General features: G+C 40.1%; 4 protein-coding genes and 1 non-coding gene across 6 annotated transcripts; 3 read left to right on the top strand and 2 right to left on the bottom strand.

The window, feature by feature from the left end:
- The first annotated feature begins 1428 nt into the window (after positions 1–1428).
- On the top strand, positions 1429–11599 carry ARL13A (ARF like GTPase 13A). Its single transcript, XM_087813360.1, has 8 exons — positions 1429–1484; positions 1861–1931; positions 6743–6992; positions 7891–7996; positions 8732–8919; positions 9764–9854; positions 9950–10163; positions 11508–11599. Exons 1-8 carry the CDS (start codon positions 1429–1431, stop codon positions 11597–11599), a joined length of 1068 nt encoding a protein of 355 aa, XP_087669486.1.
- Positions 11600–21334: 9735 nt separating this feature from the next.
- Positions 21335–21441, bottom strand: LOC148090446 (U6 spliceosomal RNA). The gene has a single exon (XR_015713762.1). It is a non-coding gene; the product is annotated as a U6 spliceosomal RNA (small nuclear RNA).
- A 12282-nt stretch (positions 21442–33723) lies between these two features.
- On the bottom strand, positions 33724–53493 carry TRMT2B (tRNA methyltransferase 2B). 2 transcript variants are annotated; one of them, XM_016195696.2, is made up of 12 exons: positions 53252–53493; positions 52208–52262; positions 50807–50941; positions 49960–50059; positions 48281–48351; positions 42183–42329; positions 40558–40652; positions 40009–40223; positions 39749–39850; positions 38867–38986; positions 38539–38638; positions 33724–34566 (listed from the first exon to the last, which is right to left on the bottom strand). In XM_016195696.2, the coding sequence occupies exons 1-12, from the start codon at positions 53470–53472 to the stop codon at positions 34440–34442; spliced, it is 1488 nt and encodes a 495-aa protein (XP_016051182.2). In that variant the 5' UTR covers positions 53473–53493; the 3' UTR covers positions 33724–34439. The 2 variants fall into 2 exon arrangements, with proteins under 2 accessions (XP_016051182.2, XP_087669716.1); XM_087813590.1 differs by lacking the exon at positions 50807–50941.
- Positions 53494–73757: 20264 nt separating this feature from the next.
- On the top strand, positions 73758–87420 carry TMEM35A (transmembrane protein 35A). The gene is made up of 2 exons (XM_016195698.2): positions 73758–74005; positions 85241–87420. The coding sequence occupies exons 1-2, from the start codon at positions 73886–73888 to the stop codon at positions 85643–85645; spliced, it is 525 nt and encodes a 174-aa protein (XP_016051184.1). The 5' UTR covers positions 73758–73885; the 3' UTR covers positions 85646–87420.
- A 1291-nt stretch (positions 87421–88711) lies between these two features.
- On the top strand, positions 88712–135703 carry CENPI (centromere protein I). The gene is made up of 21 exons (XM_016195699.2): positions 88712–88786; positions 90488–90729; positions 91350–91487; positions 94987–95105; positions 95407–95514; positions 102343–102391; positions 102678–102724; positions 106464–106550; positions 107322–107450; positions 107687–107854; positions 108003–108123; positions 110620–110711; positions 112140–112257; positions 112343–112407; positions 117367–117461; positions 120306–120441; positions 121345–121469; positions 122433–122481; positions 122608–122826; positions 131759–131800; positions 132478–135703. The coding sequence occupies exons 2-21, from the start codon at positions 90501–90503 to the stop codon at positions 132577–132579; spliced, it is 2238 nt and encodes a 745-aa protein (XP_016051185.2). The 5' UTR covers positions 88712–88786; positions 90488–90500; the 3' UTR covers positions 132580–135703.
- The last annotated feature ends 8476 nt before the right edge of the window (positions 135704–144179 follow it).

Here is a 144179-nt window from a genome sequence, read left to right as displayed (position 1 = left end):
CTGGAGGAAAGCTGGTTTTAATCGCATGCCATATAAAAGGTTTCCCTTTTGTCTAGCATAAACCAGAGCCATTCTCCAGGAGGTCCTTATGGGAAGCCAAATGATCTCCTAGGGAACAAATTGTGCTTTAAGAAATGTTATGAAGTGTGAGTCCCTATTTGGGAATGGCAATTCTCTAAAACAGTGGATGACTCTGCAGAACATTGCTGTTATCCATTGATAAGCTGGCACATATATTGTGCTGATCAGAGAGCTAAGCAAAGCCCATCTGAGTATCAGCTGAAATACTTTGCTAGCCCAACCAGAGCTTCCTCCAGCTCTGGGCTCCAATATATTAGTCATTAGGAAAATGTAAACCAAAACCACAATTAGATACCACTTCACACCCACTAGGATGGCTATAAACAAAAGACAAGTGTTGGCAAGGATGTGGAGAAATTAGAACCCTCCTGCAATGCTAGTGGGAATGTGAAGTGTTGCAGCCACTTGGGGAAACAGTCTGGCACTTCCTCAAAAGGTTAAACATAGAGTTATATGACCCAGCAGCTACACTCCTAAGAATATATATCCAAGAGAACTGAAAACATATGTCCACAAAGAAATGTGCACAAAAATGTCTGTAGCAGCATTATTCACAAGAGTCGGATGTCCACAAATTAATGAATGAACAAACAAAAAGCGGTATATCCACACAATGTGATATTATTCAGCCATAAAAAGGAACAAAATACTAATACATGCTACAACATGGATTAACCTTGAAGTGATTGTCTAAATTATTCTTTTTACTTAGGCAATCACTTCTAAATATGGCTGCACTTTGAAGTCTCCTGGGGAGCTTATGCAGCTCCCTGGGAATCTTTGAGAGTGGGGCACCTGGACCAATGTTTGAAATCTATTAAACTAGATGACCTCTAAGGTTGCTTACAGCTCTAGGAATTGTATGAAATCTATGACAATGGATCACGGACAACATTTTTGAAGCCGAGGCTATAAGAGAACCAAGCACAGTAGATAGTTGTCACTTAGAATGGGTCTCCCAATAGGTCCTTTTTGAAATCTAAGCTGGTTCTTCTCCAAGGCTTCATTCACGCCACCATACCCTACCCAAGGTTGAATGAAGATATTCCTAACAGGGATGGTCTATGGCTGAAGGGACAGACCCCACCTGATGCCATCATGCCTGTATAGGTTGCTTTAACAAGAAATCACTCCATTTTGCAGAAATCTGCCACTGGAATTGAGGATTACCCATCCCTTGCTCTATGACATTTATAGACAAGGGTGGCTAGAATGAAGTGATGGACTCCTGTCAGTCCTAGGCCTTCTATTTATTAGCACCTGTGTTGTCACACAAGTTCAGTGTTAATAATGGGGCTGATTTCTTGTTTACTTGTTTCCCTTAACATTATAGAACTAAGCTGAATCATGTTCAAGCTCCTAACATCCTGCTGGCCTGGACTAAATACTGAAGAGACACGAAGGTAATATCGTAATTATTTCCCCAGACCTATTCAATCATTTCCTCCAATGTGTCTGCCCACAGTCCCTCATGGGACAAATCTTCATGATATATATTGTTAGGGGAAGTGATTAGGCAGTGTCTGCAATATTGAGGACAAGGTTTGAGGAAAATGGCCAATTCTACAAGGCAAGTGACTCAAGGAAGAAAATCATCCTTGGAAACCTTGGGGAGGAGTTCCTAAAACACCTTCTACCACTTGGCTGTGCCTTTTATGGTACATATGTTGGGACTACTGTAGGCAGAACTCCAAACAGCAAGGAAGAGTAAAATTCTTTGTTTAGCCTAAGAACTAACTGCTTTTAAGGCTTTGGCTCATTTTTCTTTTCCATTGACAGGAATGTGACTATCATCATTATCGGTCTGGAGAATTCAGGAAAAACTGTTTTTATGGAAGCCTTCCACAGACGTAAGGAACTAAGAGCATTAGATAGTGGTTTAGGTCTCTCATGGGACCCAGGGACCAATGGAAATAATCATTCCTTCCTAGCCTTACTTCATGGCCCTTGGGTTCCCTCTTTTGAAGATAAGCACTTCCCAACACACATACACAATCCTCTCCTGGGCTATTATCAGCTTATTCATGTAATGTCTGTCATCTTCTCCCTTTACAAGATATCCTAATTGAAGGTCCTCACATAGTGTCAGTATGAATGAACTCAATCTATGGGAAGCACTGCAGTCAATTATGAAGGATAGCATGTTTTAAAAAGTGTCTAGTTTCAGAGCTTAATTAAAGTGGAATTTGGTCTAGATAAGAGACAAGTGTGGGATGATAAAGAAATTTAATAACATGAAACACTTTGTGACAGTTAGTATAGAGGGTTGGAACTTGAGAAATGTTGTCAGTTCAGAGATGTGCAAGTTTAATACCAAATCTCCAGTTTAATACCTTGACATTTCAAGAAGTAGTTACACAAAATTGCAGAGAGCTGCTATTCTAGTTGTGAAGACACAGCTAACTGCCGGCCAATCAAAGAGCCCGGCACACAGGCTGGCATAGGATGCCCTCCATTGATATTTATTAAATAAAAGTAAGGGTATGATGATGTGGCTGAGTTTTACATAACTTGGAAGCCCTCAGCAAAGTACAGGAAAGGGCTAACCTGACGCCTCTGCCACTGGCATACTGGAAGCCTGCATCAATTTCCTTGAACTCTAGTAACAGCCTGCTGGCTGATCTTGCCATGTCCAGTTGTCCCCCAGCATTCAGTCAACACAGTTGCCTGAAGGACTTAGTGCAAAAATCTGATCATGGCACTTTTCTGCTCAAAACCATTCAGTGCCTCCCCATTGTATTCAAAATAAATCTTAAGTTCTGTAAAGGCACACAGATTTGGTCTCTGACTTCTCTTCCAGCTTCATTTCTCATGCTCTCTGCACAAATGACTTGCCATCTTCTGCCAACATGCCTGTGCTTTCTGTAATGCTGTCCCACTACCTAGCATTTCATCCTCTCCATTATCTACCTGCTTAATCAAATGCCTTTAGACACAGTCTAAGTTGACCTTAGGAAAGCCATCCCTAACACCTAGTGCCTCCTTCCTCGGCCCCCAGTCTATTCCATGCCTCCCTCTATCGTGCACTTATCACAACATCATTGTGCAACTGCAAGTCCATTCTCCTCAGGCTACATGTTGCTTCTTTACGTCCCTCCCCCCACCCCCACCCCATCCCCCGCCACTGTCAGAGAGGCAACCCCAAGCACCACATTTTATCCAGTGGTTCAACCTAGTGTGCCACCCTATAGGCAGCAAACCTGACTCCTTGCCTCTCCCAATTACTGATAACCAGACATGATAAAAAGGTAAACAGCACCAGGAAAAACAAGGAGCCAGGATAAAGCACAAGATTACTGACAAAAGTGGGGATAATTTTTAGAGCCCCCACTCAGCCCTGCCCCTAGATTCCCAGGCAGTCTGGGTGGGACCTGGGAATCTATATTTTAAGAACTCCCTAGGTGTTTCTGATGGGCAGCCGGCTTTGGAAAGCACTCATCTGCAATTAGCCATATGCTATTTTGTCTGTGAGAATATTATATTCTTTCCATTCTAATTCCTAGAGGATAGAGCCTGGAGTTGTGACTTCATTCACAGAGAAGTTTCTAATGGCCAAGAAGCAAAGTGCCACTGATGTCATATTCTAAGGAATGTCTCAGTCCACACTGTCCATACAGGACTACCAGAGTCAATCTATTAGGCTGTTGTGTACCCAATATGCAATAGCTCACCTTTCCTGATCCTGCAAATGTTTATGATTGCCAAGAACAGATTATAGCCTAGGAAGGAAATTCCAATCTACAGGTTCACTTGTGTGAACATTTGAAGGTGCCAGCTATAAAATATCTGGGGACAGAAGACATTATTCTCGATGACACCATTCACTATAACTTTTGTCTGGCATGGTCATGTGGGGTGAAAAACCCAAGATGAGCACAAGCAGGTGCCCTAAATGAGGGCATTTAGAGCAGTGCTTCTCAAACCTGGCTATACATTTCAATCACCAGGGGAGCTTTAACATAAAACATGATGCTTGAGTCCCAGCCCAGATCCATGGCATCAAACCCTCAGAGAAGGAGGCCTAGTGTCATAGTTTTTAAAAACTCCATAGTGATCCTTTAGCATAATAAGCACTGAAAGCCCCAAATCAGAGTCACCTGGGGCACTTTCACACTTACTTACCGGGACCTGGAGGCTCAGATACTTTGGACTAGGGAGGGCCCATGGAATCAAAATGTTAACAAGCAGCACCAGATGATGCTGAGACACAACAGGCATTAGTTTCTTTGCTCTCTAGGGCAGTGGGTCTCAAGCTTTAAAATGCAGAAGGATCACCTGGAGATTTTGTTAAATATAGGAGTTTGTTAAACATGCAAATACCTGGGTCCAGCATACAGATTCTGATTCAATTGGTGTACGGTAGGACTTTATAGCTACCATGTAATTCGGAAGCTGAGAGTCCCCTGACCATTGTGCTTTACGAAATATGCCACCAGGGATATAGAGATGAATTAGACTCATTACCTGTCCCCAGGGAGTTTATGAATTAATAGAGGAAATAAAAGAAATGTAAAGTGTCAGGGAACAACTTCTCATGGCTTCTAGGGTTCACCAACAATGGATTGCATTATTGAAGAAATTAGTAAGGTTTCAAGTAAAAAGAAAAAAATAACTAGGGAAAATATTTTGATTAGACAGGGAAAAATAACATAAAGCTTGCCTTGATGCAGGAAACAAATTTAAAATTACCTTTAGAGTTTTAACACATTCACTTATTATTTTTAAGTAGTCTAATGCAGACATAGCAAATATCACATCAAAGTTTTGGCTGAAAATTGTATGTTATCTGAAAGTTATAATTAAAAAGATAATTGACTAACATGAGAACAGAAGAGAAGTTATAAGATCATATTAAAATGTAATAATGGCCCAGCCGGGTGTGGCTCAGCGGTTGAGCATCGACCTAGGATCCAGGCTATCGGGGTTCGATTCCCGGTCAGGGCACACGCCCGGGTTGTGGGCTCAATCCCAAGTCGGGGGCGTGCAGGAGGCAGCCAATCAATGACTCTCATCATTGATGTTTCTATCTCTCTCTCTCCCTCTCCTTTCCTCTCTCTGAAATCAATAAAGATATATTTTAAAAAATAAAAATAAAAAAATGTAATAATAATATATGCATGCATATGTAAATATATATACACATGTAAATATCTATATAATCATACATTTCCAAAGATCTAAAAGCATCTACTAACTTCACAGCTAAATTATTCATTCTGGCAATTCTATGGATAATGTCATAGGTAGATCTGAGACTAGAAATAAAAAGCTACTGATTCTGGCCTTAGAACTCCCAAGTTTGAGCATAGAGAATCTATAAAATCATTTTACTACTTATGTGGGAAGAAAGCTAGGTCAGAACTGTCAGTTCAACAGACTGGAATGTATATAATGACTGCCCTTTTGAACTGCATTTCTATGGGAGCAGAATGAGGTATGGAATGCCCTATGGGACTGTATGCTCTGGCCATGGCCTTGAAAAGGCAAATGTATCTGAATTCGGTGTGGTTTCTTGGAGGAGGTATGAAAAGGACTTCATACTCATTCACAATAACAGGCACCATAAACATTTATTGAACACCTACTGTGTGTAACCTAATGCAGAGCCCCTCCATCACTATTTTAGTTGGGGAAACATGGCATGCACAGAATGAGGTGAAGGACCAGTTTAACAGACCATGTGCTGAACAAGGGAGAGAAAGTGCGAACTGGGCAGGCCAGAGAGGCTTTCCTAAAGAGGCCTTCCTGAGCCTTAAAAAAGGGGTGGGAGAGAAGGGCCTCCTGTTCATTCATTCATTCATCAAATTCATTCAACAAATATTTATTGAGCATCTGTGTGCCAGCTTCTGCACTTGGCATCGTGAATATAACGGTGAATAAAATTGAAAGGGTTCCAGTCCTGTTGCAGTTTATAACCCAATAAGTAAATTGTTGAATTTATAACATTGTCATATGTGCTGTGATAGTGGTAAGCCCAGAAGAAAGGCACCTTATCCAGACTGGCGGATGGTGGTTTGAGTCAGGGAAAACTTTCTAGAGGAAACAAGATCTAAATAGATTTTTTTTAAATTTATCTTTATTATTGAAAGTATTACAGATGTCCCCTTTTTCCCCCATTGATCCCCTTGACCCCGCATCCACCCTACCCCCAGGCCTTCCCCATACCATTGTCTGTGTCTATAGGTTATGCATTTATGCATATAAGTTCTAAATAGATTTTTTTAAAAATAGGCATTAACCAAGGAAAGAGCAGTGGAAGAAAATGTTCTAAGCTGCAGAAATAGCATCTTGTGAATGCCCAGGGCACAAAAGAGCATGGCATTCTTGCGGAGTGAGGGGAGTATTAGCCAAGGAGCAGACTGGGTGTGTACCAGGGACACTGTGGACACCAGAGAGGGTACAGATAGGTCTGGCAGGTTACGAGGCAAAGGAGTCTGTATTCTCTCCTGGGACCGGTGGCCACTCACTGAAGATTACTGAGCCAGAAGAGAGTAGCCTGAGTAAAGTGCTGGTTTAGGAAGATGAACCCATGAGTGAGCAGAATGGCAGGATGCCTCAGTAGGATTCCTCAGGGCAGGCTCTAGTCAAAGTTTGTTTAACGAATTTTTATCTAACTATATCACTCTGCTTTGTGGTTGCTTCTCTCTTCCCTTATGCATAGTACTTCCTAGCAAGACAGACAGTTGTATGAAATCGAAACTGACTACAGTCCTGCTAGATGACTATGAAGTTTCCATCTATGACCTGAATGGAGATATGAAGGGACGAGAAATCTGGCCCAACTACTACGCACAGGCACATGGGCTTGTTTTTGTCCTGGATTCCAGCGACTTGGGACGCATGCAGGAAGTGAAGACCACCTTATCACATCTGCTGTCTGATGCGAGAGTGGCAGGAAAACCCATTCTATTGTAAGCCTCTGCCTTTGTGCTCAATTTCCCCTTGTGCCCAGTTTCCCCTTCCCATTTCATGCCTTCAGAAGACAAGTAGACAAAGGAACAGCTGGGTATTCCCTTTGTCACATCCAGCTAGATCTCCTCTTCCCTTTAGCTCAGTGAGGGGGGGAGTGACCCAGTCCTCTGGGGTCTGTTTTTAAGAGCTACTTTCTACCATACACTGCCATGGGTGAAAATGCTACCTACTTGTGCAAAGGTAATTTGAAAGCAAGCATCAAAGGAAAATGGAGAGTAATATCTGGATTTCCCACCCCCATCCCTTGACTCTTCCTGAAGAGTGTCTTCCTGAATTTGTTTCTCTTTTTTGGCTTTAGTCTCTGACCCTGAAATGGTGGCAGAAAACCACCTCTATTTTGTATAATTGATTCCAATGGCCTCCTCCCTTTTCAGACTGCCCACGAGTCACGTAGCTAGCACTGATTCCAGGGTGATACTTCAGATGTCCCGTCAATCCTCACTCCCATTCCCCTTTTCCATTTTTTTGTTCCTCATTAGTACCCTCAACTCAAGCGCAAACAGAGTTTGGGAGAGGGTGTTAAAAACTCCAAATCTGTTCATATCCCAGTTAGCAATTCTAATTAAAGTTTGATAGTGTAGAGAGGAAGCAAGAAATGAGGTCTGGGGATGATCTTGGATTCAAATCATTTGTGCTATTCTTTCCTCCATTGAGAATTGGCTAGAAAAATGTCTGGCTCATCTCATTGTGTAGGTTTTTAAAGCTAGTTCTTGGATATGCAGCAGTTGTAGCATAATTGGTTCTCCCCCTATTTCCCTTCTTTTCTTGCCCTTGGCTTCTATTTCTGTTTCACTCTTCCTCTCTTCTTCCCACCCTCTCTCCTGTGCCCTGCTCTAGATTGGCAAATAAACAAGACAAGAAGAATGCCCTCTTACCTTGTGATATTATTAAATATCTATTCCTGGAAAGGATAGTGAATGACGACAAGTTCATGTGCCGATTGGTAAGTGTCAACCCCTCCCCTCCCCCACCCTCTCAAGCCCAGCTGATGCATACCTTGCGCCATTCCTTAATCAGCCCCGTATGCTAGGTCTTAGGCAAAGCCTCTCCCTGCCAGGCAACATCTACAGTGATATCTGACTCGATAGTGATAACATCACAGTTATTTTTATTTTCTTTTTAATTTTTTAAAAAAATATATCTTTATTGATTTGAGAGAGAGGAAGGGAGAGAGATAGAAACATCAATGATAGAGAGTCACTGATCAGCTGCCTCCTGCACGCCCCCGACTGGGGGATCGAGCCCGCAACCCGGGCATGTGCCCTGACCGAGAATCGAACCCCGATTGCCTGGATCCTAGATCAACGCTCAACCGCTGAGCCACGGCCGGCCGGGCAACATCACACTTATAACACTCTCACATCTGTTTTCTCATTAGACCTTCAAAATTGCTCTGTAAAGTTGGAAGCTTCAATATCCTCATTTTATAGATGAGGCTCAAAAACTGAATCCCTTGCCCAAGGTCACACATCCAAGACATTACACCACAACCACTTTATTAAACAACTTTAGCTTTTGTAGCTAAGGTGTGAATGCTGAGTGTCTCCTAGGAAGTCTTAAAACCTATCTAGGCACAGCAGAGCTTATGTGTACCTCTGCTCCTTGACTGAGAGTGATGGGGACTGTGGTCCCCAGTGGTCCCAGGTTCCTGAGCTGGAATCTTCTCTTTTGGTCATAGGAACCCTATTCAGCTATCCAAAACCTCCAAAGAAGCAACCATAAGCCCCTAATTGATGGGCTGCGCTGGCTGTTAACTGCCATTCAGAATAAACAGGAAGAACTGTGTGCTCGCCAACAGTCACTCACCTCGAGCATCCCAACCTCCACGGACACCACAGGCATCAAGGAAGAATGTGCACCAATCAGGTACTGAGCTGCCTCTATTAGGCTGATAAGAACAGATGTAGGAGTCAGTCTTCAACATAAGCAGGGAGTTCTGGGAGGTGCTTGGATTCTGTGTGGTTCTTCTTTTTTTTTTTTTTAATATGTCTTTATTAATTTCAGAGAGAGGGAGAGGGAGAGAGAGATAGAAACATCAACAATGAGAGAGTCATTGATTGGCTGCCTCCTGCACGCACCTGATAGGGATCAAGCCCACAACCCGGGCATGTGCCCTGACTGGGAATTGAACCGCGATCTCCTGGATGATAGGTTGATGCCCAACCACTGAGCCACGCTGGGCCTGTGTGGTTCTGAGCAATTCTCTCAAGATCAGTTGGCTCAAATGGAGCTAGGTCAGTGACCACAAACTTTCTAGCATTGTTAGGTACACTCTCCCTATGGCACAACTTGAGTGGTCACATTAGTGGGATGAGTTGCAGAAAGGTAAAGGCAACCTATCAACATTAGAGCTTCTCCAAAACAGGAATTTTATTCCCTAGCTTGCCATGCAGAGGAGAAAAGGAACACAGGTCCCTTAAGGAGCTTATAGGCAATATTCTCTACATGAATGTCCTGGAGCCACCCCACATTCTCTTCTTGCAGTTTTCTGATCCAATAAGGAAATATGGGAGAGAACAGGAATATGAAAAAGAATAAAACAAGTGGTGATCAAGGTTTTGAGGAGTAAAAGGCCTAAATGTCCTCTTGCTCTATTGTCCCTTTCACTGTTCAAATGCATACGACAGGAATGGAGTAACAGCTGCATTTAATTATAGAGCTTGAAGTATGTCTATTTTCACTATTGCTTTGTTCTTTCCATCTTCCCCAGCTTCCCAACCAACATAGAAATGCTAGAAGAAAAAGAAGAGCTTCTAGGACAACATTCAATGGAAGCTAGGCCCCTAAAGCCAATTCTACAGGTAAATGGCTCTTTAAATGTTACTGCCCCATGGACCAACCTCTAAACTATTAGGTACCAACTGACTTTTCCCCCCTTCATTTTCTTGCTGTATAGAAAGACGACTTCAGATTAAGACCTAAAAAGAATGTATCAGTGACATTCGCTTTAGATGAACCCATGGAGGAAGGTGAATATTTTGATGTAAATGGAGCTCAAAACAGTACTGACCTTCACTACAACCAGAGAGCTGACTTTCAGACCCCAGCAACTTATACTAATGATGATGATGAGTATGACGACTACGATGATGATGATGATCTTTTTGAAGGTAATGCTGGATCAGTGGTTAGTCTGAGAAGAAAAAATACAAGGTGTCCCAAAAAACTGTGTACACACTTTGAATAATTATTAGTTCCAATGGGTTAAATCTGAAAAGAAAGAAACATCAATTGAGCTATCAGCTCAATTGGGGGACACCCTATATATAGACCTTTTCTCACAATTTATAAAACAGTATTCCTATTTTGAGTCTGAAATTCTTTTCTCATACTATGGTTGGTGGTCAGGAGAAGTGGATGAAGGGCAGGGAAAGTCCTTGGGGACCACCCGGTACTCCAGGATGATCGCTCAGCACTGGCTGACACAAGATCTTTGTTTGAATGGGTATAGGGTTATCTTAAACGTTACAATTTCCAGTGGTAGAAGTACAAATTGGTACAACCTTTATGGAGAGTACTTTGTTTGTCTTTCTCCCTCTTGTTCTCCCTCTCTCAATATATATATTAAGAACTTTAAAAATGTGGAAACCCTATGAACCAATCATCTCATTTCTTGAACTATATCCAAAGATAATTACACAAGTACCAAAAAAAAAAAAAAAAAAAAGGATGCTTGTGATTGTTCAATTACAGCATTGTGTACAATAACTAAAACTTGGAAACAGGTTAAATGTTTAACAATGTGAAATAACTAAATAAGTTATGGTGCATCTACACAATGGAATACTATGCAGATGTTAAAAGGGTTATTGTCGACTTATATTTACTGACATGGAAAGTTTTCCACAACCCAATGTTTTGTTAGAGAAAATGGCAAGTCAGAGCATAGCATGTACAGCATGATGTGTACACATACATAGAATATCTGGAGAAAAATTACTAAAACATTGGCAGTGGTTTTCTCTAGGTGTGATATACTAGGAGAGAAGTAAAAGGCTTAGGTGCCTTTTTTTGGATTTTTGTTTTATTGGAAAATTTTTTTACAATAAGCATATATGATTTTTCCAAGTATAATAAAGGCATTTAAAAAAAAATAGCTGTGAGGACTTGAAGGCCCACTGTTGTTAAATGCCCCTCATTCTCAGTGTTTGTTGGGACCCCAGTCACCGTGATGGTCAACTATCAATATTATAATGTCATCTCTGCTCTCCAAGGGATCTGGCCCTCAGGCTACCCCAGAGTCTTGGATTGTTACACCTATGTGGAGGGGCCTGGACTTGTTCAGGGGCACTGAAGAGGAAAGAGGCACTGATCTGGAGATGAGGGGTGAAGATAAGAATTGTCTAAAAGAAATATGGTGGAAGAATAGAGGAAGTGCTTTTCTAGATATCAGAAATTACCCCTAAATCTTTGTCCAAAATTGAAATCCACTTTTTTTTTTTCTATAACCTCAGAACCCAGCCCAAAAAAGAGAATGGCTACTTGGCCTGCAGAAGAGATGATGCTGGAAGATGCCTATGAAGACATCTTTGAAACCTGTGGTTAGTATTCCTTAAATGAGAGGGAGAAGGGAGAGATCAAGAGTGAAAGAAAGTATGAGACCAGGGCAGAGGGCGGGTGACTGGTGAGGTGCAGTCTACACTCCCTTAGAAAGTGGTCAGCACCCTCCCAACCTGGAGTAGTCTGGGAAGGACAGGAAACCTGGAGCTTACTTTCACTTGCAATGACTGGCTGTTTTCTTTCTCTTTTTTGACTTTTAACAGACTTCTAAAGAGAAAAATGGAGGGACATAAAAAGAGACATCTAATATCCCCCATCCCCCCAGTAAATACACTCATCTCTAGAACCATTAGGATTACTTCAGTTTTTCAGTTTCTAGTTCTCAACTAATACCCTTACAGTCCCCTACAACTCCACCTATTCTAACATCACATTCCTGAGAAATCTCATCGTTCCTGTACATCTGCATTCTAGCCATCAAATGAATCTTACATACATCAAGAGGCTCAAGAAAAGTTAGGTAGCATCCATTTGAGAATGAAGACAACCTTGGCAAAAATAGAGACAGTACATCTTTGCACCCAGATGCTCCTGAGGAAGCCTGTGAACATGTCCTCGCTGGCCAACTGAAATTGAGCCTTAGATGTACAGGACTAGTTTAGAATTACATTTTTCCCCTACAGTTTTTGGGTATAAGGGAACTGGCAGAAATAAACAGAACTTTTCTCCTGAGAATTATGGTCTGCTGAATCATTTTCCATTGTACCTCCAAAAACAACTCAGTTTTAAATTCCCAGCCACTGGCAACAATTCCTTCAGGAACAGCAACTGCTGCCTCTACAAAACTCTGGTTAGGTATGCAAAAACTGTACAAATTTGAACACATTCGACCCTCCACGCCAACAAGAGTAGTGGTAGTGGAGGTAATCATTTATTCTTACAGTGGTGATTATTTTCACCACCACTATCACAGCCACCATTTACTGAGTGGCTTCTAAATGTCAGGCACAGCACTAAGTTCTTCACATTCATTATCACATTCATCACAGCCCTTGGGGGTAGGCACTATACCTGCCTGCATTTTACAGATGAGGGCAGAGAAGTTAAATAATTTGCCCAAGGTCCCAGCGCATGTAAGAAGCAGATTAGGGAACCAAACCCAGATCCAATTCTAGAGCTGCTTTAGGCTAGAAAGATCTATTTATGCATTTCTCAAACTCTATCCAGAAAGAGAAAGCTATATTCAGGAAAAAGTGCTGAAGCTTAGCTATGGCCAGGTCAGGAGAATTACATTGATAGCAATGAGTACACCAATAGTAGTCGTAGACGCGGTTGACTGGGCACTTCCATTTTCCCAGGTGCTGAGCTAAGGGCTTTACATACGTTATTGCCTTTCATCTTCACGAGCCTATGAGGTTGTTCTATTATCATCATCTTACAGAAGCAGAAACTGATGTTCAGAGAAATCAAATCATTTGTCCCAGGGCACCCACTAGGAAGCAGCAGAACTGGTTTTCAAACTAAGGTCCAACTCCATAACTCATGCTCTTAACTCCTACCCTATACAGTCTCACTAGGCAGTATAAACCAACTAGCCCATAACTGTTTCTGAAAGATAAAAACCTTGTGCAGAACAATCAGTCATACAACCCCATCTGGAGGGTCTGACATTCTGTCATTTCCTATTACGCATTGCAATATGGCCTCATCTCCAAGGGAACAACTCCAGGCACCTTATGGGTCTGACTGATTCTGACTGAGATTGTTTATTAGTCATAGAGCTGGAAGGAATGTTATGGAGCCTCTAGTCCAACCCAATTGTTAAACAGATGAGGAACTTGGGGTACAGAGAGGTTAAGTGACTTGCCCAAGACTTTACAGTTGATCACTGACAGAGCTGCTCCTAAAATCTAGATCTTCTGTGTGCCCGAGCAAGGGCTCTATCTTCTCTGTCCAAATACAGTCATGAATCACTTAATGATGGGGATACATTCTGAGAAATGCATGGTTAGGCAATATTGTCACTGTGCAAACATCATAGAGTATACTTAAACAAATCTAGGTGGTATAGCCCACTATATACCTATGATGTAGCCTATTGCTCCTAGGCTACAAACCTGTATAACATGTTACTGTACTGAACACTTTAAGCAATTACAACATAGTGATAACTATTTGTGTATCTAAACACAGCTAAACATAGAAAAGGTATAATAAAAATATTTCATAAAAAATAAAGTATGTGTGTGCACATGCATGTGCACACACATTGTGGGGACCTGGTGGAGGGCTGTGGAGGAAGGCACTGTCTGAGGGAGAAAAGACATCAGGAGGAGGGAGGGAGGAAGGGGAAAAAGAGGAGAGAGAAAGGGAGAACAGATATCAAAAGAGACCCAGAGAAATAAAGCTTGAGATGAGAAATAATAAAAGGAAGAAATGAAAGAGAGGGAGGGAAACAGAGGATTGGACGGGTGGGGGGTGGCGATCTCCCAGGCTCCATTCCTCCCCCTGGCCAACTCCAGGCCCAAGCCTGGGGCAGGAACATGGTGGGTAGAAAGCATGCTGAGCCTCCTCGTCTACTTAAACCTCACAGAACTACCAGTAAATTCAGCATCTTAGTAAGGTCCAGCCTTTCCTTTAAACATTGCAAACAAACTTTTTGCTTATAATCCATTATAATCTTCTGGGACCACGGTCATATATGCAATGTATCATTGACCCAAACGTGGTTACATGGCATATGATCTACATCTTCCCTGGGTCTTCTCTAGCCACTCTTTGCCCACTAACATTCCTCCAATTTGTCCAATAATATCACTGACAATGCTGACAATCATTCTCACCCAGCAAATATCTACTAAAGAAGAGTTTTATCAGGCAGGTGACTGTAATTCAACAAACCAAGATTCTCAAGAAAATTGGACCATCCACATTTCTTTATGGCATGGGTGTTTATGAGGCCGGCATATTTTCTCGACCCAGAGGGAAGGGGAAGTGTAACTAAAAGGGGGTGGGAGTGCCACCTATAAATGTGGGCAGGATGAATTTAGTTTGAAAAAACCTCTGACAAAATTGAATTTCAGTATATTGAGACACTTCCCTTTGTACAATATATGTGTTCCTGGGTGTCAACCAAATTTTTCTACATAGAATCCATCAATCACAAGAAGTTTCTTAAAGACTATCCCCCAAATACAACCAGCACACTCTTATTTATTTTTGAATGAATCTTAATTTTGTTACTATAGGCCATTACTGTACTTTCCAGACCCTTATCAAGCTAGCTGACCTGGGAATTTCTCCGAGTGAAGACAGGAATAAGAGTACCCTACCCAGCTTACAGGCTTGTGAGAATCAAAAGGGACAATCCATATCAAAACACTAAGCATAGTGCCTGACACACAGTGAGTAGCTCATTACATGTTAGCTTGTTATTTTGATTAGGGGAGGAGATTAGAGCATTAGATATACCTCTTTGCTGGGAGAGGTACCCTCTTTTCTACAAAGAACAACCCAGAGAGATGTCTTAGATTCTAAGGTACAAAGAGCACAGAGAATCTAGAGTAACTATAATCACAGCTAACCACTGGCTCCCATCCTTGTCCTTGAGATTCCTAAATATGCCAAAGAGGTCTTACAGATTTGTCTTAGCACAGCAGCTCAGTGACCAAGATCAACAATAATTTTTTTGAGGGCATATTTTCTTTCAGGTAAGTCGTTGCCTTGGAGTTTCTCTCTTTTCATTGTCAAGGTCTTGGCTTCCCTCCTTTAGGACTTTTTAGAGACTAGCTCCTGTCAGAGACACGTCAAGTGTATGACCCTGGCCCATCATTCAATAAGCCCTACATGACTCTGGGTACTTGTCCATTTTGTCTTGCAAGACATGCCTGGGCTTTCTGACTAGAGAAGTCAATATGCATAGGTAGAGGGGTCTCTCTGCTCTGAATGGTTTTCAACTCCTCAACTCCAGTCACTATTCTACATTCACACGTTGTCTCTACCCATCCTGTAGAACCTTATTAGCAGGGTTGGTATCCACTGTGATCTTCAGGACAAGGGTCATATAGTTAGTACACAGTAAGGGGTAAGGAAGAATTGTGATAATTTAGGGTTGGAACATGCAAAGCAGTAGTAACTAACTTAGCTATAAATTCCCTGGAGATTTGAGTGTTTGGTACTTGGGCCTACCAGTTGTTTTGAATATCACTCTTCCCTCCCAGTAACCTATTAGAATCACTCATTTTCAATGCAGTTGCTACTGGCAAGACTTAATCAAATGTACCAAACACACCACCACTCTTCTCAAGCGAATCATGCCAACTAGCATTCTTAACTATAAAATATCATTGGCCATGGGTGGGGTAAATATCAAGCCTGGACTCACTTTGTCACTCACCCCTATAAATATTTTTTGGTGGAGGGGCTTCAGGGGTCTTTATTAAGTGATGCTTTAGTCTCAGTCTGCCAGGGACCGGGAATGGGGGTGATCCCATTCCCCCCAAGTTGTCCCAGACTTGCTATCTTGGGGGAAGGAAGCGGAAGCCTGTTCTCTTCTGAGAACAGACTGGGATGCTAGGCTATCGATGGAGTGGGGGTCAGCAGAGCTGAGATCCCCACCCACCACCCCCAGGGGGAGGGGCTGAGGTAATCCTGGCCAAAGCCACCTACACAACAGCCCTACTCTTGCTGCTCCATTCACTGCTCTAAGCTATTCATGAACTCTGCTCCTATAGTCACCTCTATACTCCAAAAGCTAGCCCCATGCTCAGCCCCACTAGGCCTTCAGTCCTGGGAAAGGGCAAAGTGGAAGGCCCATCAGGACGAGGGCCCCTGATTGGGCAGCTTTAAGAGGCCTTTCCTTTTTCTAGATAGTCAGGAGGGCGGTGGCCTCAGACTGCATCCCCTCTTCTCTTACTGGCATCCCACTCTGTCCCAGCACAGAAGCCAAGAGCACAAAGCATGGTGACTATGGGGCTGGTGGGCACAGTAATCCTCCTCGCTAGCATACAGGCCAGACTGCTGGCAGCCATTGATGGGGCCTGCTCCCTGCCCTGGAAGCTAGACAGAGGGAGACAGAAAGCAGAAGTGGGGCAACTGGGTGTGCAGCCCCAGCAGCATGAGGAGGGGATGCAAGCCCAGGACCTGCTATCAGTGCAGCCAGGTCCAGACCATTCCCAGGCCCTCTTCTTTGAGTCCCCAAAGCTCAAAAGCTGTTCAACCCCCACAAAGGGAAATGAGAGGAGAATTGGTGGTCCTTGAGGAGGGGAAGGGTCTTCAGAAAACCATCCAGATATCTGGTGTTACCCACTCTTCCCCCAGGACTGGAAGAACCACTCCAATGAAACGCAGACACCCACCCCTGCCACCTGCCTCTGGGGACAGCAGGAGGGTTGAAGCGGAAAGGCTGACCAGGGGCCCACAGGACTCTCCTGTTCTGAGTCCTTTCCTTGCTTTCCTGATCACCTTGGTAAATCTTTATTGATGGTCAAAACTGGAATTTCTGGCAGGAAGGGTTGTAGAGAATGAGAGCTATTGTCCAGCTTTCCAGGCCTTGAAATCATCCCCTCATCCCACTTCATTTTCACAGGTGCGCCTAAAAGAACTGTAGCCATGGCACTCTTGACCTGTTCCTTATTACTTTAGCTATAATAATCCATCATCATGGATTATTATAACCCTAACCTTTTCTTTTGAATCAGTCTCTGTGGGAAAGACAGGTGAAGTTGTTAGAAAGAAAGCAGCAGGAACTTCTTGCTGTTGGCACAAAGATAGTATCAGCTGAGAGTCACGGGAGTCAGAGGGCTTGTAGTATTTCCACGCCTGGGTCCATGAAGTGCCGGCTCCAGTCCAGGGAGCCCAGGAGGCTCTGCTGTCAGATGTTGGGCAGAGCCATGTTAACAAAGCACTCAAACTGTGCCGTGAGATGATGACTCATGGAATCCCACACAATCCCACACTCTTGCTAGCTGCCACTTCCAGGAACTAAAATAGACCTCTGGCGCTAAGAGACAGCAGGCCTTTTATATCTGCTCAGAAAAAAATGAGCCCAGTCCTAAGAACTATCATGCTATTCGATACAAAGGAATGTCACACCCATCGCCATTAAAGATGACAATTATGTGCACTGTGCTGGTGGGAACCAGAATGTGAAATAATGTTAAGTGAAAACAGAAAAATAGAAAGTAGGTACACATGCTAATCACGGCTATGGAAAGTGTACGTAGAAGAGTTCATCTCGAAAGAATTTAAGAGAATGACGAATGCCAGAGTCCTCTCTTAGATTCCACCACTCTGCCAACACCTTTTATAATCACATATCTTAAAAAATTGTCATGCTGGTCACACTAAGTTACTGAGACACCTGCCGCTTAAATGACATAGGAGTTACCTCTGCAGATCATCTGATTCAGGGAATAGAGGAGAACTGAATGCTAAGGAGGCTGGCACTTTAAAATGGGCTGGATCCTTCTTCCCACGCCCCCTCTCACATTCAGGGCATAGCTACCATTTCGGGTTTAGTGCTACTATGAGAAATTCCTTCCAAACACCTACTTGACCAAACTCTAAGATGGCAGCTAGGAAAACATCTATTTGGACCTCTTTTAAGTCAGGCTGCTTGCTGTGTTTTCAAGCAGGCTAGCTTATACAGAGAGAAAGGAATTGTTTTTGATAGACTGCCAAAAATTCCTTAATGTAAAAGAACTGCCACATGCTACTCCCTCCTCCTCGTCACCTTATCAGGATAGTGTTTGTGGTCAAACATCTAGCATATATCTGGGTATGTGGGTGAGCACTATTCTGTCCCTGGAGCCCTGGCCTCAACACCTGCCCAGACTTGGTTTTTATAGAATTAGCTTTCAATAAATATGTTTAGTTTTGTTTTTTTTAATTTTAGATTTTGAAACAATTTTAGATTTACAGAAGAGTTGTAAGTATAGCACAGAGTTCTTGTATACTTGTCACCTGGCTTCCCCTAACATTAACACTGCACATAACTTTAGTATGTTGATCAAAACTATGACATTAATATTAGCACAATACTATTTACTAAAGGGCAGACTTTATTCAGATGTTACTAGTTTTCCCCCCTACTGTCCTTTTTCTAACCAGGAACTAATCCAATATCCCATGTAGCATTTATAGTATGTTTAGTTTTATAAAAACCCATCCCTAGAAACAAGTTTCCTTTTAGGAGATGGAGAGGGTAAGGCAATAGATGTTCTGGGCAATTTATGATCCTGAGCTATGCTACTCAGAAGGAACTCCATCACTTCTGTACCAAAGCCCTTAATTCATGACACTTCATCACAGTTATTTTCAGAAAACATGTCTTACATTAGCACTTCTCAGAGTAGTACAAAGGGATTTGACAAGTGAGCTATTTTAGCAGCCAATATTATGAGGGTGAAAAAATGAGAGGGATGGCCTTATCTGTTTTCTATGCTTCAGTTTTCTTCAAACTGTATTTAAACTTTTTACTAGAAGCTGTAATATTTGACTATAACATAAATGCTGAGAAACACCCACACCAACAGGGAAGACACTCTTTCCAATGTGTGTTTGGTTTTGTTTGCCTGAAATTAAGTATTAAAATCGTACAGAAACCGACTTGATTAGGTTCTCTTTGCTTGATAATCTCAAGAGAGGGAAGGAAAAGCAGGCTATGACATCCATTTATTCCTTCAACAAATAATCAGATTGTTAAGAATAACTCCCACTTAATGGATGCCAACTATGTACCAGGCAATTTGCAAAGTGCTTTAGATATATTTTTTCCCTGAATGGGTCACAACAATTCCATGAGGTAAGCACTATTATTGCTCTTCCTTTATAGGGAGAGGGGCAGGAAACACAAGGTTGGAGAGGTTAAGTAACTTGCTCAAGGTCACATAGCATGTAAGTGAAGGAGCCACGATTCAAGGCCAGGTCAGCCTGATTCCAAAGCTAGTCTTCCTGGCCAGTATGCTATACTGGCACTCTGAACACCTGCTACATTTCAGACAGTGGGCTGGATGAACAGGATACAGCCCTCATCCTCTCAAGCCTTACATACATACCTCTCTTCAAACATTCCTTGAATTGGTTACAAGTAAAGATGATCAGTAATTGAAAGCAGTGAATGTCAACACCTTCAAATATTTAAATTCCTTTTCATGTCCTCACAGCAAAGACCTCTCTCCTCCATGTACCCTGAAGTTCCCTAGCAGTTAAGAATGTACTTAAGGATATTGGCATGTTCCTCCACTGTGTGGCTCTGGCTAGATGTTGGCATTGCCACCATATTTACTATCCTTTGAGGAGAAATAATGAGAAACATAATATGGAAATACACGTAATGATGGAATCTGTCAATGTAAGAAACATCCAAACCTGTAAACTGTTGACAATTGCCAGGAAGCAAAACTTCAACATATCGAGATAATGCTCCAGGGAAGGGCAGTTTTGCACTTATTTTATACATTACAATCAAAAGACCTAAGTGGGTTACATGAAATTCATTGGCGATAGATTAGGGAGGCTGGAGAAAACAAAGTGGGGAAACCTCTGGGATTAGGTAGAAAATGATACAGCTAAGTACTACTGTACAGCCCTCTCTTCTTTTCAAACATTCCTTGAATTGGTTACATAGGTGGGTACAGGAATAGTTAATAGTCAACAAAATAACAGGATAAAAATAACAATGAGGATTTGTAGTCTCTGCTCTGGTGCATTGGTTGTGCCCCGAGGGGTCTGTAAAAAAGGAAGTTACCCTGACATTCCAAAGTTATGTTATAGTAGATGTAAAAGACAGTAGATAGGCTCAGTTCAGGTAAAGATTGATTTTTGTCAGGGAAGATTCTAGTCTAGGATATAACTACTTGCCATAAACTGCTTTTAGTTAAAAAGTTTTAATTTCAGACCATCCTTTGTGGTTACTTTAGGGCTCTGAGTTTGCAAAGCCATCATGCAGGCCTTCCCTGAGCTTGTCAGGTTAGCATGTGGCCCCTTTTCATCCACACATTCCCCCTTTGGTCATAAATCAATCCAAAGGATGCACTGGATTGGTTGGATAACAGGGTCCCACGGTGCTAGGAAGGCTCATTCCTAGGAAGTCTCAGTGTTAACATTTGTCTTGCTGAACAACGGACCACTGGGGATGGGGCAAGACCATAACCTTGGATGGAAGTCAAGGCTGAATTTTTTTTCCTCCAAAGTTAAAGTCAGGTAAATGGGAGGCAGTCAGGTCTTATGGGCCTGTATTAAGAAAAACACTCTATTATTTCTAATCTACAAGCTATTATGATCCAGGTTTTGTTGCCTGTCTCACTTTTTTTATATTTTGCATCTAGTATAACATTCATTTATAGATTGAGGGCATAATAGACATCTTTTCAGTTTTTATAATCTGGCCATGAGATGGGTTTCTATTTACTATGGCCCATTTACTTCCCATTGGAAACATTTAGGTGTTATTACTTTGATTACCGCTAGTTAAGCAATTGGAAGCTGTAACTGTTTTTTTTTTAAAATTGGAGCCAGGGCTGTAAGAACATAATGCTGTAAATTATGATTACCATTTAAAATTCCAGAGGCCACGAGGACAGTAAGAGTTTCATAAATAAATTTTCTATGCCTTAGCAGCAGTTATAGAGGGCCATGGTTTTATAGCCATTGCAGCTTCTATTGGAATAGGGGCACGTGCTAACCTGACAAACATGGGGAGGCCTACATGGTGGTCTTGCAAACTCAAGAGACCTAAAGTAACTGCAAAGGATGGTCTGAAATTAAAACTTTTTTTTTTTTAAATATGGAACGCTTCATGAATTTGCGTGTCATCCTTGCGCAGGGGTCATACTAATCTTCTCTGTATCATTCCAATTTTAGTATATGTGCTGCCGAAGCGAGCACTGAAATTAAAACTTTTTAACTAAAAGCAGTTTATGGCAGGTAATCATGTGCTAGGCTAGATTATTCCCTGACAAAGGTCAATCTTTACCTTAACTGAGCCTGTCTACTGTCTTTTGCATCTACTATAACATACTTTTGAATGTCAGGGGTACTCCTCTTTTTCCACACCCCTCAAGACACAACCAATGCACCAGCACAGAGACCATAAATCCTCTCATTGTTACTGTTATCATATTAATTGTTGACTGTTAACTACCCTGTATTCACCTATGTAAAAGATGTCTCATTTTACTTTTTATCCAATCCCAGAGGTTTCCTCGCTTTCCTTTTTCCCACCTCCCTAATCATCAATGAATTTCATGTAACCCACTTACATCTCTTGTGATTGTAATGTATAAAACAAGGGGCAAAATTGCCATTCTCTGGAGCATTATCTCAATGTGTTGAGATTTTGCTTCCTGGCAACTGTTGACAGCTTGGCTCAAATAAACTCACAAAAAATCTTTAACAAGTTTGAATGTTTCTTATGTTGACATTTACTTGGCGTGGAGTAGCAGGATTTGAAAGAAGTTCACCCAAGACCTCCTCACAGACCCAGGCCTGGTTCTAGGATCCAGCAAAGGGCTCATTGAAGCCGCCAGCTCCCAGTCACATTGGGTGAACTTGGGTGAGTTGTCTATTGGACCCAGGACCTACCCAAGTTTGTGGTAGAGGGTCTTTTATTTGAGCTGGGTTTTTAAAAAAATCCTTGATGTGGAACTAAGGTTAAGGGTTGACAGAACCCAGGCTAAGGCAAGGCAGGAAGAAAAATGGGTAGCTGGTTTTTAACTTTGGCTTTTCATTGAAATTGCTCTCTGAGAGTCTGAACATAAACCTTCACTGTATAAATGAGAGCCGAACTCATTCAGCTCCAAAGATATGGGGAACATCCTCTCTCCAGCCTGAATCTTGGGTATTCTTAGGTGACTCAGAATCTTTGTGAAGGTGTCATAGGTCATTCCTCATGATTTACAGAAGCCCCACAGGGAAATTCCAACTCAACTGTAATTTAACTGACTGGCTTGTCTAGGGAGCACCCATGGGGGTTGATCACCCAGCACTCCAAGGCCTTCCAGTTGTTTTAGACGGCCAGGAGAAAAACCTAGGCACATAAGAGGGTCAAATGCGACTGGAGGGATGAGAGCCTTGTGGAGATCAACCCATAAGCAGCACACTTCGACCCACTACATAACATCCCTAAAAAGTTGCTCAGACTCTGCAGATATCTAAAGCAAAACTAAAATTAACATGGAAAATTTGCCTCCAGGGCCAGGAACTCCCAGACCCCAGCCCTCATTAATACTCCTGATAGGAAGCCTTTACTTGCAAGTGCTTTACATAAATGGGAAGATTTAACTAAAGATGATATCCACTTCAAATGGCCAAACTGCAGTTGTCCTTGGGTGCCTAAATTAATTTTTTGCATGCAAAAAATTAGAAAAATGCCAGCTCTAAAATTAAATTGAATGAATGAAAGGGAAGTGTACCTTGATTTGGAAATTAAAAGCTTCTAGGAAAAGCACAGATAAATTCTTTAAAAAAAAAAAAAAAAAGAAATTAAGCCCGGCCAGCATGGCTCAGGAGTTGAGCATCGACCTATGATCCAGGAGATTGAGGTTAGATTCCTGGTCAGAGCACATACCCAGGTTGCAAGCTTGATCCCCAGTAGGGGGCGTGCAGGAGGCAGCTAATCAATGACTCTCATCACTGATGTTTCTATCTCCCTCTCTCCCCTTTCCTCTCTCTGAAATCAATAAAGACATATTTTAAAAGAAGAATTTAGTAAGAAATTTTAGAGACTATCTCTGAACTCTTCTGAAGCTCATAAATGCCTACACCCCAGATTTCTCCCCCTTCTATAGCTCCTCCACTATATCCTTTGCTCTCTGAGCTTCTCTGTTCTGACTTGCCCTTCCCCTCCCGTCTTCCTTCCCCTTCTGTCTCCTCCCCTACCACTCCCTACTGACTTAAGGGAAAATGAGAATAGGAATTCTAACAGCTCCCTTTGGAGAAAAGCTGGTCTTTGTGAGAGAGGAACCAGCAATTGTTTCTGATTTTCTCCGGGACCCTGATGGGTTCACAAAGAAATTGAACAGTTAGAACATGTAATCCTGGCAATTCTAATCTATTCCAATTAATATACCTACTGGTTTCTGGGAGCAAAACCAACAGAATTACTAAATAAGGTTCGAAGGAAAACTCCCGTAGAGAAGTCTGTCCACTTTAAGGATTATAGAAAACTGAAAATGGGATTTAGACAAACAAAAAACAAAAACAATCATAGGGCTGCTCTGAGGACTATGAGAAGGTATTTCCCCTTCTCCTTTTTAATAGTTTAGGAGAAATTAAAATAACACAAAAAGGGGAATCTTATAATTCCATGTATAAGCCCCAGTAATTCTCCTATCCCTACAGTAAAGAAACCAAATGAAAAAAGATGGAGATTTGTACAAAGTCTCAGAGCTATAAATAACCTAGTTATTCCCAGACATCCTGTGGTTCCGAATCCACATACCTTATTATCAGCTATTCCTGTGACTGTCAATATTTTTCAGCAATAGATTTATGTAGTGCCTTTTTCAGCATTCCAGTATAAAAAGACAGTCAAGACCTCTTTTCTTTCGCCAGAAAAGATTCCAAGTTTACTTGGACAGCAATGCCCCAAGGATATACAAAGAGCCCCACCTATCATCTTAGATACAAAAGGCTATTTTAAATGATGTTAAGTTTCCTAGAGATTCCACTCTAATCCTGCATGTAGGTGATTTAGCTTTAGGCTCTAGGAAATTACTAGACTCCCAAAAGGACACTATAGACCTATTACAACAGTTAGCTACAAAGGGACATGGATGTCAAAGAACTAGCTCTGATTCTGTTTACCCTCAGTAAAATACTTTGGTTATCTAATATCTAAAGATGGGCTACTAATTAATCCTGAAAGACTCAGAAGAATCCCATCTTTTCCTCTTCCAAAAAAACAAGAAAGCAGCTTAGAGGATTCCTGGGTTTGACTCAATACTGTCACAACTGGGTTCCAAATTTTCCATTACTGGCCCAGCCTCTATATGTCTTATTAAAATCAAACTGAAATAATCCAATTCAATGGAACCCAAAAGGGAAACAAGCTATAAAATCTCTAAAGAATTATCTAAAGCTTCCACTCTGGGACACCTTAATTATAGAAGACTCAAAAATACAGATCATCATAGACCTACAGGGGATTATAGTCACCAACTAGACTCAGTAACCAAAGGTGTCCCTCCCTGTATGACATGTTATACAAACAAGTAAAAGATAGTTATAGGCTTTCCTTTGTCTATGTTCCTCATTCTATTAAATCTCTACTGAATTCTCATTACATTCAACACTTCTGTCAGCTGACTCTTGCCTTCTGCACCTAATTACACTTAAACTGGATGTAATGCTCTTAACCCTGAAATTTTGCTACTTTCTTTGCAGAATAAAGACCTCCAGGATTGCATTTTGCTCACTGATCACCTTCTTATTCCTAGGAATGGTTTATAGGAAACTCTTTAATAATGCTGACTAATTTGGTTTACAGGGGGATCTTTAAAGGATAAACAAGAATGTTACTGAGCTGGCTGTGCAATAACTTCCATGGTAGACATAATTGAAGGTTCTTATTTACTTGAATAAAATCTGCCCAACAAGCCTAATTGTTCTAATTCGGACTTGTCAATTGGCCAAGATTAAATAGCCAATATTTACACTGACAGCAGCTATGCCTTTGGTGTAGCTCATAACTTTAGAATGTGGCAGAAGTTGCCGCCATGGAAGCAAAAGGAAATTATTTAGCTAATGCTACAGCTACACCTGCTTTACCATTACCAAGGGAAATGGACAGATTCCATATATCCACGCCTTCATGGCCCTCAGTGGTGACCCTAAGCCGTGTGCTGTCTGTAGACTAAAAAATGTACCTAAATGGGAAGAAACATTCCAAAAATGGGTGAATGGATTTGTCAGTCCATCATCAACATATGAGGTAAAAAACAAACAAAATAACCTTAGCGAAACATCAATAAATCAATTTAACTTCTTTCAACTATTCCTTTCTAAATTAGTAAATTTGATAAAAGTTATCAAATATCTAGATATTTTGAAATAACATGAAACACTAAAACATTGATTGCTAAACAAGTATTGGGTTCACATGCTTTTGACTTTTGTTGCAGAGGGGCTGTGGAGTAAAGCTGGAGCTGTTAATAAATGTCTAGTGCCTTGTTAGAGGTATGTTTCTTGAAAGTGTGTTTGCCAAGAGAGAAAACTGTTTCCAAAGGTTATGAAGTGCATTCATAAAAGTCAATCTAGGGAATATTGGTTGCTTACTTTTTTTATTATGATTGGAAATTGAGGTTTCTAAAAGTTAGAAATTCTAATTATGTTGACAAAAGTATATTGTTTTGGGAATAGAAGGCATGAGGTATAGAGATTGATTTTTGAGGGAACAGGAAGAAAGTGAGTTGTTCTAAGGATAGTTATTTCTGAATGGGTAAGAAAGTGTGAAAGTTGTAGAAAGGTGTAAAACGTTGTGAAGGCTATGAAAGTTTGTGAAAGTTTTAAGTTTATAAAGATTAAAAAAACACAGCCTGTCTCTCTCCTGTTGCTTAATTCCTTAGATTGGAGCCAAAACTTTGTTTCCACCGCTCATTCACAGCTTTTGAAGCTTTTATTGAGAATCTCAACAAATCTTTCTTTAGGACCTTCCCTCCCCTTTTCCAGTCTTCCTAAGAATTACCAAGGGCAAATAAATTTTAAAAATCTTGTGTTTTCTCTGCAAAGATTAGTAATTCAAATTTTATGTATGGTCTTTATATGTATGGTCTTCATATATATGGTCTTTATGTGATATGTGCTCATCTATATATTATGTGTGGTACATTTTCAGCCTCTGGATGGCATTACTAGAGTGTAATCCTTTATTGGCCTAAACAGATTAAATACTTATATAAATGAAGCAGAATTCTGTAGTTTGGACAAAATATTTAATATTAAAACTGTTCTGAAGTTCGATTGATGACTTTTAAAGTTATTACCATAAAAATGTGTTTATTTACCCAAGTTCACAAAATTTGTGTTATAATCTTTTGACTACATTTGTTTGACAACCTTCCCAAAGTTTAAATTTTAAGAGACATTCCAACGGGCCTCAGAATACCTCAAGAATTTATTCTCTCTTCTTATAAAAAAAAAAAAAAAAAAAAAAAGCTTTAAAACTAATTAGGCCTATCTAATATGCTTGAAATTAGATGGGAAGCTTTGCCAAATAAAAAATAATGACTGTTCTATTTGTATACATATATTTTTATTAAACTGGATGTTCTAAAGATTTCAGCCTGCCCTAGGGAGGAACTTACGAAGATTCAAAGCCAAGTTCAAACAGAAAGTTCCCAGGGGTAACAGCTGTCCTGCCAGTGACACCAGGCAAGTCAAGAGTGATGGTTCCCTGTGGGGGTATCTGGAAGTGGTACTCCAGATAGCTGTGGTCCACACATTGGGAGTTTATGAATTATTTCCAGTGGTCAATACACACTTCCAATAAGCCATGTGCAATGTTTTAAAATCTTGTATATTACTTGTTCTTTATATATTGATATTGTGTACTGAATCTAAATATATATATACTTTATATTATTCTCTATGTCATTTTATAGTAATTATTATTTACCAAGAAATTGTCGTCTTGGAATGTTATGTCTTACAGAAAAGCAAAGTTTTTTTGTTTTGTCTTTTGGGTTTTTAAAAAATATATCTTTATTGACTTCAGAGAAAGGAAAGAAGAGGTAGAGACACAAAAACACCAATGATGAGTCATTGATTGGCTGCCTCCTGCACGCCCCCTACTGGGGATCGAGCCCGAAACCTGGGCATGTGCCCTGACAGGGACTCAAACCTCGATCTCCTGGATCCTAGGTCAATGCTCAATCGCTGAGCCATGCCTGGCCAGGCGCAAAGTTTTTTAATTAATTGTATTATAATCAAATCTATAACCATGCCACTTTGTTTTGTCATTTATGGATGGTTATTGTTTTACTTTTAGAAAGATCCATGAAAAGGACTCTGAGTTACTCTAGATTACAGGTTTCTAAGCAGGTCATATCTTTGAACTAGATGACGACTTATGAAGCTCTAAGGAACAACTGAGTTCATGAAAATACTGGCAGTAATCAGGATAAACAAAAGAACTGAGGATAATTATGATTCTTATGACTGTTTTAAATATTGCTTTCTAAATCTTTTTTGTTTTTCAAATGTAAGGAAAACTAAAAGGAAACATTCTGCATTATTATCAATGGCTCATTAACCAGGTTATAGGGACTGATAAATTAGTAACATTCATTTCACAGTGTGCTCCTGGGAGATGAAGACTTCAAAGGCCACAGCTTACAACCAGGAGATTTTTTTCCATTGGGAAAGACATTAATTAAAGACGCTCTCCAACAGTGTTGGAAGGGACCTTACCTTATCAAGTGCCTAACCTTGAATGGAAATCTGCCCCTGTCTCTGACACTCACCTCCATCTACAGTGGAGATCAAAGATTTTTCAAAATCAAAAGCCCAAACATCAGAAATAGCCATCCTGAGACACTGACATCTACAAATTAATATCATTGCTAATATTAATAACAACAATTACATTTGTTCTTTAGGCTTTTTTCAAACCCTATGTATAGTCAACTGTTAATAATTACTGAAGGTGTATAAGGTAACTTTTAGTATTATCAATAATACCTGTTCCCAAGGTCCCCGAAACTGTCTCCAAGGCCCATTTTCTCTCTGACTCCTCAGTAAGCCAAAGCAGCCCAGCCTAGGCTCTCTTGTTGCTTCTTCTGTGCCCTTCCTTGTTTCATTGTCCCAAGTATATTTTTGCTTTGGTCAATAAATTCTTGTTTTCTTTTCTACACTTTTGTCTCTTGACTGAAATCTTTCCTTCAAGAAGACAAGAACCGAGCTCTCCCTGGTAATACTTTTGCACTTGCATTAATTGGTGAGCTCTATGAGAGCTTCAACTGGTTCATGACTGCACTTTATAGTCATGCTATTTTAAAATATATTTCTCAACAAAATGACAATGATGACCCTGTAAATTATAAATTGGCAATGCGATTTTGAAGGTGAAGTGTTGAAAGACTTAAATCTCAGCAAACAGCAATCATTCTTTTCTCCCTTCCAACCCCAAGACAATCAAATACTCTGCTGAAATCACTGGGGAAACTTCAAAATTACCAACACCAAGAGACTGTGAGGATTTCATTGGCCTGGGGTGTGGCCAGGGTTTTGGAAGTTTTAAAAGATCCCCAGGGGATTTTAACATGCAGACAAGTTTGGGAACCACAGCCCTAATGGGAGGATCATAACCCTGCCTATACATTCCAAGCACTTTTGGGGATCTTTTAAAAATCCAGATGCTTGGGCCACACCCCAGGCCAATTAAATCAGAATATCTGGGGGTAGGGCTAAGCCCCAGGAACCAGGATTTTTTTTAAAGTTCCCTAAAGAGTCCAATGTTCAGCCAGGACTGGGAACCACTGCTGTAGGTGAAAAGCCAGACCTGCAAAAAAGGCAATGGCAAAGTCTGTACTCAGAGTTTCAGCAACTCTAAGATGAACGTAATGAGAAGACAGCTCTGGAAGAGGAGGTAGGAAGCAAGCTGAGGACAAACCCTTAAAACAACTGTCCTACTTTCATATTAAAATGAGCTCACTTTTCTCCTGTCAGGTATGAGGGTTAATTTTAAGATTTAGCTAGGATTACCAGCAATTGATTGTATCTAAAACCCACTCTCTACCACACCCACCAAAATAACTGCAGGAAGAATGGGAAAGGGAAGGTTTTAAAGGCATGAAAACCTTTGCAAAGGACCTCAAACCAGTGCTCAGAGACCCTGGGTGGGTCTAGACAAGGAGGAAGCAGAAAAGCAAGCTATAGGCATACCTTGGAGTTATTGCGGGTTCGGTTCCAAACCATCGCAACAAAGTGAGTCCTAATCTTTCTGCTGGTGGAGGGTCTTGCCTTCAATTTGTAAAAGAAACATGTGTGAAGTGCAATGAATCAAGGTGAAATGAAATGGGGTATGCCTGCATTTGGTCTATGTATTACCCAACTAGTTAGTTTTTATCTGCAACTATTGATGTGCACTTTTCCTCATCAAGCCAAACATTGAGCTTGGAGAGAAAACCTTAGACCGTGATTCTCATGCTTACTTGCACATTATAGTCATCTGGGGAACTTTTAAAATAATGATGCTAGGACCACACCCAAAATGAATTAAATCAGAATCTCTGAAGGGATGAAACCCAGAGGACTCTGAAAATGTCCCCAGGTGATTCTAATGTGCAACTAAGGCTGAGAACAGTGCTCTAAACCAGTGGTTTTCAAAACTGAGTGTGCATCAAAATCACCAGAAAGGCATATTAAAGTAGTTTGCTGGTCCCCACCCCAGAGTTTCTGATCCAGTTGGGGTGGAACCTGAAGTGTGCATTTCTAACATGCTAATACTGCTGGTCCTGGGGCTGTACTCTGAAAGGTAAAGACCACCTAGACCACCAGTTCTCAACCTTGCTGCACATGAGAATCACTGGGGGCATTTTTAAAATACTGATGCCTGAGCCCCTCCCTAAACAATTAAATTGGAATGGCCAGGGCCCAGGGATCAGTATTTTTAAATTGCTCTCCAGGTGGTATTAATATGTAGTGAAGCTTGTGATCCCTGCCCTAGACCTAGAGATTTTACAGCTGGAAGAGATCATTTAGTGCAAACCCTTAAATCTCTTGGGAATTTACAGCTACTACTACTGGTTCACATGTCCCAACCCCAATTTCCACTGTTCTTTCTTAATTATTACTATGCATCAACAATGTGACCAATCTTGGGTGACCAAGTTTTTTCCAGTTTTGCCTGGGACACTCCTGGTTTTAGCACTGCAAGTTCCAGGTTCAGAGTAAATTGGGGCACTTGGTCCCCGTACTAACATTTTACAGCTCACAGACTGGAACACGGTACTATTAAATTTTGCTTCTAACATCCAGCATCCAGATCTCGGTTTCTAAATACCATTCTCCCTTAAAAGGAACCAGGGCTCCTTGAAAATGACTGATGCCAGGATAGAGCAGGGAAGTGTAAAGTGAAGCCTAGGAATCTTGTGCCAGAATCTAAGGAAGGGCTCAAAGACATGTGTGGGCATGTCAAAGGGACATGGGAGCCAGCCTGAAGGAACTGCACTGGTGAAACTGGAGAAAATTTGAACATTACAAAGAAAATGACTGAACTGAATGTAAAACACTGAAATTAAATAAGAAACACATTACTTCAAACTAACAGTTATAGCCTGGCCAGTGTGGCTCAGTGGTTGAGCATCAACTTACCAACAGGGCACATGGCCAGAACAAACTGTTTCAACATACCTTCCTGGTGATTTGGATGCACACTCAATTTTGAAAACCACTGGTTTAGAGCACTGTTCTCAGGTTCCATCCCCAGTAGGGGGTGTGCCGGAGGCAGCCAATCAATGACTCTCTCTCACGATTGATGTTTCTCTCTCTCTCCCTCTCTCCCTTCCTCTCTCTGAAATCAATAAAAACATATTTAAAAAAACTAACAGTTATAAAATTAGTCATGGGGTGTAAAGTACTGCACAGGGCCCTGGCCGGGTAGCTCAGTTGGTTAGAGCATTGTCAGAATACGCCAAGTTTGTGGGTTCGATCCCCAGTCAGGGAACATACAAGAATCAACCAATGAATGTACAAATAAGTGGAACAACAAATCAATGTTTCTCTCTCTCTGTCTCTCCCTTTCCCCCTCTCTCTCTCAAATCAGTAAATTAAAAAATAAAGTACTCGCATAAGGAATAGAGTCAATAACATGGTAATAATTATGTATTATGCCTGGTGAGTACTAGACTTATTGGAGTGATCACTTAGTAAATTATATTAATATCTAATCACTATGTTGTACACTGAAACTAATATAATATTGTATGACAACTATAATTAAAAATAGATTATAAATAAGAAAGAAAAACATTGAGTCAAGTGATATTCAAAAAATATATAGAACTACTTTGCTACTATTGGAAGTAACTGTTGTATCAACTTCTTGCTCTGAAAATTGGTAGTCAAGGGGACAGAATTAAGCTTATACCTCACCTTTTTGCTTCATATCCTATAGATAAGAAAAAGCTCATCTTCACCAAAAAATGCCAGCTAAGAAACAAAGATTGGATGACAGAATTAGGAAATTACCATTTTGTAACCCCCAATTAAACCAGCAAGTCAGGAAATATAGTTTAAAAATTAGAAAAACAGATACTGAGTCAGGAAACAATAATGGATGGGTGCTAAAATCTTTAGGTGATAGGTTATTGAGGAACAGGACATTTACATGGTACAAAAGTACCACTCCACAGATTTCTTGTTAATTATAAAGAGAAAATTACATGGAGCGTTCTGAGGGCCATCACTTTAACCATCACCTTTCTAAGAGTGGACAACTGATACTCTGTGTCTCCGGATGTGATGTGACATAAAGTACATAGCATTTACTTATGAGGCATTCTTGTCAAAAATGGTTTAATCTGAATCTAGCCTCTGCGCCCAAGAACTTCCAGTTTACAGAAAATCCGAGGACTGGAAGGAGCTAAACACCACTATAAGGAAGCAAACCATCCTAGTTTGCCCAGGACTGAAGGGTGTCCTGGGATGCAGGATCAGGGCTAAAACCAGGAGTGTCACAGGCAAACCAGGATGATTGGTCACACTACAATCAGATTCCTCGTATGGAGCAGAACTGGTCTCTAAAAGCCAGTGCCATTTTAAAAAGTGAGGAGACTTTGCCCGGCTGGTGTGGCTCAGCAGTTGAGCACTGACCTAGGATCCAGATCAAGGTTCGATTCCCAGTCAGGGCACATGCCCGGGTTGCGGGCTCGATCCCCAGCAGGGGGCGTGCAGGAGGCAGCCAATCCATGACTCTCTCATCATTGATGTTTCTCTCTCTCTCTCTCTCCCTCCCCTCTCCTTTCCTCTCTCTGAAATCAATAAAGATATATTAAAAAAAAAAAAAAAAAAAAAGGTCAATGACTGCCCTAGCCAGTCTGGCTTAGTGGTTAGAGCGTCTGAAGGGTCCTGGGTTCCATTCCAGCCAAGGGCACATACCTCAATTGCAGGCTCAATCTCTGAACCCAGTCAGGGTCTATGCGGGAGGCAAAAAACCGATGTGTCTCTCTCACATCGATGTTTCTTTTTCTCTCTCTCTCTCTCTCTCTCTCTCCCCGCCCCCCTTCCACTCTCTCTGAAAAGCAATGGAAAAATATCCTCGGGTGATGATTGAAAAAAAAAGTCAATGACATGGATTTTAAGCATTGGAGAAATACAATGAGATGGGCATTTTAGAAACTCACTCTGGCTGTAGAGAGTGAAATGAATGGGAGCAAGAGTGGAGACAGCAGCAGCAGTTGTGAAGATGGCCCTGTCAGTAATAATCTGGTGAGAGATGAGGGTAACCTGCAGGGATGGAGACTCAGTGATACCCTGGATGTTGGCAGGGGGTAGAGGAAAAGAAGGTCTCAGAACTCCCAGGCTTCTGGCTTGAGTGACTGAGTAGATTGGTATATTCATCCAAATTTGGAATGTAGGAACAAGAACAGATTGAGGGAAAGATGTGAAACATTCGACATGATGAGTTTGGAATATCTAGAATATATCCAGGTGGAATCTACCTTGTAGGCAGTTGGACACAGGAACGAGAAAGATAACTCTGGGTCCAACTTAGATAACTAATAGATGGGATTTCCATTTGCAGATATAGGGAATAAAGGGGAAGAAAATAGAAGTCGCTTTACATTTAATTATTTTAAGTTATAAAATGACATAACCCTATTACATAAAATGAGATATAGGAAAATCGAAATAAAGCTTATACAGCTACCATATATCAACACTTCTTATCATTTTAGATTATTTTTTTCTATTTGTAAATAGATATTTATAAATTAGCTTTAATAGCCATGGTTGTTGTTTTTTCTGAGGAGGCTTCTCTAGAAGTATTTAGGATTGAGAAGAATTGAAAATACTAATTGGCCCGATATCATTTTGTAAATCAGACAATGTTTGCTAAGTTACACATTCTGAGGCTGTTAAAAATTGCAAAAAACAAAATCTAAATTGTTGGGCAAGTATCCAAGAACAAGTCCAGAGCTGAATATAGAAATCATGCACCAGAGAATGTCAGTTTCAATATCCAGTTTATTATAGTATGTACTGGATCATTAGGGAGTTCTGGAGCTTTCTGCCTCCATACTACACAGCACATATGTAGGTAGTCAGTCCCTTCTCTGAAGATCTCCTTTCCCATGGGGTCTCTTCTAATACCAGTTCTCCCTCTACAGGTAAGAACTAATTGGTGCTATTGCTCCCAGGAGTAACCACACTTTTAAAGGGTATTCTAGAAGCCTAGAAAACCCAAAGGAATGAAGCTCTGCTGAGTTCATGTAGTCACCCTGCAATCACTTTATAGCTTACTCTGCTTTTTTAAAAAAAGCTAGACTTGTTTCTAGTTGATTCTTGGCTACCTCATGAACACATATCTAATAAAATCTTGGGGCAAATACAGAGACCTGAGGCAGTGTGAAATTATTACCAGCTGCTAAGAAAAGCTCAGTTATCACACCACAGGCAGAGTCAGACAGAGGAGACAGGCTGACAATAAAAGGAAGGAACCATCCATATCCAGGGCCAAGGATCCGAGGTCACAGCAAACACACACGAGAGCAAGGGAACCTGAAAACTAAGGCTATAAATCTGGCTCGTGTAGGAAGGCTTGCTATCCAAAGACCGGCTTCCCCAGTAACACTCTCAGGGTCTGCAATGTAACCGTATGCCAAACCTAAAAGTTAATGAAACCTCGGCCTTAATGAAGAGCCTGCCATCTGACAGGAGGCTGCTTATCGAGTAAAGAGGAACACCAGCTCACAGTGTGGGGTGTGGGGGAACAGATCCACAGGCACGGCTTGTCTCAGGACGAAAGGCTCGCCAAGAAGCTTCTTAGCAGAGTTTGGGGGACAGCACAGCCTGTAGAACAAGATCACAACATCAGTTCCTACTAACCAAGGAGAGCTTCCGGGAACACAATTTCTTACATTTTAAGCCCTGCCTCTGTGTTCCCACAGCCCCCTGTGTTTCTTTCTATAACAGCATTTATCATATTTAATGTAGCTACCTGCTTTTTTAACCATCTTCGTCAATGAAGTAGAATCTTTTTGAGGTTAAAAATGAGGCAAAAACTGCTTATTATTCACCTCTGTGTTCCCAGTGTGTGACACAGAATAGGGGTCAATGGTGAATGGAGCAAGAGGCCTAGGTCATATACTTTTCTGTATGATTTGTACACAATAGGTACAAATCCAGGAGGTTAAGGTTCGATTCCCGGTCAGGGCACATGCCTGAGTTTCGGGCTCGATCCCCAGCAGGGGGCGTGCAGGAGGCAGCTGATCAATGACTTATCATTGAGGTTTCTCTCTCTCTCTTCCTCTCCCTTCCTCTCTCTGAAATCGATAAAAACATATTTTTTAAAAAAGATAGCTTACTATTATATAAACATTTTTTGCACTCCTGGCTATTTCCACTTAGTAACATACCTTGGAACCAAAATCATGAGGCACAAAATAATAAAATAGTCAGGACATATTCAAGATTAAATACTCTGGACTTCAAAGGACACCATCAAGAAAATGAACAGAGAACCCCCAGAATGAGAAACAATATTTGCAAATTATTTATCTGATAAGGGACTGGTATCCAGAAGCCAGACACAAAAGACCACATATTGTATGATTCCACTGATAGGAAATGTTCAGAGTAGGCAAATCAGTAGAGACAGAAAGTAGATTTGTGGTTGCGTAGGGTGAGGATGGGAGGTTTGGGGAAAAATAGGGTACATGATATTTTCTTGGCTTAATGAAAATGTTCCACAATTGTTGTGACAGATGCACAACTCCACAGATACACTAAAAACCAATAAATTATATAAATGGATGATCCATATGGTATGTGAATTATATCTCAGTAAAACAGTTTAAAAAATCAATAACTTGCATGATAAAAGGCACCAAACCAAAGACAGGAGACAACATACATGCTGGAAATACATTTGCAGTTTACATCACAGACAAAGCCGTTTTGCCTTAATTTGTAACAAACTCCTGGAAATCGATAAGAAAAAGAACAGCCCAAAAGAAAAATGAACAGAGATATGAAAAGAAAATATTATGAATGTGTTTATGAACTATGAAAGGGTTTGCAACACAAAAGTTTTTTGAAACTTTGATGATGTCCAATTACAGACACACACAAAACTTATTGGTTTTTGTTTATTTGTTGTTGTTGTTTGGGTTTTTGATGTCATATCTAAGAAAGCTTTGTCTAACCCAAGGTCACAATGATTCACTCCTACATTTTAGCTCTTACATTTAGTTCTATGATCCATTTTGAATTCATTTCTTTGCATGGTAAAATGAAGGGAGAAGTTACTCCGTACGCAGCCAAATTTAACATTTTATTATATGGCTTCTGAATTTTCAGTTAGAAAAGGCTTCTGTACTCCAAGATTATAAAGAAATTCTATGATGTCCCAGGCTACATTTATGGTTTTCCCTTTTTACAGTTAAATCTCTGACTCCTTTATAATATATCCTGGTACACTGTATGAGATAAAAATCCAACTTTTTTCTTCACCATGGCTACCCAGCTGTCCATCATCATGTACTGAAAAGTCCATCTTTTCACCATTGATTTGAGGTGCCACCTTTATCATATATATATTTTTTAATTTAACAGTATAATAAAGTACAAATGGAAGAGTAAATGTGCAGTAGACAAGCAAATAAGGCTCTGAACACAAATGGGCCTCATGCTATCACTTTGGGTAGAAGAAACTCTTTCATAACTTTCCCAATTTTGTTTCCATGGTCACTGGTCTATTTAGGTTTACTATATCTTCTGGAATTAGTATTAGCCATTGCATTTTCCCAGAAAATCGCCCATCTAAGTTTTCAAATGTATTGCAAGGGAGTTGTACAAAGTATTCCTTATCATTTTTATTTTTTTAATTTATTTTTATTTTTTAATGTTTATCTTTATTGTTGAGACCATTACAGATGTCCCCCTTTTAACCCCACTGATCCCCTCCGCCCACATCCATCCCACCCCCAGGCCCTCCCCACACCAATGTCCGTGTCCATGGGCCATGCCCATAAACATACAAGTTCCCTGGTTAATCTCTCCCCACCCACACCCCCCTCCCCGCCTTCCCTCTGAGATCCCTCAGTTTGTTCCAAGCTTCTATGTCTCTCGATCCACTTTGTTCATCAGTTTATTTTGTTTATTATATTCCACATATAAGTGAGTTCATCTGGTACTTGTCCTTCTCTGCCTGGCTCATTTCACTTAGCATAATACTCTCTAGTTCCCTCCATGCTGTGCCAAAGGGTAAAAGATCCTTCCCCTTCACAGCCGCATATTTACATGGTGTGAATGTGCCACAGCTTTTTTACCCACTCATCTACTGATGGGCACTTGGGCTGTTTCCAGATCTTGGCTATTGTAAATTGCGCTGCTATGAACATAGGGGTGCATAAGTTTTTTGTGATTGGTGTTTGGGGTTCCTTAGGATATATTCCTAGAAGTGGGATCACTGGGTCAAATGGCAGGTCAATTTTTAATCTTTTGAGGAAACTCCATACTGCTTTAAAATGTCTTCATATTTGTGGTTATACTCATCTTCTCATTTAAGAATGTATTTTTGTTTTAGTCCTTTATATTCTTGATTAGGGGTGTGTGTGTGTGTCTGTGTATTTTAGTTTCTTCTTCCAATAACATCTTCTTGTTTATTTGTTGAGTCTACAGGCTTTTGTTTTGTAGTTCATTAATTTCTGGGTTTTTTTTTTCAACATTATTGATTTCTTCCTTCAGTTTCCTTTAGGCTTATTGTTCTTTTTCTAGCTCATTAACTTCAAAGCTCAATTCATTTACTTTTATCTTTAGTTTTAAATTATTTTTATTGAATTTATTGGGGTGACACTGGTTAATAAGATTATATAGGTTTCAGGGGTACAATTCTATAACACATCATCTGTATATTGTACTGTGCGTCCACCACCCCAAGTCAAGTCTCCTTCCGTCACCATTTATTCCCCTTTACCCTCTCCTGCCTCCCCCACCCCCTTCCCTCTGGTAATCACCATGCTGTAGTCTGTGGCTATGATGTTTGTTTGTTTTTGTTGGTTTGTTTGTTTTTGCTTAATCCCTTCAATTCATTTACTTTTAAATCTCACTTGTTTCAGCCAGTCATATCATCTGTACTTTATACCCACCCATGTGGCTGGAATTTTAAAAATAAATTGCATTACTTATATAAAAAGAAAAATAGGGAGGAGAGAGAGAGAGAGAGGGAGATTACCAGAAGAAAACATTTCAAAAATCAAAATAGTTGACCAGGGCCAGAACTGAGATGAAGCAAGAGGTATTCACTTTGGCTGCAAAATATAAGAGGATGGCAAAAAACCCAAAATGCCAGCAATCAAGACACATAATATTTTGATGCAGTATTTCAGAAAATCCAATTAGAAAGCTATGGTGTGCAGGCTGGCTGCCTACTTTTGTCAATAAAGTATTATTGGAACCAGGGCCAGGATTAGGGTAAAGTGAATGAGGCAAGGTTTAGCAAGTACAGGAGTGAATGTCGCCTTTCTAAACAATCTTAATATTTTGTTTACCATAAATTTTTGTACTAATTTTGATTTCTGAAAATATTGCATTAAAATGTATCTTGATTACTGAGATTTTGGGCACCCTTTAAAGTTTACACCCAGAGTTGCTTTTCTTGCCTCACCCAAGACCAGGGCCCTGTAATTGACTCTTGGTGGCAGTATAATGACTTTTTTCCATTCCTTTACACTTTTCTGCATTTTTGAAAATGTGCACAATAAACATGAATTACTTTGATCATCAGGAAAGAAATAACTTAAAAAAGACGTCAAGACTCACTCAATGATGTTCCTTGTGGTTTCACCATGGGGCTTGCAGGAAATAAATACTAGTGTTCGGATGGCCCTGCAGTTTCGAATGGCTTGAACCACCCGGTAATCTGAAGGCAGAAAGACATTGCTACTGATATAATTAAACTATCATGATCTGGGTTATCACAAACTCTCAACTGGCCATAACCTAGGATTGGTGAGGCATAGGGGAGAAAAAGGGTTCAGAGCCAGTCCAATGGGGGTGCCCTGAGCATGGTGTGGGGATGGGGCTAAAGCTTGGGGACATGATGGGAACACCCAACTAGTTCTGTAGCAGGAAAGCTATTCATCCTTACGTAGTCCCGCCCGGGCTGGGTTCACCACAGCAACAATGAACTGCTCATCTTCTTTTGACTTTAGCAGCTGTGGCAAAATCTTCTCTGCTCGACCAGCGTGGAATTCACAGTTGGTGATGCCTGCAGAAGAGAGGCCCACATGACATAAATGAAAACTCATGCCCACCAGTGGGGTGCAGGGAGCCTCAACTTTGTAGAAACGTACAGGAGCCAGGGCTCTGCCATCTTCCTTTAGATCTAGCATACCTCTGAGGAACAACGAAAGAAATGCTTTTGGACCTGCTTCATTTATCCAACAGGCTTTCCTTTGTAATATCTCAGTAGGCCTTTCAGCTTGAGGGGCTAGGCAGTGTTACACAACTTCGTGACTCACACAGCACACAAGTACCTATACTAAGAGAACCTTGACTTTTACTCAAGTGCTCTTTCTGTTATTGAAGGTTTTCACAGAGAAACTCTGGAGTTATGTGGTAAGGTGGGGGGACAAAGAGATCTGTTTTCTATATCGCAGTTTGGCAGAACATTTTAGAAGAAAAGGTTCTGTTACTAAAAATAATTTGAAACCTATTGTATTACACTCTGATACCTCATGAGTCTAATGTCAAGAGGCTCTTCTATATTATCCAAAGTTTTGCCAAGTTCCCTTGCTATCACTTAGGCTTATTTCTTCCCTCAGGCTCTTTTTTTGGGGTAGAATAAAAAAGATCAGATATTGGGATCTCTTTCGGAAAACCATCAGGACCCAACTCTGACCACTCCAGAACGCCCTCCCTTCCTCCTTACAGGTCGTGGATGCAGTAGACGCCCCTTCCCACACAACCCTTTTCATAGCATAGAAACAACTGCAGCTCTTCACTTCTCCCCAGACTGTAAACAGTGTACCATTGAAGGCTGCAGTCCACCTGGCATCCTCTACCGCCTGCTCCACCAACTCAATCCCAAGGACCTGGGAGGTATACTGAGCCAGAGAGAGGCCGATCACACCTGGGGAAATAAGAGAGAATAAAAGGAGGGGATTTTAGGATTTTAAACCAATGAGATTATGCCTGCACCACGACCACCACTGCAGGGCCCCTAGGTACTGGGTGAATGGAGTTTAGGAGCTAAGCAGCATGTAGATTCGGCCCTGGGCTGCCACTTGCCAGTTCCACAGCAGATGTCAAGGAGAATGGTGTTAGAGTTCACTCCACTCAGCTTCCCCACGGTCCGATACAGCATCTCTGCACCAGCAGTGTTAATCTGGAAAAAGGCATCTGGAGAGATGCGGATCTTCAAGCCCAAGAGCTCTTCAAAGATGTGGGGTTCCCCAAATAGGAGCTGGTAGGGGGATTGTTCATGGCTGCAACGGGTCCTGGTGCTGGAAAAGAATAAAAGAAGAAAGCATCTTGGAATGGCAGACCATTCTATCTCTAGTGGTTGGTTGGAGGGGGAGGCCCCAGCATCTCATCTAGGAGATACGGCCTCCAGGGCATGGCCCTGATTGCTCTGTGGGAGTTCCCCTCTCAAAGGATGGAGGTACATGCAGACACTCTATCATCTACAGTCTGGTCTGGGTTCCTAGACTTGGGTGGGGTACGAGGGCCACTTAGCCCAGATCCTCCATAACCAGCAGCCCAGCCTCTGCAATCCCCAACCCAGACTACGGCAAGCCACCTGTCTCTGTGCTTGCTGTTTGGCTGTCCCAGGCTTACCTTTCCTGGAAGTAAAGTGATGTCAAGCCACAGACTGCTCCTGGCCCTTTGATGAAAAACTCCTTTACAGTCTCCTTCTGAACACAGAGTTCCTCCTGCCCACACCACAAAATCAGGAATCAAGCAAAGACTCATTTCTGACAAGTTTTCTCTCCTAGCTCCACAGTCATCAGGCCTGCAGTAGTCACACATGAGGGTACATTTCTCAAATTCTATTATAAATAACACTTAACATAAAGCAATGTTCTATAGAACAAAGAGTAAGTTATTTTCACATCTCAGTAGAAGCATCGCTTTCCTTATTGGCTTTTGACAAATCCTATAATATAGACACACATTTTCTCTAGTCTGAGCCCTTTTAATAGTTCTCTAAAGAAAATATGACTTAGGCCAGCTGGTGTGGCTCAGTGGTTGAGCATCGACCCGTGAACCGAGAATCACCAGTTCCATTCCTGGTCAGGGCACATGCCCAGGTTGTGGGCTCAAACCCCAGTGGGGGGTGCAGGAGGCAGCCGATCAATGTTTCTCTCTCATTGCTGTTTCTATCTCTCTCTCTCCCCCCTTTCCCTTCCTCTCTAAAATCAATAAAAACCTATTTAAAAAGGAAAGAAAATGTGAGTTATTCTTGTAAACAGGAGCTAAACTAAGCTTCTGTCCCATCATGAAGAAGCAATAACTTTTCAATCCCCTTCACACTTCTCTGCTTCAAATATCTCAACCATTCACCCAACCACCACCTCAGAGGACATGAGTGCTAGGAGAAAGGAAAGTGCTAGGAAGAGAATGAGCATTATAACTACATCCCTTCTTTGAATTCAGAACTTTTTAAAATTCCTATATCATGCCTGGCCAGGCATGGCCCAGCAGTTGAGCGTTGACCTGGGATGCAGGAGATCGATTCGATTCCTGGTCAGGGCACATGCCTGGGCTGCAGGTGGCACATGCCCAGTAGGGGGCGTGCAGGAGGCAGCGGATCAATGACTCTCCCACCACTGATGTTTCTATCTCTCTCTCCCTCTCCCTTCCTCTCTCTGAAATCAGTATATATTTTAAAAATAAATAAAATAAAATGCCTACATCACTATAGAGAGCCTAGCCATCAACTTGACACAAGGATGTATCACAATAAACTATGTTGGAGCTATAGAGTTAAAAGGCCAGGAATCAATGACTTGGGTCCAGCCCCATTTTGGCTATTTCCTGGCCCTTTAACCTTGGGTACTTCTATGCCTCCATTACCCCATCTGTGAAATGAGGACGACAATACTTCTTGGTTAAGGTGATCACACAAGTAGAGGAATGTTTTAACATGTTAATGCTTTAAAGCTCCAAGTGCATTACAAGTGTAACGTATTATTTGGGTTATGAAATTCTGACTATATTCTAGTCTCTATTGAATTGTTTTTTGGATTTAGTAGAGCACCTAATAACTTCCATTGGCAAAGTTCTTACAAAAATACTTAGGGGTCCTCCCATGATAATTAACTTGGTAATTAGTCTGGCCTCAGTCTCTGTGGTTTGATTACGCCATCAGCATGGTTAAAAAGTACCCCGAAACTTCCAAAAACCAACTGCAGCATAGTAATAGCAGGGGTTGCTACGGAAGCTGCTCCTGTGAGTCTCACCTGCCTTAATTCCTGGGGATGGAAAGTAATGATGGCCATTGTGTGCCCTTGGCTATTGGTGCGGACTATGAGCTCACGCCAGTGTCCACCTTCATGAAACAGAAGGCAGGGCTCCATTGGGGACTGTCGAAGGAATACTTCGTAGTACTAGGAAGAAAACAGTATTATTACACAGGCAAAACTAACATGTTCCATAGCTTATTATTCATGCTGGGTGATTGTTATGGACTGTATTGTACCCCCCCCCCCAAAAAAATTCATATATTAAAGGCCTAACCCCAAGTACCTCAGAATGTGACTGTGTTTGGAGACAAGGTCTTTAAAGAGATGATTAAGTTAAATGAGGTCATTAGGGTGGGCCCTAATCTAATATGATCGGTATCTTCATTAAGAAAAAGAAATTTGGATACACAAAGATAAAACAGGATGGATACACAGAGCAAAGATCATGTGAAAAAACAGTGAGAAGATGGCAATCTACAAACCAAGGAGAGAGGCAACAGAAGAAACCAACTTGCCAACACCTTGATCTTGGACATTGCCTTTCGAACTGTGAGAAAATAAATTTCTGTTGTTTAAGCCACCTAGCCCGTGGTATTTTGTTATGGAAACCATAGCAAACTAACACAACGATATAAGAAACATGATCCCTGCCCTTTCACCTTACAGAGGGACACAATCCATTGTATTCCAAACAGTAAGCTGCACAAAGCCTTAAGAGTTGTATCCTTAGTCTGGCACATAATAGTTGCTCAATAATTATTATTGAAAGAAAGCATGAATGAACAGGAAAGGGTTTTTATTTGTATGTACAATCTCAGGTTATTCTATATATAGTATGGAATACAATAATCTTCCATTTCTGTGAACTTCTCCTGGCAGCAATTCCTAATATACTACTCAGCTGCTGTGATTCTATTCCTACCTATAACTTCCTGATACAAACCCATCATTTCTATATTTCTACATATAATCAAGTGCCAACTAGAGCATAGTTTAGTCAGCTCCTTCATTTCCTTCTGGTGAAAAGAAGTCAAATGCAATCCTGATGTAGTCCAACACAAGCTTGTTGCTGCCACAGCAGGACACACTGTCTGATTTACTAGGTCCTTTTGTTTTTGTAATACATGTATTCTAGGTCCACTGTATTTTCAAACAATCCCAAAATTATGCATAGAAGAGGGAGTTATAACAAAAACAGTGCTGCCTTAGAGGGTAAAATCAATTAAGGCTACCCATGATTACTTTTACTATAATTTCACATAAATGCAATATAAGATATGCCTGACTATACTGAACATATTTTTCAAATTGTGAAGTTGCTGATTTAAAATAAAACTGGTTCAATTGTTGTTTACTGGCTGGTGGGCAAAGAATGTTTTTTGGAAGCAAGATTCAAAAGCAAGAGGTCCTGAAAGGATGGGAAACTGAAAAAGTGAGTCAGTCCTGGAAGATATTGGGTAAGTAAATATAAAATACAGCTTCTCCGTGGTATAAGCTCAGGCCTCAGCATCATTTATAAAATGGAAACTGAGACTCCTATTCTTGTATGGAAATGCCTAAGTATCAATAGTGAAGGGACCTGTAATCATATTGCAACATATAAACGTGGCAAATCAACACATTGTACACCTGAAACTTATACAATAAAAATAAAATTTTTAAAAACACTCCAGATCTACCAGTTTATAGGAAACATAGGGGACATAGGGAGAATGGTAAGTGATATCATGGGGATTCAATCAGCAAAATACAGAATGTGAGAATCTCCACAGGAAAACAAACCAGTTTCTTCAAAAAGTAAATTACAAAGACAGAAAATAAATTAAGAGGGAGGGGGTACTTATAAATTGAAAGAGACTGAAGAGACATGTTAATTAAACACAATCTGTCTACTCTGACTACTGATTTGAACCAACTAAAAAAACAAACGATTTATGAGATAAATCAGCACAAAATTTGAACATTCACTGGATGCTTGATGATATTATGGGATAAACATTTATTTCTAGGTGTAATAATATAATGGAGTTAGATTTTAAAATTAAGTCCTTTCTTTTAGAACTCACACTCAAGTACATATTTACATTTTATTTGCCTCAAACTAATTTAATGGTGGAAAGTGGATGAGAGTATAGATTAAATAAGATTGGACACATTGATAAGTTTGTTGAAGCCAGTAATGGGTATATTTGGTCTGTTATACCATTCTCTATTTTAATATGTTTGTAATTTTCCATGATATAAAATGAAAGAAAATTTTGTACAATAAAGAAAAATAAAATCATAGTATACCTACTTAGCTCAGGAGTGAATATCTACATAGTCATAACAATATAAGCACTAAATAGTAATTTAACCAAAAACTGTGCTATAAAGATCTAAGACAGGTAGTTTGGGAGAAGAGACAAAATAAGAGAGATTCTTATATGCCATAACTGGAAGTCAACAAATAATATGTAAATTTGATAAATCAGAATATGTCAGAATAATGATAATGTACTATTTAGAAATATGGAACACCAGGAGAAATAGCTACAATAATTGCTACTGTTTCTCGGGAGCAAGACTCAAGAGTAAGGGCGGGCGGGGCAAAGGAGCACCATTTTCCCTTACTAATCTATTAGTATTATTTGACATAAAACTATGTACTTGTATTTCTCTGATAATATTTAAGACTTCCTTTTTAGGTCTTGATGCTCTGGCTGACAGCTCCCGTAAAATTCACATTTTGAGTTAAGCCTCGAGATGATATTTAAACCTCAAATTGGGGCAGATGAGGGTTATTCTATCATCTTAATGGAATGAGATGATACTACCAGTAATAGGGAAAGGGAAACAAAGGTATAAACAAACTGAGAATAGCTCAGCGAGTGCTGTCTGCCTGCCTATCTGATACTATTGTTATTACAATAAGCATCTGGCCTGTATTTGAGTATCTACTGGGTTGGATCTTAGGTCCAGAGCAAATATTGCAGGGAAGAGGAATCTGTCTGGACGGATGTGGGGGGTAGAAATTTGCCCAACAGAAGTTGGAAGGGCTAGAAACTTGGGTAAATATTGCGAAGAGGGAGTCATTCACCAAACACTTGATAAACACCAATTATGTGTTTGAATCTGTGTTAAATGCTAGGCTACAAAGTTAAATAATACATAGCTGCTACCTCCACATCCAGTGTGGGAAGCACCAATGCACAACAATGCAATACGGTGTAACAAGTGCTACAACAGCAGATATGCACCGAGATACAGGAGTGCAGAAGAGGGGAATCCCTAATCAGACTGAGGCATTAGATAAGATTTTCTACAGTTTCTGATGCTTTGAAATGAATCTTAAAGCATAAGTAGAAGCCAGGTAGAGAAAACTGAGGGCATTCTAGAAAGAGGACAGCCTTAGGCAGGAGTAAGATAGGCTGGTAGGATAACTCTAGTTCAATACAAATGGAAAGAGGAAAGCATGTGAGGATGTGGCAGAAGATGAGGCTAGGGGCCTTATCACAAAGATCCTTATGGGAAAATGTAAGGAATTTAAAGTCTATTTTAAAAACTATTGGGCAACTGCTGCAGAATTTTAAGAAAGAGAATGGTATGGTCTCATCTGCATTTTAAGGATGGCCCTGGGTGCAGCGTGAATACACTGAGGCAAGGGGCTGGAATCAGTGGAGCCACTTTGGAAGTGAGACAGGATGGTAGCTTGGAGTAGAGTGGTGGTGATGATGATGGTGGTGGAAATAAAGAGAAGAGGGTGGAATCAAGGTATCATTAGAAAGGAAAACTGACAGGACTTGGAAACTGATTAAATGTGGCTGAGGAGGAAGGGGAATTAAAACAGAGGAGCCTAGGATGACACGTTTCTAGAACATGGTGCTACCACTGAACAAGGTGAGAACAAAAGCAACACATCTGGAAAGGGAAGAAGATAGCTTTAGCTTAAGGGCAGTGGTTCTCAACCAGAGGTGACTGTGCCCTCCAAAAGACATCTAGGGACATTTTTGGTTGTCACAATTAATAGCATGTAGTGGGTAGAGGGCAGGGAAGCTGCTAAACATCCTACAGTGCACCTAACAGCCCCACACAACAAAAAAATTATCCAACCCCAAATGCCAATATTGTGGAGGTTGAGAAACATTGATCTAAAGCAATGCTGATTTGAAGAGCTCTGCAGGAGAGCTAGGTGAGGACATTTAGTAGCCTTTTGGAAATGCAGCTCCTGAAGCTCAAGAGGGAGCCGGAATGCAAATCCAGTTGACCCTTGAACACAGGTTTGAACTGCATGGGTCCACTTATAGTCAGGTTTTCTTCAATAAATATATTAGAAAATTGGGGGAGATTTGCAACAATTTGAAAAAACTCAGTTTATGATTTTTAAAACTAACTTTTTCTCTAGCTTACTTTATTGTAAGAATACAGTATATAATACATACAACATACAAAATGTGCTCATCAACTATTTATGTTATTGGTAAGGCTTCCGGTCAACAGTAGGCTATTAGTAGTTAACTTTGAGAGAGTCAAAATTTCCTCACATTGTCAACTGTATAAGTTTAGGAGTTGTCACTTTATAGGTGGTCATTCCAGTCATCAGCTATAGCTGAGTACAATCACTCATGAACATATTCAAAAAGAGGGCCAAGGACAGAACCCTGAGGGACACCAACACTTACAGTGGGAAAGGAGAAGAGGAAAAGATCCCATGAGCAAAACTAAGAAGTAGCCAGTGAGAGAGAAGGAAAATCATCAGAAAATGGTATCACAGAAACCAAACAAAGATAAGAGTTTCAAGGAGGGAAGTGAGAATAATTAGTGCCAATGGCAGAGAAAAGTTGAGCAAGTTAGGACCAGGAAGTTTCCACTGGATTTGGCAAAATAGAGGTCACTGATGACATTGGCAAGATCAAGTTCCACAAAGTGTTGGGGGTAGAAGCAAGAACGATCAGATTTTTAAAAAAGACTGGAGATATTTAACATGTTTATGAATTAAAAGAAAGGAGCAGACAGAGGTGGGGGAAGGAGGTAAAGAAACAGGAGAAAGTGGATATGCAATGAAGGAGCAAGATCCCGAGGAGGAAGGAGATGATTTTGAGACTGTATTTCAAGGAAGGAGAGCATCGGATAGGGAGAGAACCAACAGCCTTTCACTGATAGGAGGGAAGGAGGGATAAGATTTCAGCAAAGGTGGTGGATGATGGTAGGAGGAGCAGCCAAGGGAGTTCTCATCTAATGGCCTTAATCTGCCAGTGAAGAACCAGGAATGGTCATCTGCCAAAAGCAAGGGAAAAGGCGATGGACAGGAAATTTGAGAGGTAAGAGTTTAGAAGAGTCACTGAAGAGAACAGGAGAAGCAGCTGACATGGGCCGTGTAGGAAGGTTTCTGAAGAATGATCTTACCAAGGGAGCTATGTCCCAGCAGGAAAATCTTGGATGTCACGTGGTGTCCTATCAGAAGGCACCACGCAAGTGTCAGTAACCTGAACCATTAGGAGGGTGGGTGCTAGTAAGAATTAACAGGTAATAAGAATGTTAGCTGGGAGTTCTGTTCAGTCATCGCGAGTAAGGCTTTTGCCTATTTAAGGTCCATGAGGGCAGGCACCATGTCTATTGGAGTCACCTTTCGATTCCCAGCACCAAGCACAGCGCCCGATACATAGTAGGCACTCAATAAATAGTGGGTGCATGAAACAAGAGGAGAGAAAAATGTCTGAGGCCAGCCTCCTGATGCAGACGCCGCCTCACCACCACTCCCACATCTCTCATGATAGACCTCAATTCTGTTCCGCCGAAAATACTAGCCTTCCAAATATTCCAGACACCTGCCACTTGCTACACTGCCCTCAGCAGTACCTGGAGTTCCTAATACTCCCCTCCTATTAAAATTCCTTGGATGTCTGACATTTGCGGTAATGGATGCAATTTTCTCTCCTCCTCTCCGCCCTCCTCGAAACGAAATACTAGCAATGTTCTCTCCACATTAAGAGGTATGCTTTCAGAACAGGGCCCCACCTCCCCTGAAGCAGCTCTATTATTAAAATGTCAGGGAAGCTGCTGTTCCAGGCTGCAATGCCCCGGGTCATCTTCAACCAGCCCTTGTTCCTTATTACCTCGGCCACTTGACTGTGTTTCTCTGGGATGTTTTTCAGATGGTTAGACCGCACACAGACAATGTTTCTGTCTATGGAAAGAAAAATAATGTATACATTTTTTAACCGGAAAGAGTATTTAAAATAAAATGTCTGGCAACTCAAATTTCCTCCTTCAAAGAGGCATAAGCAGAGATGGAGAAGCAAAGTACCTACTTTAAGCTCAAAACCTTTTTTTTTTTTAGAGAAAATCTGTTTCCTGGTCTAGCCATTAAGAAGCTTATTCTGCCTTGGCCAGTTTGGCTCAGTGATTAGAGTGTCAGCCTGCAGACTGAATGGTCCTGGGTTCAATTCTGGCCAAGGGCATGCACCTCATTTGTAGGCTCGATCTCTGGCCCCAGTCGGGGTGGGACACAGGTGGGAGGGCAACCAATCAAAGTGCCTCTCTCACATCAGTATTTCTCTCTCTCTCTCTCTCTCCCTTCTACTCTTTCTGAAAAGCAATGGAAAAAATATCCTCAAGTGAGGATTAAAAAAAGAAAAAGCAGCTTATTCTTTGGGGTGAAGGGGGTGAGAAGAAATGGAAGAGGGTAGAGCGGGGATAAATGGTGATGAAAAAAATAAAATAAAATTTAAAAAATAAAATACAAAAGAAGCTTATTCTTAATGGAGCTAGTACACAATATTTTATCTCATGCCACAGATAAGCAATATGACAACATCTACTTTCTATTTGGATTTCAAAGGGGTAATGGGATTTGTTTTTCTGTTACTGAATAATATAACAGTAATGTCATATACTTATTTAATTCTGCACACAGAGGGGAAAAACCCAAGTGCCTGCCCTAATGAACTGCAGTGTTAAGCAAATGGATATTTAACATATATAATATAAAATGATGGTATTTCAAGTGGCCTTTTTGAAAATGGGCAAATGGAAAGTTCACGAATGGGATCTGGGAATGGATACTGGCATTAAGTCTTAGAAATATGCCATTTTCACCCGCCCGGGCGTGGCTCAGCAGTTGAGCGTTGACCTAGGATCCAGGCGATCGGGGTTCGATTCCCGGTCGGGGCACAGGCCCTGGTTGCGGGCTCGATCAATGACTCTCTCATCATTGATGTTTCTATCTCTCTCTCTCCCTCTCCTTTCCTCTCTCTGAAATCAATAAAGATATATTAAAAAAAAAAATATGCCATTTTCATTTCCTTCACCAACACCTCCCCTATCGATTCTTTTAAGGCAAATTTATCACAGAAGGCTCTCGTTTTCAGGGATATGGGAATGTGAAATAGAAAAGGCAACTCCAATAAGGAGAAGACTGCTTCCAGTACAGAAAGTAACACAAAATGATGACAATGATGATGATGATGATGATGACAAGAGCACCAGCAGCAATATGAACATTTACTAAGCACTTACTAGGTTTTAAGCACTTACTAGGTTTCTCCTTTTAGAGGGAGAAAGGATGAGGATTGTGGTTCCTGTCACTATGTTATAATGACTACCCACAAAAAAGTATCCGCAATTAACCATGTGATCAAGTTCAGCATCAAAGGCTTCCAAATCGACTTAGCCCTTTAAGGCCACCCACCGTGTTTCCTCCTCCTCTCCACTCCCACTGACACTGTTCTCTGCACCATTCCCTTCCTCTCAGTCCTTGGTTTGTTATTTCTACTAGTCACGACCATCAACTGACCTCTCCAAGTTCCCAGATAGTACCCTACAGTCTTCGGATTGCCATCTGGACCTCGGTTCACAGAGAAGGTGGACTTATTTCGGTAGCCATCGATGACAGGCTAGAGGAGGCAGAAGGGCAGGAAAGGGAAACAGGTCAAATGAAACCAAGGAGGACAACAACACAGGGAATGAGGGAATGTTCTCTGGATAAAGACAAATAAGTGATGCTTGCTTAGAGAGTACGGCATAGGTGAAAGTCTGTGACTGAGATCAAGACACTCCATAGACACTTCATAGCAGAAAGGAATTCCAATCTGGCCATAAAGCAGGAGTCAGCAAACTTTTTTCAGTAAAGAGCCAGATAGTAAATAATTTTAGGCTTTGCAGGCCACAGGGTTCCCATCACAACTACTCAACTCTGCCGTTGTAGTGTGAAAGTAGCCATAGGCAGTCCCTAAACAAGGAGCTCAGCTGTTCCAATTAAACTTTATTTATAAAATCAAGCAGCAAGACAGACATGGCCTAAGGGCCACAGTTTGCCAACCTCTGCCATAAATTAAATTTTGCCTCTCTGAGGCCTCTTTAGGTTTCCAAAGTTGGGTGCTTTCCGAGGAGGCAGTAGTGCAGTGGTTGAGAAAGTGGATTTTACATCAGATAGGCCTGAGTGTGAATCTCAGTTCTGGCACATTCTAGATGTGCATCCTTGGGCGAATTACTTAATCTCTCTAAGCATCAAGGTGTTCATCTGTAAACTGAGAGTGCCTACCCCCCAGAGTGATTATGAACAGTAAACAAAACAATAATGCATACTAATCACTTAGCAGAGGGTCTAGTCCCCAGCAACTGACCAAGAGGTGAGGGCTTACAGAAGGTATAATAGGATGGAGAAGACAACTGAGCCCCTCTGATTTGGGTGCAGCTGTTGTCACTTTGACTCCGTTGAACATCTGGAGGTAAGACTCTAGTCTTTGTAAAATCTTCTTCTGAGCTTCAAATTTCACCTGCAAAAGAATATAAGCAATAAAAGAAAAGACTTTTGCAATATCACCTCCAAGAGTGGAAAACAAATAGGATGAGAGAAGGTTGTCCCACAGATACTTGGGTCATGGTCTCAGCAGATAAATCCAGAATGATGGAAAAGCGACTGACCTAATAAGGTATTGGGGAAAGGTCAAGAGTGAGCTCTTGTGTAAGCTTGTCATTTTATCTGAACTTTCAGACTGAACACTCAAGCCTCATGTCAGTGCTAGACAGAACTTGCTGTGGTAACAGAAATGTTCCATTCTGGTATTATGTTCTACGTAATATGACAGCCACTAGCTACATGTGCTACTGAGCACTTGCAATGTGACTCATGTGACTGAGGAACTAAATTCTTAATCTTATTTAAGTTTAATCAATTTAAGACAGTCAGCTCTGCTATACCACGAAATAAGGGTTCCTACACCATACTATGCAAAATCACACAAAAGAAATCACAGGGCTCATGGGAAAAATAGGGTTGAGCACACATATTCCAAAACTTTATCAGTAATACACACAGAAAAGATAGGAACCTCACAAAAAGAATAGTATGGTTTTACATGTGAAATGGTAATAAAATGGATAAATACTACAATGAGGATGGCACTTGGCCCCGACAAAGACCTGAAGTTTGCTTGTGGAAGTACCTCTCCACTTGTGGGTTATCATGAGGTGGTGGAAGGAGGCCATGTGAATAGGATGGGAATTTCTAAGAGCCGATGTGGATGGGTGTGGCTCACAGCACGATCATCGAACTAAGAGAGCAGCAGATGTCTGTGGTCTGCGCATATGTTCATTTCATGGATTCTCATGCAACTCAGTTCAGCTGAGTGCAGTTTCCTTCTTTCATCTGGTATTTCTCGGGGACAAAATCACTCTTAAGCAAATGTGAAATCTGTATTATGTTCAAATTGCTTCCTAATACATCAATGCATTGGAACAGATTCCCATTTTCAAAACAAGCATTATTATAGTAGGATTGACCGTATTTAAATTTCAATAGCCACATGTAGCTAAAACTGTAAGAATAGCAAAAATGCAAGGAAGAAGGGAAACGGGCATTTATATATGGCTCTAGAGTTTGGAAGACATAATTGGCCTCAGGTTAAAATTTCAGAGTTGTTAGCATACTCAGTTTAAGGACTCCTTGGGGTATCTGGGTAGAACTGTTCAGTGAAACTTCTTACAGGTCTGACACCACTCGCCTGATGGAACAAAGGAGTGGACACAGGCTGGGTACCAACCTTGAGCTGTTCTTCATAGCTCAGCCTCCAGAGTGGTGTCACAACATCGGCCAGCCTCAAAGAAAATAATTCAGGCACTTAGTTCATCATATAAGTGTGTACTAAGAAACCACATTATACATAAGTACTTCCTGCCACCACTTTCTTTGGCATTTTTCTTATTATTCAAAAGACTTAACTCGCAAGCCCCTGGGGAGATAAAGTCTGGGAGAAGAGCCCATTTTGGTGCTGTCTACTTAACAAAACAGAACAGATGGGCAAACCTAATATAAGAAAAATCCAGATTTATCAGGAGGTAATTAGTCATATTACAAAAGGCTTCACTGTTGGGTTCCTTTATCTATTCCATCTCCCTAATGCTTTTAAAATGCAATTTGATTTAGAAAATACATTTGTTGCATAAGGTAAGGTATATCTGTGTTTGCATGGCTGCAATGGGACTATTCATTTGTAGTCCATCTAATCTCTCTCTGGGTCTCAAGTTTTCAGTACACCTGGCCTGGACCTTTTTAGATACAAGGTCCCAGTTTAATATCTCCTTTCTGCGAAAACCACACTTAAAGGCAAGGAGAATTTAAAAAAAATTTTTTTTTTGTTAATCCTCACCTGAGGATATTCTTTCCATTGATCATCAGAGAGAGTGAAAGGGAGGGAGGGAGGGGGAGAGAAAGAGAGAAAGAGAGAAACATGAATGTGTCACATCGATTGGTTGCCTCCCGCATGCACCCTGACCAGGGCCGGGGATGGAACCTGCAACCCAGGTATGTGCCCTTGACCGGGAATTAAACCCGCAACCCTTGGTGTGCAGGCCAACACTCCAAGCATTGAGCCATGCTGGCCAGGGCAAGGCAGGGAGAATATTTTCTGCAATCTCAAAGCATTTCCCACAATATTCCTAGGATGTCAAGTTCACTCTGGGTATCCTACCTGAGGCACCCCTTCGAATCTTTGTCATGCCACATTAGTTACATCAGGAATATAGAATTTCAGTAGGCCCAGAGATTCAGACTTGCTAAGGGGAAAGAACATCAGCCTGGGTCTTACCTTTCCTGCCAGGAACCATCTAGTGGTCCAAGATGGCTTGGTTTCTTCTGGCTTTTCTGTCCTCTTTGATACTTCTTGGCGATTACATGAGTAAAGGTTCCCTTACATGCTGAGTCCAAGAAGAGTTGTGACCAACCTGGAGGTTTTCTAGAACACCAGGGGAGCAATCCTGGTTTGGAGAAGAGACCCACTCTGGAGAGGATGCATCTCGGGTTGTGCATTGAGACTCTCGTCTTAATACCTGCCAAACACAGAAACACTGAGATTCACTTGCATGAAAGGTGGACAAACAGAAGCTGGAAGTGGAGGCACAACTCCCAAACCCCTTCATTCATTTACATTTACAGAAGCTCAGCACCTAGCACAGTGCCTGGCATAGAGTCAACAACACTCAGTAAAAGCAGGCCTACTGAGCAGAAGTGAACTACTGAAGGCTAGGCACTGGCTTAGGCTCCCAAAATAAAAAGGAGGAGCCCTGGCCGGTGTGGCTCAGTTGGTTGAGCATCGCCCCATGAACCAAAAGGTTACCAGTTCAATTCTCGGTCAGGGCACATATACAGGTTGTAAGTTCAATCCCCAGTTGGGGTGCATACGGGAGGCAACCTATCGATGTTCCTCTCTCACATTGATGTTTCTCTCTCTCGCTCTCTCTCTCCCCCCCTCTCCCTCTCCCTCCCTCTCTAAAATCAATTTTAAAAGAATTTTTTAAAAAGATAAGGAAACTATAGTCTTTCTCTTCCAGGAAAGAGTTCAACTCTCTGGATACACTTCTATGGCCAGTCCCTCTCCATTTTCTACCCTCCCACCCAACAACCAACAAATCAACTAATACGAAATGCTTACTATATGCAAGGCAGGGTGCCACGCTACATACTGAAAGGGTTATAAAGGTTACAATCTAATTGAGGAGATCAAGTGCAGACCCAGGGAAAGATGATAATATCCTTGGTTCCTGATAAGTGCTCAGGAAAGGCTTCCCAGGAAAGGCATCCCAGGTAGGTCTTGCACCAAGTCTTAAGAGACAGCAGGGAGGTGAATCGGGTGTTTGGAGGACAGTGGCTTAGACTGATTGGGCTAAAACAGTAATTCATCTTCATCTTAGGGAACAGGGGAAATAAGACTAAAAAGTTACATCAAAGTGAGATCTGGAAGAACTTTAATGCCCGAATAAAATATAGACTTTATTGTGAAGTCAATAGCGAGTTGATGGAGGCTTTATGTAGAGAAATAAAGATAAAATAGGGAGCTTAATAAAAAGCAAATTCATGTTTGAAGCATGTGTTTGAAATGGTAGGGAAACAAACAAATGGAAGTGTCTAACACGTAGAGAAGCAGTACTACATGTCAGGAGAGAAGTCAGGGCTAGAGGTTTGGTCAAGTGTCTATAAGAAATACAAGCTGTCATATTTTTTAAAAAAGAGCTTTCAACAGAATAGCAAACGGCCAATGACTAAACCTGGGAGAAAGGCGGTATTTGGGGAGCAAGAGATGCTGGTGACTCAGACTCAGGAGAGTGTATAGCTTAGAAGCCAAGAGAGATGGCTTTCAGGAAGGTACTGACACATTCAATAAGTCTGAGGCCAAAGAAGGAAGGGAAATAAGGCAATGGGAAGTGGCAGGAAGTAGGGACAAAAGACGTTTGAGATCTTAGGTGCCTGGGCAGTCCCCTGGCTGCTCCACTTACTAGCCAGGTGGCCTTTGACAAGTTAATCATTCCCTCTGACCTTCCTTTTTTCATCTGTAAAATGGAAATAACAATAGTAACTATCTCATATAGTGGTTGTACGAGTTAAATAAGGGGTAATTAATAAAAAGGACTCAGCAGAAGATTAAATCAAAATGTTTGTAAAGCTCTGAGCACAGTGCCCAGGACCTAGCCAAAACTCAGTAGGTGTTCATTATAACTGTCATAATGTTTAAAGACAGTATGGGACTGAGTGGCAGTGGCAATATCGAAGGAGGGCATCAGGGAGGAGGAATAGTGGGAGTAAATGAGGGAAAAGCTGAAAGTGTTGGGCAGGGGGAGGGCACTCTGGAAAGAGGAAGGAATCCCTCTTCCTCCAACACAGGACCCTGTGGTTGCCTATTTACCTTATGCTGCCTGATCATTCACTGCTGTGGAACTCTGAGTATCCAGGACACATGAATGGGCTTAACCAAATACCTTACTGACGTGCTGTGAAGCTGCCTTTTTGCCCTTGCCCCCTACCTTGGACTTCATCCCAACGTAAGTCATACCTTAATTCATAATGATATCTATTTAAAAGTCCAATATATGTAATAGATTTATTAACTAAGATTCTTCCATGGCTCCCTCTATCACTGTGAAATTAGTATGCCATGATCACTAGGTAACTTAGAGGATGCTGACACGGGTGCTGTAATATTTCACCCATACACCATTTCTTTAGGTTTACAAAATACTAAAAAAAGTAACTGTCATAATAGGAAAGCACCTAGGGGGCAGAATACGTCAGATTTCTAACAATAAATTTAAGCTGGCCCAGGATTCAGGTGTTATTGATAGTACCCTCCATCCAACTCCCAGGAAGAGGCAAGTTGTTAAGAAGATGGACTTTAGCCCGGTCGGGTGTGGCTCAGTGATTGAGCATAGACCTAGGATCCAGGAGATCACGGTTCGAGCCTGCAACATGCTTGGGTTGCGGGCTTGACCTCCAGTAGGGGGCGTGCAGGAGGCAGCCGATCAATGACTCTCTCATCATTGATGTTTCTCTCTCTCCCTCTCCCTTCCTCTCTGCAACATCAATTAAAAAAAAAAAAAAAAAGAACATGGACTTTGGCCCTAGCTGGTTTGGCTCAGTGGTTAGAGGATTAGCCTGCGGACTGAAGGGTCCTGGGTTCCATTACTGCCAAGGGCACACACCTCAATGGCAGCCTCAATCCCTGGCCCAGGTCAGGACACGTGAGGGAGGCAACCAATCGATGTGTCTCTCTCACGTCGGTTTCCCTCCCTCTTTCTCTCTCTCTCTCTCCCTCTCTCACTCTCCCCCCCTTCCACTCTCTCTGAAAAGCAATGGAGAAATATCCTCGGGTGAGGATTTAAAAAAGAAAGAAAGAACAGGGACTTTGAAACCATGTTCTAATCCCAGATCTGCTTCTCACTAGCTCTGTGACTTTGTGCAAGTTGCTTAAGCACCATGAATCTCGGTGTCACCATCTATAAAAATAGGACTGATAACACCTACCTTTCAGGGTTGTGGTGTGAATTAAACAAGCTCATATATATATATATAAAGTGCTCAGTGCTCAAGGCTGTGCTTAACACGGAAAGTGTTCAACATGTGTCGCTGCCCTTCCTTACACTCTGATTTGAAGCATGTCACTTGAGTTCTTTTTGTCTCAACATGTCCAACCTGCAAAACTAGAGATGTAATAATGTATGCTAGTGGTGTGAGGATAAGTACAATTACGTGGGAAACTTAAAAAAAAAACACACACAAAAACCGTTTCCTAACATTCTGCATTAGTGCCTGCTGGAGCATGGTGGGCTTAAGGCCTGCCCTGGACCACCTGCTAATACTATCAAAAGTGTCTGACCTGTGATAGACATTTCCCTAGGGTGAGATAAATGTACCTATAACAATTTTTAAAAAGCAAAAGCCAGTGGGAGGAAATGAGTGAAAAGGTATGAGACAAAGAAAAAAAAACAATGCTTCTGGGGGGGGGGTGCTGTAGAAAACCCAGACTACAGAGGAAGGGCCAGGGAAGGGGCCCTGTCCCTCCAGCTGGCAGGGAAGGATGCAGGAAGCCCCAGGCCCATTTGGGGCTTGGCAAAGGAGGGACAGGGGTGCTGAGGCATTTGGAGACAGCTACGTTTACACTTTTTTGTGGGTGTGTGGGTCCTCTCACTGGTGACTGCCACCATGAGACTGTGCTCTACTTGCCCTGTACCCCAGCAGAAGGCCCCTTGTCAATTTAGGTTTCTTCCTCCAAATTATCAGATGTTGTCTAAAATAGGATCCCACTATTTTAGGGTGCCAACCAGCCATCTCTCCCAGTAAAGAGCCTTTCATCATATTTAGTAAATTCTCTAGTGAAATATATTTTTCAAGGCAGCAGAGTAATACTAGTCAAAGTGAGTTATGTTTCTGTTTCACGTCAGAGGGGGCATTTCTTCACAGAAAATACTATTTTTATAGTTTTTCCTGTTTTAAACAAATACTTGGATTTTTTATTTTTATTATTTAGTGTGTGAGAACTGCTTTGTTTCTGCCTCAGAAACTGATCTCAAAGGGACCCAGGGCCCAAAGCTGCTAGATAGGAAGGTAGGCTAACTCTCTAAGGTTGGGATGGCTTACCTGCCTGAAATGCTGAGAAGCTCAAATCAGTGACCACGTGGTGGGTAGATCTGAACAGGGCCAAGGATCTCCTTGCAGCAGAACGTTCGCCCGCTGGCAAAGCCCCGCTTACACTCTCTGCTCACCCTTCCTTCAGTTGGCCTGGCGCCAGACACGGTTCCTGGCTAAATCAGGTGGGTTTACTGATTGGTCTTGACTGTAGCCCAAGTGGAGTCAGGTCTGTCCTTTTCCCACCAGACCCTCTCACCCGCCCCGCAGCCCCCTCTGCTTTGCGCAAGTTCTGCCCACCGCGTCTGCTGGAAGGGGTCACTAGTGAAGGGTGCCGCTGCACTTGGGCAGGATGCGGGGCCTGGGGAGGTCTGGAAGGGCGGGGTGCACGGGTTGGGAAGGAGGTCAGAGCACAGGGGAACTCACAACTAGACGCGACGTCGCGGAGGCTGCGTGGAGCCGGGTTCATCCCAGTCCCCACCCCCGCCAGCCAATTCCCCGCCCCAGAGCAATTTGGCGCAGTCAGCAGTTTTCAGTACAGCGGGGTTAAATCAGGTTTCCCGGGTGCTCCCAGTAACCTCCTTACCTTCGTGCCAATAAAGCCTCTTAAAGAACTGAGGGGGGCAAACGAAAAGCCTGCGGGGGGCCTGGATCGCGGCCGCTGGAGTCACTTCCTGGTGCGCAGGGCACCGGGTCTCCAAACGCGCACGCAGCCCGCGGGGCAGGCGCGGGGCTCCTCCCAGCCCCCCCCCCCCCCGCCCCCCCGACGAGGCTGCGCTCCCTACTCTGCAGGGGGCGCTTCTTCTTCAAAAGCACCTCGCCTCCCTCGCAAGTTCTCCCCCCTCCCGCGACCCAGCCCACCGCCTGCCGTTAGCGTTGTCCCATCGGGATCCTGATAAGCCTGGAATACCACCGGGGAATTCGCACCGCTGTGTTAATAGTGCTGACCTTCTTCTGGGCGTTTGTGGTTTAACACTTTCAACCAAAAGAATAGATTTCTATTGGTAGACTTGCAGGGATCAGGTCCGAAATGGGTCAGGAGATTGGGAGATGAAGAAGGTTTTCTCAAATCGAAATCTTTTATAAAAGGCAGCCCTGCCCTGGCAGGGTAGCTCAGTTGGTTTGGACACCCCACGGTTGCGAGTTTGATCCCCAGCCAGGGCACTTACAAAAAAAGCAACCGAAGAATTCGTAAATGGAAAAACAAATCGATGCCCACCCCCCCACACCTCAAAATTTTAAAAAGCAGCCCTATTTTGGGCCATAGGCTTTTTCAGGCATTTGTTCTTCCTCTGTTTTATACTGCATCCTAAAAGTATTATGTTACTATGACAAGATAAACCTGGTTTTGTAAGTGGATCCCAGGCAAGGCTACTAAATACTAAAACCTAAGGGAAAAAATTTTTTTCTTCAGTTACAGACATCAGGAGGCCAGAGACCACTAGTTCATTTACAAGCTCCTGGACTACATTCAGTGATTCCTCTAATTTTTCAAGGGGTCATGAGCCCAGCCAAATGAGTAAGAGAACATTGAAAGATGCACACATGTATGTGCTGTAAAAATTGTTGCTTTAATGGAATAAAATTTACAGCAAGTGAAGCTACATTTAATTACACTAAATTTTTATGCCTAATAGTAATTGGGCTTAAATGGAAAGTACTTTATAGACAACATTTCAGTTATTTATTTATTCAGAGCGTAACAGGCCGGTTACGTGCTAGGCAATGTATTAGCCCTAGCGAGTACAGCAGTAAATTAAACACGGACCAGGACCTCAACTAACAGCAAACATTAAATCAGCTAGACCAAGGCTCAAAGCCCAGATCTACCACTTATAAGGTGTGCGGACTTAGGCAAGTTACTAAACTGCTCAGCGCCTCGGTTTCCTCATCTGAAAAAATGTCCGTAATAATTGCACCTACCTCACAGAGTTGTGATGAAGATTAAATAACTTAATACATGCAAAGTGCTTAGAGAAAACACATACTCAATAAATGTTAGCTATTATCATTCAAAAATAATTTTATATACTGTGTGTATATACACACACATACAGACACATACATATGTACCTTTTAGAAAGGAAGGGTCCTTTACTCCCCATTCTAAAGGCTTGAATTGGTAAATGCTTGACTCAAACTGTGGCCTTCCTGACTGCTCTCATAGCTCTTAAGCAAAATTTGAGCTCAAACCACTGCTTTGGGTTTCTTAGCCTGCACAGCCCTATCATGTGAGACCAGGCTAAAGAATGCACCTTTGGTTCTCTTTTCCCTTTCTCTTCTTTTAGTCCCCACTTATGGGGACAGCCAGCTCTACTCCTTTCCTTGCTTCTTCCTCCCCTTTCTTTTCCCCTTGCTCTTCTGCTCCTTTATCATTTCTCATCTTGGCTTCCTTTGTTGTGCCTAGCACAGAGCCAGATGCCCAGTAGGAGCTCAATAAATATCTCATTAATTGAACTGAATCCCCCCTTGTCTACTGAAAGGGAAAGGGCTTATCCTCACTCACCCCAACCCCACTTGTTCTGAGCATCCAAGCAAACTTATTTAAAGCAGGTCTGTCATGGAGAAGGCAGACCCTGAGGGATAAAGAGAGAACAAATAATTTAGCCATTAACCTTTTTATATTTATTTAATCTGATAAAGCATGTTCTTCTGTAAAAGAGAAACCATTACATTTGTAAGAGGGGAAAGAAATACCCCATATTATAGAAAAGGTTAGACTCTTCAACCAGAAAGTTAATAAATGAACATGTCATAGTGTTATTAGTGGGGAGTGCTCCGTGTCCCTACCTGTTGCCTGTGGAAGTGGGCTTCTTGCAATGTCATGAGAAAAGGAATTTTCTGAGACTCGCATGGGAGAATGAGTGGCATATATTTGCATGAAATTTAAACCCCTGAGTTTCCAAGGTCCATCTCCCTCCGTCCCACCGAGGAAAAAGTCCAGCTGGAGGGGACATGGGTGAGAACAAAGAAGCAGGAGCAAAGCCAGATGGTTGAGAGAGAGAGAGAGAGAGAGAGAGAGAGAGAGAGAGAGAATTCCTTTGTCTGGGGATTGTAACCTTCTAAGATTTCAAGCGCTTGCAGTGGCTCCACCCTCTCTGGTCAATTCTCTTTGTTCCAGACTAGACTGACAGACAAGTATCTTCCCTACATCCCCCCAATTTCATTGTGCATGTGTCCATCTTCCCCTTTCCCCAGTGATCTTCAGGGCATGGGCCCGTGGTTCCCCGGGGAGTGTGAAATTGCTGCTTCCTGGTGAAGCTGCCCAGATGACTGTACTTATAATGCCTGGCATTCCCTTTCCTCCTTCCTATTATTAATAGCTAGCTAATTACAATGGTAACAATGGGTGATAAGCAACATTGTTAAATTAAATAAGAACTGAACCAAGATAACGTTTTCTTAACTTTGATATCAGCAAATCAAATCACAACAAAATGAAGTCTCTAAAATTTGTCAAACATTCTCATTTTGGTCCAAGCAAAACATTTCTGAGGGCTACTGCATTAGCTCTTAGAAATAACATGTATTAAAATCACTTGGCAGTTAGGGCTGGTTTTGTTCCATTAACCACGTTCTTCAGGTAAACTTTTTTTTCATCTAGGACTGTGTTACAGGCTATAAGGGATAGACACACAAACTACGGCCCCAAGACTGTGACCTGATGGGAAGATAAGACACACAAAATGAGAATATACAACAATGGGCTTTGGTAATTCTAGGAAAGCAAGGATCTTCTTGGTAGTCAGGGAAGGAAGAGAATGTGAGAAGTGAGTTAAATGCATAGGATTTGAATAACTTGAAAGGAGGTGGGGACCAAAACATGAAAACAAAAATGAGCAATATGTATCCAAGGCCCATGAGGAAGCAGAATGGGAGAGTGGTTCTGGAATCATCAGAGATCCAGCTGATCAGATCAATAGATCTGGGAAGATAATGAAGGTCCTAGAGTGCTGGGATGAGGGGTTTGATCTAGTTCCTTTAACAATGGGCAGCTAAAGAAGAGTTTTTCATGAGATGTTTCTGGAAGAGAACTCTAGGAGCTGTGTATAGGATAGATTTTGCAATGACCTGGAAGCTGAGGGAGACTGCTGCAGTCATCCAGATCGGAGGTGCTAACTCTCTGTACTAAGGTAGGCCACACTGCATTCTGCAAGAATTTCTCAAAATGTGGACAGGGGACTATCTGCAATGTAATTGGCTGAGTTACTGTAACAAACGAGAGTTCCTGAGCCCAATGTCACACCTATAGAATCTAAATCTCAGGGGGTAAGGCTCAGGAATATCTGGGTTTTTAACAAGCACCCCAGTTGGTGCCAATTCAAATTTCAGTCCTACTACCATGCATCAACTGAAATTTGAGATGAATTAGTTGAAGGTCAAAAAAATCAAATCATAAAAGCCCTCAAATAAAATATAGATGATTATGCTAAAATGTGGATGGAAGAGTAAACTGAAGAGCAGTAAAAAAAAAAAAAAAAAAAAAAAAAAAAAGCAAAAAAACTTATCATGTAGGTAGATTTTAGTACATAAACCTTAAGAACTTCTATATGACAAAAAAATGTAATTAACAAATTAAATCATAACAAACAGAAAAATATATACAGGAATAGCAAAGAGTCATTATCTTTACTGTATAAAGAGCTTATATAAACTGATATGAAGGACATGACCTCAATAGAGACCTTAGCAAAGGCATGGAGAGATAATTCCCAGAAAAAGAAATATAGGGTAAGCATGCCCTCCTTAGACACTCATTCAAATCTCCTTTTTGAGTGAATTTTCTCTCTCTTGAACTCTAAGGGTCTCTACAAGACTTGCAACCAGGGGAGCGATGGGCAGTGGCATCTTGTTCTGGGCTAACCCCCTGAACCTGTCTTCAAGGCCCCCTTTTCTCTGACTTCCCAGTAAGCTCACAGTAGCTCTGCCTTGGCTCACTTCTTTCCCATAATGTTTCTAGACAGCCAAAGCAGCGCTGCCTGGGTGCTGGTTATACAGGTGTGTTCACTTTGTGAAAATTCATTGAGTTGTACTCTTTGGATATGTATACTTTTCTGTACATATGTTATACTTCAATAAAAATTTAACTTAAAACTGTGTCTTTGAAAATTTGTAATAACATGGAAATATGTGAAGAAGACAACCTTAAGTGAAAAAGGTAGAATAAAGAATTGTGCATTCAGTATGATCTGAAATTTATAAATAAAAATGCATTAAAAGGCAATATGCTGACTGTTTAATCTAGATACTGTTTACTCTGGATAGTGAGCTTGGGGGTGATTCATTTGTTGGCTCCTTTTCCATTTCTTTATTTTCCAATTTTTCTTCAATGGACAAGCATTCCATTAATAATAAGAAAAAAGTAAAACATCAGAGAGAAAAATGAATTGATGAATCTTGGTGAAAGCCCCATAGTTCAGACTGTGAAACTTAGAATTAGATTTTATCAGTTCCTGTGGAAGTGATTTAGACTCTTAGGGACTAATTTACAAGAGGACTTATAGGAGACCAACTTACAAGCCAAATGCCAGTGAAGAATATAGTTTCTAGTGACTGAAATATCCTTATCTCCTATTTGGGGTTATACCTACCAGCTATTAATGTACCTGAGAAACCAAACTAGAAATCAGAACGTCACTTGCAATTTGAACATGTGGAGTCGAATGGTTTTGAGGGCTCTTTGACTGGGTTATTTGTAACACATCTACCAGACCAGTGTTCCAGTTACTTGAACAGTGCTGGATAAACACTGACTCTCCCATGTTCTTTTTTCCACCGTCTCTAACTAGTTACCAGAATCTTCGCTCATTACAATATTACCTGCCTCCTATCCTCAGTACATGCTACAGTTGCCAAGGTAACAGCTCATCTTACATGAATTACATTCTAGGTTGGTAGCTCCCAGGTGAGATATTGGGAAGCATCTTAATTTCATCTGCAGAATATCTACAAATTATATTTACAAGAAGTCACTTGGGGGAAGAGTTACAGATGGTTAGTTTCATCCACTGTGAGCTTTTTAAAAAAAATTTTTTTTCAAATGAAGCATCTATCATTTCCTGATTTGTGTGTCTAATATTTTCTAAACGTATCTCTTAGGTTTGGAGATACATATTATTTTGGGGGGCCCTTCAGTTCATGATAAACATCAAGGGTTTGACAATAGTACTTAGGAGAATGGCACTGGCACTTAAAAAATAGGAAAGTCAGAAAGGGAGTCTTTAAGGAGAGGGAGATGATAGTGGAACACTGAGTGAAGGTCCAGTGGGCATGTGGAGAAAGAGTTAACATAATAAGAAAGCTCTTATGCTGCATGTGGGAGGAATTACCCTGGAAACTGTCACCAAACTACCTAGCTACCTTTATGTTCTGGTTTCTAGGGTAACAGATATTTACTACCTCAGATGTACATGGCTGGTGCTGATGTTCAATTTCTCACTTAATAAGGTCCCAACCCTTTGCTTTTCATAGTGTTGAAATTTGCAATTCAATGTCAGTTGCATTCAGACTATGGCCACTCATCCCTCAAAGCTAGTTATAGAGAAATAACATGGGGACATGTATCCCATGTCCTGCTGCACACCAGGATTCCTTCAGTACATGAACTTGGGCTTCATGCCTGGAGTCAGCATCAAGGGTCCAAATTCTACAACTACCAAGAAGCCATAATTTCATTCCTCTCCAAATCACCATCCTCAGCCGCTCATTTCTACTTTCTTTCCTGATGCTATGCACTGTATTTCTTTTTAAAGCAACTGTTAGGTTGAATGGAGTAGAAGGACTAGATTGCTTTTAAGGTACCCCCCTTTTATGTTCAACAATTCTGTGAAGAAACTGGTAGATGAAATCCTTTCTGCCCCAGACCCATTGAGTTGTTTAAGACATGCTATTTGGTTTCTGATCTTATAATTGGGATCATTTCCAAAGGAACTCAATCACATTGGAAATGAAAGTGATTATCCAGAACAGCCCTTATGATATAATATAGATGGTAACTAGTTAGAGACAGTAGAAAAAAGAACATGTACTTACATGGGATAATGCACATAGAGCACTAAGTGCAGTGCAAGGCACAGAGTAAGGATTTGACAAATATTGAATCTGTATTATTATCATAAGGGCTGTTCTGCATCATTGCTTTCATTTTACAGATAAGAAAATTGGTATTTGTATATTACAGATGAGGTAACTTAGACTTAGAGAGGGATCAACAGCTTCCCCAAGGACACATAATAAGTAGTGGAACCAGAACTTGAATTTAGCTGTCTGATGCCTGTGTCTCCACTTTTAATCTTTTACTGTACATCAAAATTCCCTGAAGGTCTTGTTAAAAGTAGATGGATGGGTCCCATCTCTAGAGTTTCTGATTTAGTGGGTCTTGGGAAGGGCCTGAGAATTTTCATTTCTAACAAGTTCCTAGGTGATGCTGACATTGCTGGAGTAGAGGACCTCGACTCTATATTCCATGGCCTCCAGTCAAGAGAAGAAAAGACAACAGTTACAATGATGTGCAGCGGATTTGCTCTCTCCTCATGGCTCAGCGCTTAGGGATCCTGGGGAAGTTCTAATGTTTGGGTTTCAGTCGCTTCCTCTACCTCTGCCTCTGCCTCTCCAGGAAGACCAGATAACTGGCTAGAGACTCCACCATGGGAGAGAACACAGCACAGAGGCAGTGCTCATAGAACATAATATATCTAGAAAGACTTGAACATATCTGGGTTAGGCTTAGCTTCCAACTTAGTCCTGACAGCTACAAAAAGCTGATGCTTGTACAGTACGATCTTGGTTTTCTTTTGGAAGCAACTCAAAGAGTTACGGTTGAAGAGCAGTATTTGCCAATTACAGCTACTTTTCAGTTGGGATTATTATTTAACCCACACGTTCAGTATGATCCCATGTAGGGTCTCAATTAGCACTACTTATGAAGCTGAGGAAAGAGCCATTACTGTGCAAACTCTCCTCAGAGCATACTGTTCACACCTACCTTATATAAAGAACATATGTTGCCTTCAGTAGACAGAGAGAGGCATAAGTTGAACATAACACTCACCCCACCATAACCTTGTTTCTCTTTCACTTTTCACTCATTTCCCACCATGTGCCTTGTATCTCCCTGAGATACATCTGAGGTCACTGAGTTTTGAGGCAGCAAAGCAGAGTGTAGTGTTCATTAGTGTGGCTGCACATTAGGATCATTTGGAAAGCTGTTTAAAAATACAAGTGCTGGGGGCCGTACCCCAGACCAATTAAATCAGAATCTCTGCAGATGGACCCTGCTTACATGCATTAAAAACAAATTTGCAGGTGATTCTAATGTCAGGCAAGGTTAAGAACCAATAATGGTCCAAAAAATAGGCTCTGCTGTGTGCAGACACCATTTCTAGCTCTGCTACTTATGAGAAGATAACATTGGGCAAATGGCCTACCCTCTCAGGGCCTCAATTTTCCCATCTGTAAAAACTGCCATAATAATAGAACTCACTGGACTTGTTTCATAGGGCTGTCTTGAGGATTGAATAGGCTGGTGCACTATAATTGTACAATGCCTAACACAGAGTGATGGCTCACTAGATGGTAGTTAGTGATAAAATCAAGGCATTCTACTTCAGCCTACAGAGCAAGTCATGAGGCTGTGACCCTACGGGAGGTGGGAGTGTTGTACCCACTCTGCTGTGGATCTCACAATCTTTCAGTTAGGACCACTATGATAAGGTAAATGACTCTGCAGAACATCTACCTTGCAAACCTCTCCCATAACATATGGGGAAAATGATGCTCCTTTGGATAAGACACCAAGTAAAAGCAAACCAAAAACAAAGTAACACTAATACTCTAAGAGACCAACCCACAAAGAACCTCAAGGAAATAATAGACCACTTAGGATTTTCAGATCATATTTTGAGAACCACAGAAAAATACAAGATGGTCTGCACTGTAACTGGTGGCCTCATTAACTGTTACCCAAGAATTTCTAGAGTATTCAGGGCTCACAATACAAAACAACAACAACAACAAAAAACACAACACCTTAATATCTGTTGCCTTGGTACCATTATAAATAACCCAATTAATAGTAAAAGGAAAAGAGTAAAGGAAAGGCCAAATAGTATGGGCATGCCATTTGTGCAGTTTTGCCAGGAAGCTGCAGTTTAGATACATGTCCAGTAAAGTCTAGATGACATAGGGAAGGTACTTGACTGTCAGTCATACCTGGCAACAGGTCATTGGCCAGAGTAGGTGTGGCCACTGCAAGTATGGGAAGATTTGAGATACTCAGTCTCTTAAACAAAGGAGTTCTCTCTCTAGTCTCTCAGCCAGCTTGGTTTGCACTCCTGGCGTGATGGACCCCCACACAATGGACTGATGGACTACAATTAACCTGATACTACACCAGCCTCAGCTCCACTATGGAACGGAAACTCTGGACACTGGCTTTGCTTCTAACTTTGTTGAATCCCCAGCTGCACATTTTCCAGGACTGGATTAAGGGAAATGGGACTGGAAATGCAGGAATGTAATTCCACACAAATAAAGCTTTCTACCAGATCTCATCCTCCCATGGGGACCTCTGGAAATGCTTATTCCAACAGCACCCCAAGAACCCCACTCCCACTGGCAACAGAGAAAGACCATCCACGCATTTCTCCGATAACAGCCTAATGTCTTACCAAATTTATACATTTATATTAACTCTTCACCCTCTATAGGCATGTGAGTTTGTGATCCCTGGTGCAGAAACCACCCAGTGACTTCTACAGTTGAAAGAGAAATCTACAAATATCCAAGTGGTAGGAAGGATGTAAGGAAAAAGATGTATCAAGAACAGAATTTCTGCCCTGGCTGGGTAGCTCCATTGGTTAGAGCATTGTCCCAATACACCAAGGTTGCAGGTTCAACCCCTGGACAGAGCACATACAACAATTAACCAACTGGAACAACAAATCGATGTTTCTCTCCCTCTCCTTTCCTCTCTTCTTCTCTCTCTAAAAATCAATCAAATTTTTTTTTTTTAAAAAAAAAGAACAGAATTTCTCAGTCTCTAAGAGACATCAAAGAGGGCCACCTCTTTGTAGGGACCGGGTATTAGATCTCAGTTGAGTTTCAAGTCAAGTTTAAAAATATACTATTCTATCTCACCTAAAGAGCCAAATAATGATAAATTTGCGCCTGGTTGGGTGTGGCTCAGCAGTTGAGCATTGACCTAGGATCCAGGCGATCAGGGTTTGATTCCCAGTCAGGGCACATGCCCGGGTTGTGGGCTCGATCAATGACTCATCATTGATGTTTCTCTCGCTCTCGCTCTCTCTCCCTCTCCTTTCCTCTCTCTGAAACCAATAAAGATATATTTAATAATAAAAAAAAAAAGATAAATTTGCAATCTCATGGTGAGTCTCTGTTAGTAGCCAAAGATAAAGCATATGAGAGTCACATTCATTACATCCTGGGCAGTGTCTTTCAAAGCAGATCTGGTTCACATCTATAAGCATAATTTTCTAATGTGATAATAAAACAGTGAAGGGGGAATGTAGAGACTCCAGCTGAGGGAGGTGCAGATGGGAAATGAAAGGAGGCTGCTGGGAGAAGGATAAGGCACTCACTTCCATCCCACCTGCTTGTTGAATGGATTCTCTTCAATTCTTATAAAACAAAGGCAGCTGTATAGATCTCCACCTTATACGGGACACCTCTCCCCCATTCTTATCCCAGCATGTGGTCTGAGCCTGGTGGCTACAAGCAAAAGCATCAATAGCATGAAGGTCCACACCACCCCTCACCCTCTCACACATGCACACACCACTCAGTGACAGGTTGGATGCCAGGAGCTGCAGGATCTAAGGGTGAACCCTGAAAATCCCAAAACACAAAGGTTCACCTTTACCCAGGTAGAATCTTTTTTAAAATTTATTTAATTTATTTTTTTCCATCACCATTTATCCCCCCTATACCCTCTTCCACCTCCACCTACTGCTCTCCACTTCCCTGCAATCACCTCACTGTTGCCCCATCCATAAATTCTTTCTCTTTTTTTTTTCTTTTTTGCTCAATCCCTCCCAGAGCTGCCTGCCTGCTCTCTATCAGTCTCTTTCTATTTTGCTTGTTAGTTTAATTTGGGAATGACAAGTACCATACAATTTCACTCATATGTGAAATTTACCCAGGTAGAATCTTGAGCTCTTGAGATGAGGAGGAGGAAAAACTGGACTGGATGAAGGAATCACAACAGATAAGGAGTGACAGGGACAGGTAGAAAAAAAAAAAAACAGAAGAGGGAGGGGGTGGGCAAGGGACTGACCAACCCTGTCACTCACTTGATGTAGGGAACCTTATTGGGTGAAATTTGCTTTTACTAGCTTCAAAGACAGAGCTAGGCTGCTGCCATTTAAAAGTGCTTAGTAGTGTTCTGAGTAACCAGTGTCATTCTTACCACTTAGGCAAGATGGACTTCTGCTCTGGGACCCCTGCTTTAGAGGATCCCTCGTATTAAAAATACGCAAAAATAAATTTATTAAAGAAGATGTGCACTTGTGTCACTTGGGATCCAGTACAACACAAAACCCTAAACCTTTGCTCTCATGATTAACATCATTCAACCATAAGGGGAATACTTCATGTCTCTTGCCCTATGTACTTAAAACTAAAGGCAAATACTGTACATCCAAATGCCATGAAGGTTTGTGAGTTATGCTGCTGTTGATGTCAGACACTGCTTTGATATACAGGGAGAATTTGAGCAGAAGTGCTTAGTAAAAAAATGGCAAATTAATTTGTCAAATTCTTCCTCTCCCAATAGCGATAAATTCTTCCATAACAATGATTGTTTCCCAGTAGTAACAAGCATGGGCTTTCTTGCTTCTCTTTGTGTTCCAATTCATGGTTCCTTGACAGTATGGTAAGTAGACCTCCATTTTGTACTCTTGCCCCAAGCCAGGCAAATGTTAGAAGCTGGCCTGCAGCTAACACAGTAACATGTGAAAAAAGAAAAGTGGTATAACTATTGGAAGGGAGACAAAATCATCATTATTTGCAGCTGATTCAGTTGTCTATCCAGGGACACCCAAGGGAATCATTTGAAACACTCATAGATTTAACATGAGAGTTCAGAAAAGAGTTCAGCAAAGTGGCTGAACACCAATCAATAATTTTCCTGTAAGCCAGCAGCAACTATTTAGAGATATAATAGAGGAAAAAAATCCATTCATGATGAAAAGAAAATAACATAAAATCCTTAGGAATAACTAAGAAAATGAATAGATTATACAAAGAAAAAACAAGGATACTTGTATATCTCTCAGCAACCAAGATTTGAATATGGGGAAGTTGATACCATATTTCTGGATGGGAAAGCTGTATTTTTTAATTACATGTTTAATTCAATCCAGTCAAAATTCAAAGTTATTTTACTTGATAAAGTGATTCTAAAGTTCACTTAAAAGAATAAATAAGGGAGAATGGCAAATAATTTTTGAAAAATAATAATAATAATGTGAAACTTGGCTTATAAGATAGTAAAATTTATACATAAGTTATAATATCTAAAACATTATAGTGCTGTCACAAGAATCAACAAAGAAATCAGTGGGACAGAAAAAAAAGATGTAAAAAGATAGGAACCTGATATACAACAACAGAAGCATCACAAACCAATGAGAACTGAATTAGTCATCAGTATTAAATACAACAAACAAACAAACCACATAAGACACCTCTAAGAAAATAAAGGCAAATGCTCAACCCTGAGATTGAGGGAAACTTTCTAAGCATAAAAACAATGGAAATAATCATAAAAGTATTGTTAGAGTTGACTCCATCAAAATTATTGGCAAACACAATCTGGGAAAAAGATACTTTTTATTTTTTTAAAAACTTACTTGTGTTTAAAACATGTCTTTATTGATTCCAGAGAGAGGAAGGGAGAGGGGGAGAGAGAGAAACATCAATGATGAGAGTCGTTGATCGACTGCCTCCTGCACGCACCCTGCTGGGGATCCAGTCCTCAACCCAAGCATGTGCCCTGACCAGAATTGAACTGTGATCTCCTGGATCCTAGGTCGATGGTCAACCACTGTGCCACACAGGTCTGGCTGGAAAAAATATTTTAAACACGATTGATGTCAGTATGATATAAAGAGCTCTTATGAATCAATCAAAAACACCAATACTTAAAATAAAGATGGAAAAGGACATAAACAGAAGAGACACATACAACTAATAAATATATGAAAAATGTTCTAACATACTAATATCCCAGGAAATACACATTTTAAATGAATGAAATTGCTGAAGATGAAAAACTGAAACTCTCACGTATCTGATGTGGTGAAGTGTACACACTTCTATACTGCTGATGGGAAGGTAAATCTGCTTTCTGGAAGCATGTTAGTAATATGTATCAAGAGTTTTTTAAACATGCATAGCTCTTAAATGATCTAAAGGATCAGAAGCAGCATACTGAGGAACAACAACACAGGTTGAAGTTGAGTACCCCAAAGGTGGCAGCCCTGATCTGAATTCAGGGAACTGCTTCACTCCTTGCTCCATTTCCTCATTCATAAAGTGGAAAAAAATTAACAGTATTAATCTCACAATATATGCAAGCCACTGAGCATAGTATCTGGTACCCTCTAAATAATAAATAAATGTTAACTCTTCATAAAAAGTTTGTAATTTTGACCCATTCAACTTCTAGAAATTTATCTTAAGGAAAAATTCAGGAATTGAGAAAATTTTTATATACAAGGATATGCATCACATCTTCATTTGCACAAGCAACAGTCATTTGAAAGACATCAATATCTAGCAATAAGGTAATAGTTAAATGAATTATAGTACATTCAAATGATGCTGAAGTATTATACAATCATTTAAAAAGATTGTGATTTTGCCTGGCCGGTATGGCTCAGCCCTTGAGCATCGACCTATGATCCATGAGATCAAGGTCCAATTCCGGATCAGGGCACATGTACAGATTGCAAGCTCAACCCCCAGTAGGGGTCGTTCAGGAGGCAGCCGATCAACGACTCATCATTGATGTTTCTATTTCTCCCTCTTCCTCTTCTTTCCTCTCTCTGAAATCAATAAAGACATATTTTTTAGAAAAGATTGTGATTTTGAAGACAGTCTAGATATAAAAAAATCCTAACAAGTGAAAAAAAGCAGGGTATAAAACTGACTCTATAGTAAGATCAAATTTTGAGAAACGAATTTATATCTGTTTTGTACATAGAGAGGTACTTAAGAAAAAGGTCAATTAAAATATTGACCAAAATATTAACAATGTTTATCTCTCCATGTTGGGATTGTGAATTATTTTTTCCTTATATTATTTATTATTCAGTATTTTATACATTTTTATAATGAATAGTATTATTCCCATTACATATATAATCAGTTGTTTAACTATATGAATGAGCTTCCCTAAATGCCCATTTTACTGCCATATTCAATGTAGGACATTTGGAAGACAAACATTTCATTTTGGTTTATTATTTCCAGTCTTTCTTATATGTACAAAGAAATTATCTTCTTTCTAATAAATCCTATTCTCTACTATACAACAAGCCCATTGGGAACAGGACCTATGACTCATTTATCTGTGTATTCCTACAGTGTCTAATTCATTTGTATGCACATTGTAGGCACTCGGTAATTTATAGGTTGAATTATAATCAGAAAAGAGTCTGAAATTCTTCCACCACAAGATATAAAGGATTGCTAAATATTAAAGTATTATCACTCCCAGGGATATTTGCATTTAAATTTATCAATTTTTCCCAACAAAGACTTATTAAGACCTGGTGCATAAAAGGTGTTGCTCTAGGTACTATGGGGGATATATAGAAGTTGTTCCTACCTATTAAATGCTTATAATCTAAATTAATTGTGGAGTAGATTTGGAAGACAGAAGAAGCAAGAAGAGAACTACATCCATCGAGGAATTACATGTTAGACACTTGCTAGGCAATTGACTTACATGCATGGAATTTTTACAAGCCTTTGAGGCAGAATTTTCATCTGTATTTCATAAATGTGGAAATGGAGGCTCAGGATTTAAATCCTGGACCTTCTGAGTCTGACTCCAGGCTGTTCTGTCTCCCTTAATGAACACTGCCTCTCAAATAGGTGAGAGTGTGTGTATGTGTGTGTGTGTGTGTGTGTGTAATCACAATGCTAAGCAGTATCAGGTAAGTGCCACACTAATGATGTTAATTATTATACGAAGAGGCAGTAGAGCAATGGTTAAGAACCCAGGCTCTGGAAATGACTGTCTACGTTTGAATTCTGGCTCTCCATTTACTAGCATACACTCTTGGGCAAGTTCTTTACTTAACTTCCCTGTCCTTCAACGTTCCATACATAAAATGGGAGCCCATACCTAGCTCACCCGTATTGCTGTAAAGATACCTTAGTTAATACAGGTAAAGGATACTGTCTAGCACTTAGTAAACAGTCAATAAATATTGATTATTATTACAGGAAATCAGAGGAGGAAGAAAACAAATCCAGCTGGGAATGGATCAGGGAAGGCTTTATGGAGGAAGTGACATTGAAGACAAGGTCGAATGTTTGTGAAGAGTAAGGGAAAGAGAATGTACTGGAGGCAGGAAAGCTCAGGCTGTATGGGGCCATGAGTAGATAGGAGATGAGGGGTGGCATGTGGCAGTGGGAGCTATTGGAAGATAAGCCAAGGGTCTTGAATGACAACCTTAAAACTCTGAAGTTAATCCACTGGGCAATGGGAGCCATGAATGATTTTAGAGGAAGAGAAAGAGAAAGCCAAAGCCTTCTTTGCCAGCGATCAAATCTGACAACTTTGCAGTTTCATCCTTGAGTGCTACCTACTGCAGAAAACAGAAACTTTGAGGACTAAGGGAAAGGAAAGGGGAGAAAATGAGAGAGGTTGAAAAAAAGGAGTGATAGAAGACTACAGAGATGAAAAGTGCGCCTGCTGGAAAGTGGTAGAAATTAGGTTTTCCCTAACCCTCATTCTAAAGGCAGCTCAGGGACTGAGCTTGAAGCCTAACCTACTTTTTGCCCATTTAAGACATGAAGCTTCTATCTCATTTTAGGGCTTCTTTTAACTTTGAGATTGTGCTTTTGGCCATTGAGGAGCTGGCGTAGGGCATTAGGACCCAGAGATTGTTGTAGTGAGAGAGGTAGAATCTCAATCTCTCAATTTTTCTCTCGAGCTCCCTCCTCTGCCTTTGTCATTCTAGCTGCCTGCTGCCTCTGCAGCGTCCCTCCGGCTTCCTCTGTGTTAACTGCCAGCGCTTTAGACACACAGGGTGCGCAAAGCAGAGGATTAGTTGAGACCTGCCTTGGTGACTCCATGGCATCCCCCAGAGCTGTAACTGTCGTGGCCCTCTCAGTGGCCCTGGGACTCTTCTTTGTTTTTATGGGAACTATCAAGTTGACCCCCAGGCTCAGCAAGGATGCCTACAATGAGATGGTAAGTGAAGCAAATGGGCGATGAGGAACGCACCCCTAAGGGATAGCAAATTCCTCTCCCCTGCTTTCCTTCCTAGTCAATGGTCCCATCCCCTTAACCCCTACCCCGCCCGGACCCTCCTGTCTCCCCAACAACTTTGCAGCTCGGAAGAAGCAGCTGGACAGCAGCGATTTCATTTGTGGGCTATGCCGAGAGCAACTGTTCCGGAGCCACTGAATGCCAGTTGGGGGAGGGGTTGCCCAGCGAGTACCCCTCAATCCCCTAGCGACCCAAAAGGCTGAGACGTGCCTAACACCTGTCACTGGGCAGGAACCCTCCCCTTCTTCCAGCACACCCAAAGTCCGGCAACCAGTCTGCAAGTCTGATTCCTTCCCTTGGAGCTAAGAGTTCAGCAAGCTGGAGAGTTTATTAATCTTCGGGAAGAACAAAGGGGAAGAAGGGAAAGGGCTGGGGGAGAGTGGGCTGCTAAAACTAGCGATTTTTAGGGGCGGGAAAGGTATTCCTAATAGCAGGCGGGGAGCTGATGGTATTCCCCTAGCAGCCTGGGTGTGTGTTTTTATCCTTGAGACAAAGCAGCCTTGGCCCAAATAAAGGTCACCAAGAGCTTGCTTCTTTGCCTTCTCTCAAGGGAGAGCTAGATATTTTGTTTTATTTTGTTTTGTTTGTGGGCTAGTCTGCACAATCTGTGAAGTCTGCCTTTTCTCTCCTGCAATAGTCCTTAATCCCCACCTTGCCTCCTATGGATGCCTAGGGCCAGGCCCTCTGCAGGTCTTCCCCTCTGCAGAGTTAGAATCACAGAAGGTGACTGGCCAAAACATCTCCTCTGCAACCTGGGGGCTGGGCTGTTCTCCCCAGTTGGGCGTGAAGAGGACTTGTTCCTCTGCTGTGGAGTATGAAGAAATAAATGACAGGGGATGTTTCCAGCACTTTCGATCTCTGACCTCTCCCTGGGTCACTTTGCCTCTTTATCTCCCCACCTCAGCTGAAGGGAACCTGCTTCTCACTTTCTTTTTTCCAGACTGCCAGTAATAAGAGGGAGCCCATTACTGGGCTCTCAAGGTCAAGAAGGAAAGGAGCTTAGGGAAGGAACAGGAAGGGAGAGAGAAAAGAGGCAAGAGGGACTTTTCTTTAGGGTCCTGGAAAGGAGGAATAGCCCCACAGGTTGATAGGAATACATAGCAATCCTGGAGCCCACTGCAGAACCTTCCAGGGCTCCCCAACGTGAGCTGAAAGTGGATTGGAGACTGGCAAATTGTAGATGCTCAGAAATGTTTGCAGGTGGCTCTGATTTCTGCCTCAGGGTTTGAGCTGGTGCTTTCCATGTCTACCTCACCACAGGATCACCCTGGGATGGGGGAGGGTGGATGGTCCTCAAGAGCCTAGGTCTAGCCCCAGTGGCAAATTCTAATGTATTTCTCCTTCTCCCTTCCCCTCCTCCCAACATGTTTGACCAGATGGAATTAAAATCAGGTCAAAAAGAGTATCCAAGGCAGCCTGCATTAGGGAGGGGTGAAGAGATGGGGTAACAGAAGCCACCAAAGGCAGAGGGACTAGGTGGAGAGGAAATGCCACTACATTTTTGTCTTGGCAGGAGTAGTGTAGTGTTAGATTACAAATAAATGAATATGCTCTTGCTTTTCTTTACTTTTCATACATTTATATGTTTCTGTGGGTGCACCTTAGGTATTTTAAGCTTTCCCTTTCCTTAGGGACACAGTACCCTTCTTCAGTATACTCTCTGTCCCCCAGACCCTGCTCAGCTGCTTTCCAGGCGCCGCCCCACCCCCCCAAGCTGCACTCTAAGTACAGTGTTAGGCTCTGCAGGCAATCCAACTAAGATGGAGTCACCGGGAAGCTTTCTACCAGCTTGGCTGGAGCTCATGAGGAGGAGCAGCCACAAATGGGTTTATAGTAGGTTTCTTCCTAGGGAGTGGAGCTGTCTGTCGCAGTCTAATGAAAGGCAGAAGAAACAAATGTGAAGATTTCATATCATACAAAGAAACATATTTAAATAGGTATAATCTAATAAAGCAGTACAGGACCAGTGTGTGTGTGTGTGCGTGCGTGCGTGTGTATATGTGTGTGCGCGCACGCCGTGTACGCATAATTCTGTGCTTCTGTGCCCAGGAGCATCTGGAGGGAGTGGAAGAACTATATCGAGCTGGAAGGTAGACTTCATAGTAGTATGAAGCTTGAGGGGGATTTTTAGATTGCCCTTTTCCAGGGTCCTCTCCTGCATTGAGCACTGAACCCCTGGAGATAGCTGGCTGAGGTAGGGCCCTCTGAATAGTGCCTGGGCTGGCCCAGCTTTATTCCTGAACCCATAGGAAATGGGGAAAATTCAGTTCTAGTACAAAGAAGGTGCTAAATTTATATTTGTTGAATGGATGGGTGAATGAATGAGTCATTGTAGCACTGTCTTGGCCGGTCACCACCCTGCAGATTTCTCTGTTTGATTCTCAATTATGCAGTTTAGGAGCTATTTCTTGATTCTTAGAAGGGAGCTACAGCCCCTCAAGACCCCAACCCTAGAACAGCTGAGATGATTATCTGGGATGTTCTGTTTTCCATTTAGGAATGATTGCTCTGCATCGATGGAGTTAGCCTTTTTAATTTTTATTTTTATTGATTTCAGAGAGAGCAAGGGAGAGGGAAAGAGAGAGAGAGAAGCATCAATGATGAGAGTCATTGATCTGTTGCCTCCTGCATGCCCCCTACTGGGGATCAAGCCCGCAATCCAAGCATGTGCCCTCACCCTGAATCGAACTAAGATCTCCTGGATCATAGGTCGATGCTCAACTGCTGAGCCACGTCGGCCGGGAGAGTTAGTCTTATATTGACTGCGGTGGCTTTTCTTCAAAGATCTCCAAGTGTTGTTGTTGCTGTTGTTGTTTTAATATTACTTGTTTTTTCTTTTCATTATTTATTATTATCATTTTATTATTTATTCTTATTTTACCAATGGATAACTGATCCAAGATCATAGGGTAAGCTGCTGTTGGAGAAGATGTTAGAAACCAAGTCCATGACTCAGTACTCTCAGTAGAGAAGTCATTAAATGATTACAACTGCTTTTCTGGATGTCAGAATTTACAACTGATTCTTAAAAATATCTTGCACATTCTCTCTCCTATTTTTGTATCAATTTAGCTGCCCCAATTCATACCTTGGGGTTTCATTTTACTTTGAAACCAATTTTTCAAATTCAGATTTTTTTTCTTTCTTTTTTTTTTTCAGAGAGAGGAAGGAAGAGAGAGAGAAGCATCATTGATGAGAGAGTCATTAATCAGCTGCCTCCTGCACACCCCCTACTGGGGATTTAGCCCACAACATGGGCATGAGCCCTGACTGGGAATCAAACTTTGACTTTCTGTTTCATAGGTCAACACTCAACCCTGAGCCACACTGGCTGGGCTCAAATTCAGATTTTTTTTCTTTTCTGCTAACACTTTTTTCTTGTTCTAAAACCATTAGTGCAATGCTGAGGTGTTATCACCTCTTTGAAGAATCACTGCTAAAAAACAAATAGCCCTAGCTGGTTTTGCTTAGTGGTTAGAGCATCGGCCCGCATACTGAAGGGTCCCGAGTTTGATTGCAGCCTCGATTCTTGGCCCTGGTCAGGGCTCCTGCAGGAGGCAACCAATTGATGTGTCCCTCTCACATTGATGTTTCTCTCTCTCTTCCACTCTCTCTGAAAAGCAATGGAAAAAATATCCTCTGGTGAGGATTTAAAAAAAAATAACCAAACAAATAACTATGAACTTCTTTCCTGTCTGGGGAAGCCAGGAGAAGTTAGTGGGAAGGGTATAAGCTTTGAGTCATATAGGGTTGGGTTCAAATCCTAACACTCTTAGTGTCTCAGTTTCCTCATCTGTAAAATGAGGGTAATAATATCTACTCAGAAAGTTGTTGTAAATATTAACTGAGATTACATATGGAAGCATCTGGTATAGTATTTGCATATGATAGGTGTTCCAAAGGCATTCTGAGTAAGGTGGTAATAATGATTGATTCTATTTCATGCAGTGGATTCCTAAATTGAGGGATTGAAATCAGGCATTTAGACTAGTTTAAGGGATTGAAATCAAGCATTTAGAAGAGCAAGGTGTTATTTTCATTTGCCCTAGCTTTAAGCAATCAGCTAATATTGAAAACTCCACACTTGCTGTTGGGTAATGCACAGTGGATCCCATGCAGACTTTCCAGGTGACTTTCTTGAATAGCCCATGTTGTGTGTGCATACCTCCTCCAGATTTAGCAAGTTGTCATTATAGAGCAGGGATGGGGAACCTTTTTTCTGCCAAGGGCCATTTAGATATTTATAACATCATTCACAGGCCATACAAAATTATCAACTTAAAAATTAGCTATGAAAAAAAGCTCTTAGATTTATTGACTTTTGAGTCCCACCTGTGGTTGCCTTGGCAGGACCAGACCAAATGATTTCAAGGGCTGTAGATACAGCCAACGGGCCGGACGTTCCCCACTCCTGTTATAGAGTATTCTAAATCCCATGTGAATTCAACATGACAACCACTCCCTTGACTAAATACCTTTATTAATTCACTTGAAATTGGAGGGAACATTAAAAATGCTGCTAAGCAGTTACTTGCAAGGAAAATATGAATGGTTGACTTGCTGTACATTTGGTATTCAGCTCTTTATAGCAAAGGTTCCATCCTGTAAGCACAAGGGGCCATATAGGAATAGCGAAAAAACACTAAAAATCTTGTCACAATGAAGCCAAGGGATTTTTGGCCTTCAGGAAGACAGGGCAAGTCTCTGCTTCTTTGCATCCCCTCATAAGGAATGTTTGTTGACTTAATTTATATGCTTATCTATAGTTAAGTGCCCTCCTGTTTGTGTAACCCTGGGGACACACTCCAGATATGTTTGAGCAGTTTATTTAATGTCCATAGGTAATCTTTAATGCTTCCAATCACTGCCATTAATTGCTTTCCAACTAGGCAATAAGATAGTAATTCACTGATGAGACTGCTCTTTGAGGTGGCACAGTACGTTTATTCCCTCAGAGGGGAAGGTGACCCTGAGCTGTAAAGTGACTTTGCTTAGTTCACACAGCTAGCAATCCCAAGCTAAACTACATTGGAACTTATGTCAGGGAGTTTGTAGCCTCTTAGTGGCCAACAACTGCGCTTGCTTCAGAGTGACTTTTGATTGACAGTAGAAATCAGACTCTTTTGCCCTAAAATGCAATCAAGGAGGGATCCACCTTTGTTAGTAGGACCAGGTTTTCCCAGCAATCTCTTTAGATGAGCATTATATGACAGTGATTATATATTACATTTCTATATAATATTATATATTATATAATATATTATATATTATATTTAGTGCTTAAAGGTGATTTCCCAGAAATTCAGGGAAATCATACTTGAGTTAGTAAATTTTGCAGCACTTATGTAGGCTTTATGGTGTAAGACAGTAACCAAACTGAGATTTTAAAAAAATTAATGAACTTTATTTTGGGGAGGGCAGTTGTAAGTTACAGAGAAACTGAACAGAAAGTACAGAGTTCCCACATACCCCCTCCCCCCTATTTTCCCCTATTATTAATATCTTGCATTAGTGTGGTACATTTGTTACAATTGATGAGCCAATATAAATACATTATTATTAACTAAAGTCCATAGTCCTCTTTTAGGTTCACAATTTGTGTTGTACATTGTATGGGCTTTGAGAAGTATTTAATGATATGTATGAGATTTTTTTTTTGTCAGTACCTTCTTCTGCTTTCATATAGTTTTTCCTCTGTAAATTTTATTGAAGTATAACATACATACTGAAATGTGCACATTAAGTAAACAGTGCAAGGAATTTTTAGAACACTCCTGTGTAACCGGCACCCATATCAAGAAACAGAACATAACCAGTACCTCGGAAACTCCCCTTATGGCCCCTTCAAATTACTACCTCCCTAAGGGTAATTGGTATACTGACTTCTAACAATATAAGTTAGTGTTATCTGCTTTAGACCATTATATAAATGGGATGATGCAGTATATCAGCCAAATTATTTTTTCTTTTACTTAATTGGCATAAGTAAACTAAAGTGGACCAAAACACTTGCCTTCTGTTCCCGCTTTATCTTGATATCTGACTTGGATCTGTTATTAATTGTAATAAAAAATGAATATTATTAGACAGCTTTGAGCTGTTCATGTTTAAGGTCATTAATATGAGATCATGGACCCTGGGGTATTGTGAAGAATAAATAACAAAAAAGGTATGACTAAATAAAAACTCCATATGCTTTTGACTCATGTCTGAATCATATCTCCTCATACCACAAGAATGGACCAGCTGGATTCAACACTATTATCATTAAAATAGTTACTGTGGCTTGCAAGCTTATGGATTTCTAATGGTGTAGTTCATTAATGATAAAATGTGTGCCTGTGGCCCTTGGTTGATGCTATGATGCTATGATTCTTTGACTAAATCTCCAAAATACTAATATAATTTACAAAAGAGGAAATTGAGGTAATAAAATACTTAGTAATTTCCTCCAAGTAATTTAAGGACAAAAGGAAAACTGGAATTTAGCTTATCTTACGAATCCCAGTCCAAGGATGTTGCTGAATGATTGCTTTGATTAAGGGATTTGAAACATCCTCTTTCCTGCTTCCTTTCCCTAAAAGGAAACTGTGATTACAGGGTCTGGGTCATTGCAATGGAAAGGAAACAGACCTAACAAAGTGAATTGCAAGAGCCTTTGGGGAGAGTCCCTCAGTCAACTCTCTTTATTCTTACTATTAGAACTGAGATGGCCTGGACTAAACATTGAAGAGACGCAATCTTTTGATGTCTCCATCCTACTCCACAGAAGAAAGAATAAAAAGCTTCCTATGCTGTCAAGACCTCATCTAAGCTTAGTTCTATTTCTAATAAATTAAGCCTTCCCTGTCTGGAGTCCTGGAGAATAGATGCTTTCTGTACCTACTCAGCTTTGAACTAAAGATGTGATGACATGGCTTATCCACATGCAGTTTCTTCTTGAGAAAAAGAGGAAAGAAAGAGGCAACAGCTGCATAAAAATATCCACAGCTGCAGTTTAAGAGGTTAGATAAACCACTGAAAAGGTAATATAGAGTTACACCAAATGGAGAGAAAAAAGATCACTGAAGTCATAGGAATTTGATTTAAAGGCCCTAAATTTGGCCTCAGCTACAGATTCCACTATGGTATAGATCAGAATCTATTCTTGAATAATGGGTGGTTAGCCCTAACCAAAAAAGAAGCACTTTTCAGAAGCATCTGGAAGACTTGGTTCTAAAATGATGGTAAGAAGCTCTTCTTCCCTCCTGTGTTCATCATGTCAGAAGCTTACACTTAGGATTTTGGAATTGCCTCTTGGGAAACTTTGTGTTACTAATTAGAAATGCTCTTTATTTAAAAGTTAAGCAAGTCTCTTGGGTCTAGATTTCTTTCCTAATGTCCCCCTGCTACCATCACCATAGTGCAAAGGGGAAGAGAGTGGGCAGGTGGCATCTAGATTAATAGTGAGAGGGAATGGGCAAACTTCTCCCCACCACCAAGTGACCTAACCCTCAGCTCTATTCTGCTCCACTTGGGCCTGGCTCAGTTCAGCCCAGGGTTTTACTCTGCCTACTAGTCACCTTCTCTCCAACTTTCTCTCTGAAAATCCTCAATTTAAACTAAGATGGAAAGAGGAAGGAAGAGTGACTAACATTTTGTATTCCCTTACATGCTCAGGAACAGGGTAAGGACTAGGGTAAGGTGAAATTTTAAATAAAGACAGGACCTGACAGGAATGGGATCAGGAAGGGATGAGTGAGGCAGGGTTGTACAAGTGCAGAGTTTGATCCTGCTTTTATTTAAAATTTTGACATTTTGTTTGTCTTGGATATTATTTATTTGATCAATGAGCATTTTTGGTACCCTCTTAAATGTATTCATGGCAAATAGCCTCACTTACTTCACCTTAGTCACAGTGCTGCTACGGAAAATTAGGCTCAAAGAGGTTAAATAATTTGTCTATGGACACGCAACTAAAAAGTGGCAGAGATGGGATTTGAATCCAAGTCTGTTTGAATCCAAACCCATGCTTTTTTCACTTAACCATCAGTCTTTTAATAGTCCTCATAGGGAATTTTCTTGTGCCACTCATGATAATTAATCCATGAAATAAGGGTGCATTCACTTGTCCAGAAGTGAGAGAAATGACTCAACATTTGTTCCAAACCTAGAGAGTGTGAACACTGTTCTAAGTGCCAGATGCTTTTGAGAGGTCAAGTTGGCTTTCTGCCCAATTCTTATAATACTTATCTTGCATCTGGTGCTTTTGACTATTGTCTTTTTTTTTCTATTTTATTTTTTTGAATTATTAAAGTATTGTTGGCATACAGTATTATATTAGTTTCAGGTATACAACATAGTGATTCTACATTTATATACCTTACAATGTGATCACCATGATAAGTCTAGTAAACATGTCTCACTGTACAGATATTAACAATATTATTGACTATATTCCTTGTTCTATACACTACATTCCTGTGGCCTACTTATTTAGCTAGAAGTTTGTACCTCTTATTTTCCTTCACCTTTTTCATCCGTCCTCCTACCCCCTCCCCTCTGGCAACCGTTGTTCTCTGTGTCTATGAGTCTGTTTCCGTTCCACATATAAGTGAAATCATATGGTATTTGTCTTTCTCTGTCTGATTTATTTCACTTAGCATAATACCCTCTAGGTCCATCCATGTTGTCTCAAATGGAAAGATTTCATTCCTTTATATTGTTGAGTAATATTTCAGTATGAGAGAGAGAGAGAGAGAGAATGTGACATCTTTATCCATTCATCTATCAATGGACACGTAGGTTGCTTCCATATCTTGGCTATTATAAATGAACATAGGGGTGCATATACCTTCTCAAATTAGTGTTTTCATTTTGTTGGTGAGGATGTGGAGAAAAAGGAACCCTTATGCACTGATGGTGGTAGGACTGTAAATTGGTTCAGCCACTATGGAAAACAGTATGAAGATTGCTCAAAAAATTAAAATAGAACTACCATATGACCTAGCAATTCTACTTCTGGATGTTTGTTTGACTAATCTCTTCTTAAAACTCCTTTTTGCCCCCATAACCCTGTCTCTGGTAGTTTTCCTCATACTTTTCTGGCCACACTTTCTTCTGTCTACTTTGTGGACTCTTTTCCTCTCCCTATTTCTTAAATGTGTGCCACACAATTTTTCCCACTGTATACATTCTACCTGGAGATACTGATGACTATCCATTCTGCATTTTTACCCCAGGCCTCTCTTACTGACTACCTACCAAATATCTCCACTTACATGTCTTAGAGATAATTCAACTCAGAAAAACCCAAATTGAATTCTTCACTCCTTCCTGCCCTCTGCCACCCCCAACCAGTTCTTCTATGTGCATTCCCAAACTTTTATCCAGGCACCCAAGCCAAAGACCAGAGAATCTTTCTTGACCTCTCTTTCCCTCAGTGTTCACATCCAATTAGACATCAACGCCTGTTGATTTTTCATTCAAAGTATCCTTGATTCTGTTCCCTTCCCTCTATCCTTACTGTCATTACTCTAGTCCAGGTCTCTCACCTGGTTTCCTTGTTTCCAGGTATACTTCTCCCTATCTATCCTCCACATTATTTCCAGAGGCAGCTTCCTTATAAAGCAAATTATGTTGCTCCCCCTGGATTATAGGGTAAAGTACAGTTCTACAACACAACATATGTGATTTGATTTATATCTATCTCCCTGATTTGATTTCTCCTCTCCCTCCCCCAAACTATGCTGAATGGGGCAGTATTCACAACACACCAGTCTAGCTCGGCTTTTAGGGCCTTTGCTCATCTAGCTTCACCTGCCTGCAACACACTTTCTTTATTGATCTTGCAAACAATTGTTCTTTTAAGATTCAACTCTAGCTTTTCTCAGTCTCCATCTAGGAAGACTTGACCATTCCCTCTGGTGTACCTCCACTGTACCCATTTACATAATTTTATTCAGCATCCACAATATTTTATTGCACTTATATATTTGCATAACTCTTCTTCCTCTTATAGACTCAAGCTGAAATCTGTATCCAGAGTGCCTAGTCCAGTGCCTAGCATAAGGAGACAATAAATATTGAATGAACTAATGGATACTTAATGAAAACAAAGCAGTGGGCCAACCCAATAAGACACTTAATGAAATCTCATCAATTTACTCCAAAATGAGGATCAGGCCACTCTGAATATTGAAAAATATGATTATCTATTACTCTAAGGTCAATGTAATTCTATTACTTTGTAATATATCCAGTGACTCCCTCCTCTGTCTTATGATGTCTCCCTTTGGGCTACAATTAGACACTGTACAGACCTCTATTATATACCACTAACCATGCTGCTTTATAATGCTCTTTATGTATCTCTTTCCCCCACTAGACCAAGAGCTTCTTGACCCTGTCTTATTCATCCGTATATCTTCATCGAATAATCCATAGTAGGTGTTCAATAAATATTTGTTGAATTAAAATTAATGAAGTTAAACCAGGCTAATCAAAGGAGTGTCTTATAAAGGCCTGGGGATTTATCTCAGTAACCATGAGAATGATTTTTGTCTTACTGTATTTTAAAGATACGCAAGGGGCTCACATGTGCATACATTTTAATTTTCTACTTGCTTACCACACACCTTTTTTTTTTTAACAATGTCACAAATATAAACTCCAGCTCAGCTGAAGTTCCTGAATTATCACAGATTCTGAATTAGGGAAGACCAAATTAGTGAGGCTTTACCATACTGTGCCTTGCCTTGTTTCATTTATGTTGATACTCATATGCATCTGGGTTTGGACAAGGCAGGCACTAGAAAATGTGGATGTGGCTAATCTGTACCAGTTTTCATGGGCCTGATGAATTTTCTTTTACATTCTTAATGTTGTTTATGATTTATCATCAGAAAAAAGCTAAACTATAAAGCCAAATTCTCTTACCTTCCGTGCTGTTACTAAGGTTTAAATCATTTAAATCATAAGGATCTCAGCAGATTGCTAGCTTTTGTTTTTTCTTATCTTAATTACATGGCTTTTATTTAGGGGAACAGTAAAAAATGGAACACCCTTGGCTGGTGTGGAAAGGGAATGGTTGGGAAGGAGGACCTTGCTTGTGTTTTCTGCATTCTGATGTTAAAATCATAGTTAATGCTGTGATTTCTTTATGGTATTCCACTCTAGAAACGTGCTTACAAGACCTATGTCCGAGCCCTTCCTCTGCTGAAGAAAATGGGGATCAATTCCATTCTCCTCCGTAAAAGTATTGGTGCTCTTGAGGTGGCTTGTGGCATTGTCATGACCCTTGTGCCTGGACGTCCCAAAGATGTGGCCAACTTCTTCCTGCTTTTGCTGGTGTTGGTTGTGCTCTTCTTCCATCAGCTAGTCGGTGATCCTCTCAAACGCTATGCCCATGCCCTGGTGTTTGGAATCCTGCTCACCTGCCGCCTGCTGATTGCCCGAAAGCCTGAAGACCGGTCTTCTGAGAAGAAGTCCTCTCCCATGGGGAACATGGGAAATGCGGGGAAAGGGGAGGAGCAGCCCTCCTTATATGAGAAGGCCCCTCAGGGCAAAATGAAGTTGTCATAGGAAAGCGGATGTGCAAAAAGTGGACCTTCCAGGCAGTTGCTTCCATGACACCCAGGAAGATGTTAGTGTGTGTTTTCCATTTGAATTATTTATCATGGGGGAAAGGGAAAAATATAACCTACAAGTTAATGGCCCTGTTGGCTTGTGTACATCTATACCCTAAAATGACCTCCCCACTTAGACATATGTGCACCACCTTTAATTACTCTGGGGCAACTCTCACATCTTGCTGCATGTACATGTATATGGCTAGCTATTGAAGTGTTTTTGTGAGATGGACTCCAGCAAGCATGTGACTGTGAGACTGTATGTCTGGGAAAATGTATTTACTGTGTGTGTGCATGCACATGCGGAGGAGAAGGCTCTGATCTTGAACTAATCCTGCATAGGTATCCTTCCCTTTATAGACTGAGTCTAGTGAAGACAGAATAAAATAAGCCTCCTATAAAGAGAATCCAACTTTTGGTATAAAACAAGTGATGTATTCTCATGGGATGGGGAATCCCTTGATAGATTAAACTGAAAAACCTACCACTTTAAGAAAAAGTTTCTTCAATTTGAGGCAATGAGTTATACATAAAATTAATTAGCCTCTAGTTTTAACAGTTGTCTAAATTTTAAATACTCCATATTGAGTTTAATTAAAATAAGGAATATATGCATTCAATAGATAATCTAATTCAAGTGATGAAATTGGAAGTTTCACCTTGCTTTTGTCCAAACCCAACCTACTAAACTCTTTTACTCACAGTTTGAAACTGAAGCAGTAAATTTATTTTACTTTTTTTCCTTAAGCCTCACTTCCTCACTTCCACTATTCTCAGCAGCTAATCAGAACTTGGCAGCTTCTCCACTGTTGTGGTTGAGGGAGCAGGGATTAGTCCTGTTAGAAGTCTGTGAATCTCAAACTGTTCTCTTAAATCATGTGAAATTTGACTGAAGAGCTGTACCCAGTGTTTCCATGCCAGATAGATTCACTACTCCTATTGAACCTTCACTGACCGTTGCTAGTGTAAACAGAAATCTAAGTTACCCCCAAGGTTGTCTCTACACTTCTTTATCATTCTGGTGGGTGGAGTTTAGCTGGGGGAAGGACATTTGATATGGGTTAGTTGGATCCAGCAGGATGAAAATTTGCTTTCTTCATTACATACTGATGTTTCTCCTTGTTAGATGTGCTTTGATGGTTTTAATATGTGCCAGGGATGGGGGAAGGGGTGGGGCTGTTTTGTGTGTGGAGTAAGATTATTGTATTTCTTCAATGTCACTCTTCTCCTTAATTGATACCTCTCTGTCTTATTTCTCTCATTATTTCAAAATAAAAAATTTTGAAATTTGGAGGAAACTGTTGGGACAAATAATGAAAATCTGGAAAGCAAGGGTCATATCAAGGGATTCAGGCTCTTTTTTTTTTTTTTTTTGTCTGGATCAGGGAGAAGAAAGAAAATGGGGAGTATAATCACTTAATACACTAATGAGATTACCAACTTTCCAATCTCATTTAAGTTCCTCCACACCTCTGTGATGTCAGCACATAAGAGAGAAAGCTATAGCCCGCCCAGCATGGCTCCGCCACTGAGCATCGACCTATGATCCAGGAGAATGCGGTTCCATTCCAGGTCAGGGCACATGCCTGGATTTGGGACTCGATCCCCAGTGGGGAGCGTGCAGGAGGCAGCTGATCAATGACTCTCTCATCATTGATGTTTCTATCTCTCTCTCTCTCTCTCCCTCTCCCTTTCTCTGAAATCAATAAAGATATATTTTTAAAAAGATGGAAATTAGGATCTCAATGCAATTTCCAGGTTTGGGAAATTCTGCTTCATTAGGTGATGCCAAGGGAAGGTGGAAGAATGATTTCAGAGAAAATTGCAGGTATATTAAATAAAGGTGAACCAGTTTCTCTCACTATATGTGTCCAGAAAGTGGCATAATCTCCAGTGCCACAGGCTTGTCACATTATCCAAATTTTTTCACCACTCAAGGCCCCAGTTTCATCATCTACAAAGAAGGGGATTGAAGGCTTAAAATCCCTTCCAATTTACAATCGAGCCTATGAAATGATTAAAATGCCTCTTGAGAAATGTTCAGTTTTAGTAGAAAACAAAGGGCAGCTACCATGAAAATATTGAACACTTATTTATCATGTATGTTTAAATAAGGGTTCATGAAAGCGCTCTGAAAAACCATGCAAATATAAAATGTGGTAAATAGTCATGTCTGCTGTAGTCTCCCAAATATATCAACTTAATCTCTGATTCTTCATCTCTCCCTGAGATAGCCAAGTTTCCTCCTACAGTTTTGTCTACAGGTTATAGGTATGTTTTGGCCTAAAAAAATCAGCCAGAGCTGTTAAATTTCTATTTTTCCTCTCGGATTTCTACTTTAGTAAGAGATTAAACTAGGGACTAAGCTCAGGTCTCACACTAACCTCTTGTTGCTGTTTTAGCCAATTTCTTTTAAGGTCCATCCCTCCTCAAAGTTAGGAATCTTTACTTCTAGACTGGCTGGTTACGGGCAAGGTGCCACATCTGGCTCAGTAAAAGGAGGGCAGATCCAGCCTTTTTTGCCTTCCCTCCTCCTACTTTCACATGGGGAAAAATGACAGCTTTAGAAGTCACAGATCCTTTCATCTACGTCCCTTGCCCAGCATGGGAGGCAGTCTCTACTGCCAACTTTGCCGTTTCACATTTTCCCACCAAATCCCGACATTTGGGGCGGATCTGTGCGAAAACGATCAGTATAATTTAACCTTGTTAAATTAAAGAATTCGGGCGCGGAGCCGTTTTACGCAGGAGCAGGAACGCGAGCCTGATTAGGGCAGAGGGAGCGCCAGCCAATCAGCCGGCTCCCGCCGCAACGGCCCACTCGGCGCCCGTCCCGGGGGCGGGGAGGGTGGGGCGAGCGACGGAACGGAATCGGGTTCGCGTCGGCGTCAGCGCGCGCGCGCGCGCGCGCGCGCGCGCGCCCGGCGCCGCCGAGCCGCAACCCAGCCAATCAGGCTTCAGCGGAGCGCGCCGCCCGGCCGGGCCGCCTCCCGCGTCCCCTCGGAAGAGCATGCGCAGGGCGGGGCCCGCCCATTTGAATCCTGGACGGGGATGTTTGAGCTCTGGAGGTCCGGGCGCCGAGGACTGTATTAGGGTAAGGCGCTTTTCAATACCGCGTGCAAGGGGGGGGCTCCGAGATCGAAGCGGATCTCCTTGACTTCGGAGCAGGACTGTCCTGCAAGATGTGGCTGGGGTCGGGTTTTCCCCCAGCCCAGGGAGGGGGTGCTGCGGGGGAGTCTTGGGAAGCTACTGGACCGGTAGACCGGGGGCAGGGGGGTCAAAAATTGCTCGCCAGCCTTTCTTTGGTAGGAACCCAAGAAACAACTCGGAACCCGGAACCTCCCGCTGGGTTAGACAGGCATATTGCTCTCCTGCTGCGGCCTCATCTGTTCTGGGGAGGTGGCACTGAGCGGCATTTGGACCATTCCCTTTGTTTTTGTCATTTGAAATGAAACATTTAGAAGTCCTCTGGGTTCCTCTCTTTTCCTCCTCCCTACATCCAGGATTTTATCAGGCCTTGCACAACCTACCTCCAGATCACATCACAAATACAATCGTTTTTTACCTTTTCCACTGCTGTACAGTAGATCTAGTTCAGGCTACGGTTATATCTGTTCTGGACTTTGCAATCCAGAATTGCTCTGCCTCACTCCTTGACGCCTTACATTCTGTTCTTCACACTGCAGCTAAAATGGTCGTAACACACAGATCAGATGGTATCACTCCCCTCTCCTAACACTCCTCCCTTCCCCAGTGTTGCCATGACACTTAAAATCCAAATTCCTTACTCTGGCCTACAGGTCCCTGTATGGAGTCCCTGGCTGCCTTTCTGACTTCATCTCCCACTGCCCTCTGCCTCTTTCATGTCACTACCTCTACCAAACCCCACTGGTGTTGGTGCTGTTTTTCTGACACACAAAGCTCTTGCTTTAAGGTCTTAGCAAGTCTTCCTCTTTCCTCTCTATGAGATACTCTTCCAGCATATCTTCACATAGCTGGTTCCTTCCTGGCATGCAAAAGTCAGTTTAAAGGTCAATCAGGGAGGCTTTCTCTGAACACTTGTTCCAAAGTAGCTTCTCACCCCTGCTCATTTCTATCACATCACTGTGTATTATATTCAATATTAGCTATATACTTATTTATTGACTCTCACACTCCTCCTCAACCCCATAAGTTTCATGAGATCAGAGACCTTGACTATTGTCTTATCCCTGGCATATAGATGATGGACTTGGCATATAGGTGATGTTCAGTAATTATTTATTGAAAAAGTGAATTAGTTAATGGGGAACTTTTCTGTTCAAAAAATCCTTAGTTTGCCACTAGTTTGACTTTTGAGCTATGCAGTTTTAACTTAGCACTGACAAAGTTGGGAGCATAAAAGATAAAAAGCAAAATCAAGGAGGGATTGGAGAAAGTAAGATTGAATTCATGGGATGGCTTAGTTTTGAATTCCCTTATGCGATATAGCCATTTTAAGGGAACTTGCTGTGTTACCTGTACTTTTACTGTTTTATTTCCCTCCAGGAAGGCCAGTTCAGCCTGTCAGTATTACCTTGGACAGTTGTTTTTCTCTATTTCTATTTAGGTCAAGGGCTTTCTGAGAAAGTTAACCTATTGGTTTTGTTGCCCAGATTTTTGTCAGGTTTTTGTGTGTGTATGTGTGTGTGTACTTGTTTTATGTTAGGTACTATGTTGTAAATGTGTGGAATACAGTCAGGTAAGGTCCCTGTCTTTGTGGAGTAAAAAGGGACAGTTTGGTTGATTAATGGTAATGACACTTATTTCTATATAGAACATGTGCAGTAATGTCAGCTCAAAAGAGAGTTAAGAACTCTCAGACACCAAAGAGAACGGCACGACGGAGTAATAGTAATCAGACTAATCTCTTGGCCTGGAAACTGAAGGAGGACCTAAGCAACTCAAAGAGCATCTCGAAACATGGACAGAACAGCCCAGTGAAAGATTCTGAACATGCTGATGCTGATGAGCAAGCAGAAGATGCTCTGCAAATAGCAGTGAGATACTTTGAGAAAGGTAAGGCAGATGGTTTTCCTTGCGAAAGTCCTATTTCTGTCAAAATATTCTAGACTTTTTTGTTAAGGAATTTTAAAGGAAAGTATTTTTTTGCTCATTCATGCTCTTGTCTTTTTAATAGACATTTATTGAGCTCTTACTACATATTGGTATGCTAGGTACTAGGTATACAACAGCAAAGCACATCCCTGGCAGAGTGGTTTCCAAACTGCTGCATGTTGGAATTACCCGAGAATCTTTAAAACATACTGACGCCTGGCACCCACTCTTAGACAATCTGATTTTATCGGTATGGGATGCAGCCTGGGCATCGGGATTTAAAGGCTCCTTAGGTGATTTCAAAGTTTGGGAACCTCTGCCCTAGTATTGAAACAGCTTGTAGTCTCAATTTAGTACTTTTAGTTAGTTTAGAACAGAGATGCCAGGGCATGATTTAGTTTTCCTCACTGAAGGTGCTATTGCTGTTAAGCATTCTAGAATTTTAAAGGCTTTGAAGGGCTTTTAGGAAGACACTTTATACATAAAGCTATTCCTTTAAAGTATCCCAAATTGTAATTGTTGAGGCTGGAGACTGAAAGAATTTTAAAAGTCCCACTATTTAATATGGTTCCTTTTTCCAGGTCCCCTTAAAACTTCACGGAGTAAAGATAAAACCTTGGAAGAACACTTGAAAACTGTGGAAAATGTGGCTTGGAAGAATGGGTTAGCTCCGGAGGAAATTGACATTCTATTAAATGTGACACTCAGTGGCAAATTTGGTATGTCAAGGGGATACATTTTTCATAAGTTTGGTACTTAGTTTTGCCTCCCACACTTTGAATTAGGTTGTTTACTGGAATCAGTTGTAGTTCTTTTTACCCCCACTATTCTCTTCATAAAACCAAAATGGGACTTTCTTACATTCCAACTACCTTGTGAGCCAAAAGTTTCTCTGTGCATATATTGAAAATGGCTAGTTATCACATATCCTTACAAGTAAAATGTATAGACTGTTGTCACCAAATGCATGGGAGCCATTTTTAGTATTTCTCGTAAGAAGAAGCATAGATAATAATTTAAATAATGTTGCTGGAAGGCACCTTGATCTACTTCATTGCCTTCAGGTTCACTTATTTATGACAGGTGCCTGTCAATGCTGTCTCCATTCCAGCGTCTGTGACCCTAACAGTCAATATGCTTTTTCTTGTTGGTTTGTTTTTGGTACAAATGCTTCCTTTCCTGTTCTAAGTTCATTTGGATGGGCGTGGGGGTGGGGTTCTTAGAAAGAAATAACATCTGGCCAGTATTCTTTTTACTTGAGAAAAATATTTTAACCTACTCTCATTTACATTCAGACTTGGAAGGTATTTTAGACCCTGTACATCTTCATTTTAAAGGTGAGGAAATTGAGACCCAGAGTGGTTAAAGAGACTTGCTTAAATGTCAGAGCTAGAACTGCAGAATTCAAATCTCCTTTACCCTTCTAGGGTTTATACTGTACCGCACTGCTCCTGGGTTTTCTACCCTCCCCCCCCTTTTTTTTTTTTGGAAAATTAAGACAACTATCAAAACTAGATACTATTTCCTGGCCCTTGCATACTGTGTTCCTTTGTATATATCCTAGTATCATGCTTACAGGTCTGTGTGTCTGTGTGTATGTGTATTTTAAAGTAACAATGTATTACTAGCTCAATTCATTATGTGACTCCCAGGTATTTTAGTTCTCTACTCTTACCTGATTAGTTCTCTGTGTTTCCCTAGAAAGTTAAATTTGACCTAATAAAACTGGCTCTTTGTGGTTTCAGATTGTTTGGTTCTAATATCTTTCCAGGATCAGTGTCTATCAAGAACAATTCTTTCTCTCCCTTCTCCCCTTAAAACATGTGTAGAATGTGCAGATGTTTTCTATTTTAGAATTTCCCTTTTCTCTTTTGATATCTCCTAAATTAATGGTTAGAAGGTTTTTATGATGTCTGCCAGGTCTTATGGCAAATGCATGCCTCTTTCAAAATGCATGCCGCAGACTTAGACACTTGTATATATGATTTAAAAAACAATCTCTAGCTTTTTAGTCTCACTTTTAATTTTTCTGTTAAGCTGGAATTTGGTTATGTCAAATGTGGCCTCCTTAACTGCTTTTCTCCCTTTTAGTTAAGTCTGTGATATCCCCCATCACTACTAGATCTTTAACATATAGCTCTTTTGCTGAATCATAATTCATATTCAGCAGCTGGTGTGCTACAAGTGTCATAATTAGGTGCAAAGAAACTTTAGACTTTTTAAAATTTATCTTTATCATAAAGTATTACAGATGTCCCTCTTTTACCCCCATTTGATCCCCTCCACCCCATGTCCACCCAGAAATTAATTTCAAAGTTATTGGAAAGTAAAAATACAGTCTGTATTGAATTTCTCCTTTGAATTTGGTACATGTGTAAAGTGTTAGTGTTCAGACTGTTTTAAACTTTAGAAGGATTAGAGGATGGGAGTGCAGAAGAAAAGAGAAAAATTAGGAACCCAAGAGTGGAAAACAGAGGTTTTTATTCTTGTGGTTCATTACCTGCCATCACTGCTGTCTTTCTTCACAGAATGATGCGGTAGAAATTGATGAGATATATTATTGCAGTTCTGTGGGATGAATATATCTAGAGATCTAATATAGTGCATGATGACTATAGTTAATAATACTGTATTGAATACTGGAAATTTGCTAAGAGTAGATTTCAGATGCTCTTACCATGCATAAAAAAATGGTAGCTATATAAGGAGGTAATATGTTAATTAACGTGACTATAATAGTCATTTCACTATGTGTATGTATATCATATCATGTCTTACATTTTTTTTTACATCTTAAATATATACAATTGTTATTTTTAAAAATAAAGAGAGGTCTTCACCCTCAGAGAAAGAAAAGACAGGTGTATAAGATGTTTCTGAGAATGCTACTTGCAGGCGAAGTTAAGAACAGCGTTATTTCAGTAAATGGATGTAATCACCATGCTGTAATGCGTATGAAACTGTTTAAAGACATATGTGAGATGTTTCTAAGAATGCTACTTGTGGGAGAAGTTGAGAACAGTTATTATAGTAAATGGAGGTGATTGCCACACTTTAAGGCATATGAAACCGTGGTTAAAGACACATGCATCCAAGAATTTTTTGAGAATTCTACTTGCATGAGAAGTTGAGAACAATGTTTTTTCGGTGTATGGTTATGATCACCACACAGGAATACAAATAAAACCGTGTTTAAATACAAAAAAAAAGAAATTAATGAGATACCTATTTAATTCTTGAAGCCTTAATAAGCAGAATATGATATAAGGCATATACAAAACTATTTGCAGCATCACTTCTCTTACAAGATGGAAGGATATTGTGGAAGCCAGAGTGTATGTATGTATGATGCAGAAATTGGACAGTATAGAATATTGCTGCCATCTAATTCCAAGGATAGCTGTTCCATTTCGCTATCCTCTCCACTTCTTTTGGGGGAGGGGTCAGGATGGAGAATACAAATTATTTATTCTTAAATGTAGCAGCCCATGTAAGATGCGTATCAGAGCTTTAAGTAAGTCAGAATCTATTGTGCCGTTAAAAATAATAACAAAAGAATAATTCTTGAAATTTTCCTGTGAGTAAAGACTTTTTTGAGGTGTAATTCACATACCATAAAATTCACACTTTTTAAAAATATGTCTTTATTGATTTCAGAGAGAGGAAGGGAAAGAGAGAGATAGAAACATCAGTGATGAGTCATTGATCGGCTGCCTCCTGCACGCCCCCTGCTGGGGATCGAGCCCGCACCCCGGGCCTGTGCCCTGTCCGGGAATTGAACTGTGACCTCCTGGATCCTAGGTCGATGCTCAATCGCTGAGCCATGCCGGCTGGACAAAATTCACACTTTTGAAGCGTCTAATTCAGGATTTTGTTTGTTTGTTTGTTTTTTAAACATTCACAGAGTTGTGCAACCGTCACCACTCTCTAATTCCCAAACATATTGTCACCCCAAAAAGAAACCTTGAACTCATCTCCCCTTTTAAAATAGAAATATTAGAGCCAAAGAATTTGCTTTATAGTTTATATTAGAAGGTAAGGCTACATTTTTGTTTTGAACTGTGGTTTGTAATGATAAGAGATGTCGAATATTACTCATGGCTTTTTATTGCCTTCAACATAAAGTGAGATTTTTAGGACCAAGAGTGAATAATAGTAAGTTTAATATTTCAAGAGCGAATAATAGTAAGGTTAACTTAGATTTTGTCTGCTTTCCAGGGAGTGCTGTAAACTCGCGGATATTGAGATGCATGATTCCAGCAACTCTAATATTAGAAGATTCTGTGATTAAGGCGGTCTCCTGGCTTTGTGTTGGCAAGTGTTGTGGTAGCACCAAGGTAATCTTTTGATGAGAAGTCCTTCAGAACCACTTTGATGATAAGTCCTTCAGAACCACTTAAGGGCCAGCAAGGACAAGCCACTTATGGAGTAATGGCACTGGCTTTTTGTGCAAAGCCTATAGTTTTGGAACAATATAGCTTGATGCAAGGACTCCGTTCAAACAGAATTTTTTACTGAGGGATAAAAATCTGTTATCTGGCTTTGTGCTAGAGGCTTCTAAAACAGCCCTGAGGGCGGAATTAAGTTCTTGTGTGCCAGTTATATTTCTCTAAAGATAAGCATTTTGTCTCTCAATAGGTACTTTTTTATCGTTGGCTGGTTGCAATGTTTGACTTCATTGATCACAAGGAGAAAATTAACTTGCTCTATGGCTTCTTTTTTGCTTCCTTGCAAGATGATGCACTGGTAAGTAAAAACCGAACAGCATCATGCATCGATCAAATAGTATGTGCTTGTGTATTGACACACCACATGTGCTTCAAAGTGCCACACAGTGTGTGTTTTCATACTTATTTGAAAAGATACCACATATAGAAAAGTATAAAGAATAATATTACACCCTTGCACCTGTCTCAGATTCACAAATATAATTTTTTTTTTACCATATTTGCTTCATGTCTTCTTTCAAGGAAATACAATGTTCCAAATATAATTAACTCCACATTGGAGTCTCTTTGCTGATTGAGAGCAGTGATTGCCAGCTTTTCCATTTTAACCACTTCCGGGGGGTCCTTTTGGTCACTTGTTCTACATTTTCTTGATCAAAACTATATAATCCCCATCAGAATTAATGAGGAGAGGATTGCTTTTCACGAGATGCCAGTAGACTTGATTTTGATTAAGTAGCATAATTATTCCCACTGAAAACATGTTCTCTAAGAAAACAATCTACTGTCCACCTGGAAGACTTTCAAGGAACATCTCTGCTGGCCATGTGAACCATTCATCTAACCAAATTCCACTAATTTTTAATAACCGACATTTCCTCTGTGCTGCATTGTGCAAGGCAATGTAGAAGATTCAAAGTTTAGCAGAGGGTTTCTGTATTCCAGGAATTTATAATCCAGTCGGGGGATTAAGGAAAGCACATAAAGTTAAGTAACTCAAGAGTTAAATGATCAAAGGCAGTATCTAATAGTGTGAGGGTAATAATTGCTGTAATATTTCCAGGAAGGCAGAGAAAACTATAAACCACAGTGATTAGAAAAAGCATTTTAAAGTGTATAGGTATTGAGCTGGGCCTTGAAACTTGAATAGGATTTGAGAGTTGATAAAAGGAGATGATGTCTGGTATGACAGGAATATTCAAGGGAAGTTACATGATGTGTAAGCTGCGTTTCAGGAGACCTTAAATAGACTGACTTACAGTTGACGTCAGGCAGTGGTGGGTGGCAAAACTTAAAACGCTGGGCGAGGAGAGATTGTAGAAGTTTCTGAATGTGATGGTGAGGAAACGAACTTTATACTCTACCCAGTTGGGAAATCGTTGAAGAAGTTTGGGCAGAACATGTTGAAAGGAACTTTGTAAGAAGCTGTACCTAGTGCCAAACAATATGAATTAGGAGGGAGGCTAGAGTCAGGAAGACTAGTTAGGAGATTAATATGATAATCCAGGTATAACATGATAAAGTCCTAGACTGGCAATTGTCAAATGGTTTATGGACCCCTTGAGGCTCCCTGAAACCCTTTCAGGAGGTCCGGGAGGTCACAATTATTTTCTTAGCAATATCAAGATATATGTGCTGTTTTCACTGTGTTTGCATTTGCACCGATGGTGCTAAAGCAATGGTGGGTAAAACTGGTGCCTTAGCACAAATCAGGACCATGGAGCCAAACTGTGCTAGTGGTCATTGTATTCTTCACTGCAGTAAAAAACAAAAGCATTAGTTTCTCTTAAGAATGTCCCAAATGGCCCTGGCCGGTTTTGCTCAACCCCCTAGTGGTTCGAGCCTCGGCCCTCAGACTGAAGGGTCCCAGGTTTGATTCTGGCCAAGGGCATGTACTTCGGTTGCAGGCTTCATCCTGGCCCCGATCTGGGCGCATGCAGGAGGCAACCAGTCGATGTCTGTCTGTCTGTCTGTCTGTCTGTCTGTCTGTCTGTCTCTCTCTCTCTCTCTCTGTGTGTGTGTGTGTGTGTGTGTGTGTCTGTCTCTATCTCTGTCTCTCTCTCCCTTCTACTCTTTCTGAAAAAGCAATGGAAAAAATATCCTTGGGTGAGGATTTAAAAAAAAGTCCGAAATGAAGTAGAAAAAAATTAATTCGTTATTTTTATGAAATTTCTACCTTCAAGACATGCCTTTAATATTTTGTGTGATGAAATGGAAAGCACAAATAAATCTCTTCTGCATACTAAAGTATAATAGGTGTCCTGAGGAAAAGCACTTGTACAATTGAGTTGGGAGCTAAACTGTCTGCCTATTTTCATGGAATACCATTTTAAATTGAAAGAATGAGTGACATATAAACTATGGTTATTCAGACTTGGGTATTTGGCAGATGGTGAGCCTGTCATTTCAAAGAAAACAAATGGCAATATTTGTTGCCAGTGATCAAACTTGAGCTTTCAAGCAAACATTGAAAGTTTGGAAAATTTGTATCTGTTATTGTAAACTTGACAGCTTCCCAGTACTTAAAGACTTTTCTGATGAGATTGGTAGTAGCAGTATTAATGAATGTGATTTTTAGATATTGTGTAATTAAATGTGTCAATATTTGAAACTCAGTGAACCAGTATATTCCAGATGATATTATAAAATCATGCATGGCTAAAAGATTCATTCAAAATGCAAGGTATATCAATGAATTTTAATGGAACAGAGTAAAAAAGAGTTCACTGATAAGGTTTCAGATTCCACATTGCAGCTAACCCTTAGGGAACTACTACTTAATCAAGTTTTGGTGGAGACCAAAGACTAATATCCACAATTTTCTGAAAAGGCTATCAAAATACTCCTTTCTTTTCTAACTACATATCTGTGTGAGGCTAGATTTTCTTCATGTACTTCGATCAGAACAGCATATCTATTTTTTTAATTTAATATTTTTTTTTATTTTTCAATTACAGATGACATACAATATTATATTAGTCTCAGATGTACAACCCAGTGATTAGATATTATATAAGTTACTAAATGATCACCCTGATAAATCTCGTACCCATCTACACCATACATAGTTATTACAGTATTACTAAGTTGCCTGTGCTGTACTTTACATCCCTGTGCCTATTCTGTAACTACCAATTTGTACTTAATCCCTTCAACTTGCTCACCCATCACCCTGACCTCCCTCCCATCTGGCAATCATCAAAATAGAACAGCATATCTTAACATGTTTGATGAAGTGGAGAATCCAACTGTATTCTATTATTTGAGGCTTAAATTCCAAGCACTAGGTGTGGGTTTTTTTATTTTTATTTTTTATAAATATGTCTTTATTGATTTCAGAGAGAGGAAGGGAGAGGGAGAGAGAGAAACATCAATGATGAGAGAGTCATTGATCGGCTGCCTCCTGCATGCCCCCGACTGGAGATCGAGCCCGAAACCCGGGCATGTGCCCTGCCCGGGAATCGAACATTGATCTCCTGGATCCTAAGTTAATGCTCAACCACTGAGCCACGCCCGGCCTGGCACTAGGTGTTTTTATATACACAGTATTTCATCAACTGTAAGATATCATCATTTGTGCCTGGCCAGTGTTGCTCAGTGGTTGAGCATCCACCCATGAACCAAGAGGTCCCTGGTTTGATTCCCCATCAGGACACATGCCCAGGTTGCAGGCTTGATCCCCAGTGGGGGACATGTAGGAGGCAACCAATCAGTGTCTGTCTCTTGTTGATGTTTCTACCTCTAGTTCCCTCTCCCTTCCTCTATATTTTAAAGAGCATGTATCTATAAAAAAAAGATACCATCATTTTTAAGATACATCATTGTCTTATGAACCACTATGAAAAGAAATGTTAGTCTCTGGAAAGTTTTTTTTTTCTGGTTCTGTAACATAAAATTTATCATTTTAAGTATTTTTTAAAATATGTTTTTATTGATTTCAGAGAGAGGGAGAGAGAGAATCAAACCATGACCTTCTGGTTTATAGGGCGATGCTCAACCACTGAGCCACACTGGCCAGGCCATTTTAAGTATTTTTATGTATATAATTAATTGGCATCAGTTACATTCACAATGTTGTATAATATCACTACTACTTCCAGAACTTTTTTTTTTTTTTTTTTATATCACCCCAAGGATATTTTTTCTATTGCTTTTCAAAGAGAGGGAGAGAGAGAGAGAAAGAGAGAAACATCGATGTGAGAAAGACACATCAATTGGCTGCCTCCTGCACGCGCCCCGGTGGGGGGTAGGGATCGAGACTGCAAGTGAGGTACATGCCCTTGCCTGGAATCAAACCTGAGGCCCTTCAGTCCACGGGCCGATGCTCTAACCACCGGGCCAAACTGGCTAGGGCTAAGCTGGAACCACTTTAAATTCTTCACTTGAGGTTTTCTTGGTCATATCACTAGTGTAAATTCAAACTGCAGACCTACATAAGGCCCAGCTTCTGGTTATAAATTATTGGGAGAGGCTTGTCCTGTGGTACACAAGAGCAGATGAGTGATGATTAGTATGTGTTTGACTCTCCCTTACTTTTGACATCTGTTTTAACCTCATATTGCTTTTATTCATAAACTGAACTAATTGTAAATGAATTCTGTGTTTACACATACTTCGTAAAAAATGAGAAATAATAAAGCATGCTTTCCCCTTTTTTATAGTGACTCACTCAACTGAGTTCTTCCAGACAGGGACCGAGCCTTTTATAACCCAAGTATTTGGTACTACAGTTCATGGCACACAGAATGTAAACTTCTCAAGAGCAGACCTCTTTGTCTTTTTTATTCACTGCTCAATAAATTTGTTTCATGAGTGAATGAATGGGTAGGAACTACTAATAAATGTTTGTCAGATCAGTTTCGATATACTTGAGTAGTTTTCATGATGCTGACTAGAGAGCTTCTTGCTCAGCTGGAGGGAGAGAAGGGGGCCTACTTTTTTTCTCTTTCCTCTATATTTTATATTTATTTATTTATTTTAAAAGCTGATATTTTATTTATTTATTTATTTTTTAAATATGTCTTTATTGATTTCAGAGAGAGGAAGCGAGAGGAAGAGACAGAGATAGAAACATCAATGATGAGAGAGTCATTGATCAAGCCCGCAACCCGGGCATGTGCCCTGACCGGGAATCGAACCCTGATCTCCTGGATCCTAGGTCGATGCTCAACCGCTGAGCCACGCCCGGCCGGGCTCCTCTATATTTTAAAAATATTTATTGGAGTATAATATACATACAGAAAATTGCCTGTTTCATAAGTGATCAGCTCGATTTTTATAAATACATTTGTGCAAGTATCACCCGGATCAAGAAATAGGGAGCCTGACTTTTAAAAGCACTACTTCAGAAAAGTCATATTCATATAATTTGGTGGGAGCCTGCCTCTGGAGTGATGCAGATACGGTGATTAGCTATTTGCCTGAAATTATAAAGTCGTAGGTACATCTGAGTTTTTCCTTTCTAGATGGGATTAACGGAGAATGTCAGATGTCAGATTTCCTATGCTGTTTAGTGGCTAGGGCAAGTGACTGTGTGACATTTCATACTCAACATGATAAATAGTGTTACTAATGGTACATATTTTAGGGATGTGAGATAATGAGTTTTTTTACTGGCAGATGAGGTCCTAATATATTTTCTATATATTCTTCCTTTAAAAAAAGGATCTTATATCTAAATTCATTCTTCTCACAAGTTTGTCCAGATTCCTTTTTTTTTTTTTTGGTTAATCCAGAGGATATTTTTTCCATTGATTTTTAGAGTAGAAGGGAGGGAGGGAGGGAGGGAGGGAGGGAGGGAGGAAGAGAGAGAGAGGGAGAGAGGGAGACATTGATTGGTTGCCTCCCACACTCGATCAGTGACCAGGTACGTGCCCTTGACTGGGAATCGAACCCGAGACCTTTTGGTGCTCGGGCCTTCGCTCTATCCACAGCCACACTGACTGGGGCGTGTCCAGAGTCCTTCTGAATCCACTGCTGAGTAGAGGAGAGGCAATATGGAATGTCATACTTTAGACTTTAAACTTTAGAGTCATGACTACCAAAATACAAGTTTGTTTTTAAAATGTCTGTTTTAGCCCAGCCGGCGTGGCTCGGCAGCTGAGCATCGACCTAGGATCCAGGAGATCGCAGTTCGATTCCCGGTCAGGGCACAGGCCGGGGTTGCGGGCTCGATCCCCAGCAGGGGGCGTGCAGGAGGCAGCAGATCAGTGTTTCTCTCTCATTGAAATTTCTCCCTCTCCCTTCCTCTCTCTGAAATCAATAAAATATATTTTTTTAAAAATAAAAAGTCTGTTTTACCTTTTCTAGTCCCATTAAATAATTTATTTTTCAATTTCCTAACATCTGGAGCAGGTGTTTGGCAATTTTTTTTTTTTTTAAGGGCTAGGTAGTAAATATTTAGGCTTGAGGGCCATAATGTCCCTGTCACAACTACCAACTCTGCTGGTGTAGTGAAAGCAGCTATAGATAATACATAAAGGAATGAGTATGGCTGTGTTCCAGTAAAATTGATTAAAAACAGGTGCACCAGAGTTCGCTGACCCCTGATCTAGAATAAAACCTTAACAAGTGGACACTCAAAATGAGATGGTGTAATGGAATTAGTCATTCAGTAATTTAAGTAACAAACTTATTGAGTATATGCTATTTGCCAAAGCCAGGGCTAAATGGTAAATTAAATTATGGTGTTACATCCACTCACTAGAATATTAAGATCATTGAAAATGGTCATTTTGAAGACCAAATAACATGGGGAAATGCTTTTAAGTGGGAATTCGGGATAAAAGTTTTAGGTTTCTCTCTTAATAAATATGGACTTCTAGAAGGAATATATGAATTTTTGTTAGGTAGAAGGAGTTTTTCTATTTTTCAGACTGTCTGTGGTGTTTTTATATACCAAAAATAATTTTTAAAATAGCATTATAGGATACCAGTTAAAACTGTTGTTTGTAATCACTACTGTGTAGTATGAAAAAGAGAAGCTTTGTAAAACTATTACTCAGTGATGTCCTGAAGCCTTTTGACTTAATCAATGTAAGATTGACATTTGAGAAGAATGTGTTGCTGTTCTGTTCAAGATGTATTATCATTTCTCTGTTTTTTAAAGTTTTTTTTCTTTTAACAGTGCCCTTATGTCTGCCATTTCTTGTATTTACTTACCAAAAAAGAGAATGGTGAGTGTTTTTATTCCAGTTATATTACACCCACTCTGGAATTAGCATTTGTATTGGCCTTTATAAAATTAACTGTTAGCATTAGTGCTGTGACAGGATTTTGTGGGAATTGCTTTTTAGTGCTTTTATCTAAGAGCATCTGTTTAATGGCTTAACTGAACAGGGTGTTTATATTCTTGATGTGTTGTAAGAAGCAGCTATATGAGCCACATGGGTTCTTTTTATTCTGAGCCACATGCATAGTACTTTTTCTTTTTTCTTTCTTTTTTTTTTTTACCTTTACTAGTTAAACCGTTTCGTGTGAGAAAACTGCTTGATCTGCAGGCAAAAATGGTGAGTTCCAAAAAGACCCAAAATCTAGCCAGTGTACTCTGTGATAGGTCTTGGGCTAGGCTTTGGGGATATAAAGTGGAACGAGTCATTACCTTCAAGGAGCTTATTGCCCAGGCAAGTCAGTCAGCAAAGTAAAACAACCCAACTGGAGTCAAGGAGGAGTGGTGATGCTCTCGAGAAATGTTAAGGGTTGAGCAGGATTTAACTAGGCCAAGAAGGAGGAAGAGCAGGGCGCTCCTGGCAGGAAGGAACAGCACCAACAAAGGCGTGTAGATGTTAAACAGCAGAAAATATTTAGGGAACTGGGTTGGTATGGCTGGAAAAATAAATGTCAGGGAGTAGTCAGAAACAACCGCTTTATTTTATTAAAATAAAGTGACCAGCTTATATTTTGTGTGGATGTGAGCTAGGAAAACATTCTTTTCTGGATACTTAAACTTCACTGTGTTCCCTGACCGTTATCTCTTGTCCTTACAGCTCTCTTGCATTGTTATTTCCACTATACCTGCCAGGTAACAGAAGCCTGTGAAGCTTTGGCTAGAAAACAATAGGAAGTTGTAGTGCCTATGCCTAACCGCTGCAACCTGCAGGACCTGCCCGAAGGCATTCAGATTTAATGAAAAAACACAAACACGTGCACATTTGTGCTTCTCCAGTGTGAGGTTTCTTGTTAGTACGATTCAATGCTTGTTCTTGTTTTATAGCTTCCTGTTTTGGTTCTAGGGGAGCAATATCTTCTCTTTGCTCTGAGAGGGTATTAATGACAATGTTTTTGTTCAAATCGAATAGAAATTATGAAAAGATGTACTTTTTTCTATGTTAACAGCAAAACATTTCAACAGAATAAGAAAATTCTTACCATAAGTAAATAAGATCTTGCTGATTTGTATTAACCGAAACAGTGTATGTTCAAGTATATGATTTAGTACATGATTGTCTAAAAATTTTAAACCCAAACATTAATTATATGGCTTCATTATTAACATTCTATATAGTACATTGCTAAGTTATTCCATTATCAATGCCCTTTATAAAGATACATTCATAAAATTGTTTTGATTAGCTGGATTTTGGTAAATTTGTTCAAGTCCAATAATATGAAGCCAAGAAGACATAGCCGTGCTCACATGTAACTGAACGTATAGAATGGTAACAGCCATAATCAGCACATGAGAACAAATATATTGGATATGTGAATTTCTGGTACCTGTAAAGACATGTATCCCTTCTGTACCCATTCATGTCCCATAACTCCTGCTCCACGGAGGAAACAAAATGCAGAAATTGTATTTCTGATGGCAAGCATAAATGGTGGGAAGTGGAGAAGGCATGTTGTTATTTTATAAGCACCAGGGCCTGTTGAGAGCAACCTTTGGAACAGAAAGGGGGAGTAAGGTCTCATCCTAAGGGTTGGTGAGGACGGTTTCTGGGATTCTTCTTCTACCAGACACGAGCCTCTGTGACTTGGGCTGTGATTTTTTTTTTTTTTTTATGTTCTCAGATTTGCCTCTGTTTCCTCAGAGTTCCTTTCTTTAGTTTAGTTCCTTTCATGGTAGAGGCTTTTCTCTAATGCCTAGTAAACCTTGTTTGTTCATATTTAATAAGAAAGCACTAAAATGGTGATTGGAAACGTGCGTGTGCGCGCAGGACTTGTTCATTGTCAGATCTTGATGTTTCTTTAATTGGGGAGCCCCCTAGATGACTGTGTCACTTTTCCCAGAGAGAAATTCTGTCTCTCCTGTCTAGGGGTTGTATTAGTCAGCTCTCTCCAGAGAAACAGAACCAATAGGATGTGTGTGTGTGTTTAAAGAGATTTATTATAAGGAATTGACTCACTTATGATTAGGGAGACTAGCAAGTCCAAAATCTGTAGGGTAGGCCAGCAGGCTGGAGACCCAGGAGAGCTGATGTTCTAGTTTCAATCCAAAGGCAGTCTGCTGGAGAATTCTCTCTCGCTTCTGGGAAGTTGGACTTTTGTTCTATATAGTCCTTCAACTGATTGAACGAGGCCCACCTGCATCATGGAGGGCAGTCTGCTTTACTCAAAGCCCATTGACTTAAAATACAAAAACACCTTCACAGAAACACCCAGAATAATGTTTGACTAAATACCTGAGCACCCCACGGCCCAGACAAGTTGACGCATAAAATCAACCATCGCAGGGACAGGAACCTGGCTGCCAGGACTCTGGGATATAAGCAGTGGAAAGGGGAGGAGAGAGGTCCTGGTACACCTTCCCTCTGTTGTGCCTGCTGCCTGAGCCCAGCTTCATCCTCAGAGAGTAAACCCTGATGTTTGCGTTCAGGTGTAGCGAAGGAATTTGGGGTTCTAACTACTTACTTAGGCTTTCACCCAGTCCTGTTTTTTGCCCCTCCCTCTTGCAGCTCCACTTTTCAGAGGGAGCTTGTTCTGCAAATTCCTGACTCTTTCTGGGAGTTATCAAGCATGAATCTACTGCTTTTGAGGAGTTTTTCTGCTGCTGCTTTAGGCTTCGTTTTCTCTGTTCTGTTAAGTTGGTTACTGTTTGTTCATCTTCATTCTAGGTTTCAAAGTCTTGTTGAGATCTCTCATTTGCTGTTGTCTCCTCTCGTGTTCTCTTTGAACTTGTGCTTTCTGCCTTTTTCATTCCTTTACTTTTTCGTGGTGCTTTGGGAAGACACAGAGTTAAAAACATGCGTCCAGTATGCCGTGTTTAACTGAAAGTTTCCCTTTTTTTTTTGAAAAGAGAGTGTTAACTTTTTAACAACCAAGATGGGTTTAGTCAAGTAGGCAATAAATTCTAAAGTTCTCTCCACTACTAAATATTTGCTCTATCCAAAAACATTTCAACTGAAAACACACACTCTGATACTAATTGATATGAGTAGCTGTACAGAGATCAGAAGGTATTTCAGCATAAATAAACTGGGCCATTTTGTTAAAATAAATTTAATTTCAAGAAGCTGTTATAAAATAGGGATACTGTATTTCTAAGCCCCATTTTCTGCCTTCCTTATTTTGTACAGCATTTGATTCAACAAAGTTGTACTGTGATAAAGCAATTTGGTTACTTCCTTGGAATTCATTTTAGTGGTATGCTATCTCTGGATAGCCAGATATATCAAACACATGTATCCAGCAGTAATGACTTCTGTAATTGTAAAATTAATGTTTTTGTTAAGACTTGTTTCAGTTATAGGAAGCAGCTTGTCTGCTTCATACCAATTGTTAGATTTCCTAATCAGTTTTTCAGGAATTATGATAATGTACTAATATTTCCTTTGCTCTGTTTTCTTGGCTTCCCTTTTTGTCTTCCGCTTTCCTGTTCAAATCAAGAATGAATAAACTTTGAGTCCTGCATATGCTACCAGTGAGAGTAAGCTATGCTAGCAGTAATCACTGAGCATTTACAAACAAAGAACAATTCAATGGTATTCAGACAAATTATGTTCTTATCTAGACTTCAGTAGTCACTGATAAGCGTAAGGCATGGGCGGAGAAGAAGAGAGAAAATATAAGGAAGAAGTAAAATAGAAGGAAAGGTCATAAAAGAGAAGACAACAGGCTGGCGAGGGTTGTCTTATAATAGCTGATTTAAATGCCTGGTTACTCATTCCTTGGTTTTCTATAGCATTTCCCATAGTGATATTGCATAGTAAAATTAGGACGTGAATATATGTTTAATCTGTTTATTTTGTTGTTACTCTTTTTTCTTATTGACTACAGAACTGAAAATTAAAAACTCTCATTTTATTTCAGGGAAGGCAGCCTTATCTCCATGCTTTGTTGTCGCTGTATAAGCTCTTTGCTCCCACTTTGATTTCTGTATCTTTGCCTGTAAAGAAGGTAAGGGATTAAGGAGTGGTAAGTCATATTGAGATTGAAATACGTTATTTTTTATTAACTTATAGATTTAGATTGAAATGAATACAGCATACTTTTTTATTTTTAAAAATACTTTTTAAGATTTATTTTTATTTTTATTGTTCAATTATTTTTTTATTGATTTTAGAGAGAGGAAGGGAGGAGAAACATCCATCAGCTGCCTCCTGTACGCCCCCTACTGGGGATCGAGCTGGAGATTCCTGGGCATGTGCCCTGACCGGGAATTGAGCCGGCGACCTTTTGGCGCACAGGGTGATGCTCAACCAACTGAACCACACTGGCCAGGGCTTTCATTGATTTTTAGAGAGAGAGGAAGGGGGAGAGAGAGAGAAACATCGATGTGAGAGCTACACATCAATTGCCTGCCTCCTACACGACCCCCACTGGGGATCTAGCCTGCAACTCGCACATGTGCCCTGACCGGGAACCGAACCCGCAACCTTTTGGTGAACCGGATGACGCCCATCTAACTGAGTCACACTGGCCAGGGCAGCATACTGTTTTAATATCTAATATTGTGGCACTGTTTCTGGGAGGGTTTTTTAGGGATTGGCACTTTGATTCCATTTGATGTTCTGAAGATTCTTGATAAGTAAAAAATCTTTAAGTTGATTTGCACGGGTGCAAAATATTTTATAATCAATATACTTTCAGTTAATGAAGCGTTTTAGATTTTATGTCTCTTCAACTTATGGGTACCTAGTCTTATTTATCTTACATCCAAATTTATAGATCTCTTTTAAGAACTCAGAGAATCTGTGGAAGACAGCTCTAGTTGCTGTGAGGCAAAGGAATCAGGGACCTTCTCCAGAACCTCTGAAGCTGATGTTAGGTCCAGCTAATGCTCGTCCTAGAAAAAGAGTAAGTATCTAAAACCTCAAATGACTTTGTGAGGCCTACTTTTCTTAAATCCAAGCAATAACCATTCAGATGTTGGAAGAGATTATAGCTATTTAAATACATTTTTATTACCCAGGATTCTATGCAAACAACATTAAGACTCCATTCATTGAACCACCTTAACAACTGCTTTTACATTTGTAGTTTGTAGTCTGTTTAGTTTATTGATAGATTATTTTATTGTCTTTCTCCTTTAGAAATGGAATTCTCACTCACTTATACCAGTGCTAAATTCCAGTAGCCACAGTAAAGAATGTGGAAAAAAAGGGATGAGTCTTTCTGATTATCTCAGTAGGAAGAGAGCATTTCCAATAGAACAACTTAAAAGCTTCCCTCAACTCTTACAGAACATTCATTGCTTAGAGGTATGTGACTGGATCATGTGCTGATTTACATTTTCCATTTGTTCCTCATGACCTTTCTTTTTGTTATATATTTCCTATCTGATTATTTACCTCTTGATCTGACCTACTTTTCACATGCTTAAGTTGACCAATTGCTCTGTCTTTGCAGCTGCCTTCTCAGATGGGCGCGGTGCTCAACAACTCTCTGCTACTTCACTATATTAACTGTGTCAGAGATGAATCACTCTTACTGAGGCTCTATCATTGGTTGAGTCAAACATTACAAGAAGGTAAAAATTAATGCTTAAAAGTTTGATGATTAAGGAAGGAAGAAGATAGTTTACAAATGGGTTTCTTTTATAGGGGTACCAGATTCTAGACAGGAGGAGCCTTTATTGTGCTATAGTTATTTCTTGGATCATAAGCCTATGCACAGCCTGAATGCTTCCATTGTTGTAATTTTTAGGGCAGTAAGAAAGGAGGTGTGTTGTTCAGGAAATACTGCTTGGTGGCCACCAAAACTAACTGGGTGACTCCACTTTGATGACCATCACAGTCTAAGGCCTCTTCATGTTTGTATGTCCAGAAACTTGCCGTTAAGCCCCCAGAACTTACAGATCAATGCTAACCAACCAGAGGAGACTGTTGTATAAGCCAGAATGTGACCTTGTTTCATACTAGAAGTGATTCTGGTGGCCAAAATGTTCATGTGTGCCAACTGGAGTATCTGCTCTCTGTTATGAGTATACATGGGAGCCAAATTAGTATTAGATTTCTTAGTTATAGAATTGAAGGAAAGGGCAGTGGGGGGTATTTTCATCCGGGACACAGTAAATCCTGATCATTTGATTCCTTCAAGGGAATCTGTTTCTCTAGAGAGGGTAAGTATTTTGTTTACCAGATTGTTTCTTTCCTGAATAAGCAACTCCTGATTCTTGAAGTGTTTAAAAGTCGGTTTTAGTTCGTTCCAGGTTAACTCTCCTTTTTCTACGTGGAATTGTTCTTTAGGTAGGATATGATACAGTTTATTAGATTTCCACTTACCAAAGTCCTGACATTCTTAGATTACCCCCAGCTCACCCTAATTGAAGTTTAGGGCAGTCATAAATTTATTTATTTAGTAAGTTATTTGAACAAGTGTTTTAATGTTTTGCATAATGCTTGGAACTATCATTGCTTAATAAATGTACAGTTTTCATGTAAAGAAAAAAAAAGTAATATTAAGAATTTTAGATGCCCTGGCCAGTTTGGGTCAGTAGTTAGAGTCAACCCACGGACTGACGGGTCCCGGGTTTGATTCCGGCCAAGGCCACATACCTTGGTTGCAGGCTCAATCCCTGGCCCTGGTTGGGGCTTGAGCGGGAGGCAACCAATCGATATTTCTCTCTCTTTTTCTCTCTCTCTCCCTTCCACTCTCTCTGAAAAGCAGTGTTAAAAATATCCTTGGGTGAAGGTTAAAAACAACCTCCCCCCCCCCCCCCCCAAAAAAAAGAGTTTTAGAATTTTACCCTTCCTGAAAGTGGCCAGAGGTGACCTCTGAAAATGGTTCCCTATTCACTTGACCCAGAAAACCCTACAAACATGCAAATCAAGAGGTTCAAATCTTCGTGTTCACTCTAAGAGCAGTGACTTGTGTAACTGCCCAGGCCACTGAGAGTATGCATATTCAAAAAGTGACCAAGTATCTGATGGATATCACTTTACAGAAGCGAAATGTGCCATTCCATCGTGACAATACTGGAGTTGGTAGGTGTGCCCAGGCCAAATAGTGGGGTTGGACCCAGGGTGGGTGGCCCAAAAAGAGTGCTGAATTTTTGCTGCACATGCTTAAAAATGCAGAGAGTAATGCTGAACTTGAGCATTTAGATGTAGGGTCTCTGGTCATGGAGCACATCCAGGTGAACAAAGCTCCGAAGATGCAGCACAGAACTTACAGAGCTCATGGGTGGATCAACCCACATGGGAGCTCTCCCTGCCCCACCAAGAGGATCCTACTGCAAACGAGCAGGTTGCTCCTAAACCAGACAAAGAGGTCGCACAGAAGGAAATGATATCCCAGAAGAAACTGAAGAAACAAAAACTTACGGCCCAAGAATAAATGGAGCATGAAATAAATACTATTAAAAGTAAAAGCAAAGCCTGACCAGGCGTGGCTCAGCAGTTGAGCGTCGACCTAGGATCCAGGCGATCGGGGTTCGATTCCCGGTCAGGGCACAGGCCCGGTTGTGGGCTCGATCCCCAGCAGGGGGCGTGCAGGAGGCAGCCGATCAATGACTCTCTTATCATTGATGTTTCTCTCTCTCCCTCTCCTTTCCTCTCTCTGAAATCAATAAAGATATATTTTTAAAAAAATACTATTAAAAAAAAAAAAGCAAAAGCAGAAAAAAGAGAATTTTTAAATTTTAAAAATATTTAAATAATTAATAACCAGTCATGGTTTTGAAAAATTCAAACAACAGAAAAATTAGGACGTTCATAAATTTAAATTCATACATTTACAGTGTCTTGGATCACCGTGTGACATAAAGCTAGTCACGTTCATTATATGTGAATTTTAGCAGTTTATTTTTTCATGATAGGCTTTCCTCCTGTATTAGTGAGGAACGTCTCACTGGCACCTCGACATACCTGTTGCAGTCTACAGTGTGACTTGGCTAGGGTGTATGAGACTGATCGCTTGTTTATATTTGTCATTTATTTGTTACTCCTAGAGTTATGGTAATTATGTTTTATGTAGTTTTCACTGCTGTGCAGCCTGATGCTTATGTTTGATATTTCTGCTCCAGAATGTATTTGGTACAAGGTGAATAATTATGAATCTGAAAAAGAATTTACCAACTTCCTGGACACCATCATCAAGGCAGAGTGCTTCCTACAAGTAAGATCCCACTTGTACGCACACTACCGCTTCCTTCTAAAATTTACTTGGTTGTCTGTTGAAACCCCTTTCTTTAGCGCTCAACATCTTTTGTAAACAATATTTGCTCAATTCAAAAAAGAGCCAAGTTGAACTGATGTTTTTCTTTGTATTGGATTTGAAGAAAATTATTTGTTTAATTATACGAATAAGAGAGATAGAGCAAACTGAAGATGTAATTGGATGCGTTCAATTAATTGAATTAGCTGGTAAGATAAATCCCATAGGGTCACCACTTGTGTTCTTATAATCAACAAACATTTTGTAAATATTGAATATGTTCCAGCCAGTTAATACTTTGGCCTGGATCACCCTGAGTTGTACTTTAGCTGATTACCTGTAGTGTGGAACTTCCAGCATCTATTTCTCTACACATCATGTGCTCCCAGTAGGTTGGAGCCATGTCTAAATTTTCTTCATGTACCAGGTGTTCAGCTTGGTACCTGATACAAAAGAGATGCTCAATAAATGTTTGCTGGATGAATCATAAGGATTTGGCGTGAAGCCATGGAATTGGAAATTAGGTATGGATGATGCTGATGAGGGTAAAGGGGTAAATTTAAGTTGACTTTTTAGGTTTCCTGCTTGAGAGGATGCTGATGTCATTCAGTGAGAAAGGGAGTATAGGAGGAGCAGACTTGGAAGGAAAGATAAATTTGATTTAAAAGATGCCTGCGGGACATCTAAGAGGTCATAAATACTAGACAGTTAAATGAGTATTCTAGAGCATAGGAATGAGAATTGGGCTAGAGACGTAGATTAGGACTCCTCATGATGTAGGCGGTCGTTTCAGCTACGTTATGGATGAGATTGTCCAGAGAATTCATGTTATCAAAAGAAGGTTGATATCTTGCTTAGATTGGGTAGGGAGTAAAGGTGCACACCATTATTTAAGGCTCAAGGTGACCAAGGGAAAGAGGAAAGCCTTGGGTCCTCACTTTGGTGGAAATGTAAACAGCCTAGACACTCAGGCCTCTCCAGATGGAGCTGCCTAGAGTTTGGATTTGCTCTGTGGTCTCTAATGAAATTCCAGCCTTATTGCATAGTATTGTATACATTTTGTTGACTATTCAAATGACTGTCGGCACTCCAAAATAATAGTTTTATTTATCTCTGAAAATATTCTGTAACTTGACATTTACCTTCTTTCCAATTGATGAAGTTTATGGTATCTGAAAACTACGCTGATAAAGATGGTAGTATAGCCAAATATTAATCATCTGATCCTTTTTATGGGGAAGTCTGGCACCTAACCCAAGGCTTTAATTATATTGATGACAAAATTAGTGTAAGAGTAAAACAACTATATCACAGAATAAACTGTTTCTTTAGAGAGCAGTTAAGACTGGAGAGCTCCATAAAAGGTTTTATTACCGATTTGTGTTGCAGGAGGGGTTTCATTCCTGCGAAGCATTCCTGTATAAGAGTCTTCCTCTCTGGGATGGCTTCTCCTGTCGATCGCAGTTCCTTCAACTTGTGAGCTGGTTTCCTTTTAGTAGCTTCTCTGGTACGTACCATGAATATTTGGAGTAATAGGTAATTCAGTGTAATATTAATTAAAAGGATTCTGAATATTTTTTTTTTATTCCTAGAGGTGAAACCATTTATTTTTGACCATCTGGCACAGCTCTTCTTTACATCAACCATTTATTTCAAGGTAAAAAAAAAATATCTTGCTTAGGTTGGGTAGGGAGTATTGCTTTAAGGCCCGTGGTATGATTCCAAAGGCACGTCATGGCAGTGGTTTTCTATGGGTTTTTTTAACAGGATTCTGTTGGACCTGGGCTTGAGGGACTACATCACTGAAATGAAAGTTAATGCAGTTTTCCCTTCTTAAGGTTTTCGTTGCATACCGTTTTCTTAAAGTGTTTCGTCTCGTGGCAGGTGACAAAGTGAATGGACAAGTTGTAAATGAGTATTAATAAAAATGAACTGGGGGGTACTTAAGCATGTTCAGTTTGATTGCTACAGTTGATACTTTTGTAGATATACGTCTTCATTTCACCATCACTTATTGAGTACCTACCATGTGCTAGACGCCCTTTTGGACACTCGGAATACAGTAATAACCAAAAGCAAACAAAACTCCCTGCAACGCTCATACCGTGCATTTATAATATAGTCGTTTTCTGGTAATAAAATTGTTCCAACCTTACGTGATAAATTGTGTTCCTGTTTTGGGGTGTTCTCTGAAAGGGCCACTGTGGCTTTTAGGAGTTCTCCCTCTGAGTCTGAGAGCCACTCATAGAATGGTTGTTCCACATCCAAAAGAGCAACAATATAAGCAATACTTCTTTTATAATGTCCCTTCACCTGAAATCACCTACAGTTGGCCGCATTTACAGGAAAAATATGCTGTCCTGGAGTTTGTCACAATCAAATGGCATTTTATTAATTACCTGTCACTTTAACTTGTATTTAAAGTTTATTTATATTATTTGTAATTCACTACTAGGCCAATATCATTTGTATGACAGTACACACCACTTCTCCCAGCTAATATATTTTCAGAAACTTCATTTTACAGCTTTTTGTGATTCTCTTCTGATCTTCTAATTGGGTTTTCCTTTATTTCTTCTCTTATTCCACTAACCCTAGAGAGCTACTTATCTATAAATATTAGGTTGAACCATATGAAATGGCCATTTTTGTAGATCAGGGATGATTGACAGTTGGCAATTTCATATGGCCTAGCCTAATAAGTAAATATACATTTACACACACACACACACATTTATATACATATATATGTGTATATATATATATATATGTATATATATTTATATTTAAGAGTAGGAGGTGAGGAGAGGAAGGGATGGAGAAAAGGAAATAGACAGTGGGCCAAGGACAAAACTCGGGAACACTCATTATTGACTTCTCAGCTAAAAGGAGAGTCTATGAAGGAACCTTTTAAGAAGTATTACAATGTAATGTTATTAACCAATGTTATTCAAATAAATTTAATTTTTAAAAAGAATGAAAAGAAGCAGGAAAACAATAGTGCCAAGTAAATAGTCAATACAGGATATCAAGGAGTGAAGTAATAATATTGCCATTATCCCAGGAAGGTCCAGAAAGATAAAGAAAAAAACAACACCCTTTTATTTGGAATTGATAATACAGAGATTTTAGCTACCTTTGGGAATAGTTTCATTGGAGAGTGGTAGAAGCCAGACTGTGGAAATTGAGGAGTCACTGAGAAGCGCAGATAAGCCAGTGAGTACAGACTGTGTTTCACAAAGTTTAGCTAAAAGGAAGAGGTAGAGAGACAGCTATAGTGGGACTTTGAATCAAGGGAAGATTGTGGATTTTGCTTTTTGTTTTTGTCTCCAGAATGAGAGAAACCTGATCGTGTTTATGGTTAGAATAAGAGGAGCCAGTTAAGAAAAGGGAGAGGTTGGAAATAGAGGAAGGATGGGGCAAAATTGATGGTGCAGGGTTTCAGAAGAAACATGAAGGTATTGGTTTAAGACTACAGAGAGGGATTTGCTTCAGTGGATGTTGAGGGGTTGGCAGTAACATTTATTCTCTTAGACTGGGGACAAGGGCGTGTAGATAGATGGAGGTATATATTTATACAGTTGGAAGAAGGGGCAAGAAATTGAAATACTTTGTGCCTAAAAATGTTAAATTTCTCAAAATAAGTGTATTGTAGTCCTGGCCGGTGTGGTCAGTGGTTAGAGCATCGGCCTGCACACCGGAGGGTCATGGGTTCAATTTCTGGTCTGATCCCTGCCCCCGGTCGGGGCACATGTGGGAGGCAACCAATCGATGTGCCTCTGTCACATTGATGTTTCTCTCTCTCTCCCTCTCCCCCTCCCTCCACTCTCTCTAAAGTCAATGGGGAAAAAAATATATATAACCTTACTCCTCAAGTGAGGATTAAAATAATAATAATAAAAGAAGTGCATTGTAGCGGATAAAAATGAATACGGGGGTTCAGGAGGATATTATGTGCCTAGAACAGCTGCTGAGAAAAATAGGAGACAGCTGATCGAAGACAAGTAAAAGGATTATTGAGCTTCATTTAGGGCCCAGATGAAGTTGGAGACCATCAATTTGGGGTGGTGCCAATCTGTATGGTTGTGTGTTTTTCTTTAGCTCAGATGTAGTAGCAAAGGGAGTTATGGGGTTGAGTCAGTTAGGATTTTGCTGGTAGAATGGAGTTCAAGGGAGTTGTGAATGATCGACAGTGCGGTCTACTCTAGATAGGTAGGTGAGGCCGAGAGAAGGCTACAAAGACTGAAAAGTGACATGGACACAGACAGTGTGGAGAAGACCTGGCTGGGGGAGGGGGGGTTGATGCTGGTTGGAGGGGATCAATGGGGGACCAAAGGGCACATCTTTAATACCTTCCACAATTAAAAAGGAAGAATCAAGGGATTAAATGTCCCTGAAGTTAAAGGGCAAGAATAACTAGTTGGAGTTGAGGGTGTGAGAAAGCTGGAAAAATAGGAGGTCTTAACAAAGAAACAATAATAGTAGATTTTGGTGGTGGTTCAATTCAGGTTCTGATAAAGTTTAGTGTGTGGCTATGCCTGTAGAGTAAAGGTGAAGGTTATTTGGGTTGGGGTCAAGGAACTGTGAGGTTGAAGTATTGGGTTGGTCGTCTTCATGGACACTGACATACTGAGGTGTTGATGGCAGGATTTAAGGCAGAGCGTGCTAAGGTTCTCAATGAATGTAGATGAGTTTCCAGGAGGTAGATAGCAGAGATATGGAAAGAGAAAAAGTAAAAAGGTAGTGTACATCAAGAGAAAGGGTTTTTCATATAAGGAAGGTGGAGTAATAGTGTGGAAATAGCACTGAATATGGATAGCTTTTGTGTTGTGTCAAAAAAACCAAAGGGTAGTCAAATTCATGAGAAAAACTGACTATAACAAAGTGCTATCTAAAATAGGGTCTTTGGTCTTAGCCTAATAAATCCAGCTAATGTCACTGCTAATGAGGTGCTGTAGCTCACAAAATATTTGTAAACATTTCTAAAACAAGCCAGTTTTTCTCCCCCTGTGGCACCTAATTAAATAAAAGGTCCATTTGATTTCTTTATATCTTTTTAAAGTTTACTCCCTTCCTAAAGGGAGATTTATTTCTGATTTTATATTACCTTCTAAAAGAGGGGCTTACACTCTGTTCCAATATTAGCAGTGAGGAGCTGGGGCAGTGCTTACCTCCAGGTGTTGAAGTGGGATATGGAAATGTATTTAGAGGAAACAGTGCCCTGGCTGGATGCAGAGAGAGAGCCAGGATGTGATGACAGTGGGAAGACAGAGAAAGCATACTTTGAAGAACATGAGGTGTAGGTTCAGATTACCATGGAATAGGGGTTCTGGAAACTGCAGTTGAAAGATTTGGGAAGGATGGGATCAGTGAAAGGGGGAAACAAGTGCAGAGAAATGTAGAGTATAAGAAAGGATAGGTGACCAAAGGGGCTTTCATTCACACCTGAAAGGGAGGTGTCAGTTTCTTTTTGAAAGGTCCAAACCTGTAGTGAATTTTTATAAGAGTTTATTTGAGCCAAACTGATGACATGCCAGGGAGCAGGATCTCAAATGCAGTTTCTTTTATGCATTTGGAATTAAGGAGGGAATTTAAGGAAGATTGCTTGAGGGTTGGAGAAAGGAAGACAGGGATTGGATCACTGGATAGTTAACAAGATTATGTGCTCCCTTGAGTGTGGTCTCGAAAAGAGGATTACTTCTGGCATTTCAAAGGTATGTTAACCTAGATGCACAGGAACAATGCACAGTACTTGCTTAAAAACTTTTTACTAATGAAGTGGTAGGCCTGGATCTGACTACCCATCATCACCTGCCCAGTTAGGAATTTATGATCAGATCACCCTGTGAGGTTACTTTTGGTCACTGAACTTACACACCCCCCTTTTTTGTCCACATTCTAAAAAATATTAATTGAACTGTTTCTTTGAAGTGGCAGTGAGCACCCTACCATTAGAGATGCTCAGATAGTATCTGGGCCATGATTTATTAAGGATGTTTAAGAACGATTTCCTGTATTAGTTTTTGGGGCGGTATGGATTGCTTTCAAATTTATAGATATTATGATTTGTCCTCATAGATGCCCTAAGCACACTTCTGTCAAAACTATTTTTGTATGTCAGTGAGGCCCTGGAAAATCAAGGCAAGGCCTGAGAAAAGCAAGACTAGAATTGTTTGTTTTCCACCGTCACAGAAGACAAGATACATTTTATCCCCATCAACAAGGGAGTAAATTGTAGGTGTAGACACAAGGTGAAGAGAGTGGGAAACTTTAAAGGATCTCTGAGGAGAGACAAGAGGGTTGGGTGATGCTGTATTTGATGATGTAATACATGTTATAAATGAATGTAATTCAGAGCAACAAGAGTCTGTCCCTGGGCTGATAAGCTGAGGTCCGTCCAGTAGAGAAAATGGCAAACAAAACAAACTTGTACCTGTACTCATCTGTCTCCTGGAAAGTGATCCGGTTGGAGCAGCAGCTATTCCGCTCTGAATTGGATGCGGTCGTCTCCATGGTCCCTGCCAGTTCTAAGTCTCTGGTTTAGATCGTTAGTTCTCAACAATATGGTATGTCTGAATGATTTTACTAATGATCTTTTTTTGTTTCGCCCCCTCAGTGTAGTGTTCTTGAGAACCTGAAAGAGCTACTGCAGAATTGGCTGTTGTGGCTTTCTACAGACATCCACATGAAAACTGTGACGGAAAGTTCTCTGTGAGTTATCTTACAACCCTCCACAAGAGGTGGATCTGTATCAAAATGTTTGCATCTGGAGTTTAATAGTGTGGCATGGGACCTAATTGCGTTATGTAAATGCTTAGTCATACTTTTCTGAAAGATTTTTTGGTTATGTTTCTCTGATGTGTTTTGGTTATATACATGAATTTCCATTATGTTGATTATTGGTAACAGTGTGTGCTTTACCCTCAAAGTGAAAGTAAAAGACTGAATTTCAAGGAATTGTGTATTTAGGTTGTTTTGACTCTACCTAAAATCTTTGGCTTCTCCTCTATTCTCTTATCAGCCACATTATTTTTAACATTGTTTTAAAAACTTTGTGTTAGAGGAAATTACAAACATAATCAAAAGTAGAAAAAAATAGCACGATGCTACCCCCATGTGCACATCACCCAGCTTCAATAGTTAATCAACACATGGTTAACTTTTCTTCACCTGTAACATCTTTCACTTTCCCCCTCCTCCATATTAGATTTTTTAAAGCAAAACCCAGACAGCATTTCAACTGTTGAAAAATGATAATACTATAACACATAAAAAATTAATAGTTCTTAATATCTTCAAATATCTAATCAGTCTTCATCAATTCCCTGCGTTATTAGTCACATTCTTTACCAGATAAGGGTCCCTTAGCTTCAGTTGCAAATAGCTGGTGGTTAGCTTGGTTAAAAGATTAGCCCAGCCTGGCCGGCGTGGCTCAGCGGTTGAGCATCGACCTAGGATCCAGGCGATCGGGGTTCGATTCCCGGGCAGGGCACAGGCCCGTGTTGCGGGCTCGATCCCCAGCAGGGGCTGTGCAGGAGGCAGCCGATCAATGACTCTCATCATTGATGTTTCTATCTCTCTCTCTCTCCCTCTCTTTTCTTCTCTCTGAGATCAATAAAGATATATTTTAAATAAATAAATAAATAAATAAATAAATAATTAGCCCAAACCTATTTTTCTATATGTTCTTCCTATAGTGATCTCCCACTTTGACAGGAGAATAGAGAAAAGAAGCTTCTTGGGAGTAGCTTGGGAAATTGTTTTTAATTCTTCATATTCATTACTTCAATGCTTCCATATATCATGCATCACTTTCAGAAGGAAATAGAGCATTTGTGGGTAGTAAAGCTGTGCTTCTCAAAGTGTGGTCTCTGGACCAGCACCATCAGAGTCACTTGGGAACTTGTTAGAGATTCAAATTCTCGGGCCTTACCCGTGACCTACTGAAGGAAACTCTGGAAGTGGGGCCCACTAACCTGTGTGTTAACAAACGCTTCCATAATTTTGGTGCAAGCTAAAGTTTGAAAACCACTATCATGAAGAAATTTTGTTTAAATACTTAACCTCTTCGAACATCTCAATTCTATTAAGAACAGTATGTTCGCATCTATAATCTTCATCCAAATTACAAGGTAAGTCTTAGATATCCTGGTATAAGTGCTTTACAATTTCTGTATTTTCTTTCCAAAAATCCTAGGATGCTTTTTAATTTAGTGTCATACATTTTGGGAGGGCATTTAAAAAGGACCTTTGCTTTCCAAAATCCTTAAATAAGTGGACATAAATGTAAATAACTTTGTTATAATACTGCTTGTCATTATATAATATAGCTCTTATAAGTTTTCAGTAATTCCTGCTATTTTGGGGATATGGGTATAATGCCACGTCTCTATCATATGACCATATACCATATGACTGTCAAAGAGGGAATATACTGTAGTCGTGAATCACAAGGAACAAAGGTAGGAAACCATTCTCAGCAGTGGTTCTCCAAGGAGGCAGTTTTGTTTGTCACAGTGACTGGGAAGAAGGTATTCCCGTCATTAGTATGTAGGAACCAGGGATGTTACACATGCTGCAGTGGGTGGGGAGTAGGATGTGATCCTGAACATCAAATTGTTTCATCCGGAATGCCAGCAGTCCTGTGGAAACACACTTCAAAGGACGCTTTTCTAAGCAATCCCCAGTGTTCAAATTATTTCAGCCACGTTTACCAAGTGCTGCCAAAAATCAGAGTGAAATTATAGTTTTGCAAATGGCTGGCTGACTATATGGATGCCCGCCTATTCGAATGGTCTCCTAAGCTTTCCTTGCTCTCTCTGGAACTATTATGGTGGTGAGAAATGGCAGAGTCATCATCTCTCAAGCTCTAAGACTATATACTATCCCTTTTTCCATGTGCATAACCATTGTTGGCTACTTAGATCGGGGGGGTGAAGCTATGAAATCACATTTCTAGGTGTTTTCCTAATCCACTCAACTGTAGATTGAAGGATAGGGGTGAGTAGATGGATGATTTGAACCAATTTTACCCATGATTTAAAGAATATAAAATATACAAAAATGTTTTTTACTAAAAGTGAAAAATGCCAAAAATTTTACTAATTCCATATTAGGAAGGAATCGGATTCCAGTTAAATTCAAGTGAAAACATTCTTAACAGCATTTTAGCAATTCAGGCGAAACTGGGTTTTGATTTGTGTGCTTCGAAACTAATTTGCTGACTGCTATGGTCTCTGGATAATAGATATTAACTACTTTGGATATTATCTAATATTATCTAAAGTCTGTCTGGAGCTTAATCCTTTATTTCTCCAGTATTTGCTAGTAGAGTGGTTGCTGAGGATGTTCTATGAATTGATCTTAATGGTCCCCTAGAGGGCTGTGTAGTTTTATGATTAATCACTGTGGTTTAAAAAAAGTGAATTATACATTGAACACTCATCATTTTCTGAAATACCTAACAACTTTTTGCTGTATATTATTCATCTTTAGCTTGGAATTTGTGAGGAATTTTGCTAATATGAATCTGATTGTCATGTTTTCTTATCACAGAGAGACAACTTTCAGTGGATCCATGCAGTCTGTGTTTGAACTAATTCACTATGTAGGATGGCTGTCCACTAATGCATTGCGCTTGGAAAACAACAGTACTTTCTTGCTGCACTTTGTTTTGGATTTCTATGAGAAGGTGAGACACATCCCATTTACCCTATTTAGATTTTTGTGATGGCTTTCTGCTTTACTCATCTGTTATTTCAATTTTATTTACAGTCATTAAGTTGGGCTATGACCTTATTAGCATAGTTAAATAAGCTACATATTTTAAAGTTAATGATGGTATTCTCACCGAATAACTGACTTTCATAAAACAAAGTGGAAAAACAAATGCTTATTTTGAAAATTCCAGGTACCACTTTACTAGATATTGTCCTGAATAGTGGGGCCTTAGACAGACGTCTGTCTCTAGCATCACTTTTTGTTCATCCTTTATACGTCCCCAAACCCTGACAGAAATCGAAAGCACCTTCTTGTTTCTTCAGCTCTTTGCTCCCACCTTTGAACTGCGTTATTTCCCCCAGCACCTATGATTCTCTTGGTCTTGTGTTGTTTTATAGTATTTGTCCTGGACAGAACTACTATCCAGGAAGTAGTCACTAATCTGTTTTCCTGGCTTCCTCCCTTCCCCAATACCTAGTTGTCTTATATTAAATTTGCTTAGAAGCATGCTCCTTTGTTTTCCAGGTTCACCACTAGCTATAGGATAAATCGGTGTTTATGGAACTCAAGGAGAAAAAAACACTCCCTTTCTCCCCAACTCTAAGATCTGTCCCCAGAAAAAAAATATTTTAATGATCTTCTAATAATGATCCTGTGTGATAATGTCAGTGTTTGGTGAGGTACATTTTTAAGCAGTCTTTGGCTTCCTGTTCTGTTGATGGATCAGGCACTCCCCAACTCGGTGCTATATTATTATTTACTCTTTTCTTTTTTTTATTTTTTTATTTGCTCTTTTCTGATGATTCTTTGGGTGAACTCAGTTGAGGAGATCTGGCTAATAATCTATATACTGATGTTGTATTCTCTCCAAAAGGTGTGTGACATATATATAAATTATAACCTTCCATTAGTGGTGTTGTTTCCTCCTGGGATCTTCTATCTCGCACTCCTCAGTCTGGATTCCAGTATCCTGAACCGGCTCTGTTACATCATGCACAGGTACAAAGCCTTTTTACCGTTTTATGAATTGGTACATTGTAATTTTATCTTCATTTTTCAAGTATACAATAAGTTATAGTTTATAAATACACCACAATAAAATTATTGTCTATTTTCTGCCAGAGCCCATGAAATAGGAAACATGGCTTTCTTTTGGGAATGACCTTCCAGTATGAGGCTATTTTAACTGTGTGTTTTTTTAAATGTCACTGGGGGATATAGATTTTTTAAAAATTATAGTTACGGATCTTTTTTGCAGTGGTACTTCTGCACTCAGCATTGTTAATTTTCATTACTGTGGCTTAAAGAAAAATTAGTCATTTGCTGACAACTGGTTTAGGTCTACATAGCTTTTTTGGTAAAAAAGAACATTTTCTGGGAGACTAGGGGATCCCTTGCCAGGTATATGAAACTGTTAAGTATTATTTCTGACCCCTCTAATTCTTTCACTTATAGACTGAAATTACTCTTTTTAGTCCTTAAGTGTAGACTCTTTTGGCATAACTTGCAGGACTATGCCAAGGTTAAAATGTTTAAAAACTAATTAGATAATAGTTCTCAGACACGGAAAAAAAAAATTACATTTTTAAGTGTCCCCTTTATCCTGTGCCTTTTTCACACATTAATAAAACATGTTCTGTATCAGTACCTGACTGCTTTTGAGTCTCTATTAATTTTTAATAATGACACATTAAAAACATTTCCTTTATTTTTTTCTTTTTATTGAAGTATAATTTACATACAGTCAAAGTGCATATCTTAAATGTACAACTCAACATATGAGCCTCTAATGATTTTTATTCCTTGAGGAGAATGTACCCCAAAAGATTTAAAACCTTAACTAGACAGCTGGATGTTGGTGTGTGTGCTCATCTGCATATTTAAAATGTTCACTTTTGTTTATGTTTACATTTCAAAGGCATTTAATGTTAAACATTTCATTCCATTTGTTCATCCTTTTAGATACCGAAATAATTTGACAGCTGCAAAGAAAAATGAGTTGGTACTAAAGGTATGGATGATAAATCTCTGTTAAGTCACCATTGTTTAAAAACTGAGTGTAGATATATGTGATCTGCTGGGCATAAGACGGGAAGGGAGATGGGTGATGATGACAATTTTTTTTCTTTCCCAATAGACAAAATCAGAGTTCATATTCAGCAGCAAGACCTATCAAGAATATAATCACTATTTGACAGCCATGGTCGGTTGCCTGTGGACATCCAAACCCTTCCAGAAAGGATCATATTTTGACCCCGAAGTCTTTAAAAAAATTGGAGTGGCAAAGTACAAAACCAGTTTAAATTTAGTCCATCACCCAGCTCTATTGAGTTATGCTATTTCCTTTTTGCTGAAGGTAAGGATAGTTCAAAGATTTTTCGATTTTATATAGGAATACTATGATGGCAGAAATAGAAAATGCCATAAATTTAGTGTGTCTGAATTGCAAAACATGTTTAGTCATTACTTTTTGAGTACCAGCTAAATTTTGGGGATTGCGATAAGCTCTGTAAATCAATTTGTATAGCATTGCCATCTTAACAATGTTATGTTATATCTTCTAAACTATGAACATATGATGTCTTTCCATTTATTTAGGTCCTCTTTGTAGTTTTCAGTTTATGTTTTACACTTCTTTTGTTGAATTCCTAAGTATTTTATTTTTCGATGTTATCGTAAATGGAATTGTTTTATTAATTTCATTTTGTTTTGTTTTTTTTAAATTTATCTTTATTGTTGAAAGTATTACAGATGTCCCCTTTTTCCCACCATTGGCGCCCTCCTCCCCAATCCTGCTCCCTCCCCAGCCCTTCACCTCACTATTGTCTGTGTCCATGGGCAGTGCATATATGCATATAAGTTCTTTGGTTAATCTCTTCCCACCCCCCTTTCCCTCTGAGATCCCTCAGTCTGTTCCATGTTTCCATGTCACTGGTTCTATTTTATTTGTCAGTTTATTTTGTTCATTAGATTCCACAAATAAGTAAGATCATGTGGTATTTAACTTTCTCTGACTGGCTTATTTTGCTTAGCATAATACTCTCCAGGTTCCTCCATGTTTCTCAAAGTGTAAGAGCTCCATCTTTTTTACAGCTGCGTAGTATTCCATGGTGTAAATGTACCACAGCTTTTTTATCCACTCATCTACTGATGGGCACTTGGGCTGTTTCCAGATCTTAGCTATTGTAAATAGCACTGCTTTGAACATAGGGGTGCATAGATTCTCTCTGATTGGGGTTTCAGGATTCTTAGGACATACCCCTAGAAGTGGGATCACTGGGTCAAATGGCAGTACCACTTTTAATTTTTTGAGGAACCTCCACACTGTTTTCCACAGTGGCTGCAACAGTCTGCATTCCCACCAGCAGTGCACCAGGGTTCTCTTTTCTCCACATCTTCCCCAGCACTTGTTATTTGTTGATTTATTGATGGCAGCCATTCTGGCAAGCGTGAGGTGGCACCTAATTGTTGGGGTTTGTTTGTTTGTTTGTTTGTTTGTTTGTTTTTAAATATGTCTTCATTGATTTCAGAGAGAGGAAGGGAGAGGGAGAAAGAGAGAAACATCAATGATGAGAGTCATTGATCGGCTGCCTCCCCACGCCCCCCACTGGGCATGAAGCCTGAAACCTGGGCATGTGCCCTGACCGGGAATCAGACCACGATCTCCCGGATCATAGGTCCACGCTCAGCCACTGAGCCTCGTCGACCAGGGTCTCACTGTCGTTTTAATTTTCATTTCTCTGATGATTAGTGATGTTCAGCATTTTTTCATATTTCTCTTAGCCATTTGTATGTCCACTTTGGAGACGTGTCTGTTTGGGTCCTCTGCCCATTTTTTAATTGGATTGCCTGTCTTCCTTTTGTTGCGTTATGATGAGTATTTTATATATTTTAGAAATTAACCCCTTATCAGATATATCATTGGAGAATATGTTCTCCCCTACAGTGGGTTCCCTTTTCATTTTAATGCTGGTTTCTTTTGCTGTGCAGAAGTTTTTTAGTTTGACATAGTCCCATTTGTTTATTTTTTTCCTTTGTTTCTCTTGCCCTAGGCGTTGTATCAGTGAAAAGTCTGCCTATGTGAGATGTCTGATATTTTGCTGCCTATTTTTTCTTCTAGGATTTTTATGGTTTCATGTCTTACATTTAAGTCTTTTATCCATTTTGAATTTATTCTTGTGTATGGTGTAAGCTGGTGGTCTAGTTTCATTTTTTTTGCGTGTAGTTGTCCAACTTTCCCAGCACCATTTACTGAAAAGACTTGTCTTTATTACATTGTCTGCTCTTGCCTCCTTTATCAAATAGTAATTGAGCGTAATGGCTTGCATCAGTTTCTGGGGTCTCTGTTCTGTTCCACTGATCTATATGCCTGCTGTTTTGCCAGTACCAGGCTGTTTTGATTACAGTGGCTTTGTAGTATAACTTGATACCTGGTATTGTGATCCCTCCAACTTTGTTCTTTCTCAAGATTGCTGCGGCTATTTGGGGTCTTTTTTGGTTCCAGATAAATTTTTGGAGTATATTTGTTCTAGATCTATGCCATTGGTAATTTAATAGGCATTGCATTGAATCTATAGACTGCCTTGGGTAGTGTGGACATTTTAATGATGTTAATTCTACCAATACATGAACATGGTATATTCTTCCACTTGTTTATATCTTTTCTATCTCTTTTCTCAATGTTCTGTAGTTTTCCAAGTACAGGTCTTTTACCTCTTCGGTAAAGTTTATTTCTAAGTATCTTAATTTTTTTGTTAAAATGATAAATGGGATTTTTTTTTTTTTTAGTTTTCCTTTCTGAGAGTTCATTATTTGTGTATAAAAATGCCATTGATTTTTGGGTGTTAATTTTGTATCCTGCTACGTTGCTGAATTCATTTATTAAATCTAATAGTTTTTTTGGTGGAGTCTTTAGGGTTTTCTATGTACAATATCATGTCATCTGCGAATAATGACAGTTTCACTTCTTCCTTTCCAATTTGGATAACTTTTATGTTTTCTTCTTGTCTTTTTGCTGTGGCTAAGACTTCTAGTATTATGTTGAATAATAAAAGTGCTGAAGACAGACAACCCTGTCTTGTTCTGTTCTTAGGGGAAATGGTTTTAATTTTTGCCCTTTGAGTATGCTGTTGGCTGGAGGTTTGTCATATATGGCCTTTATTATGTTGAGGTATGATCCCTCTATTCCCACTTTGCTGAAAGTCTTTGTCAAAAATGGGTGCTGGATTTTGTCGAATGCTTTTTCTGCATCTATTGATGTAATCATGTGATTTTTGTCTTTCAACTTGTTTATGTGGTGGATCACATTTATTGATTTGCGAATATTGTACCCACCTTGCATCCCTGGAATAAATCCCACTTGGTCATGGTGTATGATCTTTTTAATATATTGCTGGGTACAGTTTGCTAATATTTTGTTGAGAATTTTAGTATCTTTGTTCATCAGGGATATTGGCCTGTAATTTTCTTTCCTTGTAGTGTCTTTATTTGGTTTTGGAATTAGGCTAATGCTGGCCTTGTAAAAAGAGCTTGGAAGTGTTCCCTCCTCTTGAATTTTTTGGAATAGTTTGAGGAGGGTAGGTGTTAGTCCTTCTTTGAATGTTTCGTAAAACTTGCCTGTGAAGCCGTCTGAGCCAGGGCATTTGTTTGCTGGCAGTTTTTTGATTACTGCTTCAATTTCACCAGTTGTTATAGGCCTATTCAGGTTTTCTGATTCTTTCTGGTTTGGTTTTAGAAGATTGTAGTTTTCTAGGAATTTGTCCATTTTGTACAGGTTGTGTAGGTTTTTGGCATAAAGTTGTTGATGGTATTTTCTTACGATCCTGTGCATTCCTGTGGTGTCCATTTTTACTTCACCTCTTGTTTCTGATTTTATTTATTTGGGTCCTCTCTCTTTGTTTCTTAATGAGTCTGGCTAAAGGTTCAGAATTTTATATAAAGAATTCCTACAACTCAACCATAACCCCCCCCCCCCCCAAATAACCCTATTTAAAAGTGGGCAGAGAACTTAGACATTTTTCCAAATGTGCTAATGAGTGCATGAAAAGATTCTATACATCACTGATCATTAGGGAAATGAGAATGAAAACCACAATGAGATATCCCACATCCACTAGGAAGCCTATTATGCACACACAAACACACACACAAAAAAAAACACACACACAAAATAAGCGCTGGTGAGAACATGGGGAAACTGGAACTCTTGCACACTGCAGGTATAAATGTAAAATTTGTGTGGAAATGACTATGGACAACAGTATGGTATTTCCTCAAAAAACTAAAAATACATGATTTACAAATATTTCCCTCATTCTGGAGGTTGCCTTTTCATTCTGTTGATTAGTTCCTTTGATACATAGAAGTTTTAAGTTCAGTATAGTCCCATTGCCTAATTTTTGTCTACTTTTGCTTTTGTTGTTTGTGCTTTTAGTGTTATATCCAAGAAATCACTGCCATACATCCAGTGTCATTAAGCTTTCCCCATTTTTTCTTGTAGGAATTTTATATTTTAAATCTTACATTAAGTCTTTAATCCATTTTGTGTTAATTTTTGTATATGGTGTAAAGTAAGGGTCCAGCTTTATTCTTTTGCACGTGGATATCCAGTTTTTCCAACACCATTTGTTGAAGAGACTGTTTTTTTCCTCACTGAGTGGCCTTGACACCTTTGTCAGAGATCCTTTAACCATATGCATGAGCTCTTTTTTCTAGTACACTGGTCTATACGTCTGTCTTCGTGCCAGTACCACACGATTTTAATTACTGTAACTCTTTAGTAAGTTTTAAAATCAGGAAGTGTGAGACGCTCTGTTTTTATATTCTTTATTTCATTTCTTTTTGCTATAATCTGTATTGTTTACTTTTTTCTTGGTTTGGGTTTAGTTTGTCCTCCTGCTTCTAGTTTCTTAAGGCACCAGGTTAGCCTACTGAACGGAGATCTTCCTTAATTTTAACGTAGGCATTTACAGCCCTGACCCCTCAGCCGCACTCACTAGGAAGGAGCAGGTCATGGCTCACGTGCACCAAACACTCTCTGTTCTTATGGAATTTTAGTCGATTTTCTTGACTAAATATTTTTATATTTCCTGTATACCCTTAGTTTTTGCCAGCTTTGCTCATTTTGCTGGGAAGCGGGTCCAAAGAATTCGTCATGATCTCATCCTGAAAGTGGAACTTCATGTAGATACTTTTTATGATAAAAAAAAAAAAAAAATCTCAGTTTCCTTCTAGAATATCCTTCTAGAAACATATTGTGTATTTCTATGTAAATGATATTTTTCAACACTACTTTCCTGCCTCTTGATATTTTGCCTTAATATCTTGGCTTTTGTTTCATATTTGTACATAAAGGGCTGCCTCATTCATTTTTATGTCTGTAGTATTTCACTATATGGCTCTAACATAAGTTAAGCATATAACTTATAAGTTGAGCATTTAAATTGTTTTTAATCTTGTTATTAAATTATACTCTAATGAATTTTCTTGAACTATATGCATAATTTCAAACATATGCAGGTGTGTCAGTTGTAAAAAAAATTGCTCCAAGTGGAATTGCTTTCAAAAGGGTATATCTTTTGCCCTGGCCAGTGTGACTCAGTTGGTTGGAGCATCGTCCTGTGCACCGAAAGGTTGCGGGTTCAATTTCCAGTCAGGGCACATACAAAAGACAACCAATTGATGCTTTCTCTCACATCGATGTTGCTCTCTCTCTCTCTCTCCCCCTCCCTCCCATCCCCTCTCTCTAAAATCAATAAGCATATTCTTGGGTGAGGAATTTTTTAAAAGGGTGTATCTTGTTAATTTTATTAGTTATTGTCAAATCGCTTTCAGTAGGAGTGATACCAATTTACATTACTGCTAACAATGAATGCGTGTCAATTTTTCCATAACCTGTCAACACAGATACATTCAATTCTTATATGAAAAGCATGTAATGAATCATAGAGTAGAACTGATTTTCATAAGTCAGTTCTTTTTTTCTTTTTGAGTGTGTGTGTCTTAGTTATAAGACCCAGTCTCTAAAGTAGTAAATGTTATCAAGTGGGACATAGGTAAGCAAAGTTGTTTGGGATGATCGGGAACTGATATATTCTTTTAAATCAGAAAATGGTTTTTTAAATGTTTAAGGAAGGTTGATTCTGGAAGGATAAATTCTAGTGGCACAGAGCACATTTAGCAGAAGGTGAAACTGCCATTTTTGTAATTGATGATGTTTCTGTATGGTTCTAAAAATATTAGCCTTTAATGCCAGTCTTTCTTTTAAAAAGAGTGCCCTTTGAGCCCTGATTATCACTAACTAATGGCTCACTAAGTATCTTACTTTTGAGGTGACAAAAATAATCTCTGGTACCATGTTAGTAAAATTTAATTCGGACAGTTTTACTGAACCACACTGTGAATACTTCAGGTTAGCTAGATTTTTAGAGATAATTCAGTGAATTTAATTTGACCCATCAGCCCAGCCGGGTGTGGCTCAGCAGTTGAGCGTCGACCTAGGATCCAGGCGATCGGGGTTCGATTCCAGGTCCAGGCACAGGCCCGGGTTGCGGGCTCGATCCCCAGCAGGGGGCGCGCGGGAGTCAGCCGATCAATGACTCTCTCATCATTGATGTTTCTCTCTCTCCCTCTCCCTTCTTCTCTCTGAAATCAATAAAGATATATTTAAAAAAAATAATAATAATAATAATTTGACCCATCAGTTCTCAGTACCAAAGAGCACAGCTCACTCTGAGTTGAAATATATTTTGAATATTTGTAGAGCCTACATTTCAGGAAATTCTGAAGCTCTAGTTTTCTTATCATAAATTACCTTTGAATTAGTATAGCTAGTTGTTTCTTTGTTTATCCATTCACCAAATATCTCTTTAGTGTCCACTATGCTTCTGGCACTGGGGATTCAGTGGTTAAGAAGATAGATACCATGTCCACTCCAATGGAGTTTATAAGCTAATGAGAACAAACTATAGGCAACTAATGAAATAAGTAGACACAATTATTTTACATTTTGAGAAAGGCTTTGACGGACACAAACAGGATGGGGTGAGAGAGAGAGGGACTTGAGTGTTCTCGGGGATGGGTGTCTAAGGAGGCCTTTTTGAGGAGGTGACCTTTGATCTGAGATTTCTTCTGAAAGATGAGAATAAGCCAGCCTAGGAATAGCTGGAAGAAGAGTGTTCTAAGCAGTGAAAACAGTACAGTGGGTCACGGGGTTCAAGGAAAACAAAGAAGGCCAGTCTGACTTAGAGCTTAAGGAGCAAGGAGAATGGAATGAAATAAGGTTGGCGAGGCGCAGGGGCCATCTAGCTTATAGGCCTGTTAGGAGTGCCATCGGAAACAGTTGGAAGATTTTTAAACAGGGTTGTAGTACGGTCGGAGTTAATATTTAATAGAGATCACTTTGGCTTTTTCATGGAGTTATAAAAGTGGCCCAAGTGGCAGTGGAGGCACCAACTGGGAGGCTATTGGTGGAGTGTAGACAAGAGATACTAAGTGACTTGTATGCGAGTGGTAGTAGCGCAGAGGGAGAGAAGTGGACCGATTGGGATATCGCAGGGGTAGAACAGCACTTGACGATAGCTGGATGAGAAGTGGGAATGAGGAAAGAAAAGGACTTTAGAGTTTTTTTTTAATCAAGCATCTGAGTTGATAGTGATCCCATTTGTTAAGAGGAATACTGAGGAAAGAACAGGAGAGGTTATTTGGTTTGGCAAGTTGAGAGTCAAGCTCTGTTTTGACCTACTTAAGTTTGAGACGCCTGTGGGACATCCAAGAAGTGTAAGTAGGCTGTTTGGAGTAGAGGCTTGATGCTCAGAGAGAGGTTGGAACTAGAGAAGTAAATCTGGAATTCATCAGCATGGGCTATATGTCATCAGTTCCAAAACCACAATTTTTTTCGTTTTTTAACTTCTCAGAGGTCCGAATGCTGCTTCTGATTGATATCAGCCAGGTGACAATCATGATATAGTTGTCATTCGCTGTTTTGGAGTGTGCACAGGCAGATTGCCAGAATCAGACCTCGCAGGATGGATGTCGGCAGCTTGGGGGGGACATCGGAGACAGTAGGAGCACTGTTTTAAGTCTCAAAAACCAAATGACTTGGAGGATGAGGGGAGGGAAGCGGTGAAAGATGTTATGGGCTTTTTTTGAAACAGGAGCCAAAAGTAGGTTAGCTTTATGTAACTGGAACCCCTGGCACCAGTAGCTTTTAGTTCTTTTATGAAATGTTGCATCGTCAGCACTCTGGCACAGAGGGTGCTATTGTGTGAACAAACATAAATATCCACAGCTCTTGCATATAAAGTAATTCAGAAGAGTTGGACTCTGAATGTGAAGTTTTAAAAATACTTTCACCACTTAATTTTGTATATGTTTCTCGGTTCATGTTTATAAAAATGACACATGATCAAAATCTGCCTATATCTAAAACTTGTAATCATTATAAAACAACAACTTCTAAGTGTTGACAAAGGCATTGTGTTATATAATTTTTAATAGGCAGAGTTTTTTTCTTAGTAGTGTGTAAAATATATTGTCTGTTAGAGTTGATGGCCTTTTAGTAAAATGCAGTAGGTGGATAGTTAAGGCCAGGGAATAAATGGGATCACTCAGGTCCGAGTTTTCATAAGGAATTCGAGTTTTGTAGAATCCACTGTGTACACAGACGCCCTCACCATACCTCCTCCTCCTTCAAAATTCAGTTTGGACATCCTGTTCCGCAGGTAGGATACCTTCCGTCTCCACCCCAGTGACTGGACACAGAATTTTTTTAAAAATGAGGCCATAGATTAGCAAAACGGTGCTCACTTTATCTACTGTGGCTTTATTTGCCTTCTGTTTGTGCTTCTAGCAAGAAATATGGAAGGTTATAGTGGGTGTTTATTCCAAAGGGATCCAAGAGCGATGGTAGGGATAGAATGGAGCAAATGAAGCAGTGGAGAGCCATCTTAGCCCTGGCCGGTCTGGCTCAGTGGTTAGAGTGTCTGCCCGCGGACTGAAGGGTCCCGGGTTCGATTTCGGCCAAGGGCACGTACCTCAGTTGCAGGCTCAATCCCCGGCCCTGGTCGGCGGGGAGGTTACCGATTGATGTCTGTCTGTCTATTTCTCTCTCTACCCCCGCCCCCTTATATTCTTTCTGAAAAGCAATGGAAAAAATATCCTCAGATGAGGATTGGGGGGGGGGGGGGGAAAGAGCCATCTTAATTTTCTGGTAATTTTTGCTAAGTCTTTCCATCCCCATATGGCCCCACTCCTTTATTTTGTTTTCTTGTTTTGTTTTTTTTTTAAAGGAATGCCCAGAAGAAAGGACAGTAAGAGTGAGCTCCATTCGGGTAAATATATTTATCATGTTCAGGGATTTCATACAACTTCACTTTATCAAAAGAATTTGTACCTTCACTTTTCCCCAGATCTTAAGTCTGCTGCCTCCACAAAGTCAAAGTGAAGTGTTTAACTTCCGAATTCATTCCTTGACTTTATGTGAACTTATTGGCACACACCCTCTATAGTCTTCTCTAAAAATATAACTATTTGTCATTTGACTCCTGCTGTTGTGACCATGTGTCTCATTTTAGTTGCATATATTCAAAGTGTGATTATAATAAGGCTAATTTAACAAACCCAAACACAGTTGTCTCATTATTCTAGAAACTCTGCTGTGTACGTATTTAATATGGGCAGTAATATAATAATGCCTACTCCTGTGTTATCTACTTTAGATGCTAAATTCCTAGAGGGTGGGAGTGATGACCCATTTCCATTTCTAAGTTGGACAGCTAAAATTTTTAGCCAGTATAATAAAAGGAATGTTTAGTCCTTAAACTTCGGCTACTTTCTGGTTTGACTCTTACTTAGTGACTGAGTTCCAGTTATGAACCTCTCTCCCCTGAGCTAACTCTTGGTATGTGCACCCAGGACGCTGGGAACTCTTTCTAGACAAAAAAAGAGAAGGTAGAGAACAAGCACAGTAAATGTTCAATAACTTATTTCCCCCTTTTTGTGTCTACAGGGAAAGAAATGGAACGAGTATTTGGATTACTTATTTTCAGAGGGCTTACAAGGCTTGAAACTTTTCATACGAAGTAGTATCCATCATTCTTCTGTTCCCTGATCAGACAGCATAAACCCCGTGATCAACATGAAATGAAAGCTGACTGAAACAAACCTTGCATGCTGGACTCAATTCCTTCCTTGTTGCCAGAGAGGCCAAGCGGCTCGCCTTGAGTTCCCGCGTACTTTTTACCAATAGTCTGCCATCCTCAGGGAGTGCTTGGACTGGTCTTTGATCATGGCTTACGAGAGCTTCGATGTGGCTAGCTTTGGTTTTTAGGATCTAGATTCTTTAACGTACTAGTGAAAGATGATTTAATCATCAGGCTCTGCTTTTCACCAAATTATATATAAAGAGATATATCCATTATGTGGTGGGATTTTTCACGTTCTTGGGGAGTGTAAGCTGCCTTGATGGAAGGCAGCAGGTAATACACAGTGGCACTGAGGCCACAGACATACTTACGCAAAATACTCTGCTGCCTCTGAGACCTCTGGATACTGCCATTTTTCTGACTGTGAGCAATAGGACCAACACCAAGTTAGTAAGTAGTTGGTTGATTCCTTGATCTTCACTGGTAGCAATTGGATGAGAGAAGGAAGGAGAGAGAATTATGGGATAATCAAGGCATTCCTATTTATTACTGGTTTGATTTCATGAAACTGCTCTATTTTGTGTGTATATATGTATATACCCCATTTTTAAGTGTTTAGGCACTAACTGCAACTTTATTTTCAGGAATAATTCTGCAGCCTTTTTAAACATTTTAGAATAGTTACAATATCTTGCTGAAAATTTACTATAAAATTTTGCTTCAGTGCTACTGATTAAGTCTCCCTCTTTTAATAAAATTCATATAATTTGAGAGAAATCAAGCTGAACTTTTTATTTTAGGGCACATTTTTGTGGTTCTTTTTTTTCCTTTTAGAACAGAACAAAACCGTAAGCTATATTATTGGATAATGTTCAGAATAGAATCCCAGTTATCAATTCATTTTTTGATTCCATACATATTTATTGAGCTTACTATGTGCCAGGTACTCTTCTGTGTGCTGGTTATACAGCTGTGACCAAGACAAAGTAGCGGCTTTTGTGGAATTTAGTATATCCCATTGGAGAAGATAGATAATAAAAATGTAAATAAATACGTAAAATCAGATGCTATAAAGAAAAAGCAAGGGATAGAGACAGAATGTTGAGAGGGTTTCTATTTTAGATGAGGTGATTAGAGAAGGCCTGTTTGAGGGTGTGACATATGCGGAGGCCCTAATGAAATAAGCGTATGAGCCATGTGAATATTTGGGGAAAGAGCATTCTGGGCAGAGGTAAAGGCAAGTGAGAAGGCTTAAAAATATTCACTTACTTGGCCTGTTTGAAGAATAGCAGAGAGGATAGTAAAGTAAAACATAGTGATTCAGGGAGAAGAGTGGTAAGAAATGAAACAGGGAGAAAGCCAGAGAGGAGTTCCTGGAGGTCCTTACAGCCCGCAGTGGCTGTGTAATGGGAGCCAGTAGAAGGACTGAGAGCAGACAAGTGACATGAGTTGACTTTCCCGTATGGAACTGCAGGTCGAAGGTTAGACTGAGGAGGACTTCGGGTGAAAGCGGAGAGACCAGTTAGGTTATTAGCGCTCCAGGCAAGAGTCTGAATTAGCACGGTGGAGGCGGAGGAGACTATGTATTGGTTTCGGGCTCCACCTTAAAGGCAGAGAAGATAGGATCTGCCGATAACTTGGGTATAAAGAGAGGGAAGGAGATGGGTAGAGGACGGCTCTTGGGTGTTTGGCAGCAGCCGGGTGGATTCCGGGACGCAGAGAGGAGGCACCCTGGGGGCAGGCGCTGCGGAGGCCTGTGGAATCGAGTCCTGTGTGGCCGTGCTCTGCTGCTGGTGCTGAGTGGTCCGTTGAATATCCAAGTCTAGATTTCAGGGTGCAAGTTGGGACTGGCAGAGTTACTTTGGGAGTTATTAGTGAATAGCCACGACGTTGGGTGAGATCATTTAGCGCCCCTGGGGAAGAGAAGGTGGCAAAGGACTGAGCTTTGGGGTGTGCCAACGTTAAAAAGCAGAGAAGGAGAGGAACTGGCAAAAGACTGCGAAGTCTCTTATCCAGTGAGATAGAAAAGCCAGGGACTGGTGTGCTGGAAGCCACGAGAAGGAAATGTTCCAAAGGAGTATTTGATGGGGTGGAGTGTTGCCTGCGTGCCTGGGGAAAAGAAGCTTTAGCTGCTTTGAAGTAAATGCGATAGTTTCCCCAACGGGTAACCTCCTATAGAGAGTCCTCTTTTGGTGTTAAGTTTGAACTCCAGATAACTTTCCATATTGTTTTGAACATATTGAACATGATATTTTCGTCTTTAAGATCATGTAGAACCTCCAATTATGTGAAGGAATTTGATTATTTAACCCCTAACAGTCTTCAGATTATTGAAGCAGCTTTCCTGAACTTAAGTTTAAGTTCCAGAAGAAAAAAGTGTTTTCCCTTAGGTTTGTCATTTGTTCAATAATCATTCCCTGAGTGCCCTGGCTGGTGTTGCTAAGTGGTTAGAGCGTCGGCCAGCGCACCGAAGGGTTGCGGGTTCGCCCCCCGCCTCCGGTTGGGGCGAGTGCGGGAGGCAACCAGTTGATGTGTCTCTCTCTCCCCCTCCCTCCCTCCCTCCCTCCCTCCCTGAAAAGCAGTGGAAAAAATATCCACATGTGAGGATTAACAAACAAAAAAAAGAATAGCTCTTTTGCTTTGGTGGAAAAGATGTCTAGAAAAAAAAAATAGAAAATTTTGTTTATTATACCAGTTGTACAAAAGAATACTTTCTTTACCTAGTATTTGTGTAAAATTATTGATGTTATAAATATTGACCTAATGTTCAATGCTAAAGTTGTTACTAGATTTCTAACATTTTCCTTTTTATCATCACTTCTTTTTCCTCTTTGTGTTTGGGGTGATCTGGAAAGAAAAGTAGGTAAGTCTGTGATGCCTCACATAACTTTTATTAACATAATAGAAATTCTCTATTTACATTTTATATCACAAAATGGTTTACTAGAAAGAAAAAATATTCTCTAAAATTGGTATATTTTTAAGATTTCTCAATTGATATTACTTTTCACTTCATTAAATTTTTAGGTTTTTAAATATAGAGTCATGTAAAAATTCTGTTTCTAATAAATGTGGATGCTGTGGACTGAATGTTTGTGTCCCCCCCAAATTCGTATGTTAAATCCCTAACCCTCCAATGTGATGATATTTGGAGGCAAGGACTCTGGGAGGTAATTAGATCGAAAGGGGGAGTCCTCATGAATGTGATTAGTGCCTTTATAAGAAGAGACAAGAAAGATAGAATCTTTCTATCTACCATGTGAGGATATAGCAAGAAAGCAGCCATCTACCAGCTAAGAAGAGGGCTTTCACCAGAACCTGACATGCTGGCACCCTGATCTTGGACTTCCAGCCTCCAGAATTATGAGAAATTAACTTGGTTTTTTTAAGCCACCAAGTCTATGGCATTTTTGTTATAGCAACATGATCTAAGACAGTTGGCAACAGTGTTTAACAGAATATATTGTTGACCTGAAATTATCATTAATGCTTTATTTTTATAATACTCATAAAAGGATATCCTCCCAAGGAGCACAATAGTACATGTGAATTAAAGTCTACTTTTAAGTATGTCACAGGAAAATAACTTTTTTCAGCTTACCAGGAAGAATATTCATTTGTCTAACTAGATTTGGTGTACAGAGCTGAAGGCTCGATGTCAAGGAGTCCTTCTGTTGCTTCTAGTTCTAAGTTTTTTGTTAATGAATTGTATGACCTTGGAAGTCACTTAAATACTTTGCCTTTTGATTCTCTCTGGTAAAATTTAGATTTTAATGTCTATTTTTCAAAGGTTTGGCATATAAAATGATAGAAAATCTGTAAAATGTCATTGAGAAGCTGGAAAGGGGGAAAAAGGTATAAAAGTTTTTCCTACCTTTCAAGCATATCCAATCAAAGTATAACTTAAAGAAATGCAAATGAAGACTAACCAGAAGGCAGTAGCTTCCTGAGATAATGTGCATTTTAACAGAGGTTGCCTGAGCCTTTCTGGGCTGAATAAACACTTATTTAATAGTTTGACATCCTGAGCATTTATGAGTATTCTAGCCCTGAATACAATAACACAGTTAATATCATGTATGTTCATGTATTATTTAATACTGAATTTTTTATATGCTATACTTTCCCCTTGTATCTATTTGTAGGCAACTCTTTGTTACCTGGGGTAATGAGGGAGAATAAAGTGTATAATTTTTAAAAATTCGACATTAATTTTAACTTCTAAAAATTAGAAATCTTTTTTTCTCTTTATCATCAGCTCTGTGGATTAGGTTAAATGCACAAAATTCATCACCAATTTTTACAGAAGTATCTGTCTACTTGGTCAAAATTAGGAAAGACAATCATTCAAAATCTTTGGAGAATGCTAAAAAGATTTACAGTGAATTGAAAACCATTTATTCAAAATCTGTGGAATCGGTAATCAATAGTAAGGAGGCTATAACTTCTGAGCTAGCGGCTACACCCGTCCCTGCACGTAACTCTGTTACAAAAGGTGTTCCAGTGGGCAACACCCGGGCCCTGCCTGAGGGGCCTAACCTTATTTGGATTGTGGAACAATTTATGCTTCCAAGGAAGTGTCCAGAGTAAAAATCAGCCAACAATTAGTAGAGGCCGAAAGCATGAAATGATAGCAATAGAGGCAGACCAGCCAGAAGCTTATCAGGGAGGTCAGAGAAAGGTAAAGGAGGCCTGGCGGACTGAACAATGTGCACACACCTAAGGAGTCACTCAAGAGCAATTGGAGAGGAAACTGCTTCGCTATTAGTTCTTCACTAAATGTAGAACAAACTTGTAAAGTCCCTGAAGTATGAAAGCAGTGTCCAAGCCACAAATATCAAACAGCAGTAAGAGAAAATCTTACTGATTCAATGGCTTAATCACAATGCTGATCAGTCAGCACCTGACTGCTGAACTACCGATCACGGGATGACCCTTAGGAAGCCAGGCTTAAAGATAAAAAGAAAAAATCCTAACAGGAAAATTAGAGGCTATGTACACTTGTGGGGGAATAGATTTCACAGAAGGTAGTGCTGGGACAACTGGATATCCCCATGCGAAATAATCTGGTTGGACCCGTATGTCGCATCATATATAGAAATTAACTCAGAATGGATCACAAACCTGAATGTAATATCTAAAACTTTAAAACTCCTAGACAAAACACAGGAGTAAATCTTTGTGGCCTTGAGTTAGTGATTTTGTAGCTATGATAACAAAAGCACAAACGATGAATGAAAAAATTCATAAACATCAAAATTAAAAACTGCTAGGCCGGGCGTGGCTCAGCGGTTGAGCAGCAACCTGGGATCCAGGAGACAGTGGTTCGATTCCCCGTCAGGGCATAGGCCCGGGTTGCGGGCTTGGTCCCCCATCGGGGGCTTTCAGGAGGCAGCAGATCAATGACTCTCATCACTGATGTTTCTCTCTCCCTCTCCCTTCCTCTCTCTGAAATCAATAAAGATACATACATTTAAAAAAAGAAAACATCTCCTCACAAAAATTTGCACACAAATGTTCATAGCAGCATTATTCATAATAACCAAAAGTGGAATCAACCCAAATGTGCAACTGATGAATGAATAAATAAAATATGCCATTTCCATATAATGTTTATGTTCCATAAACTATGTTCCATAGTTTAGAGTCAGCAAGGAAAATAGATACACTGTATTTTCTAAAGTATAAGTGGAAGTAGGTTTTGAAATTTTGTGAGTCAAAATTACCATATTTCTCTTTTGAGCAAATTTAGAGGCATTTACATATGTTTCTATCAAAAATAAAATATATAATATAGCCATAATGGCTATATTCAAGCAAATAAAACACAACCAGGTTTCTAACAATATTTAGTTAATTTTCTCTATTTTGAATTGAGGATACAGCCAGAGTGAATATTTTAAATAGAATTTGGAAACTTTCATTTTTTAAATTGATAATTGTCAAAAATGTATTAATCTGTTTAATTTCAGGTAAGAACTGTAAAACTTTGGTTATTTCAATAACTTAACCCATTTTTTAAGATGCTCTATGTGAAAAAATCTTCGTCATGTTTAGAATTCCTTGTGAACCGCAGAATCTAAGATAACCTAACATCTCCCTCTGCTGGACATTTACCCTGCTACAAAGAAGTAAGTGTTTGACCTCTGCAGCTTAGAGCCTTTGCCAGTGCAGAGAAAGCTAGAGTGGGGAAAATGAGTGTGCTGAGCTGAATGGGGAGCTAGAGTACAATTCTGATTTTCTGCCCTTCCCGACTTCAAAGAGCTACTTCCCTTGTGTTTGGAAATGAGTTGAACTAAAGGAAAGAGCTTGAAGATTCTTGGCCTATGACTTAGGTTCTTGGGTCTGGACAGTGATTGAGTCTTACTGGGATCTACACTCCTTGAAAAACCTTGCCCCTATCAGCCATTTATATACGAGTAGACATATCGGCTAATAACTAACTACATTAGCTCCTTTTAGCCTAGATCTCGATTTTTCCCTGACGTTAATGAGCATTAAATTTTTGTCTTAGCATTTTTTCTTATTCTGTCACCAATAGGTTTGACTTTGACGTCTTAAATGTTTCATATTTTGTATTTTTATATTACTAGGTTTCTTTAAGCACTTTTAAGGCTAGTTTTAATAAGATGGCTCTTTGTTTTAAATTTTACTCCTTTTATTCTGGTAAAATACATAGAGCATAATATTTACCATTTTAACCATTTTAAAGTTTACAATTCAGTGGCATTAAGTACATTTACAATGTTGTACAGTTCACCAATACCTAGTTCCATAACTTTTTCACCATACCAAATGGGAACCCCATACCCATTAAGCAGTCACTCCCCATTCCCCTCTCCAGCCTCTGCCAACCACTAATCTCTTTTGTCTCTACGAATTTGCCTATTCTATTTTATATAAACGGAATTGTACAATATATGACCTTTTGTGTCTGGCTTCTGTCGCTTAGGATAATGATTTTAACATTATGCAACATAGATTAGTACTTCATTCCTTTTTATGGCTGAGTAGTATTCCATTGCAGGGATATATCACATTTTGTTATTCATTCATCAGGTATGTGCCCTTGACCGGGAATGGAACCTGAGACCCTTCAGTGAATGGGCTGATGCACCAATCACTGAGCAACACCGGCCAGGGCCCATATATATATATATATATAAAATCAATTTGTCAGTACACATTTAAGTTGCTTCTCTGTCTTGGCTGTTGTGAATCATGCTGCAGTGAACATGGACGTGTAGCCATCTCTTCAAGATCCTGATTTCAATTTCTTTGGATATAGTCCTAGAAGTGGGATTGCTAGTAGATATAGTAATTGTATTTTTAAGTTTTTGAGGAACCTCCATACAGTTCTGTAGTGGCTACACCAATGTACATCCCCACCAACAATTTACAAGGGTTCACTTTTCTCCACATCCTTGATAATTCTTATCTTTTGGGATTTTTTTTTTTTTTATAATAGCAGTTCTAATAGGTGTGAGGTGATATCTCATTGTGGTGTTGATTTGCATTTCCCTGATGAATAGTTACGTTGAGCACCTTTTCATATACCTGTCAGCCATTTGTATGTTTTCTTTGGAGAAATGTCTGTTCATTTCCTTTGCCCTTTTAAAAAAATTAGGTGTTTTCTTTCCTATGGAGTTGTAACGGTTCCAAAACACAGCTGCTTCTAGTATTTTGATCTTGTATCTTTCATCCTTGCTAAACTCATTTAATAGCTCAAATAGTTTATTAGAGGATTTATTTAGATGTCTATATACAAGATTGTCATCTATAAATAGAGATATTTTTACTTTTCCAATCTAGATACCTTTTATTTTATATTCTTGACTAATTACCCTGGCTAATAGAACAAACAAGACAGTGGTGAATGGAAATGGAGCAAGAGGCTATCCTTTACTTGTTGCTCACCTCAGGGCTGGAGCTTTCAGCCTTTCAGAATTATGTCTAACGTCAGCTGTGGATATGTGCTAGATGCTCTTTACGAAGTTTAGGAAGGTCCATTCTGTTCTTCATTTGCTGAACTCTTTTATTATAAAAGGTTGTTAAATGTCGCCAAGTGGTTTTGCTGTGTCTTTTAAGATGATCGTGTGGTTTGGTTTTTGTTCTTTATTCTAATAACACTGTGAATTACATTGATTTTTGCATATTGGTTCAGCATTACATCCCTGGGACAAATCCCACTTCGTCATGGTATGCAGTGCTTTTTATAGGTGGATGGATTTGATTTGCTAGTATTTTGTTGAGACAGATTAGAAAGATTGAAGAAGTAGAATCAAGTCCTGGCCGGGTGGTTCAGTTGGTTGGAGTGTTGTCCTGGGCACCACAAGGTTGAGGGTTTGATCCCCAGTCGTCGGGGCACTAACAGGAGGCAATGATCGATGTTTCTCTTTCAATTGATTCTCTCTCTTGCTCTCTCTCCCTTCCTCTCTCTCTAAAAATCAATAAAAACATCTCCTTGGGTGAGGATTTTTAAAAAAGTAGAATCAGTATCAGACTTTGTGACTGATGGTATCAACCTATTATTCTCGGGTTTCTAACCTCAGCTACTAGGTAAATAAAATGGTACCATTCACTGAGTTTGGTTTAATCAGAGTTCTTTAGTTGCAAACAGAAAAAAATAATTAATTAACTAATAAACTCTAACTGACTTTAACAGCAACAACAAAAAAAACCCTAAAATTCATTGCAAGGTTCTAGAGTAGGTCACAACTAAAGGGAGAGCTGAGTTACTAGGCCTTAGAAAGGATAGGACCAGAGAGCAACTATGGGTTTCTCTGCAGCAGGAAATTGTAGATGTTTCTTTAGGGTGTTGTCAGTAGATATCTGAACCCTAGCCAACTCCCATCTTCATATGCACTTGAGATTCAGATTTCTAAGAGATAAAACCTGACCTTGTTTGGATCACACTCCTCCACTGGGGCAGGGAAGTAGAGGTACTATGATTCATAATTCCACAAGAACCAATGAAATGGAAGAGGGCTATTTCCCCCAAAGATTAATGCATGCTTTTTCCAGAAGCAGGGACAATAGGAGGTTAGGCAGACAGATGTATCTACTCAGGGGAGCAGGATGTGGGTGGGGGTTTATGTAAAGGAGGAGCTATGAGGAAGAGGTACTCAGTTTTAAGCCTTTTGAGTTTGAGATGCCTGTGAAACACCCTAAAAGTTATAGGCAGTAGATGTATTTAAAATGTGGATAACAATAGTCGCTGTCTCCTTGTGTTGTAGAAGTTGAATGAGTTAATGCATGTCAAGTATTTAGAACGGATGCTGACCCATAGAAGACTTGATAAATGTTAGTTACTATTATATGGTCATCCTTCCAAAAAGTATTTATCAAATATTTACTGTATGCTAGCTACTGCTGTAGATGTGTAGGGTTGTCATGAAAATGAAGTAAGAGAATGCATATAGAGCACAGTATCCCCGTGTGGAAATAAGCAGAAGCCAAGAGATAGAGAAAATATCTCTTGAACAGAGGACACACCCTGCTGGTTGGTAGGAGTAAGGAAAGAAAGAAGATAATTTTTTAAGAAGTCAGCCACAGCCCTGGCTGGTATGGCTCAGTTGGTTGGAGCATCGTCCCATACACCAAAAGGTGGGTTTGATTCCCAGTCAAGGCACATATTCAGGTTGCAGGTTCAATCGCCGGTCAGGGTGTGTGTGGGAGGCAACCAATCGATGTTTCTCTTCTTCTCTCTCTCAAATCAATAAAATTTTTAAAAAGTCAGCCATGAGTTTAAATGTGTGATTCCACTTATAAGATGACCTTGAGCAAATTACTTAGCTTCCACCAACCTTAATTTTCTCATTGGCAAAATGGGATAATATGTAATACCTCCCAGGCTTGTGGTAAAAAATAAATACTATAATAGACATATTGTATAGCACAGTAGGTGCTCAATATATATTTATTAAATTAACATATACTTTTCTAATTCTTACATGGCATTCCTAATGTTCTAAGCAAATCAAGAATGGAGGTTGCAGAATACGATGATTCTCAGGAAAAGATATTTCTGAGCCTTGGCTAGTGATATTGTGGTAAAACCTGGCAAGAACCTCTCACTAGTCCCACAGAGAAAAGCTTCCATCAGAGAAAAATCCACCATCAAAGATCTATCATGTCAAGCCTCTTTTTACTCGTATTTCTTCCTGATATCTTACTACGTCTTATCTCTGAAAAATAGTAATTCCAATAATAAATGTTAGGATCAGTCCTCATTCACTCAACAAACATTTAATGATCCTGTACCATGTGTATTAATTTGCTCGGGCTACCACAACAAAATACTATAGACTGGGTGACTTCAACAACAGACATTTATTTCTCATAGTTCTGGAGGCTGGGAAGTTCAAAGTCAGCTTCTGGTGAGAGTTCTCTTCCTGGTTTGTAGACAGCCACCTTCTCACTCTGTCCTCACAGAGCCTTCTCTTGGATGTATGCACATGGAGAGAGAGAGAGCTCGAGAGAGCTCTGGTGTGTCTTTGTTTTCTTCCAAGGACATGAATCCCATTGGGTCAGGACCCTACCTTTATGACCTCATCTAATCCTATGTCTTCTGCAAAGGCCCTGTCTCCAAATAAAATCACATTGGAGGTTAGGGCTTCAGCATTTGAACTTGGGGGGGGGGGGCAAATGTTCAGTCCATGACACTATATATAGGCATTTTGGTAGACTAGAGTTAGAAAGATAAAAAGAAAAGATCCCTGCCGTGGTATATCTCCACAGGACACATATATAGTGTAACAGAGTGGTTTTGGAATCATGCAGGCTTGAGTTTCAGTCCCAGCTATGTGCCCTTGTGCAAGTTACTTAACCAATTTGTGTCTCATTTCTTTTATTTGTAAAATGAAGTAAACAACAATACCTAATTCATTCATTTATTTAATAGATGTGTGTTGAGCAACTACTATATGCCAGCTATTCTGTTAGATCCATAGGGTTTATTGCGAAGCCGAAAGAACATAAAAATACATAATGTGCTTAGCACACTATAAGTATTTTTACCAATGTCAATTATTGTGACAAGGAAGAGCTTCACTGATAATTGAATTTCAGGACTAGCACCTCCAACTCAACATGTACAAAACCAAAGTCATAATTCCCACCTGGTGTGCCTCTTACCTCTTAATCCTCCTCACCCCAGACAAACAAACAAAATCTATTTTTTCTCCTATGTTCCCTCTCTTTACTAACTTAACATCTAAGGAGTCATGCAAATTAGATGCATCCATCCTCTTTAATTTTGCTCTTTTCCCACATCTAATCAGTCACTTCATAGTCGAGAGAGCAGACTGAGCACATGTCTTCCAAACTCCATATCGTGTGATGTCTAGTTGGAAGCTTGAAATCAGCCATGGGGAAGAGTTGACACCATGGAAATCAGCAAACTATATAAATCAAGGGTTTTTCATTTCTTTTCTGGAGAGCCAGTTGCTTACCAGCGCACCACTGCTTGTTAGTGTTGTTCAAGTTTATCACCTTTCAGTCCCCGCTACCACTACCCTAGATACTGCTCTCATTTTTTATCTAGCCCTGTATAAGAGCCTCCTAA

Source organism: Miniopterus natalensis, chromosome X (genome assembly GCF_054644295.1).
Source record: "Miniopterus natalensis isolate mMinNat1 chromosome X, mMinNat1.hap1, whole genome shotgun sequence".
NCBI classification, from domain to species: Eukaryota; Metazoa; Chordata; class Mammalia; order Chiroptera; family Miniopteridae; genus Miniopterus; species Miniopterus natalensis.
The sequence above is the reverse complement of the archived record's forward strand: the minus strand, read 5'-3'. Positions and strand labels throughout refer to the sequence as shown.

Excerpts from the sequence above, each read along its gene's own strand:
- ARL13A (XM_087813360.1), top strand. The coding sequence starts at position 1,429 with ATGTTCAAGCTCCTAACATCCTGCTGGCCTGGACTAAATACTGAAGAG. Across the intron at positions 6,993-7,890 it reads GCAGGAAAACCCATTCTATT|ATTGGCAAATAAACAAGACA; the intron begins GTAAGCCTCTGC and ends GCCCTGCTCTAG. Across the intron at positions 9,855-9,949 it reads CCCTAAAGCCAATTCTACAG|AAAGACGACTTCAGATTAAG; the intron begins GTAAATGGCTCT and ends CTTGCTGTATAG.
- CENPI (XM_016195699.2), top strand. The coding sequence starts at position 90,501 with ATGTCAGCTCAAAAGAGAGTTAAGAACTCTCAGACACCAAAGAGAACG. Across the intron at positions 107,451-107,686 it reads ATGCTCGTCCTAGAAAAAGA|AAATGGAATTCTCACTCACT; the intron begins GTAAGTATCTAA and ends TTTCTCCTTTAG. Across the intron at positions 108,124-110,619 it reads GAGTCAAACATTACAAGAAG|AATGTATTTGGTACAAGGTG; the intron begins GTAAAAATTAAT and ends TTTCTGCTCCAG.
- TRMT2B (XM_016195696.2), bottom strand. The coding sequence starts at position 53,472 with ATGCACAACCCGAGATGCATCCTCTCCAGAGTGGGTCTCTTCTCCAAA. Across the intron at positions 40,653-42,182 it reads ATCCCCAGGAATTAAGGCAG|GAGGAACTCTGTGTTCAGAA; the intron begins GTGAGACTCACA and ends TGGTGTGGGCAG. Across the intron at positions 39,851-40,008 it reads TGACATCTGCTGTGGAACTG|GTGTGATCGGCCTCTCTCTG; the intron begins GCAAGTGGCAGC and ends TTATTTCCCCAG.
- TMEM35A (XM_016195698.2), top strand. The coding sequence starts at position 73,886 with ATGGCATCCCCCAGAGCTGTAACTGTCGTGGCCCTCTCAGTGGCCCTG. Across the intron at positions 74,006-85,240 it reads AGGATGCCTACAATGAGATG|AAACGTGCTTACAAGACCTA; the intron begins GTAAGTGAAGCA and ends ATTCCACTCTAG.